Source organism: Styela clava, chromosome 2, assembly GCF_964204865.1.
Source record: "Styela clava chromosome 2, kaStyClav1.hap1.2, whole genome shotgun sequence".
NCBI classification, from domain to species: domain Eukaryota; kingdom Metazoa; phylum Chordata; class Ascidiacea; order Stolidobranchia; family Styelidae; genus Styela; species Styela clava.
This window is the reverse complement of record NC_135251.1, coordinates 22,730,100-22,839,240: the sequence shown is the minus strand read 5'-3', so window position 1 is coordinate 22,839,240 and position 109,141 is coordinate 22,730,100. Positions and strand designations below refer to the sequence as shown.

Below are 109,141 nucleotides of genomic sequence, written 5' to 3'. Positions count from 1 at the left end.
TATCCATCTAATGTGGGTCCACCTTAAAATCATAAATATATAAAAGTTTCATCTTGCTTGCTCTTAATCGAGTTTTGTACAAGGTTATTTTAGATGACTCAGCAACTGTAGATTTGTAGATCTGTGTAGGATATCAGTCCAAGTTAATCTTGATCCTCTTACTCCATAGCAGCTGGTCGTAACCGTATTTCTATCGGTGGGGTGCGCCCAAAGTCTGTATGAATTTTAAAAGACAGGCCAATCCACAAAATTTGTGAACTACAACGCAATTACATTATCAGTCAAAGTAGATTATAAATTGTTGTTGATGTGAGGAGAAAAAGTTGGTGCCGAATATCTTCGAATCGGTCCAATTGCTAGATTATGTATCTCAGATCTTGGCCTGGTACACAGGCACGTTCACCCCCTGTAATTTGCAATGATGTGAGTGTATACTATCTAATGACTGATATTTCAGGGAAAAATTATACCACGCTTTGGAATGTCTGAGTTGAAAGTAAAAGAGGAATCTGTTTTGTACTCGTTTAATGGAGAGTTCGATTTTCTAGTACTTTTGAAATTTGAGAAACATACCTAATTCGTTTTGAATAAACAAGAAGTAGAATCAATGAATGATCTTATCTGAACTTATAGTGTTCTACACAATGCTGTGGTGCAACAAACGTCATTAATTGGACATTGGGTTTTTGGGGCGACAGAATAATTTATATATTAATATCTCGCCGTTATCAGTTTAGTGAATGTAGAATTCTTTAGCAATTTTTGTAGAAATGAAGAAATTACGACCAAATCCAATGTCTCGCGCAAATATATTTTCCTACCTATCATATTGGTGAGTAATTTAACATTTACGGTTTACGATATGAAAATTCGAAAATCTTTAGATTAGCTTTTAATCAAACATTTAATAAATATTCTTATGTGATAATTTTTCAAGCGTAATCATATATATTATTTGTTTTCTAATGGGCGTAATTACTTCAATTGCCTTTTGCCATTGAAATTAAATATATGTAATTTGTAAATGTCAATTTATTGTATTTGTAATTCAATCAGGTGGTTGAACGATTTTTTTGCTGAAGGATCCAAGCGAACGTTACAAGAGTCTGATATGTTTGAACTTGATGCCTCTAATATGTCGGCAGAAATTACAAGGGATTTAGAAAAGTACGTTTAGACAAAATAAAGTAGTTTATTTCTTGCACAACAACTATGTCTAAAATGATGGGCAAGTAGCGGTGCAAGTCCAGAGTTGGCGGCATATTGAACATAATTATAAAGTACGAAGGCACAATAAAAAATACACTCTATCTGTCAATTTTTATTCAGAAATTGGGAGAAAGAAATTCAAAGATCTAAAAAAGCAACCGAACCGAGTTTAATTCGAGCGGTAGCAATGACATATGGAAGGCGATTTATGTTATGTGGTGTTTTAGCTCTTATAGAAGTAAGTAATGAATATTTCAATTTTTGTAATTTTCAATTGAATAGTTCTGTCGCCTTTTGAGTTATTATTACTATATTTAAAAAAATTTATTATATTATTATTTCATTATTTGTTTTATATTATTATATTGTTTTATATTATTCATTTATTTTGTTTTATATTATTATTTGTTCTAGGAAAATCTTCGATTAGCAGTACCAGTCTTGATAGCATATCTCGTTAAATACTTTGAGAGTCAAGCTGTTACTCCAGTTTGGCATGCATATGCTTGCGCCACTGGGCTGAGTGTCGTTACGATATTATTGGCTTTTATTTATCATCAATATGTTCATATAACGCTTAGAATTGGATGGCTTATGCGAGCTTCAACCTGTGCTTTGATGTATAAGAAGGTAGGATACTTTCGTATACAAGTATATATATTGTATAGTCGTGTATCTATTATCAAACAATTTGAAACTTTTCATCGAATGACAATTTAATCGAGGTTATTGTATACCAATAACGGCCCCTACATGTTCTTGTACTTCTAAAGTGTACTTCTAAAGTGTTCTTGTACTACAAAAGAGTTTCAGCATTCAGACTATACCTATTGTAAATCGGTGAACCCTCAAAATACGATTATTTAAGCTTTTTAATGGTTCATTTAACATTTATAAATCACTTTAATTTACCCTCTTTTTGCAGTAATACGTTTTTCTGCAGCAAAGTCTTGTTTTTTCAATTTTAAAATTACAAATAATGTCGATATATTTAATAGTCTATACCAGTGATTCCCAAACTGTGTGACGCGTACCACAAAGGTCTCCCAGGTGGTACGCGAGTACAATCTGTCTTTTAATCAACCAAAGAGATTTCCTGGTTGATTTTGAGAATTTTGAAGCGGCGTCGTCGTGGTAAAGTACGTCCGCGGTGATGAACGTCTATTTCGGCACACCTGTGACGAACACAAATTCACCCTTAGGGCTAAAGTGCTCCCATCGGGGTGGTTAATGCGCTTGAGCCGATTATTCAAATGGTTAAATTAGTTAAGTATTCAGCTCAAAATATTTAGCTCTTTAAGCATGTTTTGTGAACGGCAAGGCGAATACTGTTCTTCTGGTTTGAATAGTCTCCTAGAACTCGACTCTAATTTCTCACTCTACACTCTAGCTGCTAATTCCCAATTCTACGCGGTAGTGTGAGCAAGAATTTTCACCCCGACTTGTTGAGCTCATGCATGACTTTCGGTGCACTGTGAACAAAAAGTATGCCGCGCGTAGTCCGGCTAGTGGCAGTGGTTCCCAAACTAGAGTCCGCAGACCTTTTGGGGGTCCGTGAAGCACTTTCGGAGGGTCAGCGAAAGAAATCTGTTATTTGGCTTATGGCTTGATAATACAAAAATTACGTTCTTGAATTTGCAGATAAACATTTTCCCGTCTTTTGCTGTTTCGCAATCATCGCGGTTCAAGATTGTAAACTGCTTGTCTGAGGAAGTCTGACTCTGGTCTGATGGAACGTTACAGAAATAATTTTGTGTTAGTGTGCAGCTGGACTCTTTAATTGGATGGAATAGTAATGTTTATTCCAGCTACAGTATCCTTGCAGTATACACATACGGATCCACTAGCATAAAGGCATAGAGAAAAGATAGGAAGTTAGTCTCGCGCATCCAACTCGAATTTATTGCTGGAGACACTGATTCTTCACTTTCGGTTTCGATCACGTTGCCCATTGTGATGTCACACAGCTTTGGTCCCGTGATATCACAGAGACAGTTTAATTGCCGCCATTACAAGTTAACTAACTGCAAGAGTGTAGCTGACGCTGCCTTTTTGCAGGTTTGTTGGTATAGGTCCTATACCCAACCCGAGTCCGCGGTCTCAAATGAGTCCGCGGGGCGTTTGAATGAGTCAGCAACGAGCCAGAAATTCACTGCGGACTGCAAACGTTTTTGCGAAACTTAACTATCAGCCAAGTTACGATTTAAGCTAGAATTTACATAAAACATAATAGGCAAGTTTATTCACATAACAATATTCGAGACCATAATTACTGGTTAAGGCGTAGGACTGGGCATATATCCGAATACTCAACTATCGGATTAGCAATTTACTATTCGAAAATTTGGTAACAGGTGACGCGTCGCCTGATCAAACGATTGGATTTCACGACTCACTTGCGGATTTCCGACGAAAACACGAGTCTGCACACGCTTTGGTAGTTCGAACAACGAGAAATTAAAAAAAAAATGTTTGGTAGGTGTCAATGTACCAGGGCATTTGCCTTAGGATTCCCTGCTTTACTGCCTCCACATTGGTACGTACAGTACTGGAGCGCCATAAGTGTTGTACGAACAGCTCAGATTTGTCGAATTCACAAAATTACGAATCAAAACAAAATATATTTGGGCACTTTACCACGCGTTGCTTTTATTTCGTCAACACAACTGCAGATTAAAATCATCACGATTAAATTAATAGTGAAGCAAGCAAGACGATGAATATGTATTTTTGATTTACTAATATACTTTAAATATATTTTTAATGAGTACTAAATCAAGTTGTACTTTCTGGAACTTTATAGCAGATAGTAGGATTTTTTCTAACGGCGATAACAAATTAGCAAGATCGCAAAAAATATGTATCAAAACTAAATGTAATCGCGCAATGTTATTCTCACAATATTATGTTCGCAGATTGCCGTGGCATTTTAAAGAAGTAATGCTTTCATATTGTCGTAAGTCGACGCAACCGCGAGTTGAACACAACCGCGACCATGAACACAATCAAAATAAAATAGAAATATATTTTAAATTCTCGTCGTTATCATGGATCATGGTTATCATGGATATTGACGGAAACGGCCATTATACACTAGAAAAGTCGACTCTTTTAACGAGCGCGCAATTGCTTTAATTGCTTCTTCTCACAGAGTACAGTTGCAATAAACGCACTTTGAGTCCGCAAAGGTTTTCGCCGGTGAGAAAATAGTCCGCGACCAAAAAAGGTTGGGAAACGCTGGTACAGGAAAAGGTAATTTAATTATCCCAGTTCGCTTCTAAATGCTGTTTTAAAACGAAACAACTGCACACATCTCATTAAACTTCGTCGTATATTTTTGTTCGTCTCCATGTTTTTCAATATCCGGCACATTCATTTTTTGTCGTGATCTTTTAATATTTTGTTTTAGTGCACAAGGCCGGGAATCATTAAATAAATTGCAAGAGGGCCGGCATGGAATTTTTTTTAAAAAGTTTGGAGACCACTGGGCTAGTGGAATAAAAAAAAAACGCAGTCGATGCAGAAATAAATTAACGTTTGTAATTAATTCATTATGTTGTTCTTCTTGTGACTGATGTTGCCTGATTAGATAATACACCCCGCATGTCATAGATAAAATATTGTGATTATGACGTCATAACGAGTTGCCGTCTTCGGCGCGCAAAATTTATGTAGGTGGTACGCGAGCGCTGCATAAAACCTCGAAACGGTACGTGGATAGGAAAAGATTGGGAAACACTGGTCTATACTCTATAAGTTCGTTTTGCAGACACTTCGCTTGAGTCAGAAATCATTGAATAATACAACGACAGGTAAAATAGTTAATCTCGGAGCCACAGATGTTCTTCGATTTGATCTGGTGAGTAAATGTCAAACGCTCATCTAAAATATTTGATTTTTTTGAATACATATATATTTCAAGCACGTTAATGACGTTCAATAGAAATAAAAAAATAAAATAAATAAAATGAAAGTATGAAATGAGCCTTGTAACAAAGATGGCCAATCAAGATCCGGCAAACTGTGACCTTAGAAAGGCCATTAAACGCAGTAAAAAGACATCCGATTCCAAGATTTGGATTCAGATAACAGGCTATCTTCAACTGTGTTTTCCAACTCCATATTGGCAGTTGTTTTGCAAAAAAACCTCTTGGGTATAATTTTTATACAATCAAAATGGACGTTCATCTAAAAATGACACATATCAATTCATGGATAGCATTTTTTTGCTAGTTGTAATAGGGTTTTGTACATATCACATGTGTATGCTTATTTATTTAGCTCCCTATGTCTCTGCATTATCTCTGGGTCGGACCGCTGCAATGTTTAATTGTTGGAATTATACTCTGGCAAGAAATTGGAATTGCTGTATTATCTGGAATGGGAGTCTTGATTATAATAATGTGTTTGCAAACATTCTCCGGACGGGCATTTGGCAAATTCAGGTAACCATCACCAAAAATCTATCACCCAAAACATTTGAACACATACCTCATCAAATATAACATATTTTTTTATCCTACTACTATTTCATTCACTTGTATTGGCGTGGCAGTTAACTTATGTTTCAGGTGTTAAAATAGTGAGAGGAAATTATTTTATACTCTTTTCATACCATGCGTTCAATCTTTGTGTTGTTTTCAGATAAATGTCCCACTTCGCCCATACAATTTTCTAGTTGTACGTTGTATTCTAATTCTTCAACATTAACATTATTTTCTGAAATACAGAAGTATGACAGCGGTTATTACAGATGAACGCATACGACTAATGAACGAAGTAATAACTGGAATGAGAATTATAAAAATGTATGCTTGGGAAAAACCATTTGCAAAACTTGTTTCGAACACTAGGAGGTAATTTCATTTATATTGGTTCAATAAGACTATATAATTTAATACGCAATATAACAGAGAAACTTTCTGTGTAGCAAACGATGAAGGGAACAAATACAATGAGATTCAAAATTTCGTAACAGGGTGTCTCGAATTCTGCCTTGTGTGCTTCGTATGTTCCTCGTATTGTATTTCCATCGTATGTGCATAAGTATCGTGTGTACCATTTGTGCAGCAAATATCGAACGTTATGTGTATGATAATATCTTCTTAATTACTTGCACCAATTACATCTCAACTTAGTGTGGGTGCATGCGATACAACTGTTGCGGGTGGTTTTAAGTTTTGTAAGTGGCAAAAAGAGTACACAACTCATTCTATATGGCGGTTGCTATGTTACGTAAGTTAATTTTTATTCTAGGAACAGTGCTACAGTTTTAATGGATATTATCCCATATGTGACCCAATTTTGTTTTCTTCTCTCGATCCAAAGTTCAAACATAATATTCATGATGCAATTGTTCTGTAGGAAGGAAGTTCAAAAAATTCTTCTATCATCTTCATTGAAAGCTTTTAATTTCTGCTTCTATGTATGCCAAGATAAAATACTGACTTTTGTTACATTATTGACATATGTTGCCTTGGGAGGTACAATAACAGCGTCGAAGGTATGTTATATGAACATAAGATATTGCACAAGAAAACGATCAAATTGAAAGTGAATTATTTATAATTAGTGCTTAACTCTCTATCAGGCGCAATAACACTCAAGTTCAAAGTTGTGTTGTACAAATTTGTTGGTACTCCTGAAGTATGCGTACCAAAATGGCGGACAACGGAACGTAGTATGTGTACCAGGTTAGGGTTAAGCCATAATTTTATTCCAATGTTTATTATTTTATTTATATTACGAGTTCGGGGATTAGCCACGTGACTCCCGTAGTGTTTGTACCTAAAATTATGTCCTAACCCCAACCTGGTACACATACCACGTTCCGGTGTCCGCCATCTTGGTGAGCATACTTCAGGAGTAACAATTTTTTTTATATAAGGTCGCATATTTATTGCAATATTATATGCGCGTCCTTTCGCAGAAGAAAACTCTAGCACAGTGGTTCCCAAACTGTGGGTTGCGACCCCGGATGGGATCGCTTGAAGATTTTGCGGGGTCGCATGCGCACACATGTGAGTATGTGCACCTCAGGTTTTGATCAGTTACAAAAGCGTTTTGTTAATTTGCGCACGTGTCCAAAATCTACGAGTCGGCTGCGTGTTTGTCCAAAACGCCTCAGATTGCGTATTTAGTTGTTTCATACATACTTTCGAAGCGTTCCGAGTAGTCAAGCAAACAACCCCAACAAGTTCTAGCTCTGTTTTACGTTAGAATTAATGATGGAGCAATCTGTAATATGTCAAAACTTTTACTAAAAATAATAAAGCCACTGTTGGAATGTACTAAATAAGATTTAAAGTTTTTGTATATTTAGAAGCATCTTACTATTTCCGAAGTATCGTACGCTTCCGTACAATCTACCACATTTTATCAAGTCCGTCTGTGTTTCGCCAAAGAACCGTTATAATTCTGATATAAGAGATTTTTACATCGTGGTTTTCATACGGTGTCTATGTCATACGGTGCGATGTTACAAAATCCTTCGAAGTTTTCCGGCGCATTGCCGGACTCGTTCATATATTTTTGGGCCAATGTTCACCGTCAACTTCCATTTGCAATCGATATACAGGTATATTATTCCCATTGAGGTAATTAAACTGATTATTACTTTTTGAAGTTGCTCAACGTTTTTAGTTGTGGGGTCGCGAGTATCTGTGGGTTTTGATTTTATGAAAATTGGGGTCGCGAAAAAAAAAGTTTAGGAACCACTGCGTCTAGCATATTCTGCTTTTGAAATTATTCGAATCGTACACCTATTTTAGATATTTATAGTAATGGGACTCAGCTCATCTTTGAAACTTTCTACTACTTGTTTCGCGCTAGCAATTGAATATATGTCAACAACTAACGTATCAATGAAGAGAATACAGGTATGTTTACATTAGGTCATGCGTCAATATCCTGGTAAACGTCAGGTATGATCGTTTCTTTTTTAAATCCTTTTCTTGGTATTTATATTCCATTCCACATTACGCATCAGGGTATGGCTATTGGTATTTAATAGATCGGCTTGACTTAACTACGACATATGACTTTATAACGAACGTGACCATTGCAATTATTTTAGGTTATATTAGTTTTTGAATTTGTTATTGTAAGGTATTAATTCCTATTGCACTGGAATATTCCATCATTTGTTTCTGAAATGACATTGAACACTTTTGTCAGAAATATTTGCTGATGGAAGAATTTTCTGATAATAATTCTGATTCTGGAAATAATTCAAGATCAAACTCCGACCAAGAAGTTTACGTTAAACTCGAAAACTTCACTGCTAAATGGGAATTGGTAAGAAGACAAATGAGGGATTTATAGCAATCGCGCGAATGATTTGTTTTATATAGCGTTTTTGCGAATCCTCTCCTATGAGGCTCTGCGGAAAGTTTTCCACTGATACGTAACCATTTTTTCGTAAAACAAAATGCATGAATTTCGCAACAAAATAAATGGTGTTTTATTTTTAATTTAAATTTGTTTATATCATAAGTATATTAGAAAAGAAAAAGTGTTTGCGTTGAATCTGAAGTTTTGACTAATTTAGTTATACTTGTTATAAGATATGAGAGTACTTATAATGGTATATTGTGAAAAATCATAAAAATATTGAAGATAATTTTTAAATGAACCGGATTGCAAGTTATATTCGGCAATGTTCCCTTTGCTAAACCCATTCGTATAAGCACAAAATGTGTAAATATTGTAATCAAAGTCTTCTAATTTTGATTTTTTGTGCAGAATGACGATAGTAATGAGAGATCCGATATTGCATTAAATTGTGTGAATGTTCGTGTAGACGCAGGAAAGTTGGTCGCAGTTATTGGACCGGTTGGCTCGGGAAAGGTAACGAAACAAAAATTATTGTACTTTCCTTCTAGAACGAATAGTCAAAGTAGGAACACAAAGCGGGTGTATCATTTTGATTTAACTTATTGTAAATAAACGGGAATCACAAGTCACTAACGAAGATGTTTGTGTACGAGTTCGAGACCACATTTGAAACAACTGATCAAAACTGACAGGGAAGTCACACGACTGAATTTCTTTCAATAACAGTGAATTCCGTGCATTGACAAGAGTTTTGTTTCAGTCCTCGCTCTTGAGTGCAATACTCGGTGAATTACCTGCGGCTGGAGGGAAGGCTACAGTTCATGGAAACGTTGTTTACTCCAATCAAGTTCCTTGGATTTTCTCCGGTACTGTACGAGAAAATATTTTATTTGGCGCGGAATTCGACGAAGTACGTTACCACGAAGTAATCCACGCATGCTGTCTAAATAAGGTACGAACGAATATCGCATAGTCTTACCGCATAACTCATTTGATAGTTAAAAACAAAATTCTGTCAGGTCACGCGAAGTTTAAATTTGTAATGAATAATGATGCTTCGATATTGTTACACTAAAATGAAGGAAACGACAAGGACGAACAATAAGATTTTACAGATTTTAATATTTTGATTATATATAATATATCATCTTGAGTTATTGTTTTTTATTTTGAAAGTTGAATTTTTATCCGTTTATGTTAGACTGATAATAATTCTGGTCTTTTTTAAAAATGTTCAATTACACACTGATCTCAGGATCTCAATCTTCTGATTGATGGAGACATGACACTCATAGGCGAGAGGGGTGTTACTTTAAGCGGCGGTCAAAAAGCAAGAGTAAGCTTAGCACGAGCTGCGTACAAAAGGAATGCAGATATATGTTTAATGGACGATCCACTAAGCGCAGTAGATATCACTGTGGCAAGTCATATATTCGAACACTGCATCTGTGGAATGATGAAAAAGAAAGTAAGAGTTGACTTTTAAATACATTATTAATACAACCAATCACCACATTAGTTGTTAGATTCAAAGTAATTAATTTAATTTGCTGATTGCGGTTCTGGTGAATAATTGATTTTCTATGATGTATTCATACTTTTCCTACATTACATACCATTGCTAACAATCAAACTTATATTCTTCTTTTGTAGGCGCGAATACTCGTTACTCATCAACTGCAATTATTGAAGAAAGTGGATGAGATTCTCATTTTCAAAGAGGTTTCATGTTTTCATAGCGTTCATTTTAACACAATATCCTATTATACACTTTGAGTTAAAAAAAATGTTCTCATCGTCTTCCAGTGGAGAAAATTATATTGTAATCAGTGTGACATATAAAGCAATTCAATCTTCTTTTTCTGTATCCTTGTCCTATCATATTCTTGTTTAAATTACATCCATCATTCAGGGAAGAATATATGGTCGCGGAACTTATGCCGAACTTCAGGATAGTTCAGTTGATTTTGCTGTTTTGCTTAGGAAAAAAGAAGACAAAAACGAATCAATTTTGGGGGGTATAAGTTTCTATTCATTTGTATGATAAAAAATGTTCTTAATCCAATAATAATAAAATATAACAAACATTTTCACTAGCAATGACAATATTTGTTTCTTTTGATTTACTTAAGCAAAACGACAAACAGTTACAGGATCCTCTGTTAGCTTGATAGCAAACTCACATGACTCACCACAAACATCTATAGTTCCAGATCTATCAATCGAAGACAAGGAGAAAGAGGTTCATATCATCTAATACCCTTTTATATTTAAATTGCTGGTTGTAACTTTTAGCAACACCGCCTAGTAACCAGTTTCTTACTATATATTCTGCTGGATAGAATATATATATATATATATTTTTTTTTTCAAATTTGTTTGTAATTCATGGTTTTTCGATGAAGAAATTCATATAGTCTCTTTTTATATGAGTTAAGTAATGTTCTGTTAATCAAATTACCTTCTGTGCAAAATGTTAAAGATCAACATATGAAACTTCATTTTAGGGAGAATCGAGAAGGATCAATGCAGAGGAAATAAGAGAACAAGGAAGTATTGGAGGAAAAGTTTATCTCGAATATTTCAGAGTTGCGGCAAACGCATTCCTACTTGTATTATTTTTTATTATTGTTATAGCAAGTCACGTGCTATACATTATGAACGACTGTTGGTTATTAAAATGGTGAGTCTACTTATTCCTTAGGGAAACACTTTTCTCCAGCTTGGTCAGTTGGATTTGTAGGTAAATGACAAATATTTACCTAATGTATCGGTTAATGAGTTTGGCGTGACTATGTGTAATTTCCACATGCTACATATTTACTTATTTCCTAGAACTCATAGAATCTATTTAACAGCAAAACATTATCACTTGTGCATTTTATTTCTTGTGATAATATATCAACAGGACAACATCATATCAAAAGTATCTCTCAAATTTGTCATCAACGATTACAGAATCTTGTTCTGGAACAGGACAAAATGAGCCGTCTGAGGTTTTAAATTCGACTACCTCGTTTACAAGTGTTAACGAAACAAGCACGTTTGATACCAGCTATTACATGAAGATATATGCAGGTAATCTAGAACAGGGGTGTCAAACTCGTGGCCCGAGAACTTCCAATGGGGCCCTCGAACGCTTAACAATAATTGTAATATTATTTAAGTTTTTGTTTTATAAAAATGTAATACAATTTTCAAACCTTTCAAAGTTAAATTGATTATTCACACAAAAAATTTACTGATAATAGTTTTGGAAAATTAAAATTTTTTTGTTTTTAATTTAACCCAATTATGGATACACCTCAAGCTAACAAACGAATACTTGAATAAAAAACTTCAGGGATTAAATGAAACGCAAAGTATATATAGAAAAGGGCATTTTTGAAGAGAAATGGGAGTTGCAATATTTTTGCATTTCTCAAAATTCTGAAGCACATTTGATTTAGTTTAGTTTAATTTGTCACATTTTCATCAGTACAATGAAAAAAAACAATATAAGTAGACATTATCAGAATAAGCTCAGCAGTCAATATGATAAATTTAAATATCAACTTCGAACAGAGAACTTTATGTTTGGTTCGTATATCATTACAAGAGAGCTATGCTCAAATATATGGACACGTTTGAAGTAAATGAAAGTAATAGCCTTCTAAGAAAATTTTTATCTTCAAGCGCTGAAAATTTCAGAGCAATTGAGAGAAAAGCAAATTTTTAGGATTAGGTAACAAGTGGGCGTGGCTTTCCACACGTTTTCTTACCACTGAGGGGCGGAGGCACTTCCCCCACCCCCAATGCCACTCGAAAAAATTCCCATAACCCGGCGAACGCTTTCTCGCTCCGAGAACCTGAGATTAACGGCCTCTAAACGCCAAAATCTCTCTAGTGTGACTAGTCACTACATCGATGACTTGATTGACAGGTAGCCTACTCCGACCACTAAAAGCCTGTTTTGTCCAACTTCCAATTTCAACGTGAATTGAAATACCAAGTGATCCAAGTCACTTATCCATTACGGTACCAGGGCAAAATAAAAAAATATATCGATTTCCCGATAATCATTTGCGGTATAGTAATTTACCAGTACCTGAAATTCGTTTGCAGAACGGTTCTTCCTTTTCATATAAGAACTCAATTCATTTCCTCTTATCAAATAAAAAAATAAGGTTGGCTACAAAATTTATGTTGTTAACATCAGAATTGTAACGAAAAGATGAGAGCGTAATTCACTGCGGTACCGTACGCCGTACGGTACCGTACCTTATCAGTACTGCAGTACCTGTTGCTGTATGTAGGCCTGCTATTCGATCGTGGAACGGTTCTTCTCTGGCATATAAAGACTCAATTCAATTTGCTCTTATCAAAATTAACAAATACGGTAGGCTAAATTTGCAAGAAAACCTACATTACTGCAATAGTAAGATCGAGAAAGGAATAAGTCAATTTTACTGTGATACGTTAACTTACCGCAGTACCGTATCTGCCAGACGCTTCTTCTTTGCAAAACCAACTAATTCGATTTATCACGTTTCCATAACAGCAGATACCACAGTCTACAAATATATTCACACCAAGCGAAGCAGTGCAGTACGGTTTACCGTACCTTTAGCATCACCGGTAACCTAAAAAATCTTATAATTTTTGAGCAACGATTTTCAGAATCCGCCTTCACGCCGACGTTCGATGGCACGTGATCAGGCGTCCGCAGAACGTTCGGTAACGTCATAGCAAACAAAAACAAATCTCACAGAGCTAACAGTAATACTTGAAATAAATAAAAGTAATAGCCTTCTAGAGAAAAATTAAACTTTAACCACTGAAAATTTCAAAGCAAATGGTCCAGAATTCGAAGAAAAAAGTGATTTTATAATGATGGTGACGAAGAATAATAACAATAATAAGAGTGCCAGCATGAAATGCAAAACGATCGTTATGTCCACTACGTGTTCAATAAATATACAACTACCTAGTTACTAAAAATTATTATCAATCATAACTCAAGCGCACCTATGCCACGTAATGGTAGGCACTGTCGCGAAATGTCTGGTCCGAAAAGTCAGTCATTTGTTTGCCTACTGATCTATACATGAAATGATAAACGTAATATTTTTGCATTACTGATATTAACAGAACATTCTCAACGATCCAGATTAACCGATGATCATGTGACCTCGTTAATTAGAGTTGGTACTGTAAAATCATTTCAGCCTGATATTAGAAAGCAGGTGGCACAAAAGAGATGCCGAACGTCAGGACATATATATATGTAATGAAAAAAAACATTGAGTTTATTCTGTAGTATTTTTGTAAATTTTAGGTCTATATATTTAGATTACGGTTAATCATTTTAGTATGTACTATTTTTTCCTTTGAAAAACTTTGTGCAAAAATGTTTATGATGGTTGTACATGAAAATTTATGATTTTTTTTAAAAAATACTGCAAATTGCAATTATAGTGAAATGCAAAAATTATAATGTGAATTCATTGAAAATTTAAGAAGATAACAAAACTTCATTCGGCTGTTCAATTGCATCACAAATCAAAATATATGTCACAAGTATACATTATGAAAACATATCAAAATCTGTTTGCAAACAAACAATTCCCAAAATGCAATGCGGCCCTCGAAACCCCACGAGTTTGACACCCCTGATCTAGAACAGCCTTGTCGTGGACATTTGCTTATCTTGATTGAGTAGGGAGATAGACCGGAAACTGGTTAATTACAGGGGAAAATTCCAATATTTGTAAATAAATAATCAAACTAATGCAGGAGACATAGTTAACATACTCTATTTTTTAGTTCTTTCCGTGATGGTGTTTTTGACTGTGTTGCTTCGTGCAAATTTACATTATTATATATGCGTTACCTCCGGTATTCACATGCATAAGAAGATGTTTAAAGCAATCCTACGAGCCCCGATCAGATTTTTTGATACCAATCCATCAGGTGAGCCGGCATTTTCCTATTTATTGCTTTTATTGAACACGAAATGTACATATGGATTGTTTTAGTATATTGTGTTATGTTTTCTATTATGAATTCTTTTACATGTTCTTGCTCTCGACTTGAAGTTTTTCTGTCATTTAAAATTGTATTTTTTGCTAGGAAGCTATTATCTCTTTTATTTAAAAAAAAATCGGGCTAAGGGATTCGTTTTTTTGTGTGCATTGACGTCATCGAAATTTAAAATTGCTCACGTTGTGGCGGTTCCGCGTTCGCGTGGGCTATCTGGTGGACAGGTGGTACCGGTAGCTTACTGTGGAAGATTGCATACCCGTACTACTTCGTTCTGGCTTTCGTGTCCATATATTTGGAAATCACTCTCTTGTATTGAAGAGAATTGATTCTGCAAATTGTTAGTCAAATGTAATATGCGCGGTATTTCACATAAATCTACTATTTATTAAAACTTATTCTGTTGATAATTTAGGAAGAATCCTAAACAGATTTTCCAAAGACATGGGACAGATAGACGAGCTTCTGCCTATCACATTCCTTGATTTTCTGTGGGTGAGGGGAACATTATGGAATTTCAAATCGGGTTTCCGTTCTTGATTATTTTCTGATTTATTTTCATCCATAGCATTGACTGTTTGTGAGCCATCTCATCTTCAATTGGAACTTATTTAATAGCGTTTGCATTAACTATTTTTCATTCGTACTTGACTAAACTGATTAAATGTGTGCACAGAAAAATTATTGATAAATAAATTTTAAAATTTCTCTTTGAAAATGTCGGGAATGCCATACTGACATTATAAGCAGTTTTTAAGAAGATACTGTTTCTTCTGTTATAACAGGATATCATCAATGGTAAACCTTTCTACAAGGATAAATCGTCGTTTCATGATATGTATGCTCATGATTTTCACAATTGTAAATTTCTGTTACTCTGACCTGTCTTTTATCAATTTACAGATTTTTGGCGCGATCGTCAGCGTTGTAATCCTCACATCTGTCGTCAACTATTTTGTGATCCTTTTGATTATTCCATTTACCATTTACTTTCTCTGGCTAAGAAGCTATTACTTGCGTACTTCAAGAGATATAAAAAGACTAGAAGGATCTTGTAAGGAAGCATTGAATAGTTCAAACAATTAACAAATTTTAAAAATTACAAATTCATATTGTAACAGATAGGATTTGGACGGGTATTTAAAAAAAATAATACAGACCTGCAAGCGGGCAACTAGTTGTTGAATTAACCTAGTTTTCCTTATGATTAGGCATTCATGTAATTTTTTCAAACGATGACATCAAAATCTACAAATAGAATCATTCAATATTTTGTCTAAAATAGTTCAATCAGCAGTAGCATTCTTGTTTGTTTGTTATATAAAATTTTATCCAGGTAGGAGTCCAGTCTTCAGCTTGCTATCATCAACTTTACAAGGTTTACTCACTGTTCGTGCTTTCGGTGTTCAACAACAATTTGAAGATAAATTTCACGAATATCAAGATTTGCACAGTGGTATTTTTTATATTATAATCGTATTAATTATTACCGACATGTTATTTGATTATTTTTAAAGATGTGAAAAGAGTTATGTTACCATAAATTAAAATTTTGAAGCTGTACATGTTCAATTTTAACAGTGTTTATACAGTGTATAATATTGCATAAGTGAGAAAAAATTATAAGAATATTAATTTTTATTGACTCTAGTTCATTCGATAACTAATTATGCTCTAATTAGCTCTAACACATAGACAATACATTTAGGTGATTGAATTGATATAAATACATGTTGATAAATGGACCAAAACATGTATTGAAAATCAGTTTTTATTCATGTAATACAAAATGTTACAAAAGGATCTTGCTGAATATATTTTTTGATAAAATTTTACAATAAGTTCGGTATCATCTTCCAGAGTTTGCGAACAAAAGCTTCGAGCTGATTATCTCATTTTACTGTTAGTGCTTATATTAGTTAAAGAGGCTTGTCGTTGTCGTTGAAATATCAGCTAAATTTATCTTTTCTCCTTCCAGCGTCATGGTTTCTGTTTCTTGTTGGAACAAGATGGTTTGGATTACGACTCGATTTGATAACTGCTACGTTCATATCAGCTGTTGCATTTTTCTCCGTAATTGGCGCTTCATTACTGAATCTCAATCCGGGTGAAATTGGATTAGTTTTAACTTACACAGCATCCCTCATCGGTATGTTCCAATGGGGAGTTCGTCAAAGTGCAGAAGTTGAAAATTTAGTAAGTAGAAAAACTTATTCAGAAAGTTAATGAAGAGTACCCTTCCTTTACACTTTTCACATTCTTTCAAGCTTTCGATAATGTCGTAAGCACTTTTTTGGTTTGAAAATTTCATGTATACCTAATTAGCTGCCACAATATATTTATATACTACTGTGAATACATTATAGAGGGCTCAATGCTTCTTTGCAGCATCTTTCGAGTTATATCTATTGAATGCATTCTATATCTGTATAATACACTTGGAAGCATATTGTTAGAAATTTATTCTATTTTGCATTCCCTCGTTTGCTCTCAAAATAAATCTTTATTCTACTTGAATGTCTTGCAGATGATATCAGTAGAAAGAGTTCAACAATATTATCGAATACCACCAGAAGCCGCGTTGGAGAATCCTAATAAACAACCACCAAACAGCTGGCCTAGATGTGGCGCTATCATGTTCAAAAACGTCTCCTTTTCCTATTATGATGGTGGACCAAAGGTGCTAAGAAGTATTGATTTCGTAATACAACCACAAGAAAAGGTAAGTTACCTTTGAAAAGAAGTTACCTATTTACCGAAGTTTGCGGAATATTTCAAAATATTGATAGGATTCACGCAATGTTTATTCACCAATTTTATCCGGTTTTTTTAATTTTTTTTATCATATTCTAAAGCTAATAAACTGTCCATAGAATATGGTAACACAGTATATATTAATTCAACTTTTATCCGTCTTTAATGAAACTTTGCTCAAAATATAACGTTATAACAAGCTATTCCTGTGATGTAAATATTTAATACTTTTATTCATTCAAAAGACTCATTTCAGCCTAATTATGGTAATGTTAGGTCACATCATTGTATATATTTTGATGAAAGATATGCGTTTGATGTATATTTAGAAAATACTTTTTGGCACAGAAAACGAAGAAAAGATAGAAATAAAACTCTCGACAGATAATCCAACTTGAATTAGTTGAACTGAGTTTAAAAACGTTTGTCGTAACTTAAAGAAGAAATGAATTTTAAGGAACTGAATTACCTAGTTTCTCTTCGTGACACTTTAAATGATTTGTGGGGATTGAATTTAAAAAAATCGTAAATAATATAAAGGTGAAAACATTTCACCTTAGATTGGAATTGTCGGACGAACTGGTGCAGGTAAAAGTTCTCTTATATCAGCACTTTTCAGACTGTCGGAACTAACAAGTGGTGAAATATTCATTGATGGAATTCCCATATCATCCTTAGGACTTCATGATCTACGCAAAGCATTATCTATAATTCCACAGGTCTGAAGTATTATTTATATTATACAATATTATTGGCTTTCAATTCAAATTGATTCGAAAGTCAGCCACGGTTCCACCACTTTTCTGTAATTGGTCTTACAAACCGCGTGCTTTTGCAATGAACGTTAACTGTTGCTATATAAGAAGGCATACCCAAATGGAGTTGTTTACTCAGACTCAATTTCCTGGAATCGGAAACTTGCCTTAAAATACACAAAACCATGCACGAATGCAAAATGCTATAGAAAATACAAGAAAATAACCATGACAGTTTGGCAAGAAATATTGACTGATGATAAATTTTAAGCAATTAGAGTCTTCTGACATTTACTGAGTAATTCTTTCATTTTATAGGATCCGATTCTTTTTACTGGAACAATGAGAAGAAACATTGATCCTTTCAACAATTATTCGGATGGAGATTTATGGAACGCATTGGAGCAGGTTTCATTAGTCACATAAGTCACAATAGCCAAAGGCATTTTTTTTTAACTTGACGTTAATACAGAACCTTTTAACATTAGGCTACTGCATGCGTACAAGTGCTTTTTAAGACGAAATTTTCGAAAACAAAGTAGCATTACGCTATGTGCACGGTTAGATAAACACAGTTGGTTATACCCGAGCTATCATTGTAGAACTACCGACATGAGTCTTTGGATGTGATTGGTCAGTGGCAGAAAGACTGCCGTCCATGAAAAATGTTTCGGAAAATATGAAGATGACGTTTTGACTATATTGTACAAAGAACTACTATACTAGACAGTGAACGTTAATATATGTACGCAAATAAAGATAGCCATCATTTGGATAATTCTAGTTCGCCTAAAAACGCCACTATTCTAAAATAAACAACCACGAAGTACATAGAATATGATTGCTTAATCATCGAAACCTAAGATATCATATTTTTCATCGTTTTGTAAGGTTCAGTTGAAAGAGTTTGTTGAAACTTTTCCTATGAGACTGAACACAGAAATCGTTGAATCAGGATCTAATCTCAGTGTTGGACAAAGACAACTTGTTTGTCTTGCTCGAGCAGTTTTGAGAAAAAGTAAAATTCTAGTGATTGATGAAGCAACTGCAAATGTTGATATCAGGTATAAAAAGTGAAAAATTCATAGGAATTGATTTATGCATTGAGAATCTGATTTTTTGCGATGCCATTAAAATAGATGGGAAACTCAAAAAGATAAATACCAGCAATTTATAATTACATATAGTATATATTCACACCACTGTGCCGCGATTATCGTAGGATATCGTAATGAAATTATTTCAAAAAATGTGTTAAATATTTTTATTGCGCTTACTTTGGGTAAAATATGTTGATTCTTTATAGGAAGTTGTCATCGATACACCCAATATATATAAAAATATGAAAGTATATAAGGATATTTGAAAATTCAATTGACATCCTGAAGACAACAAAAATATTGTGAAATCTTTAAAAATTTAAGTTTTCACTTGCTGAAGAATGTGGTCCAGCATCGTCTTTGTAATAGTTCCAATCAGCTTATTATTACATATCACAACGAACCCAGCCCTTTGTTTTTTCGCAATTATCCGTCTATAAAGTTAGTACATTGACTCCAAAAGAAATGATCCACCCATATACAGGGTGTCTCAAAGTAAGTATACATTTTTAATTTCGGTTTTCAGGTACTCATCATAGAGCATTCATTTCTTCGGGAAACATAGTATGGATAGGTAGTCATATTGTTTGCATTTTTCAACAACTCACAGAATGACAATAAGATTAACCCAAGAAATGAGGTGCAAAATTGCTGTTTGGCAAGAAGCATCTGAATCGGTAAGAATTCAGATCTTCTATAACTAAGTATTTGCAATTAATTTGGCTGTTACACAACGAACAATTTATGCAATTTATCATAAATTTATAGAAACTGGATCTGTAGTTAACGCACAAAGATCAGGAAACTAGGAACGGTTAGGAAACGGTCTTAGGAAAACATTCACAGTCGAATTAATTCCAAATTCTCTTTTGAAGAGACGCTGAGTTTGCCGTACTGATTTATATGCTTCTTGCTAAACAGCAATTTTCGCACCTCATTTCTCGGATTAATCTCCTTGTGTCGCGGACTAAAGTGTCCGTTTTTATATTTTGTGTATATATAGATTTTTTATTTTTATAAACAGTTATGTTGACACTTTTTTAATCCTGTTTTGTCGGATTTGGACTCCGACCACTCACTACACATGAGAGAAAAACTGTGTCTTCCGCTCTCTTTTTCTCCGGTCGTCGGGCTGGAGGTCGGTTGCGTTTTGTTGTGTCCTCCGTCCATGTCGTATTAAGTGTAATTGTGAAGTTGACGTACAATAAACAACCAATCCGGAACCCTTGAGTCTTCTGATTCATCTACAACCACAGTAGCAACATCTTCTGAAACTGTGACAATGGCGAGCACGCCAGTATATGAACATCATTCAGACTGTGACACCTGTCATTCTGTGGATTGTTGAAAAATACCTAAAACAATATACTCAAATTCTGTTACTTATTCTTACTGTGTTTTCTGAAGAAATGAAAGCTCTATGATGGGTACCTGAAAAACAAATCATGTATACTTACTTTTGCGACACCCTGTATTTACCGCTCACGCAAGTCCGTGTTAAAGTACCTTTTCTATTTAAGTTGTGAACTCACCTAGATAGTGAATATAATTGGCTTCACGGGAAAAATTGAACGATAAGCGTAGTTGGGAATAGCTTCAACTTAAAATATTCTAATTTTGAAGAGGCATTCATTCTACGTATTGATCGATTCGTATCTAATTAACCAATGCTTATTGTCTGATCACAGTGTATCAGCATTAAAAATTAAAATTTATTCATAAGTAAAGTAGGTATTCCTGAGGTAACCTTATGATTCTGTTTATAATAAATAATCCTTTACATTCAATGTTACATAATTGATTGGATGTACACTGGTAAAGGGAGCACTATCTATGATGGAAGTTAACAGTAAAAATTATTTGTAATTAATTTGAATTAATAATGACTAAATAAATTCGGTTTATTAATTTACCCATTAAACATTCTCAGCACCACTCATAACGCATTACCATGTTTTCCTCGTCTTTTCGCACAACAGTCGCAAATCCATTAGTTGAAAACAGCAAACGTGACTCATTAATTAATCCCAATTCTCATTCTGAATTTTTTGTTTTACTTTTAGGACAGATCGTCTGATTCAAGAGACGATAAGACGAAAATTCAAGCAATGCACTGTTATAACTATTGCTCACCGAATAAATACAATAATAGATTCAGACAAGATATTGGTAATTTTTTTTTATTATCCAGCGACAAATCGGACGCCGATTTTACTAGATTACAATTCATTCACGAGTACTAAAAATTTGTGCTAAAATAATGGTACTCCTGAAGTATGCGCACCAAGATGTTGCATAACCTGAACCCTAACCTGGTACACAACCTGAGATCAGGTTGTGCGCCATCTTGGTGCGCATAATTCAGGAGGTCCAAAATAATGTTGTTAAAATGGACTCATTTGTGAATACAATTCAATTTTCTATCTATAGGTGCTAGAGGAAGGACAAGTCAAGGAGTTCGACAAACCAAGTGTTCTTTTGCAGAAATGGGATGGCCTGTTTGCTGGCATAGTAAAAAGCGCTGGTCTATCTACAGCAGAACCACATTGCGAATAGAAAGGCTTCAAAAGTCACAGGAATCGATGTATTTGTTTATGCTTTCAATTCATTTTTATTCCCGGCACATATAAATACTTGCTATGAATAATATATATTCCGACGTGTATCAGCATACTATTACATTTTTGCAATAAACCGTATTCAAACTCTTGGCACAATCTTGCACAAACAAGTTCCAGCGCAAACAAAATTGAATAACTTTTTTTTTTCCTCAAAAAGGGTTAAAAAAATTTATGGGTTCTGTTTTTGTTTTGGATTATGGTTTCAATTTTTTTTTGTAAATAAGTCCGCGTTTTTACAGATCCTATTGGCCATTAACCCTTGGCAAAGAGTTCGATGGTATTTGTATGACAAAGTAGCGTGTCGTAACCCTATTCGTATCGAGGAGATTGACCAAAAATTTATGAATGAGAATCTGAATAGTCGGGTGTGAATCAGCTACCAAACAGATTAGTGGAGTTTTGGGGGGTTGAAGAGAGGCTTTAATGTACGGACTTCGTCATCCCGTACCCTTATTAGTGCAGTTTTTTTTCTCAACCTTTTTGATGTAGCGGAGTGGTTCTCAATCTGTGGTAGTCGCTCCTCATGTTCATAATGGGGTTCCCGATGTGGCCCGTTGGTGTAATACGTCAATCAACGTTAACAAAATTCAGACGGGCACTGGAAGCGACTAATTGTAGGCCATTTATGGAAGAAGCTAGAATAAATTTGAAATTGTAAAATCTGACTTACCGCACAAAGCTTAATTTAAACATTCAACGAAATCGCGATATACAAGTCAAAAATATGTTTGTACAGACAGTGTCATATGCATATCCGACCAATTCGATACACATATACAGCCATTTAGGTGCTGTACATATACAGCCAATGTAATATTCATATACAGTTAACTGACTATACATATATAATCATTTTGATGATGTACATACACAGCCAATGTCATATACATTTCCAAACAATCCAGTATAATATGAAGGCGTTCAAGTAATGTATATATGCATACAAAGTAAACTCAATGTACATATACATTCAATGCCATATGCATGATATATGCATATACAGTCAATATATTTTGTATATACAGTGATATAATAAGATATGCATATAAAGCATGGATGTGGCATTGGCTGTATATGAATATGGCATTGGCTGCGTACGCATACGGCACTGGCTATATGTACACATGACATTTGCTGTATATGCATATTTGGTTGACTCTTTATGTATATACCTTGGTTCTATATGCATATTTGGTAGGCTTTATATGTATATGATTTGGATGAATGTATTAGATAAGATTGTTAACGTCATATATAAATACAGTCAACTCAAAACATATAAATTCAATGCTATGTACAGCCAACTTGATATTCATCTACAATTATTTGAGTGATGTAGCCTACATACATAGTCAATGACATATACAAACAATTCAGTATAATATTAAGGCGTTCAAGTAATGTATATATGCATACAAAGTAAACTCAATGTACATATACAGTCAATGCCATATGCATGGCATATGCATATACAGTCAATATATTTTGTATATACAGTGATATAATAAGATATGCATATAAGGCATGAATGTGGCATTGGATGTATATGAATATGACATTGGCTGCGTACGCATATGGCACTGGCTGTATGTACATATGACATTTGCTGTATATGCATATGGCATTGGTTGTGTATGTATATGATTCGGTTTTATATTCTTATGACTTTGACTGTATATGTATGTCTAATGGGCATATGCACATGATTCGGCTTTATTTCCTATGACATCGACATATATTCCTATGACATGCATGTTTGGCTGGCTCTTTATATATATACCTTGGCTCTATCTGCATATTTGGTAGGCTCTATATGTATATGATTTGGATGAATGTATTAGATAAGATTGTTAACGTCATATATAAATACAACCAACTTAATATTTATCTAAAAAATATTTGAGTGATTGCAAATTTATACTTTAGCATTTGCTACTTACTGCACTGAGCTACTATTTGACTATCTTACTTCATTACAAGTTGAAAGGCTGGAGTAGATGAAAATTTCTATTTACGCAGTGTGTTGGATTATTCGCTGATGTTCAGCTCAGCGGTACATACGGGTGTATACAAAAGACACTGACCACTGCAGAATATATTCTTTTGGTACATAATAAACTGGGTAAAATTGGTCTAATGGGATGTGATAATAATACAGCTTCAATTTGCCAAATGCAATAATATACGGTGATCTTTTCTAAATTGGATTGTACGTAAATACATCGATATACATGTTTCAGTGCATTGCATCGTTAATTTATTCAGCCAGCCTAAAGTTACCATTCAACAATAATTTGTATCTGCATCACAAAACGAGGCACATTATGAATACATAAGCCATTCAGTTGATTGATTGATCACAGATAACGCAACTTTGCACATTTCCGTAACGTTTTGTTATTTCCTGATACTGTCATGATATCGATGGAAAGTCAACAAATACTCAAGTCTTGCAAATTATGAGGCATTGGAAGCAGTTTCGTAATTATTTTGTAGCTGAGTATAGATAGGTTCGTGCATAGTCATGGATACGTGGGTCTGAGTTTTTTAAAGGAATGTATTTGTCTTGATTTGGAAAGGACTGAGCAACTGATTAGTTCTACTGCGGTAAAAAAATCGAACACTTTTCAACAAGAAATAAACATTTATATGATTTTCTGCAAATTTTCATATGCGCGAAAAGTTCGAGAATGGATAGCCATAATAAGAAGCTTTTTAACAACTTAAAAATAGCGATGCAGTCGCGCCGGAGCATAGTAATTGAGATTTATATGTGTTGTACCTGTAGTTCTCACTAACGACCCACTACGAACTTATTTACAGTGTTAGAAAGTATATAAAATACTAACGTCAAAAAATGCAACTCTCATATCTTGCGTTTTTTTTTTGTGCCACCCTGATAGTTAATGGAAATCACGAAACAAACAATGAATGCTCACTACCCAAACTAGAAGATTCAGATTGGAACATGGTAATTTCGTAAGAGCGTAACCATATGTTTAATGACGAGATAATTAGTGAAGCAAGAATTTACAACCTCTATACGCCACTGTACAAGCAGAAGAAGTCCAGTTTGCAGTGTTTCCTCTTATCTATATTATTTCGTCTTGCTTGCACTCAAACGAACTTTGTACAAGGTTATACCTGATACAACCAATACCCGTAGTTTTGAAATTATATGTAGTAAAACAGTCTGAGATACTTTTGACCCTATTACCTATTGATCCCTTAGTCAACAATTTTGATGTGATTGTGTGCCAGAGCAGCGTGTCTTAGCCTTATTCCCATCGAGAGAGTTGCACCCAAATATCGTATGAATTTTAATAGTAAGGTGTGTCACAGTCAATCCGAGAAAGGTAAAGTAATAGGGTTCTGAAAGGTTTTGCTGTAGAAACTGCGCCATCTAGCGAATTTCCTGTAAACTACTCCATCGTTCATACTGCAGCCCTAGAAGCAACCAATTGTATTTTAGGAGAGAATAAATTCAAAAATGTAAATTCGTAATTAACTAATTGAAGTTGAATAAAATTGTAAAGTTTCTTTGACAGTTCCCTGATGAATGGTACCAGGTGTTGAATGTTGGCGATGTATTCGTGAGAGAGGCTCCTTGCTGGTCGTTCATAAATGCCAAAGAAACCTCCAAGGGTGTTTACGTCGAATTCAAGCACAGTTATACTACCCCAGAGTAAGTCTACTTCTCAAATGTAAAAAAGCAACGTATTTGATTAATTAATTCTTCAATCATAATTCATAATCTGCCAAGGCATTTTGATTTTTAAGCATCTGTACTCGTGAATTAGTTGAAAGTTTTCAATAAAACTTGCGAATTCGATTTTTCATTCAGATTCACTCTCAGCATGTCATTAAAATTATATACTGCTATTATTTTACTATTATTTCTTTTCAAAGAGGATTTAAAAAATATGATTTCGTACCAGTACATTGGTATACAAGAGGAAACTCCATTGACAACCTGGACCCGAAATACGGTATTCTGACTTTTTTTTATATATATATACCATATTTTGTCAAATTAATCATGCCAAATGAACTTATATATGTATGTATTCAGAGTTTTTATGGCTTGATGCTGCAAAAAAGATGGGACAAAAAAAAGACGCGTTAAAAGGTAAAAAAGTAGTTGTAAAACTAATGTAATTATTTTTTTTTAATGCTGAATGGTTCAAATTTCTTGCATCACGCTTTCAAATATATTGTCTTGTAACATTTCGTCTAAGATTTAAACTAAATGATTCTTGTGAACTGATTGTCTGAGGAAGTCTGACTCTGGTTAGACAAATTGTTACATAACAAATGTTTGTGAAAGTGTGATGTTAATTCTAGCTACACTATCATTACATTAATCGCATACGAATCCCTCTAACACGGGATTTGTCAAACTGGGCCCTCGGGGCCACAGAGCAATTCTCTGAGGATCACAGGTAAACATCGTCGCAAGTACCATCCACGATAACTACATTGATTTAAAGTAAATCAACTGTGGTTTTTTTCAATTCTTTGAATTTAATGCATTTCCCTCTTTTTTGTTTGTTTGTTGAGTTTCCCATTCTTAAACGTGGCGAACAAACTGACCGATCATTAAACGCAAATCAAGAGCAGGTGACCGCAAGTGTTAAGAGTGGTTGGAAGGGTGTACCATAAAAGTTAGAGAATCACTGCACTTACAATTAAGCATAGAGAGAGGAATAGTAGTTTGGAGCACTCTATCTAACCATATAGTCATAGAAATATGACACATAATTGAATCGATTCATTGTAATACTGAATTATAGTAAAATATCAATAACAAGAGAGTAATGCTCAAATATATGGACACGCAGAACAATTCCCCAAAAAATCGTATGCGGTGATTTACCAGTACCTGTATCGGGGTACTGTGACGGTACAGGGACTGTCATAGATATTTTAGGTCCTGTGACAATGATCCATTATTCTCGATTATATTAAAACATCAATTAAAATATCTCGTAATATAAGTCAATTATGTACCGTATTACCGGATCAGGTACCGAACCACAGTCGAACATTTCACATAAAACGTTACAAAATAACATGCGTCAACTTAACACCACCTGAATCGGGGTACAAATTTCGGTACAGTGACTGTCATAAACGTTTAGGGCCGATGGATAATTCGACTACACAGACTACTCACCAGGCAATGATCTATTCTTCTCCATTCAATTGCAACATGAATTGAAATACTAAGTAATCCGTTTCATTCCCTTCTTCATTATTGGAACAAAATTTAAAATACAAGCCCCGCTTTTACCAGACATATACGAGTTAGTTCAGTGTCACTGCGCTGTGTTACGGTACCGGAACTGCCCTATCTTCAGCAGTTCCTGTCTTGTGACAGCGTGAACTGAAATTGCAAGATGGTCCGACTCACAACTGTAGTAATACCAACGATCCGAGTCACTACTGCAATGGACCTTTCCCCGACCTTTGACCTTTATTGTTTTGATTTTGGTCGCTCAGACAAACATTGCAAATATTCAGGCTTGTGTAGGGCGATAGAGTGGTGCGTTGCTCGTTTTAAGGCCTTCGAATGGCATTTCACTGGTGATGGCGGTATTTTCGTGCTTCTAACGCTATAACATATTGTCAAGTGATCTATTATTAACGTTATTCCGTCTTCACATTGCCGTTAACGTACCTAACTTAGTAGATAGTTAACTTAGTTACCTGATGGCAATCATGGCACTATCCAGTACCTAACTTAGTTCTAAAAGCTTATTTACCATACAAAAATGAAATCACTCAGAGATGACTTTTCTATGACTTGGTTCTCCAAGAACTTTTCTTTCCCCCAGCAGGAGAAGGATACAATACATTTCATTGAAAGGTAATATTTAAACTTATATGTTTGAAGAATGTCAGAGGGTGGTAATAGGACTGGGAGACCTGCGTGACTACCGGTACAATATCCCATAGTTCATAGACTGATAGATAGCGTCCAAGTTAGGGCTGAATTGGTGGGTTTAGTATAGAAACAAATGAATGCAGGGGCAGTTTAAAAAGTCTTTTAAATACATTCTTGGAAACATTGCACAAACTACAGAAATCTGTAATTTTGAACAGGTGAATATTTTTTTTCAGATACATTCATGATGGTTCAATCGTCAATCTTGGTTCAACGCTAGATTTCAAAGCCAAGTGCTATAGATAAGTTTAGGAGTCTCTGCCACCACATCATCCTCGAATAGTGGTATCGCTGGATAGTCACCAAGTCTCTGATGCAATTTGTACATGCTAGGCACGGTGAGGCCACTTAAGTTTATGTCGTATCATAGAAACACAGATTTATTAGCTCAGTAAGATGGGTGCAAATATACTATTGAAAGATTAGATTCAACAGGTTTATTGAGGTATTATGATCTATTACATACCAGATAAAATTACAAGACCAATGTTATAGTGATAAACATGGTTTGAATGGACTAACCAAGACTATCTATCAGGTGAAATTGAGGGTAATAAAAGATTTTCCGCTGAGCTAAGCATGTACAAGCCTTCCCCAGCATTGGTAACAGGTAACAACCTATATGGAGGGAACAAAATAGATCCTACAGTTTTGTCGTCTGTAGTTGGTGCTAATCCCACGAAGTTAGATTGAGCCAGAGTTTCAATCATGCCGGTTAAACCAAAAACAGTCGGGTATCTGATAGGTTTTACAATATAGTTTACTCATTCAGTGTAGAAATAGAATATAACAGATTATTAAATATATATGATGAAGGAAAAAGCAAGTAAATCCAAGAAAATTACTACAAATTATACAATTTTGCAGATATTGTGCTGTATAGGATAAAAATACACACCAGATATATGCTTTTGGGCACAACAAACAAAAGCAATGGAGCGTCTTGAGTTATTTTATTAAAGCTGCCTGGTTTCATCTCCTGATAATATGGAAGAATTGCTCTCACTGGGCACTACCTCATTGTTATATAGTCAGATGGGCAAACACCCACCACTTGGTTCGGTTCTAAAGTTATCAGGTGATTATGAACAAGTTGTGATTTATATGACAGTGATAAATGCAAAACAACCTAACAAAATAAGGATATTTATCACACACCACAGTTACTACAAGTGCAGGGCCAACATCTGGAATCAGGAGCAGCTTGCTGTGACTTTGCAGTTGCAGTTTCGATTCTGAATCTTGTTAATTCTTTCGTGCCCTTTTATTATTATTATTTCTTTTTCTGGTAGGTAGTCGCGTACTTTTTGAAATCTATTTTAAGTTATGCTCGACTTCCACTTTTCTCTGCATTTTGTTTGTATGTTGACTTTTTGTGTTGTTTTATGCCAGAGAACCAAAATAAAATGATGATGATGCTTGCTTACATTTTTCTGCTGTCTGACAAAGCGCTGTCTTTTTCATCAGCGGCACTTGAGGTATTTCCAACTAAAGAGTCTGGGGGCAGATCTGGTTGGATCCCTGACAATCCTTTCTCACTTTCGTCAGATTCGCATGTCTCTGTAGCAAATGAAGTGTCTGGTGACAGATCCTGTTAATTTATGATCCAAAGTTAAATTATGGTATAAGTAATCCTTACCTCTGGTGCTTTTCTGTTGGGCGACAAGAATCTGATATAGGGTCAGGGTATTCATCAGTTGGTCCATCGCCTCCATGAAATTGCATGATGGAACGCATTGCTTGTATGAAATTTTATTTCATATAAGAATTAACATATTGAATATATCATAGGTATCGAAAACAATATTTATGTTGGCCTACCTTGGTACACACGAAGGTATTTCTGGTGATTTTTCCTAGATTGAATATACTGTGAGGCCTGTTGCATTGCATTCCTTTATCCACCTCATTCCTTCTTGACAGTCAATATGTGGCTTCGGAAAAAGGCACAAATCTTACTCCATTTGAACGGCAGGGGGACCGTACAGGTTTTCAGACCGGCAAATACCATATGCGCAGCGTTTACACATAGTTAGTCCACCAAAATAATTCACTAATAGATTCTGTTTAATAAAAATACAACATCGTATCGAAGACAAATTCTTCCGTACTGACATGCGGTAGGCTACAGGTACCCTTGATTGCATCAGCATGACTGTCTACCAATGTTCCCTCTAATTTTTTGTAGTATGTGTGCGCAGAAATTTTAGTGTGTGCGCACTTTTTTGGAAATGACTGATATTTGTGCAAAAACCAATGAAGAAATTTCGGCGTTCTAACCGGGTAATAAGTGGGCCAACAACAAACTTTCTCAACCTGCCAACCGAGCACATTGTTACATTACATCGAAATAGGTTTGTGCGCAGTAAATCTATTCGTGTGCGCACCCTCTGAAAGCTGTGTGCGCGCGCACACGCGCACACCTTAGAGGGAACACTGCTGTCTACTATTTTTTGGTTCGAAATAGCAGTTGCGACCTGTAGAGTACCGTACCTGTAAGGTGCCTGCAACGGGTATAGCCTTTTAGTATAGTATATATATATATAGATTTCGTGAACGTGATTTACAACAAGTAACATACCGTATTACAGCTTTCTAATTCTTGCAGCCCTGTGAAGAAAAAAAGGGAAAGATCTGCCTAAACCGCCAGCAACCTGTGCAGAACGCGTCCAAAGTTGTCTGAGCGACTTTTCAGCGGAGAATGTTTGTTTACATCTGCTCGCTTGTGATTGGTTGAAAATACGGATGTTTTGATGTCGGGGAAAGTTCCATATAACACCACGTACGGCCCTATTCGCTATTCACCATTCCTCAAATCTTAGCGAAGCGAGGATTCCGTTACAAACCACCGACGTTCGATGGCACGTGATCAAAAGAACATGAAGAGGAGTGCCAGCATAGGCGTCCGCAGAACGTTCGGTGTCACAGCAAACAAAAACAAATTTCACAGAGCTAACAGAAATATTTGAAATAAATAAAAGTAATAGCCTTCTGGAAAAAAAAATCATCTTTAACCAATAAAAATTTCAAAGCAATTGGTCCAGTAATCAAAGAGAAAAGCGACTTTTTAGATTTTCCACTAGGTGTCCAAAAAGTGTCAAAGAACAACAATAAAATATTGAAACGATCCATAGGTCCACTAAAGTGTCCAAAAATATATTTTTCAGAGATTGATAGCTGGTATCGTACTGAAGTAGATCACGTGTCAAATTACGAGAATTACGTAATGTGGCTCCAATGTGGAAAAGACGGTAAGTTTACAAGTATTTGAGGATATTTAAGTTGACTAGGCTTGAGCTGAGTCCTTTCAGTAAAGCCAAATAATTCGAGGCACAATATAGTAAAATGTTAAATGTCTTATGCAAGTATGCCTTGCTGGTGAAAAATAGATTGGATGTCTTAATTGATATTAACTCGTCTAAAGTAACAACTAAGAGGGTGAATCGATTAAGATTAATTTGTGAATTATTTTTTGACTTGAAACTCAGAATCCTCACTGATATTTTAGCAGCAATAGTGAAAATGGAACTTTTGTAACTTAAAAGTATACGATTTATTCAAAAGTAATTTCAATGAAAATTCTTTTTTACAAGATGCAAATTCGTACCTATACCCACAACAGATATTAATTTAATATTCACTACTATACTAAAATACTATTTGACAAATTACTAATTTGGAAGAAAAAAGGTTGGCGTAAATGGAAATTTCTATTTGCCTAGTGTATGCAATTATTCTTTAATGTTCAGGTCAGCGATATATATGGGTTTATACAAAAACTCCACAGCCCACGGCAGAAGATATTTTGTTGGTACATAATAAACTGGTTGAAATAGGAGGAGGATGGGACAAAGTACCACTAAAATTTGCAGGATGCGTTCAATCTAATATACAAGATTAGATTGTGTGTGAATACATAGATGTAAATATTTAGTAGGTTTTTTTAAAAGTTTCTAGATATTACACCACAGAATAAAAAGTAGCAAATTAAGTGGTTTGATCAATTTTTATAGGATTTTTTTAACAGAAGGGGGAAAAAATTGAAGATAGAATCACATTGATTCTTATCTTTATATATATATGTATCTTATATGTCCGATCTAGTGCATATATCTGGGGTTATTCAGTTCTTGAATACCAACAATGAATTTGCTAAATTTGCGAACAGACCAAAGTGCGGGAACAGTACACGATCACTCTATTTGTTGCATTGTACTATTTTTTAAGGAAATTTGCTCAAACCCTGGCGTACTGACACAGAAATTAGGGTGATTGTTTTCAGAGGGAATGTACGAATGAGCACTAAAATGCTAAGAGATACTGAGACCTGAGATTCCCTGATATAAGGAATTATAGTGAAGAATTTTCTGTGTTCACGAAAACAGCTATTAGGTTGTGAATTTCACATATATATATATGTAACAAAAGGTTCTTAAAAAAACTCTAGGCATAAAATCGGCACACTGACTGTAAATGATTGGGAGTTCACAACCAAATATTACGTCATAAAACATCTTGGGGGAACAAGTTTCGAAAGTTCGGAAAACACTGTAATAGTTGTAAAATGCACACACCGATGCAACATTTTGTTAATGGGAAAGAGTTTGCACTTCGCAATTTGGACGCCAATTGGAAGCACATTTGATATTCTTTTTGAATTTGGCGTGGACGTATTAGTGATTAGAACAAGTGAAGTATGCATTTACCGAACAAATATCGGCGTGCACAGTTAAGAAATACGACTTTCCATGACGCGTTCCGAGCCACTAAAAACCCAACTCAATTCCTATGAGATGGTGACAAAATTCTCTTGACAAAATCTCCTGCACTTACTGGTAGGCATAGCATGGGCCTTATCTCACGGTGCTGTTTTATAATACATGAGCTGGAAGATGAACACTGACCGAAGTAAATTGATTTGTTTCCAGTAATCTATCTTTACCGCCATCTATGGATAGCTATTCTCATATTCCGATTGCGCCGTAAAGTAAACATATTTTATGCCATATATATAACACTTCATTGCATTGTTATAATAATAGCCAAAATATGCCCAGAGGTAACAAGCTTAGCCTTATCTTGAAAAATAGTTGAATAAAAATTTTTGAAAGACCTTGCGGCCTAATTTGGAGTAATGAGGGGTAATTTAAATGTGGTATTCTATACAAGCCTTCGACATTCGAGATACAGAGCTCAGAACTCATTAGTTAACATTGAAAAAATCAAAACTTAGGAGGAGACATCAGCAACAATGACATAATAATAATTCATTATGATGTCAAAATATATTTTCAGGGTTTGTTAGAAATATACTATGATGTCATAAATGAATTACGTGATACGAAAGCTAACCATCCAAGGCGATTGGAGTGCAAGTATGCTAAATTGATTTAAAAACATAATAGTTCGAAACTGCACGACGAGGCTCATAGGCTCCAGCCTACCTTCCCTAATGATAAATCCGGTACTGACTATTACACATTAATGAGCTGCTTTCTAAAAAATGATTTGGAATAAAAACAGCAATCAGTATTAATATATATATTTAATATCTTGAAGCGATCTAGACATGAAGGTTTCAAATTAGTAGCTCATGAATACATTGCACGATAATAATTAACGAGCTACAAAGTGGGATATAAAAAGTCTTATTCACGACATGATCATCATGATACAGATCATGGCGTGGCATTGAAGCATTGCACGCAGACTTCATTAGAGAATTGATTATTGTTGCGTCATACCTAGATTTTTTAACTACTCTCGATTTAATCAACAGAATCAAGATGCTCTGTCATTTCACTAATTTCGATATGTTTATTCAGGAAGTTGTCCGACGTCGTATACTTTCAAAACGTTTTGGATACGAGTGACGTTTTGCCGATATAAGAGCCAACTGATTCGCTTGTAAAATACTTTTTATGTCTGAAATTGCGTTCACGTTTGACCAAAGTCATCGTGACTGTATTAGAGAAAAAAGACTTAGTGAGACCGCAAGCGTATATATTACTTCAAATTCTTGCATGTTTGCATATACCTACTGTAATATTCGAGGAATTGATTGTAAAACGTGTTCTGGCGTATGTGTACTATATTTTTATACTATGAGTCCATGTCCGATCATAGTGAACGTAAAGACTAATCACTTTTTAGTCACAACTGAGTCACGGTAATAATACTAACTTCTTTAGGAAACATCGAAACAATCTAGTTTCATAATGAAGTGAGAGACTAAGAGAGTTTTTGAATACACAATCGAAATAAAATTTTAGATAATTTGAAACAGGCAGAAAAAGTTGGAAGCTTCATCGAGATTACGTAGTTTAGAACTTTAGGTTAAGCGTTTCGTCGACAAGTCGTTCCAATGGATTTGAAATCAAAAACAACAATATTTTAATTCAGTAAATGTCATAGAAAATTAAGCGTTGCAACTAAGTTATAGCTAAGTAGAGTGATTATATGATAAAGAAGAGAAAACTACAAATCACGTGTACAGGAGTATTGCATAATATGCAATATGGCATAAACAAACATGGTTGATCACAATAATAGAATGTATGTCAATTTTACAGTGTTAGGTTAGAAAATGAAAACCAAACGCTTGAAATAAGCAAGCTTATGGATCTGCCTTGCGCTAAAGAATATGCTACAGAGTTTCTAGTAGGGCAGTGCGATATTAAAACCTTATAAAACTAGAAATTTTATATTTAGAACAAATAAAATAAATATAATCAGGAATTTGCATTTTTCTACATTTTAAAATGGCTACAAGCTGTGGATACGAGTTTCAATCAAAGCATCTGCGATTCGTAAGCGCGAACGAAAACAATTTTTACGAATTTCAAGTAAGTTATTTCAAGTATATACATATATTGTTGCTATGGCCTATGCCTCTGGGCTGAACTTATACTACTGACCATGGCATAATTTATTGCTAATGACGTTTGGTATCAAAGACAGTACTTTTTGTTATTTAAGAATTACATTTATAAGTTTTTAAAGTAAATTTATGCATGGATATTTTGAACATGAATTATTTTCGTCCTTTAAGTGGTCAAAGAAGAAATTATATTTTGTTTTGTATCGTGCTTTCACCCTGCTCTATCACTGGGGCTGGTTAATAGCAAGCTGGGTGTTTGCAAAAGAAGACATTGCTTACACTGCAAGTAATTGGAGTTTTTTCTTTACCGGCATTTATTACTTATGCGCGTTTATCACTGCATTATATGGACTAATTGCGCGAAACGACCATGAAGTCGAAAATCAAGAAGCACCAAATACCGGCAGGTCACATAAAACAGAAAATCCAGGTACTGATACAAAATGTTTGTAGTATAGCTGACTTAGTAATATATCACTATTCAATCTTAAATGAATTTATTCTGTAGTATATGCGTGTTCCATCAGAAAGTACTATTTTTTAAAACAGTACTAATTTGAAGTAAATTTAAAGTCTGATTGTTTTATAATTAGTCAGGCGATGGCACGTCCTAAAGTTCTCTCTTTATCTCTATCTTTCGTTATTGAAAAGTCCCGTGAATTAAAGTATTTAGTCAATCACAGCTTGCAACGTTGTATATCGAGCCTTAGTATGATCGTCTTTTGGTTTTTTTTTTCAGGTGGACTGAGATTCTTCCACAAAGTTACTTGGTTCTTTCAGGTACAAGCAATTGATTTTGTTATTTTCGTCACAGTTCTGTACTGGGCACTTCTAGCACCGGATGTCCCAGCAGAAACACTGAGAATGCCTATCGGCCAACATAAACATAGTGTGCAAGGGATAATGCTTCTGATAGATATTTTTGTAGTCTCTATTCCCACACGTTGGATACAGTTTGTTTACAGTACCTTGTTCGCATTGTTCTACGCAATCAACACAGTTATCGTACACTTTGCCGGAATAAACTCCCAAATATACGGATTTCTCGATTTTGTCAACTCCCCCGGTATAGTGGCAGGAGTTCTTCTTATGAATGTATTTGTGGTGCCTATCATATTGCACACAATCACATTTGCATTTTATCATCTGAAAATGTTGATTTATCGCTGCACACTTGGAAAGAAGCAGAGAATGTCCGATCAACCAGCTACATTCAATACGGGGCATGACAATGTTGCCTTTTCATCGTGATGCGTTCCCATATTCATGATGAATATTGCAACATTTTTCAAGGGGCCAATTTTCGATTCATCGTTCGATTAGGAACAACATCCGGATATCATGTTCGAAATCTATACAAGAATGGCGGCCACCCGGTACTTGAAAAAATTTCACAAACAAAAACATATGTCTGAAGTAAATAAAACTTAATATCAATTAAATTAAATCATGTTCTGATTCCAGGACGATAAACTACGCAGATCACATTCAACTATTACCATATTTGTCAGACATGAATTACGTGACAATAAAGTCAAGCGTTTTACGTTCGTCAAAACGACGAATAAAGTAAATATTTATGTTAAAACTTTTGCGGTTCGCGTCTCTCATCATTAGTAAAGATTATTTCATTTCTGAGTTGTACGCATTACCATACCTTTTCCGTCAGTAACGTAATCTGCGACATCATAAGTTTTTATTTAAGATAAATTTATTTCGAATTTCAAAGCCGTACAAGTTAGTGAATTTTGTTTGATGATGCTAATAGTGATAATGATGATTTTATCATATTGAAACTACCTCATATTTGTACGCACTGCATTTTAGGATTTATTTAACTACCAATAATTTTTTGTTGAATTTGAAGATGGCTTTGCAAAGTAATTATGCTTTGGCGTTGTAAAGTTATGCTCATAGTATGTCATTCCACATACGTATTGATTACAGATTGATGCCTAATTCCATATGTCATGAATCTTTACTTAATACATTATTATACGTTCTGAGTGCATGTTTGGCAAATTTACTTAATGAGGAACTATATTGTCACTTCGCGGTCAGTCGAGTTAGATTAGCAGGAAACTACCGATTTCAGGATATCGTCGGCAGAAATCTTAATACCTCATGAATTTTTAAATATTTGAAGTCTTTTTAAAGTTGTTTTATTGGAGAATTATGGTCTATTGCAGTTAGCAATTGCTCATTTTTTGGCGCAATCACTGCTTGGATTACTAAATTACAACAAGTATTTGACGTGAAAAGTTTCTCCAAAATATTCATTTTCTGAAAAAAGCAATTATTACGAGGAGAATGCTTAGTGAAGTAGAGGGATACACATCAAAGAAGGTTTTTAGTGTTTCGTAACCAATGAAAAATATTCATTTTCAAGTGTTTTCGAGTCTGCAGTTAGCTTTCGTAAATGCATAAATTGAATTACTGTTTTGAAGTGAAATGCACAATACTGGTAGATCTATATTGTCTAATCTCTCTCACCCATAGAATCAGCGAAGCCAGCGCTTGACAAATTGCGCACTTGCTCCATTATGATTCACGCCGACACGAAAAATCAGGAGAGTCAGTAATGGGTCGTTACATCCTATTGTAGAAAACATTACCTTTTGAGGAAAGTTACTATACAGACGTTTATATGTATAACAGTATTTTTATGGTCAATATCAAATTAGTATTTTATTTCTGAAATTTAAAACAGAAAGATATTTGATTCAAGTTCAAAATATAAAAAGCATAGATATTTTGTTGGATACGTAATAATTTAATAATCAAGACAAAGAATAGTCGTCTTCCCACTGCAAAACACATTTTCCAATATTGTGAATTTTTGTTTCTTCAACTGGACTAACTTTGCGTTATTTCGACGGGGTACTATGAAGGTCTATGGAGAATCGGAAAACTATCAATCGATGGCTTCGATCTTAGTTTATACAATGGAACTCTTCCTTTTTCGCGACTGTTGGTATTCTCGCTATTTATGAACCCATCTGTGGGACAACCATGAGTCACTTTAATAATATCACCCTTTCTAAAATTTATCTCACTTCTATCTTTCCTCGCCGAATGTTCAGATATTGCAACGTATGGAAATATTGCATCATTCAAATAATACATATGGTCTATTGATTGCCACCTGGTAGATGCGTCGTGATGATGAAAGCTGAATAATTCGTAAACGAGGTGGCATATCTAAATAATGAACAGAAGTAAGATTTATTTCATTGCTATTTTCATGATGTTATATATAGGAAAAGACAACATGTTTTTATGATCAAATTAGCAAATAGTTCATGCATGGCAATTTGAATTTGAATGCAAATTCATTATTTCCATGATTGAATTTATTTTATGAAAACGTTACAATTATAATGAAACTGTATATTTTTATTCTTGTGAAAAAAAATAGGAAAAAATTAGTTGATTATCATTCCAGTTACTTACATTGGAAGAACCGGTGCATGCCACAAAATCGCATTGTGAAAGTAGATATATGTCCTTGACTATTCCCTGAAGAGCACTAAGTCCTTTTTGCATAGTGTCAGTTGGGGTTGTGATGAATTTGTATGAAGGATATCTTATTAATATAGACGAGAAATTTCATTATATATGTATATCATAACTTAGTTATACGGGACAAACTATTGAGACATCTAGAGCTAAAAATCCATATCGTCTTTTATTCTTTGCAGCCTCAATCAGAGCTGTGGTCGAGAAAGTGTTCATATCATGAAATTTCTTACTTCGTTTTCAATTCCTGATGAACTCCATCGTCATCAGTTGCTACATATACAGTTCTTTGTTCTATATTTTGTTCGTCGAACCAATTTTTTATAAAAAACATATATTCTTCTACTTCGTGTTTCTTTGCCTCCCATTTTATTTTGTCTCCACGACGAATATGAACTCTGAAAAAAATGGATTGAAATGAGAAATTAACATGTTAGTAGTTTAACTTTTATGATCAATATCTGTGAAAGTTATTCTAATTAGGAAATTTAATATTGTATACTACATTTCAGTGTTAGAGGATGGGAAATTAGGGTTATTCATGCTGTTAGTTGACTTTACTCGAAATTGAGGCCACAACAAAATAAGGTAATGCTCAAATAAATGGACACGGAGGTCAAATGACTATCTCAACTTTAGTAAACTTCCAACCAAGTGTTCAAGAAATGGTATCAGGAGGTCATATGTTTCAGGTGGAGCAAATTGAGAAATGTCTCCCACTTCTGTAATCTACCATAGATACCATGATCTCTTAAATCAGCAGAAATGCATGTTGGTGAAAATTTCTCTTTCGTGGAGGCCACGAATCCTAAATCTTCATCCGCTCCTTTCAATGTAACTAAAATACTAGTCTATGCTGGAGAATGTTAAGTTCTGTATTCTGTGTGTTGTGAAAATCTACGAATAAAATGAAATTGAGATTTTCTAAAGTATCTTCATTCTCGTGGGCGTTGACGCTGAATGGTGAACGGGTGACTTGCAAGACAGAGACGGTCTACGAATTAGATATACGGTGACATCCCATTTATTTACCATCTATCTCTAAGTACTGGCAATTTTGGTATATTAGGTTTTAAAGAAAAAAATTTTACAACAACAAAAACAACAATAATTTAGCATAGTTTATCATTCACTTACCCGGCTATGGGTTTAGTAAAGTTTATTTTCTGAGCGGTGATGTTAAGTTGATTCACAAAGTCAGGCCTTATTCTCATCGCATATCCAATGAATTGCGCGATCCACCAGGCAAATGGATCAGCATGATTTCGAATAATAAATTGAGATATTTCTTCTGGAATTGATATAAAGTCGTATCCAGTTGGATAAACGGCATTGCCATTCACAATTTGTGAGTTACTCAGACCTGAAAACGAATGGAAATTTGAAAATAATTTCAAGGTATAGTGTTCACAAAAAGATATATTCTGTATAGAAAAATTCAACCTAATTCTATGCTGATACAAATCATTCAAGTGTATTGTTGCACACTAGCAATGACATATATCATATTGTCAGACTTGTTTAGACATAGCTAATTTAACTGTAACACGAATAAAGAGAGACCCGGTGATTTCTCAAACTGCATTTTTCGAAAAAATGTCAAATTAATTTTAAAAATTAAGATGTATTATCATAAAACTTGATTTAACGTGGTAGTATTCACAATAGTTGTAATACTTGTATATTGTGTTTCGTCACAATCACTGAGTGGGGCAAAGAGATTCTTCAATCCTTCGGGATCATATTTCCATCCTTTAATATAATAAATCAATGTTCTTTGTTGTTTAAACGCCGGTAGAAAACATTTGAGTATGCTGTGCAACTCGCTGCCAAATCCAGCTCCATTTACCATATTACATACATAAACTGATGTACCGTTGCAATTGTTTGGATTCTAAACAGAGAAAACATACACACATATGCGGTGTTAATCGAAACAACCTTAAGTAGTAAACAAATATTGGACGTATAGGCTTTTGTCAGCCATAATAGACTGCGGATAATTATGGATGAATTTTGATCCTTATGGGAGAGAATCCTGCGAATTGGTACAATACTGGAGCGCGTAACGTGATGGTTGACACACGAGCGTAAAAACTTGGAGCCGTAACAATCTTGAGATAAATATCAACAACGTAATCGAACTAGCCATTGTTGTGTAACTGCCGTGTAAGTCACCTCTGATGTTCAGCAAGATTTAGTCCAACTCTGAAATCTGAACAGTTGAATAAGAGTCATAGCTGTCTTCACATCTAAGTGTATGTTACAACTGACAGCAGTTGACAAACAATATGTTGGGTTTTACTTGTCTGTGACTATTCAGTATAATAAAAATACCTAAAGCGGTTAAATATTTTAGAGCTGAAAATAATCAATCATTTTGACCAGATAAAGATACGAGGCGTTAAAGAGATCCTAATGACAGGAAAACTTCTGCTATCATGCCTGTTTGCCATTACCATTGACCGCCAGTTTCTCTTACAACAGACTCCGATCGGCGGTTACCAGTCACCACAATGGATACAAGCACATTGTCCTGCAACCCGGTTAGTTGTTCTTCAGAATAGCAAAGATTTAATACTTGCAATAAATTTTCAGATATAATTACTACAAAACAACCGATTCAGACCCAACCCAATGGTGGAAAACATTCACCAATAGGACTATTTTTTACCCCTAACAAAAATACTGAAACACATTTACGTCTTAATGATTACTCCCAGTCTGTATGAGTAAGCTACATAAACATTTAGCCCATATTTGTAGCACTCAAGCATTCAGTTTCGCTGTCTTGTGAGAGAGGAAGGAATGTTTGACGCTGTCACGCTGTTGTTTATCAAAAAACTAATTGGAGTCCTGTTTGTTCTCAATGTTAGTGCTTCGCATTGATCGTTATTTAACCTCTGATAGATAAGATCTTGCCAGAATAAGATCTTGCCTCAGAGATATTAAGCTGTGAGAAGCAGACAACGGTGAAGCAACATACGATTTTTGAACACGGACTGAAAATATGGGTCGTTTTGTTGAATTCCTGTTTCCAAAGATTGTTTTTCCAAATATATCTTCAATATGGAGACTATTGGGTTAATTTGTACCCAAAGTTAATGAACTAACAATCGACATAGACAGCGATGCGGTGCTCATATATATGGATACGAAAAACAATCTGTCACAGTAGTCTACCTGTACCATAGTTATTCAAAGGGTTCACGACTTCGCCTGGCCACCAGATCGCGAACGCGCACCTTCTAGCGAAAAATATAATCTTTAACCACTGGAAATTTCAAAGAAATTGGTCCAGTTATTAACAAAAACCCAATTATTAGGTAAATGATTTATTATTATTAGTTATTCAATTACCTGCAGCTCGTTTATTCTTTTTTGAACGTACATCTGCAAGTCATACATATTTTTACGGGCGATCGTTTCAGATTCTTCAATCAGGTTTTTAAGTTCTTTCTTTGATTTTCTAGATAAAATATTATTTAAAAAGATCTTTTAACTGGCATCAATTTTAATCTACATCAAAATACTCGGAAATATTTTTATTTTATTGACTAGACCAATTCACTGAATGTAATTCCATTTATAACATATACATTCGATATCTGCATACCAAGCAGAAAATTAATACAAATTACTCAATCTAAACCGGGAATAGCGAAAAGGATTTCTTTTTTCTTCATGTTGAATAATAAAATTTTATTCACTTTTTGAATCCCATTCAGGTGGTAAGACCTGTGCAAAGTACAAAATATTGTAAACTCACATGTATCCATTGTTCACAAATTCTTGCATGTCGCTTGAAAGACCTAATCTTTTAATTACCGATGATATATGCAACCAGTAGTATTTCAGATCAGAAAGAAGGTTTGAGATAATGTAGAATTCGGTTAACTGGAAATAAAATAAGGATTTATTGAGTTCAGCGAAACGATGTTCTCCAAGTCACAAGAGGGAAGGCTGGGTACGAGACAGAAAACGACGCTGATTAGGTCATAAACAAATCACAAGAATTGGGTTACTGGACAATCTATTCGTAGACAGAGTCTCCAATTTCGTTTAATTCGGAACCGGATGCGTATTTAAAATCCTGTGTAATTGTGTCTGTTTTGTTCTTTCAGATTCTGAGTCGGTGTCGAATTGTTATTTAACCCAGACTCGGAAGCTGTAGTGCTGCTATTTCCCCCATAGATTATGCCAATGGCAGTCCAATCTCAGGTCGTCCATTTGGAGGTCTGGCTTGTTTATGGCATGAATCACTGCATCCATTCATTTCTGTAATTGATTCTATAAAAGATGATCGACTGATGGGAATTTCTTTTCAAAATAAGGAAATCTCTATTTTATTTCTAAATGTTTATATGCCATGTTGCAGCAGTGAAAACGAAGACTTGTTTGTCTCCTTACTTTGTAAAATGCAATCTATCATTGAAAACTCTTCTATATCTAATATTGTTATCATTGGTGATTTTAATGCCAGCGACTCAAATACTTTTGGTCGTTTGATAATACAATTGCGACTGCGATCTTTTGGTACCACAATACACGTTGAGACTCAAAGCATGTAGGCCGCGAGCAGAGGCCCTGAAAAACGCCTTGAAAGTGAGTTTCGTAGCGCACATCAGGTAACTACCTGAAAATGATTTTAAAATGTTCCTCAAAAATTTAGTAACAAATATTGCCTTGTTCCCACTTCCAAAAGTTGCACGTTTCACGGAAAAGACGCTTTTACTACAAGAAATATGCGCTACGATCTGTCCTATATTCTGCACATTTTCGGCAATGAACAATGACTTCTGCATGACGTAACAATTGAATCGAATCAGCTGTTAGCGTGCGGATGAATATTAGTTATTACTGCTCGACCTTGCGTTGAGTTGGGCAGCCTTTTCATAGCCCTGTTTAGTTATTATTATTAAGTTATGCTAAGACGTTGTTGAAAAATGTATAAGTAAGTTATTAAACACTTGTAGATCCTTACCACGGATATGGGCCGTGAGACGAAGCCTTGAAAACGCCCAGAAAATGAGTTTCGTAGCGCACATCTGTAACTAAATAAATTTTTCAGTTTTGTGTGAAAATGAACAGCTTGTTATTACATACTGAACGCATTACAGCTTGTTCCACAATCCTCATGCGAAATTGAATATAAGAGGTTCCCGGAAATTCAATAACCATAAGTTTACAACACATACATAAGAACTATGCAATTCGAGAGCCCTACAGCACACTAACGCAAATGTATTCCTGTAATGTTTTGCCTGACCAAATCGGACTTCCTCAGTCAATCATAATTTATTAGGTAGATTACGAAAAATGTGGCATACATGTAACCAACAACAAAAAATACTTTAATTGTGTGACAGGAATCGCGAGTGACCTCGAAAGCAGCGACACCAACAACGCTGATTCACATTAGCGAATAAATTTTATGTGATAACCACAAGCAGTTTACGACAAGAACAGCATAAAAAGCTACATCCATTTTGTAGAAGCTATCAAACGTATTTATTTTTAAGCAATGAAGTCACAAATTAACATCGTGAACAAATTAACAACACAAATAAATCAGTTATTTCTCACTTAGAAATTTACCGGAAAAGAAAAAAGAAAATTAAATGAATGTACAATATGTACATAACATAGTGAACAGAAATATTACAATTAGTCTTTTTTTAGTTTATGTGGTTATGTATTTGAACAAAGGCAATATTATTCCTAGAAACAGGACTACGACACTAACAAATGTCCGAAAAAAAATGATACTTTTTAAATGAACTGCAATATCTAATTCACTTTCTTCTGAATTGTTTTCGAAATCCACTATCTCGAAAATCGACTTTTCCTCTATAAGTGTACTGTGATTTTTGCAGTCAATACAAAAACAAAAATCTGTGCAATTCAAGTTGATTTTGGCACACTTGCATAAATTATTTTGACTATTTTTCTTACACTTGCAGTTTGCCAACTCAAGAACTGATTTGAGGGCCACATGCTTCTTCATTGAATCATTGTTGGGTGAAAGAGTATAATCCTTATATTTGCCAGTGTTAAATAGACGTGCCCTGGTATCATTTACGTTCTTCATATCCTCTTCATATAGTGAACAAACAAATTCCTCAGCTTTATTTATTAATGCCTCGTTAACCTCAAAAGATCTTCATAGTTGAGAAAAAAATGAATTGAAAACCTCAACATTGCCGGATTCTTTTGTAGTGCAGTATCTAAAATGAGGAAGAAAATCATATTTGGAACAGCATGAGTGTAAAAATACCACCAAATACTAACTAATACTTTGAATACATAATGCATTTTATCTGATGTACTCAATGTGCGTATATATGCTCATTGCATGTATTACAGTCCAGCAGTGTTTGCATACCATTACTAGACTATATCTGCACTAAGTTTTGATATATCACAGTCTGAAATGCCCTATGACAGTATGAGTATGAACTATAGACTATATTTTAAAACATCAACTGTCTGTCTACAACTTGATTTCTCACCTCTCAATCGTTTCCAATGCTACCTTTCTTTCCACTCCGGCATAACTTATCATTGCTTCCCAGGTTCTTGTCGACTATATGAATTTAGATTTAGACAAACCGACATTAGTAAAATTGATTATTTTCTTCTCTTTCACACAATCGTGCATTACAGAAACAGCCATTAATTTATATTTCCAAATATGCTGTGGCCTATATAGTAGTATAAGTCTGCTGAATAGTCAAGAAGAGTCATTAAATTAATCATAAACATTTCATGCAACCCAGAAAATATCGTTGTTTGTAACATATTATTCTAGGTCTAGCCTTCCTTGGAGTTACCGTACCGTACCGGTACCTATTTAACAACGTCTTATGAGTTAGTGCTCAACTAATATTGCTCTTTATGGTAAGGATATACAAGTGTTTAATATCTTACTTATACTTTTCAACACCTCCTTAGAATAACTGAACTAATAATAACTAAAAAAAAAACTTTGGAAAGGCTACTCAACGCAAAAGCGAGCAGTAGCCAGTAGCAGTACATCTGATATTCATCCGACCACTGGGGATCCACCTACAGCTGACTATTTTGATTGTTACGTCATGCAGAAGTCTGCGCTCATTGGCCCATCATACCGGAAAAGCAGAGAAAATAGGACAGATGGTAACACATATTTATTGTGGTAAAAGCGTCTTTTCTGTAAAACGTGCAACTTTTGGAAGTGGGAACAAGGCAATATTTGTTACTAAATTTCTAAGGAACATTTTAAAATCATTTTCAGGTAGTTACCTTATGTGCGCTACGAAATTGAAAGATAAATGGCCTCGGCTCGCGGCCTAATGTATCACCAACTCACAGGATCAGTAAAACTAGGACAGTCCGGGTATTGGTAACCTGATCCTGTAAGCTACCGTACACGTTCCACATTTCTAGCTATGTTCAGGATATAATATTTGGGATAATTTTGGTTAAAAAAAATTTTTTTGCATTTCATGTCCATATATTTGAGCGTTGCTCTCTCGATCAATCAATAGCCCATTTAGAATTTCTCTAAGAGAAATAGCACTACCCCATTTCGTCATCGAGATTTGCTTGACCATACAAAATTGATATGGCTAAGCTTTATAAACGAGAATATCGGTCAGAGACCGAAGACTTATCGATCGAAAGTTAGGGGATCCCCCATAACAGAAACTGCGGTTTCGATTCGAAAAATTCTGCAAACCCGAACTGGATTGTTTTGATTAGTTTTCAGCCAATATCAGAAATGTAGGAAACAATAGCCAACTCCCCATGTCGTCGAAATACTACTCGAGGAAATACTTTTATGAAGAATCCTGCAAATCCGAACTGGATTGTTTCGATTAGTTTCCAGCCAATAGCCTATTTCTGTATTTACCAATCCTATAGTTTGTGTTAAATACAACGGCGCTAACCCAGGTTGCGACGGCTATTCAAACACAGCCTAGCGATATTTTGGTGAGGAATTCTGCAACCCCGAACCTGATTTAGGGATATGGACATTGCTTATACTTTAAGGAGTAATTATAAGTAACGAGATACGATCTCGCGGCGTGTATCCTTCGCTCTGACTCAATAGTGTGGAAAATTTCTCGAAGGAAACTTGCGCATCGCGACGACGTCAAAGTTACAAGAGAGATATGGACAAGGCTCAAAGATTAATCACGAGATACGATCTAGCGGTGTGTATCCTTCGCTCTGACTCACTAGCGTGAAAACTTGCGCATCTGATACGCACACACACATTCAGCGCGTCTCGAAAATCTCTCGATTTGTGAAAATCCAGATCTCTTCATCACTAATTAATTAATAACTCGCTAATTATACGACATAATTCATCCAAAATCAATAGGATTCTGGTCCGAGATATGATGAATGCACATGCAAAATTTGGAGCAGATTCAACCACGCCTTCGTGAGATATCGCGTGCATCTAACAGACAGACATACACACATACAGACAAATACCTATCAATATACTTACCGATCTTAAGATCGATAAGTAATAAATTAAACAAAATGTAACGTGGGTAATGATGGTCTGCCCTGAACTTTAAGTGGCATTATGACTCAATAAATTGCGACGTCCTCTGTGTATTCAAATTCAATCGCTGGGAACGAATGATTCTGTATGTATCTTCATGCACACAACATGTAGACTCAACCGTATTGCACAGCTCTACATAGAGTATATATATATTTAAAACCGATTGACTGTATGTGTGGCATCACTTAAAATGGCTTTATGCGTATATGACATTAACTTTATATATGAGAGTGGCTTTGAATGTATATTCTGGCCGCGTATTTATGTCGCGTTGCTAATCCTATCGTATTTAGCTGCGTAGCAACGCATTATCAGTAAAAAATAAACAATGACGTACAATTGAAATTCAAGCCGTTCAGACACCTTTTCACTTAGACAGATTTTCAAGCATGAAGAAGAATGAGTTGGACTCGTTTTCGTTGTTTTAAGCACTTTCTGTTAAACCGAACCCCTATGGTTCTATTACTGAAATTGTATTGTTTCACTGGTGAGTTAAGACTTTGTGCTACAAGCGAACAGACTGAAAAGGTTTGGAATATAACATTATAAGACATCATAGAATGTATTACTCAATTTTAATGTTTGTTATAGCAGTGGTGCACAACTCAAATGAGGATATGTGCCAAATTTTTAAAAATAATCTTGTCGCGTGCCACGCACAATTTTTGTTATTGTAAACAAACTCCCGTATAACATATATCAAACAAACTTCAATAATAATACATAATAACGAATATCTATTTATTGAAATGATTTGATCCCGTGAAAAACCGCTGATTTGAAAACGTTTTTGTTGGACCAAATTTGAAATGTTGAGCTTCAAGGGGGAAATAGCGATTCGCATCACTGAATCTATATGCTCATCTAGTAAACGGGTCCGTAGCTGGAATTTGTTTATTTTCATGATTGAGAATGCCTGTTAACAACTGTACGTGCTTGCAAATTAACAAATCCAGACTTTTGAATTTCTCAACAAAACTGGATAATTCTCTTCTTCGAGGCGAGAGTAGAACTCAAGTATTGAATTTTGTTGAAAAACATCCTGCAAAACTTGGTTTGACCTCAAAACCAGAAGTTCCAGTTGAGCGTCAGCGTCTTCAATATATTCAACATCTACAGTCAATGGTCTTTGAAATAAATTCATTTGCCCCTTCCGGTCATTATAATCTTGAAAGCGTTTTGAAAAGATTTGACGAAGGTCACTGCACATTATAGCATACTTCTCAAAGTCAGGAACCAAGCTTTTTTCCAGTAAAAATATTTCAATTTCTTCAAAAAGGCCAAGAAAGTGCTGCAAAAGTTTCCATCGACTTAACCAGCAAACTTGAGAGTGATGCACTAAGTCCTTGTATTGTGTATTCATCTCCAACATGAATGCTCGAAATTGGCGGTGCTTCAATCTATTCGACAGAATTTCAGTCACACATTAACGTCCATAACATGAGTCATCTTTATACATTGAGCACAAAGGGACTCTTGATGAATGAAGCAGTGAAAAGTGTTAATGTCCTGAGTAAAATCAGATTCTTGCAAGTACTTTTTCAATAGCGTCACCGCACCGTTTTCTTTACCAGTCATAGAAGCTGCCCCGTCGTCAATCCAACTAATTTTATAGTGAAGCGCATTTAACACAGCTTCTTTTATATCTACCCCACGTGTTGTGTCATAAAGTCCAACAAGATCTTCGTAAGCAGATAGGTCTTTTGCTAGGTCTTTTGCTTTGCGGACTGATAATTGCTCAGTATCACCCATATCACAGCTTTTATCAAAAGTCAGTGAAAAATATTCGAAGGTCTACTTTCGATTGCAGTTGCTCATCAGATTGTCGTATCAGGTATTTTATGTATTTATTGTATATTTGCTTATGTTTATTTGTTTGTGTTATTTTTATATGGACCGAAGCAGTCTGGAGTAATAAACGAATTGAACTGAATTAAGATTTTCGCCAATTTCTTCAATTCTTCTAGGAATGGTAGTCTACGAAAGACTGATTCTCGAGCAAACTCGCCATCTGTGAATGGTCTGGAAGAGTTTTTTCTGTTGGAATGGCCTGTAACTTTTTCTGGTAAAAAATAAGATGCAGCGATGGCGTTCCCATTTTCCCCGATGGGCTTTTTAAATACGTCCTGCTGCACTCCCACAGAATTTTTTAGTTTCAACATCAAACTTTTTCTCGGCTTTCCGACAGTTTTATCATATTTGTGTTGATGTAGCGCGGTATGGTGTCTCTTCACATTGAAGGCTTCTAAAATAGAAAGAGTTGTGCCACAAACAAGAATAAGGGCTTCTTTTTATATATATTCGATAAAGAGATATTCGCTTGTCCACGAGTCTTAAAATCCACGAGTCTCTTTTTCTTTTCTTTTGCAGCGAATGATTTTACCCATTGCTGCAATCAGTGCGAATTCAGGTGTTACTTATTTTCAGCAACTACCTTCTTAAACAGGCCACGAGCTAGCAATGTGTGGATAAATATGATCATTGAAGTTTCTTTCGATATAATGGTGATATTTTGATGTTTATCATAAATAAACTAAAATTTTTACAAAACCGTTCGCGTGCCACGTTTGAGCGCGCATGGCGTGCCAAATTTGGCACGCGTGCCACGTGTTGTGCACCCCTGTGTTATAGCATTACTAAGGTAGTGGCGAAATAAACTGTAAGTAACGTTGAATGGAAGCTATTTTTCGATTTGGGTTTATACAGGCGCGAAAATAGAGCGCTGGGTTTGCGATGTGTTTTTATTCCTTCTACTCCAAATTATGCAGTTCCTCCTCATCAGTTTTTTAGTCGCCATATTTTGAAACAGACTGTTTTTAAATTTGAGGACACACTTATCTGGACACACCTACATGAGGTTAACATATATGATGCCAAATAGCATTTTATTTCATTGGTCTAATGAAGCTAAAAATATGCCTAAGGGTCAAAAGCAGTATCTTGTAAAACATTTGGATGAAAGGATTCTTGGAAGAATCTGCGGCTTACTTCAAGGCAATCTGGGTTTATTAGACACTGATACTCGATACACGACTTTGGCAATAATATAGGGCTGTGGTTATTCAATATTGTCATAGAGATGGGTGGAGATAATCACGCATCTTTAAAACTCGATATATTTTGACAAACTGCTTTACATAACGCGCCCTAATATCGCTATGCGTAGCAAATATGAAAAGAGACAATTGCTGCGAAGTTCGAGTTAAAAAATATATATTTTAATTCAAGCATAAGAAGGAAAATGTAGCAAGGAAATAACTAATTCCGAACTTTAATTCAATTCGAGTTGGTTAGAAACATCAATCATTATTCTAGTATTATTTAATTTTTTGCTAATATATATATATATATAATATATATATACCACAAATATATAATATATGCCAACTGGTATGCTTAGGTGTGAAAACTCAAAAATTCGAATTACGTCAAGTACATTTCTCAAATCCATCGTGGAAGGAATAAAACAGACCAAAAGCGCGGTTTGTGAAATTCTTGTGGGTTTGCTATTACCTGATTATCGAAAAATTAGTTCTAAAATGTGTTTTGGTGTTTTAAGCCATGAAATGAAAACAAAACATCTTCTTATTCTAGTCTTTAAACTTATTCAGCAAACAGCATATGAAATTTATTCAGTAAGTAGGCCTAAGTAAAAACTTTTTACGTTTTGAAATGGCAACAAGCTGTGGATACGAATTTCAACTAAAGCATCTACGACTCGAAAGCGCGAACGAAAACAATTTTTATGAATTCCAAGTAAGTCAGTATGCTTTTAAATTTATCCCAGTGGTCATGACATTCATTGCTCCATTGCTTATTTTCAATATTACAACTTCAAAATGGTGACATTCACATAATTCTCATTCTTGAAGTGAAGTTTTAAAATAAAATATAATGCATGTGATGATTAGCATTGATATATATACTACACTTTTAATATATAGGCCTATGTGAAAATAGCATTTCACAATCTCAGATAAAAAGCTTGCGTACATCAAGAATCTATTATTTTGTATTTTAAAGTGGTCGAAGAAGAAATTATACTTTGTTTTATATCGTGCTTTCACCATGTTTTATCACTGGGGCTGGCTAATAGCAAGCTGGGCGTTTGCGAAAGAAGATGCTGCTTACACTGCAAGTAATTGGAGTTTTTTCTTTACCGGAATTTATTATCTTTGCGCGTTTATCACTGCATTGTATGAAAATTGTATTGTAATTTAATATTCAAGCTTGAAGAAATGAACTTTGCAATCCCCACTTAATTATTTATAGCACCCATTGAATACGCGGAAGAAAAAACTCATTCTGGGTTTATTCAAAATAAAACTGAAGGCGAATCGTTCCAAAATTAAATGAGGGCACATGTTAATTTCTCTTTTCATTTATGGCCTTTACCCTATAAATTGAAATATCCATTCGTTTCTGCTAGAAACATTATATATATCTATATAATATTGTGCTTTAGTGATAGATAGAAATAAAATTTTGTGATTACTATAGCAATTGTAGTCGTATTTAAAAGTTTATTTTCTTAATTCCCAGGTGGATTGCAGTTTTTTCATAAACTCACTTGGTTCTTTCATGTACAAGCAATGAATTTTGTGCTTTTCGTTACTGTTTTATACTGGGGACTTACGGCACCCTGGCTTTCTGCGGAAACACTGGAACAACCTCTCGGCCAACATAAGCATAGCGTGCAAGGAATAATGCTTCTAATAGATATTTTTGTAGTCTCTATTCAGACACGCTGGATACAGTTTGTTCACACTAGCGTGTTCGCCTTGTTCTATGCATTCACCGCAGTTATCGTACACTTCGCTGGAATAAACTCCCAAATATACGAATTTCTCGATTTTGTCAACTCCCCCGGATTTGTAGCAGGAGTTCTTCTTGCGAATGTATTTGTGGCACCAATCATACTGCACTCAGTCATATTTGCATTTTACCATATGAGGATGATGATTCATCGCTGCACACTTGGAAAGAAGAAGAGAAGGCCCAGTCAATTTGCTTTATTAAAGGCATGATAAAATTGTCTTTAGATCGTGATAAGTTCTCATATTTAGCATGAATCGTTCTAAGAATGAATTCTCGAATCACTTAAATTTGTAGCTTATATTTTTACGATTTAGATTTTCACAACTCTTTCAGCAGTGACGTAATCAATGATATTTTATTTGCTTCATTGGCCAACTTTAATATTCAATTCAATCGCCGTACACATTTATAAACTTTATTCAGATGGTGATTTGAAGAGCATGGTCTCATATTTGTACGTACAAATGCTATATGCATACAGTATTTCGTCTCGAAGTTGATCTAGGGCACCTTTTGATAAATTATTGTTCTTGTTGAGGTGATTGTCGTTGTAAAAATCGCTTTTTTCTGCAAACAATTGTATTCTAAATTTCGGTAGATAAATATGGAAGAAGGTCGAATCTGCTATGAATCCCACGGGACCCCATATTTCGCCAAAAAATTGGCTGTGTTATTTTAAGAGAGAACATTTTTATTCCGTATCGCCCGACCCTCTCCGATCTTTTGGTAAACTTATACAGTATTAATATTCTTGTTAATGTAGGGGGGCTTTTCTACGTTTTCATTATTTAGTTTTCTCACAAGTTATGTTCATATATATGTCATCCCACTTATGCTATATAAATCATTACATAATTAATCAGGTACCATCAGTTTAATTTTTTGGAAATGATGACTTGATAGTACTCAATGCAGCTAGATGAATATGCCAAAATATATATTTTGTCATACTTTTTCTTAGCTTACTAATGAATAATAACTACAAAACATTGTATTCGGAGTGTCTAGTAGAGTAGACTCTATGTCCAACATTTCTGCAATCAATAGTGTGGAAATTTCGGGGAAGAGTTTAGCAATACTGTCGATATAAACTATAAATATATATATAAAAGAAACTGAGACCGTACATTTTAACCCATGGGTTATAGGGTTAGTATGGGTTCAAATATCCGCAAAACAAACAAAATTTCCATAGGTGCAATAGTATGTAGGTGTAATTGTCGTGGGTTCCAATGTACGGGAACCAAAAGAAACCACATTACTGGTAAAACAAAATGATCTTAAAACTTGCGGAACCCTTGGATTGCACTGGCGGAACCCTGGTTGAAAATCTCTGCAATGGACTGCTGAAGCCCCGATTTTCTGAAGCCAAGCTATCATTTCATCTAAATTTTAGGACTTTGTCTTTTTACCCTTTCGGTAAATACAGACTATAGAAACTGCTTGGCAATTTGAGCCATTGGTTCAAAAACTAATATTTTCCTAAATCGACTTCTTGATTTAGATTGTAAAGTTAAATATATTAAAAAGTACCAAACTAGAGTTACAACAATTATTTCAGTGTTATACGAATACCAGAAATATTCGAAATTGTGATTTGTTTTCACGAGAATTCCGCTTTTTTTGCAAACCAAGTATTTTCAACAGTTTGTATATATGGTACAAATAAAATATTAGGTGCAAGATTTACTGCACAGAACTGCAGAACGTTGCAGCGCGATAACCGGGCATGAAATCTGTATATTGTCGATTTACAATACAATTTCACAATATCGAGTATGTAAGTTTGCACAATCTAATTTAATAGAAAAATTTAAATGGATGTTTCCCCGACCTTTGAAATATAGCATTGCAAAGTTTCTGATGCTTATTTTCAGAATGTTTTTCGCGAGTTGGCGCTTACAACCTACTTCTCATGTTACAAAACATCATTTTGATTCAAAATATTCAAACACCCGCCCTTCTGAGGTAGGCTACTTAACGATAGATAATTTTATTCTAGTCTATCACAGCTCTGAGACTAATTTTTGATTACAACAAAGCTGCAAATAATATAAAACTTTCCTGAAAACAAAATGGGCTTTGAGTTATTCAACTTCCATCTAAATTTTGGAAATAAAGGTAAAAACTGACAAATATCTAGTAAAACCACGAATACGAGCTAACGATCATCACCATACCTGTATATCCGTCTAAGTCAGGGGTGCACAACCTTTTTGCTATGGACCTTTCCCCGACCTCCAACCCCCAGAAAATTCTTCCTATACTTTACCATTACAAAATTTTCGGGGCTATTTTAAGAGTGCTTTTGCAAGTTGGCGTCTGTAAAATGGGGTATATGTTTCAAACCATCATTGTGATTTATTGCATACTACAATCTGTTTTTTAAAGGTGAAAAAAGTGTCTGAGCGGATGCGAAAAGGGAGCATTGTTACGTCACTTTTTGCATTTTGCTGATTGGCCAATGTCACGAAGTAAACAAGGAAGTCGATGCTTGGGGAAAGGTCCATTTGCGGCCACATTGCATTTATTTGTATTTAATACGGACGTAAGGGGGTTGATGAGCGCGGCGAAGGCGCGCGAATTTTTTTGCTTCTATGACGTCATAACCGCGTATTTGACGCATGCGAGGTGCAGTCTGCCCAATTATAAAGTATGTAAGTCTACTTGGAAGAATAATGTTCGCATTTTAGACGGATTTTTCTTTTCGGTGGACCTATTCTTGAGCAGATATATTGCAGTAAGTGCATAATGGTTGCACATTTTTGAAAAAAATCGAAAGTCGGGGAGGGGGAGAGGGGCGTTCATAAAATTGGACGGGCGGTTGCTCCCATTTTCTTGTCCCCGAAAGTCTAATAAAATGTCAAATATTTTATTGAATTTATTCTATAAAAGTTTGCAAAGCATTGCAGCAATTTAATGACTCCCTTGGTCGTGCATGTAGGCAGATAAACTTGCAAAGTCGGGTAACTGGCTGGATACCATCAGCCTTAGTTCAGACTGCAGGTTGACGTCTAACAATCTGGTTTGGTACTCATTCTTCAGGTACGTCATTCTTCCCAACGTGTAAGTGCTTCCAAAATGAACGAGACTTTTTCTTGCCAATTCTTGTAACACTGGATATTCAACTGCGCCTTTCCATGTGTCCAGCAGATTTTCCTCGTCTTTAAACTTCTGCACAAGCTGTTCATCATTCTTTTTGCACCAGCATATCCGCCAAATCCTATATTTTGAATTTTTTTTGTTCATAGGATTTTGTATGTGGACGGCCGCATTATTTTGTCGCGACGGCCGCAGGTTGTGTGCACCGTTGGTCTTCTATACTCCCCATTAGTTCGTTTTGCAGACACTTCGCTTGAGTCAGAAATCATTGAATAATACAACGACAGGTAAAATAGTTAATCTCGGAGCCACTGATGTTCTTCGATTTGATAAGGTGAGTAAATGTCAAACGCTCATATAAAATATCTGATTTTTTCGAATACATAAATATTTCAAGCTTGTGACCCAATGAAAATTTTTCTTCTCGTTTTTCAGCACGTCAATGACGTTCAATAGAAATAAAAAATAAAATAAATAAATGAACGTATGAAATGAGCCTTGTAACAGAGATGGCCAGTCAAGTTTCGGCCAACTGGGACCTTAAAAAAGCCAGTAAACGCAGCAAAATGGACTCCAATTCCGATTTCAAGATTTGGATTCGGAAAACTGGCTAACTTTAAAACTGTATTTTCCAACTCCATATTGGCAGTTGTTTTGCAAAAAAAAACACTTGGGTATAATTGTTATACAATCAAAATGGACGTTCATCTAAAAATGACACATATATATCAATTCATGGATAGCATTTATTTTGCTAGTTGTGAAAAGGGTTTTGTACATATTACATGTGTATGCTTATTTATTTAGCTCCCTATGTCTCTGCATTATCTCTGGGTCGCACCGCTGCAATGTTTAATTGTTGGAATTATACTCTGGCAAGAAATTGGAATTGTTGCTTTATCTGGAATGGGAGTCTTGATTATAATAATGTTTATGCAAACATTCTCCGGACGGGCATTCGGCAAACTCAGGTAACCATCTATCACCCAAAACATTTGAACACGTACCTCATTGAATATAATAGATTTTTTATCCTACTGCTTTTTCATTCACTTGTATTGGCGTGGCAGTTAACTCATGTTTGCGGTGTTTATTTTATACTAACTTCATACCCTGCGTTCAATCTTCGTGTTGTTTTCAGATAAATGTCCCACTTCGCCCATACAATTTTCTAGTTGTACGTTGTCCTTGTATTCTAATTCTTCAACATTAACACTATTTTGTGAAATACAGAAGTATGACAGCGGTTATTACAGATGAACGCATACGTCTAATGAACGAACTAATAACTGGAATGAGAATTATAAAAATGTATGCTTGGGAAAAACCATTTGCAAAACTTGTTTCGAACACTAGGAGGTAATTTCATTTATATTGGTTCAATAAGACTATATAATTTAATATGCAATATAACGGAGATAGTTTCTGTGTAGCAAACGATGTAGGGAACAAATACAATGAGATCCAAAATTTCTTAACCGGGTGTCTCGAATTCTGCCTTATGTGCATCGCATGTTCCTCGTATCGTATGTCCATCGTATGTGCATAAGTAACGTGTGTACCATTTGTGCAGCAAATATCGAACGTTATGTGTATGATAATATCTTCTTAATTACTTGCACCATTTACATCTCAACTTAGTGTGGGTGCATGCGGTACAACTATTGCATGTTGTTTTAAGTTTTGTAAGTGGCAAAAAGGGTACACAACTCATTCTATATGGCGGTTGCTATGTTACGTAAGTTAATTTTTGTTGTAGGAACTGTGCTACAGTTTTAATGGATATTATCCCATATGTGTACCAATTTTGTTTTTCTTCTCTCGATCCAAAGTTCAAACATAATATTCATGATGCAATTGTTCTGTAGGAAGGAATTTCAAAAAATTCTTCTATCATCTTCATTGAAAGCTTTTAATTTCTGCTTCTAGGTATGCCAAGATAAAATATTGACTTTTGTTACGTCATTGACATATGTTGCCTTGGGAGGTACAATAACAGCGTCGAAGGTATGTTATAGGAACAAAAATTTCATAACCTGTACTAATATAAATCAAATTTTTATTCAACATAAAATATTGCCTAATTATACTAATAACTTAATAGGTTCAAAATCGGTATCAATTACAGTATAGTGTTTTATTACATTCTCTACTTTTCGAAGCTTTTGTGCAGTAATAATTAGGGCATGACGTCATAAAATCGAGTGAAGTGTTGAGTTTGCAAATCCGTAAATACAATTGTGAAATTCTCGGTAACTCGGTTACTCTCATCATACAACTCATTACTCGGCTCGGTACGATAATGGTTGTGGTATTGTTTTGCACAAGAAAACGATCAAATTAAAGGTGAAATATTTATAATTAATGCTTAACTCTCTATCAGGCGCAATAACATTCAAGTTCAAAGTTGTGTTGTACAAATTTTTTGGTACTCCTGAAGTATGCGTACCAAAATGGCGGACAACGGAACGTAGTATGTGTACCAGGTTATGGTTAGGCCATAATTTTAGTTCGGGGACTAGCCACGTGACTCCCGTAGTATTTGTACCTAAAATTATGTCCTAATCTGGTACAGTCCGCCATCTTGGTGCGCATACTTCAGCAGTAGCAATTTTTTGACATAAGGTCGCATATTTATAGCAATATTATATGCGCGTCCTTTCGCAGAAGAGAACTCATTGGTTCCCAAACTGTGGGTCGCGTGAAGATTTTCAAGGGTTGCATGCGCACACAAGTGAGTATGTACACTTTAGGTTTTGATCAGTTGCGAAAGCGCTTTGTTAATTTGCGCACGTGTCCAAAATCTACGAGTCGGTCGCGTGTTTTGTCCAAACGCCTCATATTGCGTATTTAGTTTTTTCATACATACTTTCGAAGCTATCGTGTAGTCAAACAAACAACGACAACAAGTTCTAGCATAATAAAGGCACCTGAAAGATGTGATTCCGTACACGTTATTCCTTTTATGCCATGTTACTACTTTTATGCCCTGTTTTACGTTAGAATTAATAATGGGGCAATCTGTAATATGGTAAACTTTTACTAAAAATAATAAAGACACTGTTGGAATGTAGTGAATAAGATTTAAAGTATATGTATATTTAGAAGCATCTTACTATTTCCGAATTACTGGTGTATACAAATATCACACAGGTCACTTATGGTATGATGGTTCCTGAGTAGGTCATGCAATGTTGAATGGAGTTAAAAAGAAGACTGTTGTGAACGGCACTGCCGATGAAAGCACATTGGTCAGAATGGTGGGGGTTCAAAACACTGTCATTTAAAGATGTTAAACATGGAGGTATTATGTGGTAATTAAAAATGTCACGTATGTTATCGCAGTGACATGATTAATAAATAATGTCACATAAAAGGCCAATAAAAACTTTTTTTTACTTTTTACAAAAAGCAATAGAAACTTTGAAGCCGTTTTTTGATGCCATTCAATATAGGTCAAATATCTAAAGGTCAAAAATTTCGTCTCTTATTTTAGTTCTAAGTCATATTCTCTAGGTCAGCATTTCCTAAACTCTGTTACGCGGAACACTAGTGTTCCCTGAGCGTTTTCGAAGTGTTCCATGGAAAGGGAATCAAAAATACGTCTAAAATGGTCGCCATGGCGATCTATGGAACGTGAGATAGTTGCCCAACTGACCGTCCGATATCGCGTCACCGTCGGCCTATAGCGGGCTAACTAGGGTGGGGTAGTGGCATTTTCGTTAACCGTCGGTCTAGCTTTTTGACTGTCTATGTTCATTATCAAGTTTACAGCAATCTTTTGGTTATGTCATAGCAATGACATTAAACAACATGATGCGCAACTACGGCATTTTTGGCCGAAGATCGTATCCGATAGCACGCTCCAATGCACATACTTGACGAGACGAAAACGAGCGGATGTGTGCTGCTTTCAAGGCATAGCACGAATGGTGTTCGTGCCGGCTATGACAGTTGTTGTCGATTTTATTGATATTTTGGAAAGTTGAGATAAAAAGAAATCGGAAAAAGGTAAGGTAAATACTATTGTTGTATATCACACCCGGGCATCGCACTGTTAAGTACTTGTGGGAAAGCCAGCTTTTGTCAAATACTACGAAGTTATTAATTCAGTACGGTACGTAGTTGCTCATTTGCCAAAATTGCATATTTACTTACCCCTTATGGTTTCAAAAAGTTCATGCACCTCCATTTAGATTTTTTTTAATCAGTGAGGATTGAATCAAAGGGTTAACAAGTTCACCTAACATTCACTCATACCGGTCTATATTGTATAGTCTGATCTCTCAAGTATATGGAGCCACGAATGCTTGTAATTTTCTGACTAAATTCCTTTATTAGTTGGTTTATATACTAAATTCAGTATAACATTTTTTACATTAAACATGAGATATTGGATTTATTAGCTTTTCCATTCTAAATCATATAGACTGCTTCATTTATTCTTGACGAAAATTAATAAATCTCCTCTCTTTCTTCAGATGTGAATGTGGACAAACCTGTTTAAGCATTGTGAGACTCCTGCAGCACAAGAGGCAATAGCAAAAATAGTAAGTATATCAATCAAGAAATTAAGCCGACATAAAGCAAAAGTTTCAACTAATCGTCTGATCTCAATTTCCTATTATTTATTCACAGGACAACTATAGCAGAAGGGGAGATATCAGAAGTCTGGCGACATATCAGTGACCGTGTGATTCCAAGAAATATAATTAGAGTACTCCATAAATTTTTGCAATAGAAGAACAACCTATGGAGGCATGCAAAGACATTTGACCCTCCTGTAGAGTTGTGTAAGACCCCCACACCCTGCAGGGCTAGATAATAACAAAAAATTCAAAAGCGTGAGCTTGCATAAGCGGTCCTATTTGTAAAAAGGCACAAAACACGCCATACATACTTAAAACAGCTTTGGAAAATGAGGATTACGGCCTGTGTTATACATCTACACCTGTGTTATATTTGGTTCATCAACTTTTGGTAGTACTATAGAAGAAATTCAGGAAAGGGTATATTCATGATAAAATACTGTTATATATATTTTGGACAACTTCAATCTAGACCAGGGATGTCAAACTCGCGGCCCCAGAGAACTTCCTAATTGTATTTTGAAAGTTTTTTTCTATCTAAATGTAATAGATTTTTCAAACCTTTTAAAGTGAAATTGATTATTCACACAGAAAACAATTTACTGAAAGTAGTTTTGGAAAATTAATTTTTTTTTTGTTCACATTTTGACCCAATTAAGAATACACATCAAGCTAGCAAAAGAATACTTGAATAAAACACTTGAGTGATTAAATTAAACGCAAAGTACATGAAGAAGGTGGCATTTTCAAAGAAAATGAGAGTTGCAATATTTCTGCATTTCACAAAATTCTGAAAAGAACAGAAAATTTTCATGTGTTTGTATATTAATATAATTATACAACGACTTAGTTACTAAAAATCAATATCAATAATAATTCAAGCAATCCTATGCCACGCAATGTGGTGCGAAATGTCTTGTCAAAAAAAATGAGTCATGTGTTTTTTTACTGATCTATACATGAAATTATAAAAAAAACTTTTTTGCATTACTGGAATTAATTTTCGCAAAGATCCAGATTATCTCATGATCATGTGACCTCGTTAGTTAGAGTTGGTACTATAAAATCATTTCAGCCTGGCCTTAGTATGCTGGTGACACAAAAAAGATACCAAACGTCAGGACAAATGTAATTAAAAAAACATTGAGTTTATACTGTAGTATTTTTGTTAATTTTAGGTTCATATATTTAAATTAAGTCATTTTTAGTGTATGTATTATTCTTCCCTTATCCAAAGTTTGTTCAAAAATGATTTTGATGGATGTACATAGAATTTTATGATTTTTTGTAATAAATACAGTAACTTGCAATAATAGTGGAATGCAAATATTAATATGTAATTGCATTTGAAATTAAAGAAAATAATGAAACTTAATGCAACTGTTTAGTTGCACCACAACATATGTCACAAACTAAAACTATCTTAAAAATATCTTTCAAGTATACATTATCAAAAACTGTTTGCGGCCCTTTTTACAATTTCCAAAATGCAATGCGGCTCTCGAAAACCCATGAGTTTGACACCACTGATCTATTCTAGACGATTCAAGCATTGCTTTGGGAAATAATATCACTTCAATTAAATTGAAAAAAATCTTGCTATATTAAATACAAACACGTTGCTATCATAAAGGTAAACTAATTCAGCCACTCGAAATATATTGGCCTTCACAAAGCAATGGAGGCAAAATTAAGAGTTCATGAGCTATGAACTTTTGTTCTTTTCTTTGTTTTGAACTTTTCACACTCCACAGCCGCTATTAATTTTTTTTTAATTTTAAATACCATGTGATGGTCATACATATCTTTAACTTGTATTTTCTGATGATGTGTCAAACTATTAATTAGTGTGCATATTTTGCTTCCAGATGACATAAATGTATTGTCTTGTTTATTACCTCAGCTTGGAGTATTGACAAAAAAAGAGGTGCCAGTAAATTACGTAATTTTTTTTTTAACTCTTTGTTATAATCAGAATTCACAATTAATAGGAATTATAAACAGCCAACAACCAATGAGAATTATATGCGAAATCCCTCAGAATAAATTTGTCTTCTAAAATCGGAGGAAGGCAAAAACATATAGGTAGTTTCCATTCACACAAGTCTTTCAAGAAGACTTGCTCGAGCTAAACTAAATGAGCATGGTCAGGTGATCGGTAAGGCTGCAAGTTGAATTCAGCCCTGCAACCTCCTGCATAAAAGATAATATTATTTAGTGGGCTATGAGCTAAATTCCTATATTTAAACAAACCTATCTACGAGGCATTATGTACCAGCAATGTTACCTACGATTAACTGAATATGTAATATGTCTAATTAATTCACCTACAAAAACAAGTTCGATAGGTGCAAACTTTATGTTATGGAATTGTATCACAGCACCGTTAGGAGAAGTAAAAACAGTTTTGCTGTCCTGTATGACACCCTCTTTAAATGAAATTCAATGTTTAAGCGCAAACATTAAAATTACTAACTTTGAAATTTGTCATTATCTGCAAAATGTTCCACACAAATCTTTCCGCTATCGCGTTTGTAATCTTTTCTGATAAAAAACGTCTATGATGTCCAGAATTGCTCTTTACAGCTTGTCTGCCATTCCAGCTTTCCAAGTGAGTAAAACTTCTTAGATATAGAGATTATTTTCTTTCGTTACAGTCGCAAAAAGGCAGGTACTACACGTAAAAAAGACGCCGAGTAGCAAAAGCGAGCTGAAAACGGTCGCGACAGGCGACGAGAAATATGTGCATTGGAGCGTATCATGAAATACAATCTTTCGCTCGTAGTCTTACGGAGTGACGTCAGAGTTGCCTATCATGTTGTTTAATGTCATTGGTCATAGCCAAATAAGTAGGTCTAAAGAATAAAGGCAAAAGGTCAAATCTTCTTCCTTCATCTCTGCCTGGTTTTACTTATTTGAAATGCTGAAAACATTACAAAACGCGAAATTGCGACAAGTACTTCAATCTCCATTAGAAGTAACACTAGAGGCAAACACTAAGTAATGGAAAGTAAGCGACATAAAATGGTAGAATGAATGGATTGATTAATATACACAGCATTTAAATTAAGAAACTATAAATATTTATAATAAATGCAATATGTAAAATATTCATCCATACTTTAGTTATGTTACACAATTCTGTTAGTTTTCGCGGCGCATTTGGCAACTCGCCACGGCGAACCCATTGGGAATCGCTACAGTACACACTTTTTCTTGATCAATTCTGCCCTTTCATTTTTCGGTGTTCCGCGAGGCGAGATAAAAAGTGTAAGTGTTCTGTGGCCGAAAAAGTTTGGGAAACGCTGCTCTAAGTCCAGACTCATAAGTAAAGAGCTACTATTTTTAGAAAACACCAAGTATTTCCGGATCATTTCGTCTTCGCAATTCATTACACACTGGGCTAAAGTGTTTAAAATGAGTATTGAAGCAAGAAATTGGTTATTGCGCACCATTTAAAATACAAAATTTAGCCTAGGGCAAGGCCTAGGGCCTAGGCCAGGGGTGGGCAACCTTTTTCGGCTCGCGTGCCAGAATTGGCTAAATTCAATGAAAAAATTCTTCCGCGTGCCGACCAAAATTTTTGAGAACAGGCTGCTGCCATTCTTAAAAGTATATGTGAAGTGCCTTTACTGTAAAATACGTATGTACTAAAATACTGCTGTAATCAAAATGTATTAAATCTTTTACGTATCTGATGCCACTTATATTTCTTTCATCATCATTTTATAACGGTAAGTTAGTAAGTAACTCTAGCCAACATGCGCTGTACAACTTCATAAAACAAGCAGAAATGATGAAAAAATATGTCACGGACGTACTATATTACGTGATAATGCAGGCAAATGAATGCTGGCTTTTCTCGACAACTAACTCAGTTGTTACATCATAATGTGTATCTTTTGTAGCCATATGTCATATAAGGTCAAAAAGAGTTCAAATAAATAACAGATTGCTAACCAACGATATACTGTATAATAAATAAACGAACACCGAGTATCATCAGATATTTCAGAGTCTTTAAACTTTTTATCTGAAGGAGAACAATCTCGTTTTCGAGGCGTTGCTCGCGTGCCGAATAAATGGGCTCGCGTGCCAAGCTTGACGCCAAGCAAGTAGAAAGGTTGGGAACCACTGCACTAGACCATGAGATTCTGCCAACTCGCCGTGCTCTGTGGGATATGCGCTGCAAATGCGGCGCTAATGTTGCTTTGGGTACGGTACCGGTACTGGAAGCGTTTAACATTGACAATCTATCCCCATACCATTTCTATCACGTTTGTTTACTGGTTTTACGCATTTATACCTGTACCGCTAGCAATCATTTACTGAAGGCATGCTGACGTGTTACTTAAACTACCGGTACCGTACCAAGGTTGCAAGAAGTGAAAACTAAAGTATTTAGTAAATACTGAAATAGGCATACGAACAAAAATGTTGGCCAGCCTGCCAATAGGCAGGATAAGTTGTACGGTACCGGTATACAAAAAAGATGAATATCTCCAAACTATAATGGTCCGATTTAACTTGTTGATGGTCCCTACAGCAAATTTCTGGCCCTAATCACTCAGCAGATTGAAATAAATGGTTTTCAGCATTTATTAGCAAAGATATATATTTTAATTAAACATATAGTACAACTTAAAGCCTGTATAATGATATTATAAATATATGTCCCATTATTACTGCATTGTGAGAAGGCTTTCCACACTATCAAGTCTATAAGATTTTAGCGTCTTCCAATGTCTCAGATGGAAACTTCAGTCTTCATTTTGCATATTATTCTTTTCATTAATGCCATTAGCATTTGAAGCTTGACTGATTCCAATGTACCTTTTCCATTGTTGTTTAATTTGATAGCCTAAACGTGACTTCAAATTTTTTTCTCACTTCAATCATCACATGTTTGAATACCCGAGTTGACTTCTACTGATTTGTTATTAATTTATAATTTTTTTTTTATAAATTAACTGTCGTACTTGCTAAGTGTCCACTAAGTGAAAATCTACAAAAAAAAAGCAGTGGTTTAATAAAGGACTACATCTTTAACTGAATCCAAAAATATTCCGTAACTTAGTCAACCCTTCCTCCAAGGGTTTTTTGTTAAATTGTTCAAACATCCCATGTTCGCTATCAAGATTAACAGTTAATAATTTTGATAGCGAACAAGGGGGGCTGGGGCGAGCTGACTGTGATGGTCGTATTGCTCCCCAGTCTATACCGAATAACTGTGTGTTTTGTATATAATTTTTATTGATTCAATGCTTGTATTCTGGTTGGTGAAATAAATCTCTCTCTCGTATTCAGTCATGTTTTTTAACCAAGTTAGGAGACCGGTATTGAGAGAGAGAGAGAGAGAGATTTATTTTCGTCAACCAGAAAAAAAACAACAGTCATAACAATAAATAATGGTAACAAAAAATACACTTTTTTCGGTACAGACTGGAAGGAGCGATACGACCATGCGGTCATCGGAGTCAGCTCCCTCCAAGTTTACGCTGATAAGTTCACAGTAAAATATGACTATTTGAAGTGGTTAAAATTCATGAAACAAAATTTGAAAAAAAAAAAAAAAAAAACGAACAAAACAAAAAAAATGGACTAAGCAATTGTTCGTGTTAACATCTATATATACAAACAAACAATTTGAATAAACATGGTAATACAGAAAAGTTATAAAACTAACAAAATAAATGTGGTATGATTCAACTAAGAAGCCCATTACTATTTTTCATTTGAAGAAATATTGCATTCATTTTGGACTGGGAGAATAATTTATGAAGGGGTCAGGTAAGGATATCACAAGCATTCGTCATGGATACATATTTGGAAAATATATGTAAGCGGGATCGGGATGCTATTTATCGTTTTGATATTACATGTGATGTTGTTATCTAATTTACCTAAATTGCCTGCAATTGGGCTACAAATTTCAATAGCCATCGACATGTGATGATTAAAAACAAAATGAGAAAATAAGAGAAGGGCTGAGGCGCGTTATACAAATTGAACAAAAAAAATATAATTATTTTAGCAAAGTAAATTTTTAAAAGATAAGATTTGTCTTTGAGAAATGAAACAGTTTGAACGAATAATCAACTATTACACAGACTATTATTTGAAAGCGGGGTCTAAGTCCCATGAATAAAAAACAAATTTGGCTATTGGACTACTACACTCAAATGTAATGTTGGACACATAACAATTGTTTGAGTGAGTAAGCGGTAAGCCTCACATATAAAAATAAGTTTCTGGAGATAAACAAAAATGGTACTCATAGTCATGTGAATATAATATTGGGAAACAATTGTATAAAGAGTGGAATCAGCCTTATAACAAGAAAGAATTTAGCCAGATGAGTAACTAATACCCACAAATACATATATAAGTACTAATTTATAAACTATTATATACCCCAAATGTGAAACAATTTTGGTAATCTTAATATCGAGTGGAAATTTGGATAAATAAACATTATTTGAAATAGAGAGGGTCAGCCTCTCAAATGCACAAAATAGACCTCAATATAAAGAATATGGCAAGGGTTCAGCCTCAAAATTAGATGGCAGTTATTGCAAATACACCAATGGTTCTCATAATATAAATATGAATAAATAAACTATTATTTGAATCAGCAAGGGTTTGCCTCAAAATTAGATGGCAGTTATTGCAAATACACAAATAGTATTCAATATATAAATATGAATAAATAAACTATTATTTGACTTAGCAAGGGTTTACCCCAAAATTAGATGGCAGTTATTGCGAATACACAAATAGTATTCAATATATAAATATGGATAAATAAACTATTATTTGACTTAGCAAGAGTTTGCCCCAAAATTAGATGGCAGTTATTGCGAATACACAAAAAGTATTAAATATATAAATATGGATAAATAAACTATTATTTGACTTAGCAAGGGTTTGCCCCAAAATTAGATGGCAGTTATTGCGAATCCACATTATAGGATTCAATATATAAACATGGATAAATAGACTATTATTTGACTTAGCAAGCGTTAGCCCCAAAATTAGATGGCAGTCATTGCGAATACACAAATAGTATTCAATATATAAATATGGATAAATGAACTATAATTTGAATCAGCAAGGGTTTGCCCCAATATTAGATGGCAGTTATTGCAAATACGCAAATAGTATTCAGTATATAAGTACGGAGAAATATACTATAATTTGAATCAGCAAGGATTTGCCTCAAAATTAAATGGCAGTTTTGGCGAATACATAAAACAGTACTCAAAATATAAATAGGATAAATAAACTATTATTTGAATCAGCAAGGGTTAGCTTCAAAATTAGATGGCAGTTATTGCAGATACACAAATAGTACTTAATATATAAATATGAAGAAATAAACTATTATTTGAATCAGCAAGGGTTAGGCTCAAAATTAGATGGCAGTTATTGCAGATACACAAATAGTACTCAATATATAAATGTGGAAAAATAAACTATTATTTAAATCAGCAAGGGTTAGGCTCAAAATTAGATGGCAGTTTAGATTAGATTGCAAGGGCACCAATGGTGCTCATAATATAAATAGCCTATGGATGAATAAACTAGTATTTGAATCAGCAAGGGTTTGCCTCAAAATTAGATGGCAATTTTAGCAAATACACAAATAGTACTCAATATATAAATATGAGTAAATGAGGGTTTGCCCAAAATTGGATGATAGTAATTGTAAATACACAAAAGTATTCGATATATAAATATGGATAAATAAATTAATATTTGAGTCACCAAGGGTTTGGTTTGCCTCAAAATTAGATGGCAATTTTTGCAAATACAGAAATAGTACTCATTATATAAATATGGAGAATAAACTATTATTTAAATCAGCAAGGGTTTGCCTCAAAATTAGATGGCAGTTATTGCAGATACACAAATAGTACTCAATATATAAATATGGATAAACATAAAAAACATAATAGTAATTTATATATGCTAGGATACAGAAGGTATCATGAAGTTTGGACAAAATCATACCTTCAGTACTTATCAATGAGATGCCTCATGAATTTACTCTTAAAACTATTATACGAAGATTCTTTGATCAAATTTGGAATGTTATTCCATATGTTTGGGCCAGCAATTTTTATAGATTTTTGCACCAGGGTGGAGTTTGTCCTTCTAACAAAATAAGAGCCTCTGCCAGCTGAACGGGTGTTATAACTATGGACATTGCTGCAACTGGTAAAATAATTGTTAAAAGCAATGGGCAGCATACCGAATTTGAACTGGAACATGACTTTCGCCACTTCAAGTTTATACACATCCTCAAGTTTAAGGATGTTCATTTTTTTATAAATTGGTCCCAAACTCTGTCTAGAACGAGCACCAGTCATCAATCTCAGGGCACGGTTTTGAAGAACAGATATTGTTTTGAGATGGGATTTGCATGCCGAGCCCCATGCCACAATTCCATATTGTAGATGAGAGTGAAATAGTGCAAAGTAAACAGTTCTTAATATACTTTTTGGCACAAATCGGCTTAGTTTAGTCATTGCACCAATAGCTCTAGACAACTTGCTTGCTAGATGGTGAATATGCATTTGCCAATTGATTTTACTATCTAAAATTACACCAAGATACTTGACCGAGTTGCAAATAGTTAATACAGAGTCATTCAGAATAAACTTTGGGATGAAGTTGGAAGTTTCTGGGTGTTTGTTACAGTTAATTAACATGATTTGTGTTTTGTTAGGATTTACTGTAAGCTTATTTAAAGTGAGCCAATTGGATATATGAACTAGTTCATTATTAACTATACGCTCCAAGTCTGTCATATTCGCGGCAGAGAATGTAGCGCTAGTGTCGTCTGCGAAAAGGTTTATTGAAGCTTTAGTGGCATTAACTATATCGTTGATATGGATAAGAAAAAGGGTAGGTCCTAATACAGAGCCTTGAGGGACCCCAACAGACACAGCTTCTCTCCGAGATTCCGAACCAGCCAAACATACAAATTGGCATCTACCTTCTAAGTAACTAGAAAACAACTTATTAGCAACCCCACGAACACCATAATGATTCAATTTACTAATTAAAATATTATGATCCACGGTATCAAAAGCTTTTTTTAAATCCAAAAATATACTGCAGCCTACTACACCCTCATCTATAATATTATAATATTTACTAACAATGTCAAGTATTGCATGAGATGTGCAGTGTCCATTGCGAAAACCAAACTGATCATTATTTAAAATTGAATTTTTTTCTAAAAAAGAGTTTAATCTTTTCAATAATAATTTTTCAAAAAGAGTCGAAAAGCAGGATAAAATTGAGATAGGGCGATAATTTGAAACTTTATCCTTGCTACCGGATTTATAAACAGGAACCACTCTGGCAATTTTCAAATGCTTCGGAAAAATTCCTATAGATATAGAGGTGTTAAAAAATCGACATAAAATTGGACTAATAATATTTTTCAACAGTTTAAGCATATAGATAGATATATGGTCATGACCCTCAGCCTTTCCAATTATAAAAGAATTACAAACTATTTCTATTTCATGAGGGGTGGTCTCCTCCAAGAACATAGATGATTTGTTAGGTGGATTCAAATACTTAAAAAATTCATATCCATTATTATTGGAAAACGTGGAAGCGAGAGAAGGCCCAATCTGAGAAAAATATTTATTAAAAAGATCGCAAATGCCATCTGGCTCTTGAATTAAGTTGTTTTGAGTCTCATCATGTAAACAGTTTGGATGAGATTTCTTACTTCTTTGACTAATAATGGAGTTAATGGTATTCCAAGTCTTCTTCGTGTCAGTCTTATGTTTCTCAAAGCATTTAGCATAATAATCATCTTTGGCCCTACTTTTAATATGACATAGAGTATTGGAATACTTTTTATATTGTTGCTTTTCAACTTCAGTGCCATTCAAAAATAAAGATTTATGCATTTTGTTTCGAATTTTGGCAGAACGTAACATACCAGGAGTGATCCAGGGTTTTCGCATCAACCGGCATTCTTTCCTACTTAATTTTCGCAGTGGGGCATGTTTATCAATTAAATATTGAACTTTGTTAACAAATTCATCAAATAATATGTTAAAATTATCTACACCTATTTGCGGAGGCAAAATTTCACTGCTAAATATAGTCAGGGCTTCATTTAAAAAATTTTCAGGATTGAAATGCTTCATGTCTCGCTTCATATCAGCTTCATGCTTGGGAGCTGTATGTTGCATGTTAGTCTGGCAGAATATAGGAAAGTGATCAGTTATATCATCAAATAACACAAATGGCTTCATAGTCTTATCAGTCAAATTGGTATACATATGATCAATTAAAGTTTCAGAATTACTGGTTACCCTGGTAGGAATTGTGATTAGTGGAATTGTGGCATGGGACCGGAGCATATTCAAATATTGCTTCGTGAAGTTTGTATTTGCAATCAAGTTTATATTTATGTCTCCAACAATGAAAAACTTTTTCTTACCTTGAGATAGATTGTGTAGGCTAATTTGAAGATTATTTAGGAAGTCATGGGAGTCAGAGTTTGGATGTCGATAGAGGACCCCAATGGTTAAAGAAGTAGACTTAGCAGATGTTATAGGAATTTCAACCCATAACTCTTCACAACCAACAACATTTAGATTATAACAACTTATGAAATTTGGTGAAAAGTAAGATTTTAAATACAATCCAACACCACCAGCATTTGTAACTGTTGGTGTATGGTAGAAGTCATAGCCTTCCATATCTACATTTGAGAAAGGATCAGTTTTTAATTTGGTTTCTGAGACTGCTATGATGGATGGGGTGGATTCTAATTCGTATACAAGTCTGGACAATTCATCTACATTTTTTTGTAGGGATCGAATATTCAAGTGTGCTATAGTGACTGAGTGTTTATCAGATCGAGTGAGGGCAGTTAGTACATCTTTTCGATCAAAAAGCGAAACACAATTTTCTACATTTTCAAAATCAAAATCAGTGGTATTCAAAACCGTATGTTGTAAATCATTACCACTAAAGTTGGGACTATTATTAAATGGTGAGACAAGATTAAAACATGCATAACAGTAGTTGGAAGCCCTGGGCACTAAGGATGTATCATCTATTGAAAAAGAACATATAGTGTGTGTTCTGTAACCACAAGTATTACAAATAATAAAATGATCTAAACATGGATTATTACAAGAGGCACAAATGGGTATGGTCGACATTTTAAAACAGTTATAAAATATACCCACTTAATTGAAGGCTGTTCATTCCAATTTTTGAAGATCAGCCAGCTTTGTGATAGCAATTCTCGGAGTGTCCTTGTTTTTTCTCATATATATATTCCCATTTGTGGTCCAAAGCCGTTCGTATTTATTTGTTTTTCTTGAAATGCGAGCGCTGTAAAGCAAGTTATTTCGGAAGTCCGTTAGATTCTCATTTATGTACAGAGATTTCATGCCCTTTATTCCAAAGTTTTCAATGCTTGATGTAGTACGCTTTTTATCTAAAAATTCATTTCTTTTATTCCTGGCGGTAAATCTCACAATAATTGGAGGGATTTTTGTTTTGTCACGACGGGGGAGTCTGTGCGAAACAGATATGTCACATTTTTCCACTTTGATATCCAAAAGTTTTCCCATTGCCATGACTATGTCGTCTGTGCTTTCACCTACTGTGTAAGGGATGCCATGCAATTCCAAGTTTTCTCTTCGAACATACTGAGCCAAGTCCTCGAAATCCTTGTTAAATCTATGTTGAAGGGATATAACCAGTGCTTCAAGTTCTTTGTTTGACGCTGTTAATTCTGCTACTTTGTTGTGGAGGTCATTTAAGTAACTCTTTTGAATTTCAAACTCAGCGTTAATAAAATTCTGGCTGGCTTTAACCACTTGCACATCTTGCTGAAGAGCATTATTCACAGCATGAATGCCATTCAGGTCTTCCATCAGGGTATTCACTTTGCTCATCAGGCTGTCAGTCTGCTTAAACATGCCTTCTAAGCGATCAGCCATTTCACGTGTGTTGTTTAACACGGATTCGTCTATTTGGGTCGAAATTTTTTTATCATGTTCGTGTATTGATTCTTCCAGAAGGTCCTTGATACTGTCTTCAACTATAGCTTTGATTTCAATTTTCAAATTTTTAGTTATTCTTGCTTCCATAAGGTCCAGCTTGTTTTTAATTTCATCGAATTTTCCTTCCATTTTGTTCGAGACAATATTAATTCTAGGACTATTTAACCAGTAGTAAATATCTGTGAACTTAATACAACCAAATACTCTCTCTCTCTCTAACAGGGCTGGATTTACCAATAGGCTAGACAGGCTGGAACCTAGAGCCTCGAAATTCGGTTTCGAAGTTAAACCCTACGAAACGTATATATATATCAAGCTTTTCAGAGTGAAAAAATTCTGTACACAACTGGTTTCAACCACAGCATCATAATAAGGGAAATTATTATTATGCGCATTCTGCTTGAAGTTTCTATGTTAAAGTATGGCTGTAGCGGTTGTTTGATCAAAGAAATTGAAAGCAAAACTGCCTCAAGTAAATTTAATAAACTCATATTTTTAAATTTTAAGCAATGACATGTGGTGTTGTTTAGAGAGAAATTCTGAGCTCAAAAATATGAAGGGGCCTCTCATGGTCTAAATTCAGCCCTGAACATCACCAATTTTGGGATAGGTATATGGTGTCAACAAGACTCAACTGAGTTAGGCCATTGGATTTTGAAAGGTGTACCAGAAATGTACATAGTTGCATGGAATTCATGAAATATATAACATCCAATAAAAACCAAAATAGGTCTTTCGTTGAACGCCAGTTGTAGTCCCGGTACCGGTATTCCAGTATTCTGTTATCACAAGCAGTACCACTGTGAAGCTAGTAGCAATTTGACCTTTGTGTGCGGCGAAGCGGAAAGGTGAATATTGGCAGCAGAAATGAAGGAGTGTCATAATCTACATCCGAAAAAATGTAGAAAAACGAATTTAGAATACGATCAATGGGAAGATACTAATCATTTACGATAAATTAACATCTACAAAGCAAAAAATAACAATAAATTACATGATAAACAATGAAAAAACAATAAAAATGACACGAATTTTATTTAACTTCCTTCGAAATAGCAGATGAGCAATTCCTAAATCAAGTCAAGTTGTACAGTAAACAAAACTAAGGAGATGGATGACGAGTTTAAAAAATGGGGAGTCAGCGTACCCCCATAGGAGAACATAAGCCTTCCAAATTTTAAAACCTAGGGTATTCTCATAGCTAAAAAACGTCCTTATTCGGAAAATTACCTATAGCTAAAAAAGCTGATTTAGTCAAATTTCAAAGCCTAGCAGCACATCCTTCCGCCCAAGAGGCATCCGATTTGATTATTTATTATTAAAGAGGTTTATCTGAAGTTATTCACACAACTCGAACCTAAGTCTTGTTTTTATTAGAATCTAGGGTATTATCGAAGCGAAAATGGCCTATTTTTGAAAAATTGCGTATAGCGAAAAAAGCTGATTTAGCCAAATTTCAAAGCCTAGCAGCACGCCCTTCCGCCCAAGAGGCATCCGATTTGATTATTTATTATTAAAGATGTTTATCTGAAGTTTTTCACACATCTTGAACCTAAGCCTTGTTTTTATTAGAATTTAGGGTAATATCGAAGCGAAAATGGCCTTATTTGGAAAAATCACTTATAGCGAAAAAAGCTGATTTAGCCAAATTTCAAAGCCTAGCAGCACACCCTTCCGCCCAAGAGGCATCCGATTTGATTATTTATTATTAAAGAGGTTTATCTGAAGTTTTTCACACAACTCGAACCTAAGCCTTGTTTTTATTAGAATCTAGGGTATTATCGAAGCGAAAATGGCCCATTTTGAAAAAATTACGTATAGCGAAAAAAGCTGATTTAACCAAATTTCAAAGCCTAGCAGCACACCCTTCCGCCCAAGAGGCATCCGATTTGATTATTTATTATTAAAGAGGTTTATCTGAAGTTTTTCACACAACTCGAACCTAAGCCTTGTTTTTATTAGAATCTAGGGTATTATCGAAGCGAAAATTGCCCATTTTTGAAAAATTACGTATAGCGAAAAAAGCTGATTCAATCAAATTTCAAAGCCTAGCAGCACACCCTTCCGCCCAAGAGGCATCCGATTTGATTATTTATTATTAAAGATGTTGATCTGAAGTTTTTCACACAGTTTGAACCTAAGCCTTATTTTTATTAGAATCTAGGGTATTATCGAAGCGAAAATGGCCCATTTTTGAAAAATTACTTATAGCGGAAAAAGCTGATTCAATCAAATTTCAAAGCCTAGCAGCACACCCTTCCGCCCAAGAGGCATCCGATTTGATTATTTATTATTAAAGAGGTTTATCTGAAGTTTTTCACACAACTCGAACCTAAGCCTTGTTTTTATTAGAATCTAGGGTATTATCGAAGCGAAAATGGCCCATTTTTGAAAAATTACTTATAGCAAAAAAAGCTGATTCAATCAAATTTCAAAGCCTAGCAGCACACCCTTCCGCCCAAGAAGCATCCGATTTGATTATTTATTATTAAAGAGGTTTATCTGAAGTTTTTCACACAACTCGAACCTAAGCCTTGTTTTTATTAGAATCTAGGGTATTATTGAAGCGAAAATGGCCCATTTTTAAAAAATTATTTATAGCGAAAAAAGCTGATTCAATCAAATTTCAAAGCCTAGCAGCACACCCTTCCGCCCAAGAGGCATCCGATTTGATTATTTATTATTAAAGATGTTCATCTGAAGTTTTTCACACAACTCGAACCTAAGCCTTGTTCTTATTAGAATCTAGGATATTATCGAAGCGAAAATGGCCCATTTTGAAAAAATTACGTATAGCGAAAAAAGCTGATTCGATCAAATTTCAAAGCCTAGCAGCACACCCTTCCACCCAAGAGGCATCCGATTTGATTATTTATTATTAAAGATGTTGATCTGAAGTTTTTCACACAGTTCGAACCTAAGCCTTGTTTTTATTAGAATCTAGGGTATTATCGAAGCGAAAATGGCCTTATTTGGAAAAATTACTTATAGCGAAAAAAGCTGATTTAACCAAATTTCAAAGCCTAGCAGCACACCCTTCCGCCCAAGAGGCATCCGATTTGATTATTTAATATTAAAGAGGTTTATCTGAAGTTTTTCACACAACTCGAACCTAAGCCTTGTTTTTATTAGAATCTAGGGTATTATCGAAGCGAAAATGTCCCATTTTGAAAAAATTACGTATAGCGAAAAAAGCTGATTTAACCAAATTTCAAAGCCTAGCAGCACACCCTTCCGCCCAAGAGGCATCCGATTTGATTGTTTATTATTAAAGAGGTTTATCTGAAGTTTTTCACACAACTCGAAGCTAAGCCTTATTTTTATTAGAATCTAGGGTATTATCGAAGCGAAAATGGCCCATTTTCGAAAAATTACTTATAGCGGAAAAAGCTGATTCAATCAAATTTCAAAGCCTAGCAGCACACCCTTCCGCCCAAGAGGCATCCGATTTGATTATTTATTATTAAAGAGGTTTATCTGAAGTTTTTCACACAACTCGAACCTAAGTCTTGTTTTTATTAGAATCTAGGGTATTATCGAAGCGAAAATGGCCTATTTTTGAAAAATTGCGTATAGCGAAAAAAGCTGATTTAGCCAAATTGCAAAGCCTAGCAGCACGCCCTTCCGCCCAAGAGGCATCCGATTTGATTATTTATTATTAAAGATGTTTATCTGAAGTTTTTCACACATCTTGAACCTAAGCCTTGTTTTTATTAGAATTTAGGGTATTATCGAAGCGAAAATGGCCTTATTTGGAAAAATTACTTATAGCGAAAAAAGCTGATTTAGCCAAATTTCAAAGCCTAGCAGCACACCCTTCCGCCCAAGAGGCATCCGATTTGATTATTTATTATTAAAGAGGTTTATCTGAAGTTTTTCACACAACTCGAACCTAAGCCTTGTTTTTATTAGAATCTAGGGTATTATCGAAGCGAAAATGGCCCCATTTGGAAAAATTACGTATAGCGAAAAAATCTGATTTAACCAAATTTCAAAGCCTAGCAGCACACCCTTCCGCCCAAGAGGCATCCGATTTGATTATTTATTATTAAAGATGTTTATCTGAAGTTTTTTCACACATCTTGAACCTAAGTTTTGTTTTTATTAGAATTTAGGGTATTATCGAAGCGAAAATGGCCTTATTTGGAAAAATTACTTATAGCGAAAAAAGCTAATTTAGCCAAATTTCAAAGCCTAGCAGCACACCCTTCCGCCCAAGAGGCATCCGATTTGATTATTTATTATTAAAGAGGTTTATCTGAAGTTTTTCACACAACTCGAACCTAAGCCTTGTTTTTATTAGAATCTAGGGTATTATCGAAGCGAAAATGGCCCATTTTGGAAAAATTACGTATAGCGAAAAAATCTGATTTAACCAAATTTCAAAGCCTAGCAGCACACCCTTCCGCCCAAGAGGCATCCGATTTGATTATTTATTATTAAAGAGGTTTATCTGAAGTTTTTCACACAACTCGAACCTAAGCCTTGTTTTTATTAGAATCTAGGGTATTATCGAAGCGAAAATGGCCTTATTTGGAAAAATTACATATAGTCAAAAAAGCTGATTTAGCCAAATTTCAAAGCCTAGCAGCACATCCTTCCGCCCAAGAGGCATCCGATTTGATTATTTATTATTAAAGAGGTTTATCTGAAGTTTTTCACACAACTCGAACCTAAGCCTTGTTTTTATTAGAATCTAGGGTATTATCGAAGCGAAAATGGCCCATTTTGGAAAAATTACGTATAGCGAAAAAAGGTGATTCAACCAAATTTCAAAGCCTAGCAGCACACCCTTCCGCCCAAGAGGCATCCGATTTGATTATTTATTATTAAAGATGTTTATCTGAAGTTTTTCACACAACTCGAAGCTAAGCCTTATTTTTATTAGAATCTAGGGTATTATCGAAGCGAAAATGGCCCATTTTTGAAAAATTACTTATAGCGGAAAAGCTGATTCAATCAAATTTCAAAGCCTAGCAGCACACCCTTCCGCCCAAGAGGCATCCGATTTGATTATTTATTATTAAAGAGGTTTATCTGAAGTTTTTCACACAACTCGAACCTAAGCCTTGTTTTTATTAGAATCTAGGGTATTATCGAAGCGAAAATGGCCCATTTTTGAAAAATTACTTATAGCGAAAAAAGCTGATTCAATCAAATTTCAAAGCCTAGCAGCACACCCTTCCGCCCAAGAGGCATCCGATTTGATTATTTATTATTAAAGAGGTTTATCTGAAGTTTTTCACACAACTCGAACCTAAGCCTTGTTTTTATTAGAATCTAGGGTATTATCGAAGCGAAAATGGCCTTATTTGGAAAAATTACATATAGTCAAAAAAGCTGATTTAGCCAAATTTCAAAGCCTAGCAGCACATCCTTCCGCCCAAGAGGCATCCGATTTGATTATTTATTATTAAAGAGGTTTATCTGAAGTTTTTCACACAACTCGAACCTAAGCCTTGTTTTTATTAGAATCTAGGGTATTATCGAAGCGAAAATGGCCCATTTTGGAAAAATTACGTATAGCGAAAAAAGGTGATTCAACCAAATTTCAAAGCCTAGCAGCACACCCTTCCGCCCAAGAGGCATCCGATTTGATTATTTATTATTAAAGATGTTTATCTGAAGTTTTTCACACAACTCGAAGCTAAGCCTTATTTTTATTAGAATCTAGGGTATTATCGAAGCGAAAATGGCCCATTTTTGAAAAATTACTTATAGCGGAAAAGCTGATTCAATCAAATTTCAAAGCCTAGCAGCACACCCTTCCGCCCAAGAGGCATCCGATTTGATTATTTATTATTAAAGAGGTTTATCTGAAGTTTTTCACACAACTCGAACCTAAGCCTTGTTTTTATTAGAATCTAGGGTATTATCGAAGCGAAAATGGCCCATTTTTGAAAAATTACTTATAGCGAAAAAAGCTGATTCAATCAAATTTCAAAGCCTAGCAGCACACCCTTCCGCCCAAGAGGCATCCGATTTGATTATTTATTATTAAAGATGTTTATCTGAAGTTTTTCACACAACTCGAACCTAAGCCTTGTTTTTATTAGAATCTAGGGTATTATCGAAGCGAAAATGGCCCATTTTTGAAAAATTACTTATAGCGAAAAAAGCTGATTCAATCAAATTTCAAAGCCTAGCAGCACACCCTTCCGCCCAAGAGGCATCCGATTTGATTATTTACTATTAAAGATGTTTATCTGAAGTTTTTCACACAGTTCGAACCTAAGCCTTGTTTTTATTAGAATCTAGGATATTATCGAAGCGAAAATGGCCTTATTTGGAAAAATTACTTATAGCGAAAAAAGCTGATTTAGCTAAATTTCAAAGCCTAGCAGCACACCCTTCCGCCCAAGAGGCATCCGATTTGATTATTTATTATAACAGAAGTTCATCTGAAGTTTTTCACACAACTCGAACCTAAGCCTTGTTTTTATTAGAATCTAGGGTATTATCGAAGCGAAAATGGCCCATGTTTGAAAAATTAAGTATAGCGAAAAAAGCTGATTTAACCAAATTTCAAAGCCTAGCAGCACACCCTTCCGCCCAAGAGGCATCCGATTTGATTATTTATTATTAAAGAGGTTTATCTAAAGTTTTTCACACATCTTGAACCTAAGCCTTATTGTTTTTACAATCTAGGGTATTCTCGAAGCGAAAATGGCTTTTTTTGGAAAAATTACGTATAGCGAATCTCTCCCCCCCGATGTAATCAATTGCTGTGAATACCTTATTCGAAGTTTAATAGTTTAAATTGTATTATAGAAATTAAATATGTATGATTCTGAACACATCAAAGCATTTGTTAAATATGCGATATTACGACACTGCAATATAAAACACAAGAAGTAACATTGTCTTGAAAAGTATCCTTCAGACTTCATGTTGCAAAATTCAACTGTTACCCCAGTTTGGGAGGTTTAGGGGGTGCTGTCACTTACCCAAGGTGAGCCCCCGGGCTAGTGGAGGGATGGAGATGCCTTAAAACTCCATTCTTTACTGAAACCTCTAGTAACAGTAAAGCCACGACCCATTCCTGACGTTGACTCGATTTCTAAAAATAATAATCTTGTGATAAGTTGACTAATTCAAGTACAATTTATTATTTATATATTTCTATTAATTAATGGGCTATCAAAATTCACACCTCATTCATTGAGATTTTGGTGAAAAACTGACTGTGTCTAATACGGTTCACATTTACCTCTAATTTGCAATGCAAGGATTACAACGATAATATGTAAGACATAAGAATAAAACATATAATACAAATTAAGTTTTCAAGTCCCAAATTTTTTCCAAAATTAATAAACTTAGTTAAACATACAACTTACATCAGTGAAACAGGACTTCAAGCATAATGTGATGACAAGTAATGCTTCTGCATATTGGCGAAATAACAAGCTTCATGAAAAATATCCTTCCTTAAAAAAACATAGCATTTTTATTTTGTACTAACATAAATCTATCATAATAGTGAGGGTTGGTGCCTTCAAACTTCACTCATTATGTAGTCTCAACATTTTAAATACGATTATGAGAGTGGTGAATTCTAAGTTTTAAAATCTTTGACAAGTAATCACAGAGGTGTAATCTATTGAAACTTTTCAGCCTATCTACCTCAAAGAATAAATGTACCACCAATTCTATGATGGGAAGAAGCAAACATTTCGAAAGTATAGATTTGGATAGTTATTCTCAAGCTATAGCAGTGAGTTGTTCGGGGAAGAGTACATTTTGGCTGTTGAGTTACATTTTCTGTTTTACTGTGTCATAATCGCATACACTTCGAATGTCGCTGTAATTGTATCAGCTGTGACTTATTCCTAGGATTTATCCATTTTATCCCTCATTCAATTATATTTATTCTAACCTGTAGCGCTGTAGGTGTCGCTGCTTGAAGACCTTCTTAGGTCCCTCGCGACTCCGGTCACACAAAAACATGATTCGTACTGTAATTTATTCATTATGTCACTTCATGTTTGAACGTGTTTTTTTGTGATGACAAAATAAACGATTGATTGATTGATTGATTGAATAGAAATTCACTGAAGTTTATGAAATTATTTAAATGGATCATAAGTTGAATACGCAAAATCTCAACATTGTTATTGAATTTTGGGGTAAAAGCATACGATCTGGGGCACAGCCAGGATTTTTCAACGGGGGTTACAGTTAAATTAAATAAAAAATATTTAATTAGGAATAGTTATTAACCCTCTACTAGACACACTAATTGTTACGTTCAAGACTTTTCTACAAATTTTTGCTCAATTTTCGTTGAAGTGAAAATCTCCGTTAGTTTGGCGTTTACATAGTATCGGTATCGGCAATATCGGCCTTTTTGTAATATCGGTGTATCGGTATCGGCGTTTTAGTTGGTATCGGATCGGTATCGGAGACAAAAGTGGTATCGGTACATCTCTAAATTCAAGTCAGGCATATCAATAGCATACTTTAAAAAGAATTAGGGAAGTTTGTATGGCAATTGTGAGTGATTGTTATATTTGTCTGAAATGTAAATTAAGGGCTTACTGCAGCTTTTCTTATGGTAAACTAAGAAAACTAATGCACAAACTTGGAATATGTTATCACCAATTTTCAAAATATTTGACAATTATGTATCAAATGCAGGGGCGCAGCCAGGGAGGGGAGGGGGGGTGGGGGGCTATCATGGGTCGTAACACCCCCGTTCGAGAAAAAATTTCGATGTTTCGAAATTTCGATATTATTCTGTGCATCAGTGTAACGCAATTATCATCGCCAGACTTTTTCGTCTCTACGATATGTTATTTTTTTTATTCGGCGCTGGTAATGATAAATAAGAATGTGTAATTGTTGATTGCAATTCCGGAAGGCGTATTTTCCTTTCTCTCCATGAAACGAATTTAGCCGCGTTTATGGGACTTTCTCTACCCGACTCAATCACTTTTATTACAGCGCATTGGAAAGTAACATAGGATTTATTAACATTAATTTACAACGAGTTACGGGTAAAAATTAACCGACGGCTATCACTAACAGGTAGAAACGTTTTCGCAAAAAGCGCATCATCACCGTTTTTGTAAATTTAGAAACGTCGAAACAGATAAGTAAGACAAGTGAACATAGTATTTTGTGGAAATTTCTTGAGGTATTGGGGAGAAATATTATTTTGACCATGTAGAAATGTCATTATTGCCTATTTATTCACGTGTTTAGTATCAGTGTTTTAACCCAAACCCAAATCTGAGTTACGTGAATACTGAACATTGAGTATTCTAAAGATTACCAATTTTCGTTTATTGATTATTATTTAATACGAAAGTAACACGGACACGATCTAAAATTAAAAGCATAGAAATGTGAACAATACGCTTCACAAATATCGCATCCCGGGGTCAGTAATAATAATATTGTTGGTCTAAAATTGGGACCGTTATTTACAAATTGTGTTGCAAATCTTACACAGAATATAAAAATCACAATAAAATTAATTTGTGTTGTAAATGCACTCCTCAATTGTTGTCTTTAACATCTTCGCCGATGTGAACTCAGAATTCTGTCCGAAATATAAAAACCAAACTACGATCATTAATGTTTGCTGGTGAATAATAAAGTGCTTTGATATAGTTTAACAACATTAATTGGAATGTCAGCCTCCGAAACGATCGTGGTGACAACATTTACTGCAGCCTTCGATTATGACAAAATTATGAAATAAAAAAGCAGCATTGTTATGGAGTTTTCAGCCATCTAGTAAAATCCGAAAAAGAAAAAAAAATTATTGTCACAGCATCGTTTCGGCGGCCTATATCCCAATTAGTGTTGTTTAAAATGACAATATTCATTATTCGGTGTTTGTTGAAAATATTCGAATAACTCAATATAAAAAATACGATTGTGCCCGCCACTCATCATGGCGCATGTAAATAATCAATGAATGGCAATAAAAAATCAACTTCATTAACATTAAATTCCAAGTATTAGTTTCACATTTCATGAATTTGATCGACGATACATGCGAACGTGTTTTTGTACATATAAACACTTATGACGCTACTGACATCTGCGAGTTATAGTTCTCTCCAAAATTTATTTTTCGCGATTTTTAAGGTTTTATTTCTAAATGCGGGTATCCGCGGACTACGGATTAATGGTCCATGTTTGAAATAGGACTTGCAAAATATTCACCAAACACCGCCAGGCAAAGAGAGGCGGGCTACACGTAACTGTGGAATTTCGCTGTGAACAATGTATACTTTTTAGTTTATTAACTCTTCCAGACCCTGGAGATTAACCCTAGGGCTTACATTGCACTACCTTTCATTCTCAAAATATTCCAACTGATTCGCCGATTTTAAACGCCAAACTAACGGAGATTTTCACTTCAACGAAAATTGAGCAAAAATTTGTAGAAAAGTCTTGAACGTAACAATTAGTGTGTCTAGTAGAGGGTTAATAACTATTCCTAATTAAATATTTTTTATTTAATTTAACTGTAACCCCCGTTGAAAAATCCTGGCTGTGCCCCAGATCGTATGCTTTTACCCCAAAATTCAATAACAATGTTGAGATTTTGCGTATTCAACTTATGATCCATTTAAATAATTTCATAAACTTCAGTGAATTTCTATTCAACAGCCAAAATGTACTCTTCCCCGAACAACTCACTGCTATAGCTTGAGAATAACTATCCAAATCTATACTTTCGAAATGTTTGCTTCTTCCCATCATAGAATTGGTGGTACATTTATTCTTTGAGGTAGATAGGCTGAAAAGTTTCAATAGATTACACCTCTGTGATTACTTGTCAAAGATTTTAAAACTTAGAATTCACCACTCTCATAATCGTATTTAAAATGTTGAGACTACATAATGAGTGAAGTTTGAAGGCACCAACCCTCACTATTATGATAGATTTATGTTAGTACAAAATAAAAATGCTATGTTTTTTTAAGGAAGGATATTTTTCATGAAGCTTGTTATTTCGCCAATATGCAGAAGCATTACTTGTCATCACATTATGCTTGAAGTCCTGTTTCACTGATGTAAGTTGTATGTTTAACTAAGTTTATTAATTTTGGAAAAAATTTGGGACTTGAAAACTTAATTTGTATTATATGTTTTATTCTTATGTCTTACATATTATCGTTGTAATCCTTGCATTGCAAATTAGAGGTAAATGTGAACCGTATTAGACACAGTCAGTTTTTCACCAAAATCTCAATGAATGAGGTGTGAATTTTGATAGCCCATTAATTAATAGAAATATATAAATAATAAATTGTACTTGAATTAGTCAACTTATCACAAGATTATTATTTTTAGAAATCGAGTCAACGTCAGGAATGGGTCGTGGCTTTACTGTTACTAGAGGTTTCAGTAAAGAATGGAGTTTTAAGGCATCTCCATCCCTCCACTAGCCCGGGGGCTCACCTTGGGTAAGTGACAGCACCCCCTAAACCTCCCAAACTGGGGTAACAGTTGAATTTTGCAACATGAAGTCTGAAGGATACTTTTCAAGACAATGTTACTTCTTGTGTTTTATATTGCAGTGTCGTAATATCGCATATTTAACAAATGCTTTGATGTGTTCAGAATCATACATATTTAATTTCTATAATACAATTTAAACTATTAAACTTCGAATAAGGTATTCACAGCAATTGATTACATCGGGGGGGAGAGATTCGCTATACGTAATTTTTCCAAAAAAAGCCATTTTCGCTTCGAGAATACCCTAGATTGTAAAAACAATAAGGCTTAGGTTCAAGATGTGTGAAAAACTTTAGATAAACCTCTTTAATAATAAATAATCAAATCGGATGCCTCTTGGGCGGAAGGGTGTGCTGCTAGGCTTTGAAATTTGGTTAAATCAGCTTTTTTCGCTATACTTAATTTTTCAAACATGGGCCATTTTCGCTTCGATAATACCCTAGATTCTAATAAAAACAAGGCTTAGGTTCGAGTTGTGTGAAAAACTTCAGATGAACTTCTGTTATAATAAATAATCAAATCGGATGTCTCTTGGGCGGAAGGGTGTGCTGCTAGGCTTTGAAATTTAGCTAAATCAGCTTTTTTCGCTATAAGTAATTTTTCCAAATAAGGCCATTTTCGCTTCGATAATATCCTAGATTCTAATAAAAACAAGGCTTAAATTCGAACTGTGTGAAAAACTTCAGATAAACATCTTTAATAGTAAATAATCAAATCGGATGCCTCTTGGGCGCAAGGGTGTGCTGCTAGGCTTTGAAATTTGATTGAATCAGCTTTTTTCGCTATAAGTAATTTTTCAAAAATGGGCCATTTTCGCTTCGATAATACCCTAGATTCTAATAAAAACAAGGCTTAGGTTCGAGTTGTGTGAAAAACTTCAGATAAACATCTTTAATAATAAATAATCAAATCGGATGCCTCTTGGGCGGAAGGGTGTGCTGCTAGGCTTTGAAATTTGATTGAATCAGCTTTTTTCGCTATAAGTAATTTTTCAAAAATGGGCCATTTTCGCTTCGATAATACCCTAGATTCTAATAAAAACAAGGCTTAGGTTCGAGTTGTGTGAAAAACTTCAGATAAACTTCTTTAATAATAAATAATCAAATCGGATGCCTCTTGGGCGGAAGGGTGTGCTGCTAGGCTTTGAAATTTGTTTGAATCAGCTTTTTTCGCTATAAGTAATTTTTCAAAAATGGGCCATTTTCGCTTCGATAATACCCTAGATTCTAATAAAAACAAGGCTTAGGTTCGAGTTGTATGAAAAACTTCAGATAAACCTCTTTAATAATAAATAATCAAATCGGATGCCTCTTGGGCGGAAGGGTGTGCTGCTAGGCTTTGAAATTTGATTGAATCAGCTTTTTCCGCTATAAGTAATTTTTCAAAAATGGGCCATTTTCGCTTCGATAATACCCTAGATTCTAATAAAAATAAGGCTTAGCTTCGAGTTGTGTGAAAAACTTCAGATAAACATCTTTAATAATAAATAATCAAATCGGATGCCTCTTGGGCGGAAGGGTGTGCTGCTAGGCTTTGAAATTTGGCTAAATCAGCTTTTTTCGCTATAAGTAATTTTTCCAAATAAGGCCATTTTCGCTTCGATAATACCCTAGATTCTAATAAAAATAAGGCTTAGGTTCGAACTGTGTGAAAAACTTCAGATAAACATCTTTAATAATAAATAATCAAATCGGATGCCTCTTGGGCGGAAGAGTGTGCTGCTAGGCTTTCAAATTTGACTAAATCAGATCAGAATCATCATCAATCAGAAGTATTTTGACATAAGGGCATTTTGTCTGTGACAATACTCGAATTTCTAAAATTTTGCAGGGATTGTTTCGAGTTGTATGAAAAACTTAAGGTAACCCTCTTAATTATTGAATAGTTGAATCTCGTGCCTCTTGGGCGGAATGGCTTTGTATTAGGATTTGAAAATGGTAATTTTACCCTCTTTTTGGCTGCTTGGATTTGTAAATGGTAATCTTTACCATTTTTTGACATATGTGATTTTAACAAATGAATCCATTTTCGCTGTGAGAATACTCTAAATTCTAAAATTCGAAAAGCTTTGTCCAAGTTGCGAGAAATACTTCAGTTAGCCCTTTTTTCTATTAAATATTGAAACTTGACTACTATTGAGCGGAAGGGCATGATGCTTGGATATTATACGTCATACGACGTAAAATAAACCAACTTTTGAATTCACGTAATCGAGACATATTGAAATAACAATAACTCCTTTACGCTCTGATTACTGCCTATATACCACAAAATGCATGTGAAAATTCTGAAATAACCAAGATATAATAATGAAATTCAACCATTGTTACGTCATACAATACACAATTTCATACGAAGTAATAACTCGTGTACGGCAATCAAATTTTTTAATAATTTACTAGGCTTTGAAGCATTCTAAGTCATTCATTTGTCCATCTCATTGTTGGATTAACACTTGAGGAAAATAAGCACATGCAAATGGGGAACCGCGTAAATTTTCATAGACGATTTTCCAACGGTATCTTAGTGTTTAGTAAATTAAGTCTAGATCAGCACTTCTTAACCTGGGGTAAATTTACCCCTGGGGGTAAATTTCTTCGTTCTTGGGGGTAAATTTGGTTATTGTAAAAAATGATTATGAACATACATAAACCACGGCTCGTTATGTTGCGATAAATCAGTGTTATCGTATTATTAACAGTAGTCTTATATTTCAAACGAAACCGAAAACCAACACCTTCAATTAAGTGGTGTTCTTTGTTATTTTAATCATTCCATTAAATGTTGTCCCCAAAATAGCACACTAAAAGTTGTTGAAACAAAATGCTACTAAAAATAGCACAGAAATTCTCAGGGATTGGAGGAAAGACGGTTCTTTTAACGAGCGCGTAATCGCGACCACTGTTTCAACAGTGAATGAGATTTTTAGATTTCGATCCCCTCCCCCCTTTCTTTAAAATCTTGGCTGCGCCCCTGATCAGGACGAATATTTAGATTTTGAGTTTACGTATACGTATCTTCTGTGCATGGAAATCTTTTCAAATAGTATCATGAAACCTGTCCAACTAAAACAGCACTTAGCATGATTAAGTAAAAACCGGTCCTTTTTTCAATACAGAAGCGAATATGGATTAAAAAAGAGAGTAAAAAAAGGCTTCGCGTCTACAGTTAGGGCCCTTTATACTTTACTTGATAACTTTTAATTAATGATGTTTTAGGGGTAAATTTTGTAATCCTGTTTGATGAAGGGATAAAATATGCAAAAAAGGTTAAGAACCACTGGTCTAGATGGTCATATGATTTAGACCTCAACATTGGATCGGTTGAAATTAATAATTTCTCTCCTTGGAGTGCCATCTAACACCCCCGTATAAAGGGTTGCGGTCATGAGAACTATTACCCCAAAATGTCATGTAAAAGAATCATAACTTTTAATTAGTAGTAAATACTTAAACATATGCAGATGACATGGAAGACTAGTTTCATTATTTTTGTTTTATTTTTTTATAACACATATGAATACGTAATCCAACATTTTGTCAACGGATCTTTCCTGTTCCCATTTTATCAGGCGAGTATATAAACTTTTCGCCAATGTAATTTAACAAATGAAACGCCAAAGTCGATCGAACCGCCGGGATGATCTCCACTCATTCGCAAGTTGCCGTAAATATATTTGAATTTACTGCTTATCGCAATGTATTTCTTCTGTATCTGTAAACTAAGTGTTATTCTCAGTGTGGAATTTAGGACTCGCCCATGATTTACACCAACGCCCTTCAATAAGCACAAAACTGCAATATCGCGCTTCAATGAGCACAAAAACGAGATTTAACGCACCGCTGCGTAAAATTAGAAGAAGGTTTGCTACTAGCTTCACAGTGGTACAAGCAGTTTCCACAGAGCACGGCGCGTTGGCAGAATCTCATGGTCTAGTGAGAATGACGTCATCGGAAACACGCGATCATTAAAATTTTAATTAACGATTATCAAATATCTTGACCATGTTTATCATGATATAAATATCAAAAATAATGTAAAAAATATTCTATCCTCAAAACTACACACGTATACAATGAAACATATCTAGAAATCCCAAAAAATGCAAATTTCTGCTCTGGTGATCACATTCCCCATAAGAGCTAATGTAAAAAAGAAAGTTTTTAAATTACTTTTTTTTTTGCGCGTAGGATGGGTTTTAATTGACTAAGGTCTATTCACGCGCGTGTGTGAGTGTGAATGCAATGAGCGTTCTAACAATCGGCATTCTTACTTACGACGAATACTGGATTCCATCATCCACGGCAAGTTAGAACATGTCTGTATCATTGTGTATATTTCCTGAAGCTGTCATGAAATCGATGGAAAGTAAACAAATATTCATGTCTTGCAAAATATAGGGCATTAAAATAGTTTCATTATATTCTTCGGGCAAGATGAGGCTATAGTAGTGGAAACGTATCTGAGTTTTCTAAAGGGATAATTTGTCTTGAATTGATTAGTAATATAGAACTTTTCATTAAGAAATATACATTTATGTGAGTTCCTATACGCGAAATGCACATTAAAACCTAAAATAGGGTATTTATTAATATTATAAGACGTCCTTTTTAAACAGATTCAATGCAATCGCGTCCGAGCATATTAAATGAGATAAATATGTGTCATAAAATAGTTAATATTTAGTTAATATTTAGTTATAATAGTTTTTATTTAGTTGTTTTCTCTTCCACTATACTTACAACAACAACTAAATAATTTACAGGTTTAGAAAGTCAATCAAATACTGAAGTCGTAAAAATGCATCTCTCACATCTTGTGCTTTCTGTGTCGTCCTGTTGGCAAATGAAAATTTGAAACTGAGAATGAATGCACACTCTTCAAACTAGGAGGTGTCGATTGGAAAATGATAATTTCGTTAGAGCGATTATTTAATAAAGGGTATTCAGTAGAGCAAGGAATCACGACTTATATAAGCCATAGTGCAAACAGAAGAAGTCCAGTTTCTTTAGTCCAATAGTTCTTTTTATCCATCTAATGTGGGTCCACCTTAAAATCTTAAATATTTAAAATAAAATCTTGCTTGCTCTTAATCGAGTTTGGTACAAGGTTATTTTAGATGACTCAGCAACTGTAGGTTTGTAGATCTGTGTAGGATATCAGTCCAAGTTAATCTTGATCCTCTTACTCCAGAGCAGCTGGTCGTAACCGTATTTCTATCGGTGGGGTGCGCCCAATATCTGTACGAATTTTAAAAGACAGGCCAATACACAAAATTTGTGTACTACAACGCAATCAAATTATCAGTCAAATGATCGTCTACAACGTAGATTATAAATTGTTGTTGTTGTGAGAAGAAAAAAGTTGGTGCCGAATTTCTTCGAATCGGTCCAATTGCTAGATTAGGTATCTCAGCTCTTGGCCTGGTACACAGGCACGTTCACCCCCTGTACTTTGCAATGATGTGAGTGTATACTATGTAATGACTGATATTTCAGGGAAAAATCATACCACGCTTTGGAATGTCTCAGTGGAAAGTAGAAAAGGAATCTGTTTTGTACTCGTTTAACGTAGAGTTTGATTTTCTAGTACTTTTGAAATTCGAGAAACATACCTAATTCGTTTTGAATAAACACGAAGTGGAATCAATGAATGATCTTATCTCGACTTATAGTGTTCTACAATATACAATGCTGTGGTGCAACAAACGTCATTAATTAGACATTGGGTTTTTGTGGCGGCAGAATAACTTATGAATCAATATCTTGCAGTTATCAGTTTAATGAATGTAGAATTCTTTAGCAATTTTTGTAGAAATGAAGATATTACGACCAAATCCAATGTCTCGCGCAAATATATTTTCCTACCTATCATATTGGTGAGTAATTTAACATTTACGGTTTACGATATGAAAATTTCAAAATCTTCAGATTAGCTTTTATTCAGGCATTGAATAAATATTCTTATGTGATAATTTTTCAAGCGTAATCATATATTATTCGTTTTCTAATGGGCGTAATTACTTCAGTTGTTTAAGAGGATTGCTTTTTGGCATATTTGGAATGAAATATATGTAATTTGTAAATGTCACTTTATTGTATTTGTAATGTAAAAATAGAATTCGAAATATTCACAACAAGAATTGGTAAAATCATACAATGTCATGAATAAATGCAATAGCATCACCATTCAATCAGGTGGTTGAACGATTTTTTTGCTGAAGGATCCAAGCGAACGTTACAAGAGTCTGATATGTTTGAACTTGATGCTTCTTATATGTCCGCAGAAATAACAAGTGATTTAGAAAGGTACGTTTAGAAAAAATAAAGTAACTCATTTCTTGTACAATACCAATGTCTCAGATGATGGACAATGCTGGTGTAATCCCAAAGTGAAGGGGATACCAAGCATGATTGTATATTACAAAGCCACGCTGACAATAAATGATATTCCATCTGTCAATTTTCTTCAGAAATTGGGAGAAAGAAATTCAAAGATCCAAAAAAGTAACCGAACCGAGTTTAATTCGAGCAGTAGCAATGACATATAGAATGCGATATATGTTATGTGGTGTTTTAGTTGTTATGCAAGTGAGTAGTGACTATTTTGATTTACGTTATTTTCAATTGAATAGCTCTGTCGCCTTTTAAGTTATTATTTCCATATTTATAAACTTGAATTTTTTTTTATGTGTTTTACACTTACAACTCAAATGTAATCAAAATATAAACAAACTTTTTGTTCTAGGAAGGTCTTCGATTAGCAGTACCAGTTTTGATAGCATATCTCGTTAAATACTTCGAAAATCAAGCTGTTACTACAGTTTGGCATGCATATGCTTGCGCCACTGGGATAAGCGTCGTTACAATATTATTGGCTTTTATTCATCATCAATATTTTCATGTAACGCGTACAATTGGATGGCTTATGCGAGCATCGACCTGTGCTTTGATGTATAAGAAGGTAGAATACTTTCGTAAACAAATATATTGTATAGTCGTGTATCTATCATCGAAGAATTTGAAACTTTTTATCGATTGCCAAAAGGTATTTTTCTATTTAATCGAGGTTATAAAATAACAATAACATTCCCTACGTGTGTTTGTACTTCTCAGAAGCAAGGTATAGTTTTAGCATTCCAACTATCCCTATCGTGAATCGATGAACCATCAAAATACGATTATCCGAGCTTTTTAATGGTTCAAGTAACATCTAAAAATCAACTTGTTTTACCCTCTATTTGCAGTAATAAGTTTTTGTGCAAAGTCATGTTCTTTCAATTTTATAATTACAAATGCTGTCGATATTTAATCGCATACAGATTCTTTTTTCAGACACTTCGTTTGAGTCAGAAATCATTGAATAATACAACGACAGGTAAAATAGTTAATCTCGGAGCCACTGATGTTCTTCGATTTGATCTGGTGAGTAAATAATGTCAAACGCTCATCTAAAATATCTGAATTGTTTGAATACATATATATTTCAAGCTTGTGACCCAACGAAAAATTTTCTTCTTGTTTTTCAGCACGTTAATGACGTTCATTAGAAATAAAAAACAAAATAAGTAAAATGAACATATGAAATGTAGCCTGTGTGACAGAGATAGCCAGTCAAGATCCGGCCAATTGTGGCTTCAAAAAAGCCATTGAACGCAGCAAAATGACATCCAATTCCGATTCCAAGATTTGGATTCATCAGATAACAGGCTAACCTTAACTGTATTTTCCAACTCCATATTGGCAGTTGTTTTGCAAAAAAATACTCTTGGGTATAATTGTTATACAATCGAAATGGACGTTTATCAAAAAATGACACATATATATCAATTCATGGATAGCATTTGTTTGCTAGTTGTAAAAAAAGGTTTTGTACATATTACATGTGTATGCTTATTTATTTAGCTCCCTATGTTTCTGCATTATCTGTGGGTCGGGCCGCTGCAATGTTTAATTGTTGGAATTATACTCTGGCAAGAAATTGGAATCGCTGTATTATCTGGAATGGGAGTCTTGATTATAATAATGTTTTTGCAAACATTATCCGGACGGGCATTCGGCAAATTCAGGTAACCATCATCAAAAATCTATCACCCAAAAAATTTGAACACGTACCTCATCAAATATAACAGATTTTTTATCCTGCCACTATTTCATTCACTTGTATTGGCGTAGCAGTCAACCTATGTTTGCGGTGTTAAAATAGCGAGAGAATACTACTATACTAACTTCATACCCTGCGTTCAATTTTTGTGTTGTTTTCAGATAAATGTCCCACTTCGTCTATACAATTTTCTAGTTGTACGTTGTATTCTAATTCTTCAACATTAACACTATTTTGTGAAATACAGAAGTATGACAGCGGTTATTACAGATGAACGCATACGACTAATGAACGAAGTAATAACTGGAATGAGAATTATAAAAATGTATGCTTGGGAAAAACCATTTGCAAAACTTGTTTCGAACACTAGGAGGTAATTTCATTTATATTGGTTCAAAAAGGCTATATAATTCAATACGCAATATAACGGAGAAACTTTCTGTGTAGCAAACGATGTATGGAACAAACATTATGTAATTCAAATTTTCGTAACAGGGTGTCTCGATTTCTGCCTTGTGTGTATCGTATGTTCCATAAGTAACGTGCGTACCATTTGTACCGCAAATATCGAACGTTATGTGTATCGATAATATCTTCTTGATTACCTGCACCATTTACATCTCAACTTGGTGTGGGTGTATGCGGTACAACTGTTGCGAGTGGTTTTGAGTTTTGTAAGTGGTAAAAAGGGTACACATCTCATTCTATACGGCAGTTGCTATATGTTACGTGAATTAATTTTTATTGTAGGAACTGTGCTACAGTTTTAATGGATATTATCCCATATGTGTACGAATTTTGTTTTTCTTTTCTCGAACCAAAGTTTAAACATGATATTCATGATGCAATTGTTCTGTAGGAAGGAAGTTCAAAAAATTCTTCTATCGTCTTCATTGAAAGCTTTTAATTTCTGCTTCTATGCATGCCAAGATAAAATACTGACTTTTGTTACATTATTGACATATGTTGCCTTGGGAGGTACAATAACAGCGTCGAAGGTATGTTATATGAACAAAAATTTCATAACCTGTACTAATATAAATTGAATTTTTATTGAACATAACATATTGCATAATTTTACTCATAACTAAATAGGTATCAATTACAGTATAGTGTTATTACAAATCTTACATTCTCTACTTTTCGAAGCTTTTGTGCAGTAATAATTACTCTCATCATACAACTCATTACTCGGCTCGGTAAGATAATTATTAATGGTTGTGGTATTGGAAAATAACACAATAAAACGGTCAAATTAAAGTGAATTATTTATAATTAGTAATTAACTCTCTATCAGGCGCAATAACATTCAAAGTCGTGTTGTACATCTTTTTTTGGTACTCCTGAAGTATGCGTACCAAATGGCGGGCAACGGAACGTAGTATGTGTATCAAGTTAGGGTTAGGCCATACTTTTATTCCAATGCTCCTTATTTTATTTTTATTACGAGTTCGGGGACTAGCCACGTGACTCCCGTAGTACTTGGACTTAAAATTATGTCCTACCCCTAACCTGGTACACATACTACGTTCCGGTGTCCGCCATCTTGGTGCGCATACTTCAGGAGTAGCAATTTTTTGACATGAGGTTACAATATTATATGCGCGTCCTTTTGCAGAAGAGAACTCTAGCGTCTATCATTATGCTTTTAAAAAGCCATTGGTGGCGTTTTAGGGCCTTATGGTTGACGATAATGAAACAATTTGAAAGAAACCATACAAAATTGCTCTAGGATACTAGGCTAGAGTTTTAACTTCTGCAGTATGCGAAGTTATTATCTCACTCCAAGAGTAATGTGAAAAATTTTATTTGAAACGGCAGCAGTAGCATCAGAATGACCAACTGCTGTTTATACTTTTTTAATTCCAAGCGAGCGTAGAATCGGATTTGGAAGAAATTGTTAATCAGATACTGAAGTTTGATCAGTCATGTAGCTTTTATGGTTTGAGAATATTTATTTTTCGCTGTTAAGGTAATACATAGATACTCTCGATGACGTCCTCGCACAAAAAGCGAATCGAAAAGTATAATGCTCTCCAGCTGGAGTTTCTTTCCAAACTCTTCTGAAACCATCACAAAATTTACCTCGTCATCATAACATAACGTTTTATGGCAATTCATAAGCATGCGATATCGTGTTTTCTCACATCAATTTCAAAAAATGGAAATCTGGAAATCGCCTCAGTCGCATGATTTACAGCTTAGAACTACTTAATGACCAAGTTTAATAAGATTCGAGTAAAAGATACAGCAGCAAGTTTTTCATCGATGCAGAAAATGAATAAAAATCTGCAACCCACAGTCTACTATTACGCAATAAAATTGAAATTGTTGACTCATTCATTGAAAAAGGCTTGCCATCCCTGTTATCTAAGCATAACACCACGTGCATAGTTATATAGCATGTTATACTTCAAATTAATATTTGAGGTGTTAGCTCAGGGTTGTCAAATCTTTATGTCCGAAAGGGCCACATGTAGATTCACGAAGGATTGTGGGGTCCACTTGAAATGGTAGAGATAATGTGAGGTCGAAAGTTTTTATAGATATTTCAATGTGTGAAGTATGGCACTGCTTCTATCCAAATTCCGTGTGATGGACGATGTAGCAATGCAAAGCGAATTTTTCAGGACTGTCAGAAATTAGTAAATTCACGGGGGATTTGACATGGTTCATCCTTGAAAAAACTTGCTCGTACAAGTAAGTGCTGTCAAATATTCACGTCCTGAAAACGGTCTCTTCTAGCTGCAAAGAAAAAGGCTGGGAAAGAGATTGAAATACATTCAAATATATCTCTCCAGCAATAACGTCGGCAAAAAAAACTTAAAAAGCTTTTAATAGCTGGGGGGTGATTCTCGCGCGTTTGAACGACGGAGAATAATTATTATATTATAGGTTCCAATAGTGGCTCAGATTTGTGGAAGACATCGGGCTTCAAATAATACCGCGCGGGCCCCTCGGAAACCGTCGGCGGGCCACATGTGGCTCGCGGGCCACCGGGTGGACGACCCTGTGTTAGCCAATATTACTAATACATTTTTTTTATTCGGTTGACTGATAGTTTTCATTCGTTCACATTTATGTCTACCCTCTGAAAAAGAACTTTCAAGACCAAAGTTTTTTTCGGATTTCATTTATCAAAAAGACATCATAGTAGGATAAAAAACGTTAAATATTTGTACTGTTACAGAGTTGTTGAGTGTAGTTTCTTATAGGAAAACAAGATTGTGATACATCGGTCATTCGTTCGATTTTCAACTTGCCCGCTAGCGACAAAAGGTTGCCGACCCCTGATTTACAATTTCTAGCACCCCGAGTAAATTTTTTGGTATTCAAATCATACACCTATTTTAGATATTTATAGTAATGGGACTTTAGATTTTATGAAAATTGGGGTCGCGAAAAAAAAGTTTAGAAACCACTGCGTCTAGCATATTATGCTTTTAAAATCTATTTTAGATATTTACATCTATTTTAGATATTTATAGTAATGGGACTCAGCTCATCTTTGAAACTTTCTACTTCTTATTTCGCGCTAGCAATTGAATATATGTCAACAACTAACGTATCAATGAAGAGAATACAGGTATGTTTACATTAGGTCATGCGTCAATATCCTGGTAAACGTCAGGTATGATCTTTTCTTTTTTAAATCATTTTCTTGTTATTTATAGTTTATGTACGCATGTGTACTCGTTATAATGATAATTATCAATACCGTTATCTTTTTATCCATGACAAAAATATACCCATTATTGTTTTATCTTATTTTATATGGTTAAAAATATTACCTGTGGTAATCGGTCGGGTCCCCTTTCAAATCATGTAAAGAGAAAATTATTGCCAAATAGTCATTATCATTTCAATTTCAAATCTTTGTGTCATTGATATTACATTCATTTGTTTACTTCTTTAATAATTAAATATTTATCATTTGTGTCACGAGTATGTTGCTTGTTTGTATTCAATTCATTCGTTTTCTGAAAATAACCCATTTACACGGTTAATAATCTATTATTGAATTTTTGAATGGTGTCTTCATTTTACATGCTGTACTGTACTAACTATTATGAACTATAAATAAAGAAAATTGCATGACTATCTAAATAAAACATGTCATTACATGTAACCATCTTGTTTGGGCCTCGTATACATTCTTAGATAGAGCACAGCTAATGGCATTTAAAAGATCGGCTTGACTCAACTACGACATATGACTTTATAACGAAAGTGACCATTGCAATTATTTTAAGTTATATTAGTTTTTGAATTTGTTATTGTAAGGTTTTAGTTCCCATTGCTCTGAAATATTCTATCATTTGTTTCTGAAATAACATTGAACACTTTTTTTCAGAAATATTTGCTGATGGAGGAATTTTCTGATATTGGAAATAATTTAAGATCAAACTCCAACCAAGAAGTTTACGTAGAACTTGAAAACTTTACTGCTAAATGGGAATTGGTAAGAAGACAAATAAGGGATTTATAGTAATCGCGCGAATGATTTGTTTTATATAGCGTTTTTGTGAATCTTCTCCTACGAGGCTCTGCGGAAAGTTTTTCACTGATACGTAACCATTTTTTCGTAAAACAAAATGCATGAATTTTGCAACAAAATAGATGGTGTTTTATTTTTAATTTAAATCTGTTTATATATCATAAGTATTTTAGAAAAGAAAAAATGTTTTTGTTGAATCTAAAGTTTTGAGTAATTTAGTTATACTTGTTATCAGATATGAGAGTACTTTTAATCGGGTATTGTGATAAATCATAATAATATTAAAGATAATTTTTAAATGAACCGGATTGCAAGTTATATTCGGCAATGTTCACTTTGCTAAACCCATTAGTATAAGCACAAAATGTGTAAATAGTGTAATCAAAGTCTTCTAATTTTGATTTTTTTTTTGCAGAATGATGATGCTAATGAGAGAGCTGATATTGCGTTGAATTGTGTAAATGTTCGAGTGCACGCAGGAAAGTTGGTCGCAGTAATAGGACCGGTTGGCTCAGGAAAGGTAACAAAACAAAAATTATTGTACTTTCCTTCTAGAACACTGGTTCTCAACCAGTGGGCCATGGAGACATTTTGAGGTGTGCCACCGACCAATTAGAAATCTCAAGGGTTGTTGATTGAAAAAATTGATTCGTTTACAAAATCAGCTTCACGAATTTTGTAAAAACAAGATGTCTATTTGCAAAACATGCTTCGCCGTTAAAACGCATTGTGACTCAACAAACACATTCTACGGCAGGATGACTCAAGAAGGGGGATAGCAATTTCAATAATATCGTATATTAAAACACGGAAATCAGACATCAGATGAAATGGCAAAACAAAAGTTCATCGAAAATTACATTCAGTATGGATTCACATCTTTTCCTGAAAACTGTGAAGTAAAAGACAGTGTGTGTAATGCTATAAAGTTCTTGGTCATTCATTGAGACCATCAAAACTCGAACTTTATCTGAAAGCAGGGTTTTCCACATCGGTGCAAATCAAAACAAAGGCTCGGAACCCACCAAAAATTAATCTATTAGTTGATAATGTTCAGCAGCAAGTAACTCACTAATAGTCAGTTGAATAAAAATCCATTCGGAAGTTTCTTTTTAGCATAAAAAACTTAGTGGGCCACACGATATTTATGCAACAAAAAGTGGGCCACGAACGAAAAAAGGTTGAGAACCACTGTTCTAGAACGAATAGTCAAAATAAGAACACAAAGAGGGTATATCAATTTAATTTAACTCATTTTAAATAAACGGGAATCCCAAGTCACTATAGAAGCTGTTTGCATACGAGTTCGAGACCACATTTGAAACAACTGATCAAAACTGACAGGGAAGTCACACGACTTAATTTCCTTCAATAACAGTGAATTCTGTGCATTAACAAGAGTTTTGTTTCAGTCCTCGCTCTTGAGTGCAATACTCGGTGAATTACCCGCGGCTGAAGGGAAGACTACAGTTCATGGAAATGTTGTATACTCCAATCAAGTTCCTTGGATTTTCTCCGGTACTGTACGAGAAAATATTTTATTTGGCGCGGAATTCGACGAAGTACGTTACCACGAACTAATTCACGCATGCTGTCTAAATAAGGTACGGTCGAATATCGCATAGTCTTACTGCATAACTCATTTGACAGTTAAAAACAAAATTCTGTCAGGTCAAGCGAAGTTAAAATTTGTAATTAACAATCATGCTTCGATATTCTTACACTAAACTAAATGAAGGAAACGACAAGGACGAATAATAAGATTTTACAGATTTTATTATTTTGATTATAATATATCATCTTGAGTTATTGTTTTCTATTTTAAAAGATGATATTCTATTCGTTTATGTTAGACTGATAATATTTCTGGTCTTTTCTAAAAAATGTTCAATTAAACACTGAGCTCAGGATCTCAATCTGCTGATTGATGGAGACATGACACTCATAGGCGAGAGGGGTGTTACTTTAAGCGGCGGTCAAAAAGCAAGAGTAAGCTTGGCACGAGCTGCGTACAAAAGGAATGCAGATATATGTTTATTGGACGATCCATTGAGTGCAGTAGATATCCCTGTGGCAAGTCATATATTCGAACACTGCATCTGTGGAATGATGAAAAAGAAAGTAGGAGTTGATTTTTAAATATATTATTATTACAACCAATCACCACATCAGTTGTTAGATTAATCAATTTAATTGGCTGATTACGGTTCTGGTGAATAATTGATTTTCCATGAAGTATTTATACTTTTACATACATTACATACCATTGCTAACATTCAAACTAATATTCTTCTTCTGTAGGCGCGAATACTCGTTACTCATCAACTGCAACTATTGAAGAGAGTGGATGAGATTCTCATTTTCAAAGAGGTTTTTAGTTTTCATGGCGTTCATTTTAACACAATATCCTATTATACACTTCCGGTTAAAAAAAACTGTTCGCATCGTCTTCCAGTGAAGAGAATTATATTGTAATCAATGTGACATATAAAGCAATTCAATCATCTTTTTCTGTATCCTTGTTCTATCATATTCTTGTCTAAATTACATTCATCATTCAGGGAAGAATATATGGTCGCGGAACTTATGCCGAACTTCAGGATAGTTCAGTTGATTTTGCTGTTTTGCTTAGGAAAAAAGAAGACAAAAACGAATCAATTTGGGGGGGTATAAATTCCTATTCATTTGTATGATAAAAATGTTTTCAATCCAATAATAATAAAATATAACAAACATTTTCACTAGCAATGATAATATTTGTTTATTTCGATTTACTTAAGCGAAACGACCAACAGTTACAGGATCCTCTGTTAGCTTGATAGCAAATTCACATGACTCACAACAAACATCTATAGTTCCAGATCTATCAATCGAAGACAAGGAGAAAGAGGTTCATATCATCAAATACCTTTTTATATTTAAATTGCTGGTTGTAACTTTTAGCACCGCCCTTTTTTCAAATTTGTTTGTAATTCATGGTTTTTCGATGAAGAAATTCATAAATTCTCTTTTTATATGAGTTAAGTAATGTTCTGTTAATTAAACTACCTTCTATGCAAAATGTGAAAGATCAAAATATGAAACCTCAATTTAGGGAGAATCGAGAAAGATCAATGCAGAGGAAATAGGAGAACAAGGAAGTATTGGAGGAAAAGTTTATCTCGAATATTTCAGAGTTGCGGCAAACGCAATCTTATTTGTTTTATTTTTTATCATTGTTATAGCAAGTCACGTGCTATACATTATGAACGACTGTTGGTTATTAAAATGGTGAGTCTACTTATTCCTCAGGGAAACATTTAGCTCCAGACTGGTCAGTTAGAGTTGTAGGTAAATGACAATTATTTACCTAATGTATCGGTTAATGAGTTTGGCGTGACTATGTTTAATTTTCACATGCTACATATTTGCTTATTTTCTAAAACTCTTATTTCTAAAACTATTTAACTGCAAAATTTTACCACTTGTTCATTTTTTTTTCTTGTGATAATATATCGACAGGACAACGTCATATCAAAAGTATCTCTCAAATGTGTCATCAAACATTACAGAATCTTGTTCTGAAACAGGACAAAATGAATCGTCTGAGGTTTTTAATTCGACGACATCGTTCACAAGTGTTAACAAAACAAGTACCTTTGATACCAGCTATTACATGAAGATTTATGCAGGTAATCTAGAAGAGGGGTGTCAAACTCGTGGCCCGAGAACTTCCAATGGGGCCCTCGAACGCTTAACAATAATTGAATAATTGTAATATTATTTAAGTTTTCGTTTTATCAAAATGTAATACAATTTTCAAACCTTTCAAAGTTAAATTGATTATTCACACAGAAAATTTACTGATAATAGTTTTGGAAAATTAATTGCCTCAAGCTAACAAAAGAATACTTGAATAAAACACTTCAGGGGTTAAATGAAACGCAAAGTACATATAGAAAAGGGGATTTTTGAAGAGAAATTGAAGTTGCAATATTTTTGCATTTCTCAAAATTCTGAAGCACATTTGATTTAGTTTAGTTTAATTTGTCACATTTCCATCAGTACAATGAAAAAAAAACAATATAAGTAGACATTATCAGAATAAGCTCAGCAGTCAATATGATAAATTTAAATATCAACTTCGAACAGAGAACTTTATGTTTGGTTCGTATATCATTACAAGAGAGCTATGCTCAAATATATGGACACGTTTGAAGCAAATGAAAGTAATAGCCTTCTAACAAAAATTTTATCTTCAAGCGCTGAAAATTTCAGAGCAATTGAGAGAAAAGCAAATTTTTAGGATTAGGTAACAAGTGGGCGTGGCTTTCCACACGTTTTCTCACCACTGAGAGGGCGAAGGCACTTCCCCCACCCCCAATGCCACTCGAAAAAATTCCCATAACCCAGCGAACGCTTTCTCGCTCTGAGAACCTGAGATTAACGGCCTCTAAACGTCAAAATCTCTCTAGTGTGACTAGTCACTAGATCGATGACTTGATTGACAGGTAGCCTACTCCGGCCACTAAAAGCCTGTTTTGTCCAACTTCCAATTTCAACGTGAATTGAAATACCAAGTGATCCAAGTCACTTATCCATTACGGTACCAGGGCAAAATAAAAAAAATATCGATTTCCCGATGATCATTTGCGGTACAGTAATTTACCAGTACCTGAAATTCGTTCGCAGAACGGTTCTTCCTTGTCATATAAGAACTCAATTCATTTCCTCTTATCAAATAAAAAAAATAAGGTTGGCTGCAAAATTTATGTTGTTAACATCAGAACTGTAACGAAAAGATGAGAGCGTAATTCACTGCGGTACCGTACGCCGTACGTTACCAGTACTGCAGTACCTGTTGCTGTATGTAGGCCTGCTATTCGATCGTGGAACAGTTCTTCTCTGGCATTCGATTTATCACGGTTCCATAACAGCAGATACCACAGTCTACAAATATATTCACACCAAGTGAAGCAGTGCAGTACGGTTTACCGTACCTTTAGCATCACCGGTAACCTAAAAAATCTTATAATTTTTGAGCAACGATTTTCAGAATCCGCCTTCACGCCGACGTTCGATGGCACGTGATCAGGCGCCCGCAGAACGTTCGGTAACGTCATAGCAAACAAAAACAAATCTCACAGAGCTAACAGTAATACTTGAAATAAATAAAAGTAATAGCCTTCTGGAGAAAAATTAAACTTTAACCACTGAAAATTTCAAAGCAAATGGTCCAGAATTCGAAGAAAAATGTGATTTTATAATGATGGTGACGAAGAATAATAACAATAATAAGAGTGCCAGCATGAAATGCAAAACGATCGTTATGTCCACTACGTGTCCAATAAATATACAACTACCTAGTTACTACAAATTATTATCAATCCTAACTCAAGCGCACCTATGCCACGTAATGGTAGGAACTGTCGCGAAATGTCTGGTCCGAAAAGTCAGTCATTTGTTTGCCTACTGATCTATACATGAAATGATAAACGTAATATTTTTGCATTACTGATATTAACAGAACATTCTCAACGATCCAGATTAACCGATGATCATGTGACCTCGATAATTAGAGTTGGTACTGTAAAATCATTTCAGCCTGATATTAGAAAGCAGGTGGCACAAAAGAGATGCCGAACGTCAGGACATATATATATATATGTAATGAAAAAAAACATTGAGTTTATTCTGTAGTATTTTTGTAAATTTTAGGTCTATATATTTAGATTACGGTTAATCATTTTAGTATGTACTATTTTTTCCTTTGAAAAACTTTGTGCAAAAATGTTTATGATGGTTGTACATGAAAATTTATGATTTTTTGTAAAAAATACTGCAAATTGCAATTATAGTGAAATGCAAAAATTATAATGTGAATTCATTGAAAATTTAAGAAGATAACAAAACTTCATTCGGCTGTTCAATTGCATCACAAATCAAAATATATGTCACAAGTATACATTATGAAAATATATCAAAATCTGTTTGCAAACAAACAATTCCCAAAATGCAATGCGGCCCTCGAAAACCCACGAGTTTGACACCCCTGATCTAGAACAGCCTTGTCGTGGACATATGCTTATCTTGATTGAGTGGGGAGATAGACCGGAAACTGGTTAATTAAAGGAAAATTCCAATATTTGTAAATAAATAATCAAACTAATGCAGGAGACATAGTTAACATACTCTATTTTTTAGTTCTTTCCGTGATGGTGTTTTTGACTGTGTTGCTTCGTACAAATTTACATTTTTATATTTGCGTTACCTCCGGTATTCACATGCATAAGAAGATGTTTAAAGCAATCCTGCGCGCCCCGATCAGATTTTTTGATACCAATCCATCAGGTGAGCCGGCATTTTCCCATTTATTGCTTTTATTGAACACGAAATGTACATATGGATTGTTTTGGTATATTGTGTTATGTTTTCTATTATGAATTCTTTTACATGTTCTTGCTCTCGACTTGAAGTTTTTCAGTAATTTAAAATTGTATTTTTTGCTAGGAAGCTATTATCTCTTTTATTTAAAAAAAATCGGGCTAAGGGATTCGTTTTTTTGTGTGCATTGACGTCATCGAAATTAAAAATTGCTCACGTTGTGGCGGTTCCGCGTTCGCGTGGGCTATCTGGTGGTCAGGCGGTACCGGTAGCTTACTGTTGAAGATTGCATACCCGTACTACTTCGTTCTGGCTTTCGTGTCCATATATTTGGAAATCACTCTCTTGTATTGAAGAGAATTGATTTTGCAAATTGTTAGTCAAATGTAATATGCGCGGTATTTCACATAAATCTACAATTTATTAAAACTTATTCTGTTGATAATTTAGGAAGAATCCTAAACAGATATTCCAAAGACATGGGACAGATAGACGAGCTTCTGCCTATCACATTCCTTAATTTTCTGTGGGTGAGGGGAACAATATTGAATTTCAAATCGGGTTTCCGTTCATGATTATTTTCTGATTTATTTTCATCCATAGCATTGACTGTTTGTGAGCCATCTCATCTTCAATTGGAACTTATTTAATAGCGTTTGCATTAACTATTTTTCATTCGTACTTGACTAAACTGATTAAATGTGTGCACAGAAAAATTATTGATAAATAAATTTTAAAATTTCTCTTTGAAAATGTCGGGAATGCCATACTGACATTATAAGCAGTTTTTAAGAAGATACTGTTTCTTCTGTTATAACAGGATATCATCAATGATAAACCTTTCTACAAGGACAAATCGTCGTTTCATGATATGTATGCTCATGATTTTCACAATTGTAAATTTCTGTTACTCTGACCTGTCTTTTATCAATTTACAGATTTTTGGCGCGATCGTCAGCGTTGTAATCCTCACATCTGTCGTCAACTATTTTGTGATCCTTTTGATTATTCCATTTACCATTTACTTTCTCTGGCTAAGAAGCTATTACTTGCGTACTTCAAGAGATATAAAAAGACTAGAAGGATCTTGTAAGGAAGCATTGAATAGTTCAAACGATTAACAAATTTTAAAAATTACAAATTCACATTGTAACAGATAGGATTTGGACGGGTATTTAAAAAAAATAATACAGACCTGCAAGCGGGCAACTAGTTGTTGAATTAACCTAGTTTTCCTTATGATTAGGCATTCATGTAATTTTTTCAAACGATGACATCAAAATCTACAAATAGAATCATTCAATATTTTGTCTAAAATAGTTCAATCAGCAGTAGCATTCTTGTTTGTTTGTTATATAAAATTTTATCCAGGTAGGAGTCCAGTCTTCAGCTTGCTATCATCAACTTTACAAGGTTTACTCACTGTTCGTGCTTTCGGTGTTCAACAACAATTTGAAAATAAATTTCACGAATATCAAGATTTACACAGTGGTATTTTTTATATTATAATCGTATTAATTATTACCGACATGTTATTTGATTATTTTTAAAGATGTGAAAAGAGTTATGTTACCATAAATTAAAATTTTGAAGCTGTACATGTTCAATTTTAACAGTGTTTATACAGTGTATAATATTGCATAAGTGAGAAAAAATTATAAGAATATTAATTTTTATTGACTCTAGTTCATTCGATAACTAATTATGCTCTAATTAGCTCTAACACATAGACAATACATTTAGGTGATTGAATTGATATAAATACATGTTGATAAATGGACCAAAACATGTATTGAAAATCAGTTTTTATTCATGTAATACACAATGTTACAAAAGGATCTTGCTGAATATATTTTTTGATAAAATTTTACAATAAGTTCGGTATCATCTTCCAGAGTTTGCGAACAAAAGCTTCGAGCTGATTATCTCATTTTACTGTTAGTGCTTATATTAGTTAAAGAGGCATGTCGTTGTCGTTGAAATATCAGCTAAATTTATCTTTTCTCCTTCCAGCGTCATGGTTTCTGTTTCTCGTTGGAACAAGATGGTTTGGATTACGACTCGATTTGATAACTGCTACGTTCATATCAGCTGTTGCATTTTTCTCCGTAATTGGCGCTTCATTACTGAATCTCAATCCGGGTGAAATTGGATTAGTTTTAACTTACACAGCATCCCTCATCGGTATGTTCCAATGGGGAGTTCGTCAAAGTGCAGAAGTTGAAAATTTAGTAAGTAGAAAAACTTATTCAGAAAGCTAATGAAGAGTACCCTTCCTTTACACTTTTCACATTCGTTCAAGCTTTCGATAATGTCGTAAGCACTTTTTTGGTTTGAAAATTTCATGTATACCTAATTAGCTGCCACAATATATTTATATACTACTGTGAATACTTTATAAAGGGCTCAATGCTTCTTTGCAGCATCTTTCGAGTTATATCTATTGAATGCATTCTATATCTGTATAATACAATTGGAAGCAAATTGTTAGAAAAAGAGATAAACATAGATAAAAAAAAACCGTTGACAATTATCTAATTAAGATGAATTTATTATAAACTTCTATTCAACCAATATAATAAAATTCAATTTAAACGATTATTCATTGCATACAAATTTGACTTATCGTTTGCCTGAATTACTGTTATTTTTTCAAATTTCTTACGAGTCGTATGGTACGCGTGTCCGCTGATCATTTCAAAGAACTCGGGGCTCAGGCTTTACCAACACCGGATGCAACCTCTTCGTGTTCATATATTTGAGCATTGCTCTCTTGCTACAATATATACAACACCATACTCACCATGACAAATTGATATATGTCGTTAGGGTAACCTATTTTTTTCTATTTTGCATTCCCTCGTTTGCTCTCAAAATAAATCTTTATTCTACTTGAATGTCTTGCAGATGATATCAGTAGAAAGAGTTCAACAATATTATCGAATACCACCAGAAGCCGCGTTGGAGAATCCTAATAAACAACCACCAAACAGCTGGCCAAGATGTGGCGCTATCATGTTTAAAAACGTTTCTTTTTCCTATTATGACGGTGGACCAGAGGTGCTAAGAAGTATTGATTTCGTAATACAATCACAAGAAAAGGTAAGTTACCTTTAAAACGAAGTTACCTATTTACCGAAGTTAGCGAATATTTTAAAATATTGATAGGACTCACGCAATGTTTATTCACCAATTTTATCCGTTATATTTTTTTTATCATATCCTAAGACTAATAAACTGTCGACCATGGAATATGGTAACACAGTATTTATTAATTCAACTTTGCTTCGTCTTTAATGAAACTTTGCTCAAAGTATAACGTTATAACAAGCTATTCCTGCAATGTAAATATTTGATACTTTTATTTATTCAAAAACTCTTTTCAGCCTATTGATGGTAATGTTAGATCACATCATTGTATATATTCAAATGAAAGATATGCGTTTGATGTATATTGAGAAAATACTTTTTGGCACAGAAAACGAAGAAAAGATAGAATCAAAACTCTTGACAGATAATCCAACTTGAATTAGTTGAACTGAGTTTAAAAACGTTTGTCGTAACTTAAAAAGAAATGAATTTTAATGAAACAGAATTACCTAGGTTTTCCTCGTGACACTTTAAATGATTTGTGGAGATTGAATTTTGAAAAATCCTAAATAATATAAATATGAAAACATTTTACCTTAGATTGGAATTGTCGGACGAACGGGTGCCGGGAAAAGTTCTCTTATATCAGCACTTTTCAGACTGTCGGAACTAACAAGTGGTGAAATATTCATTGATGGAATTCCCATATCATCCTTAGGACTTCATGATCTACGCAACGCATTATCTATAATTCCACAGGTCTGAAGTACTATTTATATTATACAATATTATAAAGAATTCTGCCAAATTTCGTTATTTGAAAGTTGACCTTCAATTCAAATTGATTCAAAAGTCAGCCACGGTTCCACCACTTTTCCGTAATTGGTCTTACAAACCGCGTGCTTTTTCAATGAACGTTAACTGTTGCTATATAAGAAGGCATACCCAAATGGAGTTGTTCACTCAAACCCAATTTCCTGAAATCGGAAACTTGCCTTAGACGACACAAAACCATGCACAAATACAAAATGCTATAGAAACTACAAGAAAATAATCATGACACCTTGGAAAGAAATATTGACTGACGATAAATTTGAAGCAATTAAAGTCCTCTGACATTTACTGAGTATTTCTTTCATTTTATAGGATCCGATCCTTTTTACTGGAACAATGAGAAGAAACATTGATCCTTTCAACAATTATTGGGATGAAGATTTATGGAAAGCATTGGAGCAGGTTTCATTAGTCACTTAAGTCAAAATAAGTCAAAGGCATTTTTTTTTAACTTGACGTTAATACAGAACTATTAACATTAGGCTACTGCATGCGTACAAGTGCTTTTTAAGACGAAATTTTCGAAAACAAAGTAGCATTACGCTAAGTGCACGGTTAGATAAACACAGTTGGTTTTACCCGAGCTATCATTGTAGAACTACCGACATACCTCTTTGGATGTGATTGGTCAGTGGCAGAAAGACTGTCGTGCATGAAAAACGTTTCGGAAAGTATAAAGATGAGGTTTTGACCATATTGTACAAAGAACTACCAAACTAGACAGCGAACGTTAATGTATATATATACGCAAATAAAGATAGCCATCATTTGAATAATTCTAGTTTGCCTAAAAACGCCACTATTCTAAAATTAACAACCGCGAAGTACATAGAATATGATTGCTTAATCATCGAAACATAAGATATCATATTTTTCATTCGTTTTGTAAGGTTCAGTTGAAAGAGTTGGTTGAATCTTTTCCTATGAAACTGAACACAGAAATCGCGGAATCGGGATCTAATCTCCCCTGTGTTGGACAAAGACAACTTGTTTGCCTTGCTCGAGCAGTTTTGGGGAAAAGTAAAATTCTTGTGATCGATGAAGCAACTGCAAATGTTGATATCAGGTATAAAAATGGAAAATTAATAGGTAATAAATTATAAGTAAATATGTTGATCTTTCATATGAAGTTGTCACCGATACACCCAATATATAAATACGAAAGTATATAATGATATTTTAAAATTTAATTGGCATCCTAAAAACAACAGAAATATTGTAAAATCTCTGAAAATATAAGTAGTTTTCACCTGTGGTCCAGCATAGCCTTTGTAATAGTTTCAATCAGCTTATTATTACATTTTACAACGAAATCAGCTCTTTGATTTTGCGCAATTATTCGCCTACAAAGTTAGTACATTCACTCCAAAAGAAATGACCCATCAAGATATATATTTACCGTTCACGCAAGTCCGTGTTGAAATAATTTTTCTATTTTAGTTATGAACTCAGCTTCATAGTTGATATAATTGGCTTCATAGGATAAAATCGAACGATAACCGCAGCTTGCAAAAGCTTTGATTCAAAATATTCTAATTTTAAAAAGGCATTATTCGTATTGACCGATTCGTGCTAAATTAACCAACACTTCTTGTACGATTACAGTGTATCAGCGTTGAAAATTTAAATTCATTCAAGTAGATATTTTCGCAGTTATCTTAAAATAATCCCTCACATTTAATGTTACATAGTGAATTGAAAACACACTGGAAAAGGGAGCACTATCTGGGATGGCAGTTGACAGTAAAAATAAATTGTAATCAGTTTAAATTAATAACTAAATAAGTTCGGTCAACCAATCTACCGGTTAACTATTCTCAGCGATACTCATAACGCATTACCGTGTTTTTCTTCGTCTTTTCATGCAACAGTCACAAAGTCATTAGTTGAAAACAGCAAACATGACTCACTAATTAACCCTTGTTCTCTTTCTGAATCTTCGTTTTACTTTTAGGACAGATCGTCTGATTCAAAAGACGATACAACAAAAGTTTAAGCAATGCACTGTTATAACTATTGCTCACCGAATAAATACAATAATAGATTCAGACAAGATTTTGGTAATTTCTTTTTAATTGACGAAAATCGGGCGCCGATTTTACTAGTTTATAAGTTATTCAAAAATACTTGAAATTTGAGTGGCAGTTTTCATACAGTAAAAAAAAACTCATTTGTGAATACAATTTAATTCGATCGATCTATAGGTGCTGGAGGAAGGACAAGTCAAGGAGTTCGACAAACCAAATGTTCTTTTGCAGAAAAAGGATGGCCTATTTGCTAGCATAGTGAAAAGCGCTGGTCTGTCTACAGCCAAATCAAATTTCGAATAGTACAGGCTACAAAAGTGGCAGCAATCAATGTATTTGTTCATGTTTTTAATTCTATTTCATTCTTTGTACATATAAATGCTTGATATGAATGATATATATTGTGAAGTGCATGAGCATGCTATTACATTTTCGAAATAAATCGTACTGAAACTCTTAGTCCGGCAGATAAGGGGACCTTTTTGGCCCAAGTTTGATTTCAGACATAAAGTTTTTTTTATTTGTGATTATTCATCTTGGGGTCATTGCCAATCATTTCTACATGGGTGTGGAGTTTGCAGCCTTGAGCAATTTTTTTTACGGCTTGATATTTGTATTAGTGTTTTTCGTCAAACCTGTGCATCATAATGACGCACAACCCGAACCATAATCTGTTACAATACTATGTTCAGGTTGTGCGCAATCTTGGTGCACAAACTACGCAAGCACTAAATGTATTAGAAAATAAAATCAATAACTTTTAGGTATTTGTTGAGATATTTGTATTAGTGTTTTTCGTCAAACCTGTGCATCATAATGACGCACAACCTGAACCATAACCTGTTACAAAACTTTGTTCAGGTTGTGCGCAATCTTGGTGCACAAACTACGGAAGCACCAAATTTACTAGGAAATAAAATCAATAACTTTTATATATTTGTTGAACCCAGCTTTGGGTCGCGTTCCATATAGAGAGAAATACTGTTGAAACGTACGCGTAAAATAAAGAGTACTATTTCAAAATACCCGCTCTTGTTGCAATTAACAATACAAGCCTGCTAATGCAGTCGCCAGTGGTTCAAGGGGATATACACCCGGTGGATAACAGTCAATTATTTATTAGCGAGAATTGTTATGCAGCGGGATGATCACGACGACACAGTGAAAGATAATGATATCACGAGAACAAGAATGAGAAAATTGCTACATTTTATAGTATTTCCCTGGGAAAGAATGTAGTTCATTCTTATGTTCCATGCCAATGCTTTTCAAACTACCAAAGACTCTCAACACTTTTGCTTCTTCTCCTCTATAAAAATACATTGTTATTATATATTCGCATTTCCATCTGTTTGTTCGGGCTCCCAGATAACCGATCAGCGGCCTCCAAGGAGGACGGGGTCCCCTTCTAAGAAACCCTGTCATAAACTAAAAGAGGCGACCGTGCTTCTCTTGCCTGTTGTCATGCTGTCC

At 34.5% G+C, this 109,141-nt stretch overlaps 5 protein-coding genes and 1 long non-coding RNA gene across 6 annotated transcripts; 5 read left to right on the top strand and 1 right to left on the bottom strand.

Moving 5' to 3' along the window:
• Positions 1–727: 727 nt before the first annotated feature.
• LOC144416923 (ATP-binding cassette sub-family C member 4-like) lies at positions 728–21,848 on the top strand. Its single transcript, XM_078109744.1, has 29 exons — positions 728–832; positions 1,057–1,167; positions 1,330–1,447; positions 1,624–1,839; positions 4,979–5,068; positions 5,491–5,654; positions 5,940–6,065; positions 6,574–6,712; positions 7,980–8,087; positions 8,386–8,505; positions 8,953–9,057; positions 9,305–9,496; positions 9,800–10,012; positions 10,198–10,266; positions 10,457–10,562; positions 10,677–10,786; positions 11,052–11,227; positions 11,453–11,622; positions 14,350–14,496; positions 14,981–15,060; positions 15,469–15,619; positions 15,902–16,021; positions 16,544–16,761; positions 17,093–17,287; positions 17,880–18,038; positions 18,393–18,482; positions 18,966–19,138; positions 21,238–21,343; positions 21,605–21,848. The coding sequence occupies exons 1-29, from the start codon at positions 771–773 to the stop codon at positions 21,728–21,730; spliced, it is 3,960 nt and encodes a 1,319-aa protein (XP_077965870.1). The 5' UTR covers positions 728–770; the 3' UTR covers positions 21,731–21,848.
• A 2,785-nt stretch (positions 21,849–24,633) lies between these two features.
• On the top strand, positions 24,634–31,727 carry LOC120336486 (uncharacterized). Its single transcript, XM_078110305.1, has 6 exons — positions 24,634–24,766; positions 25,344–25,480; positions 25,705–25,784; positions 25,868–25,924; positions 30,910–30,993; positions 31,492–31,727. Exons 1-6 carry the CDS (start codon positions 24,653–24,655, stop codon positions 31,641–31,643), a joined length of 624 nt encoding a protein of 207 aa, XP_077966431.1. The 5' UTR covers positions 24,634–24,652; the 3' UTR covers positions 31,644–31,727.
• Positions 31,728–34,372: 2,645 nt separating this feature from the next.
• Positions 34,373–36,939, top strand: LOC144419885 (protein rolling stone-like). The gene is made up of 3 exons (XM_078110051.1): positions 34,373–34,587; positions 34,794–35,052; positions 35,362–36,939. Exons 1-3 carry the CDS (start codon positions 34,504–34,506, stop codon positions 35,871–35,873), a joined length of 855 nt encoding a protein of 284 aa, XP_077966177.1. The 5' UTR covers positions 34,373–34,503; the 3' UTR covers positions 35,874–36,939.
• A 356-nt stretch (positions 36,940–37,295) lies between these two features.
• LOC144419827 (alpha-(1,6)-fucosyltransferase-like) lies at positions 37,296–42,619 on the bottom strand. Its single transcript, XM_078109905.1, has 8 exons — positions 42,167–42,619; positions 41,911–42,038; positions 41,502–41,610; positions 39,819–40,035; positions 39,279–39,504; positions 38,375–38,539; positions 38,076–38,208; positions 37,296–37,823 (listed from the first exon to the last, which is right to left on the bottom strand). Exons 2-8 carry the CDS (start codon positions 41,937–41,939, stop codon positions 37,506–37,508), a joined length of 1,197 nt encoding a protein of 398 aa, XP_077966031.1. The 5' UTR covers positions 41,940–42,038; positions 42,167–42,619; the 3' UTR covers positions 37,296–37,505.
• Positions 42,620–58,425: 15,806 nt separating this feature from the next.
• LOC144420008 (uncharacterized) lies at positions 58,426–59,983 on the top strand. The gene is made up of 3 exons (XR_013474428.1): positions 58,426–58,635; positions 59,106–59,174; positions 59,263–59,983. It is a non-coding gene; the product is annotated as an uncharacterized LOC144420008 (long non-coding RNA).
• A 29,682-nt stretch (positions 59,984–89,665) lies between these two features.
• On the top strand, positions 89,666–108,059 carry LOC144432091 (ATP-binding cassette sub-family C member 4-like). The gene is made up of 26 exons (XM_078120148.1): positions 89,666–89,716; positions 90,088–90,177; positions 90,658–90,821; positions 91,104–91,229; positions 91,716–91,854; positions 94,335–94,442; positions 95,211–95,318; positions 95,770–95,874; positions 96,767–96,958; positions 97,263–97,475; positions 97,656–97,724; positions 97,916–98,021; positions 98,135–98,244; positions 98,449–98,624; positions 98,856–99,025; positions 101,538–101,684; positions 102,168–102,247; positions 102,656–102,806; positions 103,089–103,208; positions 103,731–103,948; positions 104,625–104,819; positions 105,408–105,566; positions 105,954–106,043; positions 106,532–106,707; positions 107,596–107,701; positions 107,846–108,059. Exons 1-26 carry the CDS (start codon positions 89,681–89,683, stop codon positions 107,969–107,971), a joined length of 3,480 nt encoding a protein of 1,159 aa, XP_077976274.1. The 5' UTR covers positions 89,666–89,680; the 3' UTR covers positions 107,972–108,059.
• The last annotated feature ends 1,082 nt before the right edge of the window (positions 108,060–109,141 follow it).

Excerpts from the sequence above, each read along its gene's own strand:
- LOC144416923 (XM_078109744.1), top strand. The coding sequence starts at position 771 with ATGAAGAAATTACGACCAAATCCAATGTCTCGCGCAAATATATTTTCC. Across the intron at positions 5,655-5,939 it reads CGGGCATTTGGCAAATTCAG|AAGTATGACAGCGGTTATTA; the intron begins GTAACCATCACC and ends TCTGAAATACAG. Across the intron at positions 6,713-7,979 it reads GTACAATAACAGCGTCGAAG|ATATTTATAGTAATGGGACT; the intron begins GTATGTTATATG and ends CACCTATTTTAG.
- LOC120336486 (XM_078110305.1), top strand. The coding sequence starts at position 24,653 with ATGCAACTCTCATATCTTGCGTTTTTTTTTTGTGCCACCCTGATAGTT. Across the intron at positions 25,481-25,704 it reads CACAGTTATACTACCCCAGA|AGGATTTAAAAAATATGATT; the intron begins GTAAGTCTACTT and ends TTCTTTTCAAAG. Across the intron at positions 25,785-25,867 it reads CAACCTGGACCCGAAATACG|AGTTTTTATGGCTTGATGCT; the intron begins GTATTCTGACTT and ends GTATGTATTCAG.
- LOC144419885 (XM_078110051.1), top strand. The coding sequence starts at position 34,504 with ATGGCTACAAGCTGTGGATACGAGTTTCAATCAAAGCATCTGCGATTC. Across the intron at positions 34,588-34,793 it reads ACAATTTTTACGAATTTCAA|TGGTCAAAGAAGAAATTATA; the intron begins GTAAGTTATTTC and ends TCGTCCTTTAAG. Across the intron at positions 35,053-35,361 it reads ACATAAAACAGAAAATCCAG|GTGGACTGAGATTCTTCCAC; the intron begins GTACTGATACAA and ends TTTTTTTTTCAG.
- LOC144419827 (XM_078109905.1), bottom strand. The coding sequence starts at position 41,939 with ATGCAAGAATTTGTGAACAATGGATACAT. Across the intron at positions 40,036-41,501 it reads AAAGAATAAACGAGCTGCAG|AATCCAAACAATTGCAACGG; the intron begins GTAATTGAATAA and ends TTCTCTGTTTAG. Across the intron at positions 39,505-39,818 it reads TGACGAAACACAATATACAA|GTCTGAGTAACTCACAAATT; the intron begins GTATTACAACTA and ends ATTCGTTTTCAG.
- LOC144432091 (XM_078120148.1), top strand. The coding sequence starts at position 89,681 with ATGCGAGCATCGACCTGTGCTTTGATGTATAAGAAG. Across the intron at positions 99,026-101,537 it reads TTACATGAAGATTTATGCAG|TTCTTTCCGTGATGGTGTTT; the intron begins GTAATCTAGAAG and ends TCTATTTTTTAG. Across the intron at positions 102,807-103,088 it reads AAAAAGACTAGAAGGATCTT|GTAGGAGTCCAGTCTTCAGC; the intron begins GTAAGGAAGCAT and ends AATTTTATCCAG.